This window comes from Elgaria multicarinata, chromosome 5 (assembly GCF_023053635.1).
Source record: "Elgaria multicarinata webbii isolate HBS135686 ecotype San Diego chromosome 5, rElgMul1.1.pri, whole genome shotgun sequence".
NCBI classification, from domain to species: domain Eukaryota; kingdom Metazoa; phylum Chordata; class Lepidosauria; order Squamata; family Anguidae; genus Elgaria; species Elgaria multicarinata.
The window spans coordinates 132,901,618-133,023,513 of NC_086175.1; the positions used below are offsets into that span (position 1 = coordinate 132,901,618).

The 121,896-nt window shown below is 48.1% G+C and overlaps 5 protein-coding genes across 6 annotated transcripts in view; all 5 read left to right on the top strand.

Moving 5' to 3' along the window:
• Positions 1–3,205, top strand: part of SPCS2 (signal peptidase complex subunit 2) — an 11,264-nt gene extending 8,059 nt beyond the window's left edge. Inside the window, exon 5 of the mRNA XM_063127216.1 lies at positions 2,948–3,205. Coding sequence (XP_062983286.1) covers positions 2,948–3,134 — 187 coding nt within the window. The 3' untranslated portion in view covers positions 3,135–3,205. The remainder of the gene's footprint in view (positions 1–2,947) is intronic.
• A 10,780-nt stretch (positions 3,206–13,985) lies between these two features.
• On the top strand, positions 13,986–25,759 carry LOC134399285 (sialidase-3-like). The gene is made up of 2 exons (XM_063127270.1): positions 13,986–14,216; positions 24,342–25,759. Exons 1-2 carry the CDS (start codon positions 14,010–14,012, stop codon positions 25,398–25,400), a joined length of 1,266 nt encoding a protein of 421 aa, XP_062983340.1. The 5' UTR covers positions 13,986–14,009; the 3' UTR covers positions 25,401–25,759.
• Positions 25,760–31,646: 5,887 nt separating this feature from the next.
• On the top strand, positions 31,647–55,313 carry LOC134399261 (sialidase-3-like). Of its 2 annotated transcripts, none has more exons than XM_063127217.1 (3): positions 31,647–31,872; positions 49,570–49,800; positions 54,249–55,313. In XM_063127217.1, the coding sequence occupies exons 1-3, from the start codon at positions 31,666–31,668 to the stop codon at positions 55,296–55,298; spliced, it is 1,488 nt and encodes a 495-aa protein (XP_062983287.1). In that variant the 5' UTR covers positions 31,647–31,665; the 3' UTR covers positions 55,299–55,313. The 2 variants fall into 2 exon arrangements, with proteins under 2 accessions (XP_062983287.1, XP_062983288.1); XM_063127218.1 differs by lacking the exon at positions 31,647–31,872 and adding an exon at positions 47,748–47,807.
• Positions 55,314–59,200: 3,887 nt separating this feature from the next.
• Positions 59,201–72,171, top strand: LOC134399262 (sialidase-3-like). The gene is made up of 3 exons (XM_063127219.1): positions 59,201–59,256; positions 62,623–62,853; positions 71,069–72,171. Exons 2-3 carry the CDS (start codon positions 62,647–62,649, stop codon positions 72,140–72,142), a joined length of 1,281 nt encoding a protein of 426 aa, XP_062983289.1. The 5' UTR covers positions 59,201–59,256; positions 62,623–62,646; the 3' UTR covers positions 72,143–72,171.
• An 11,933-nt stretch (positions 72,172–84,104) lies between these two features.
• P4HA3 (prolyl 4-hydroxylase subunit alpha 3) lies at positions 84,105–118,941 on the top strand (the record flags this gene model as incomplete). The annotated part of the gene is made up of 13 exons (XM_063127277.1): positions 84,105–84,262; positions 92,789–92,931; positions 95,173–95,396; positions 96,314–96,463; positions 98,069–98,120; positions 100,812–100,975; positions 103,375–103,551; positions 108,442–108,506; positions 112,782–112,941; positions 114,878–114,940; positions 115,446–115,514; positions 116,006–116,102; positions 118,837–118,941. Coding segments are annotated over 13 exons (1,593 nt in total), but the record flags the coding sequence as incomplete, so codon positions are not given.
• Positions 118,942–121,896: the final 2,955 nt, after the last annotated feature.

Here is a 121,896-nt window from a genome sequence, read left to right on the forward strand (position 1 = left end):
TGCGTATATCCTCTGCAGCTGTAGAATTTGATTTTGGGTACAGAATTCAGCACCCTCAGAGTCTGCTTCCATTTGACTCAAAAGAAAATGCAAGTTTCTAGCCCATAAGGCTCAAACATAGGCTTGAAAACGCATGGGCAATGTCAGCCAAAGTCTCTGCTCATGCTGAGCAGAGTTTCCAGAGGTCGGGAGATGAGACTCCCGAGATGTGCATGTTTCCTTGGACTAAGTTAGGCCGCCTAATAAGCGAACACAGGCCTACCATCGGCATGGATGCAGAATTAGTATCTTTCAGAGCGGCACAAATGCAGCCATGTCTCGTGATCCTCAGGGCCGTGTCTCTGCCTCTTTGCCAACATGCCAATAACAGCGTCAGCTAAGGACAGTGTGTCTCCTCTGAATGAATGCTTGGAGGCAGTAATGGGCTGGATGAGGAAAACCAAACTGAAGCTGAATCCAGACAAAACAGAGGTGCTTGCTGTCAAGGGCTCTGACCTAGGTTTGGAGGTGTGTCAGCCAGTTCTGGATGGGGCTACACTCCCCCTGAAAGACTGTGTTCGTAGTTTGGGGGTGCTCCTGGATCCGTCGCTCCAAATTGACAGCCCAGATGGATGCGACAGCCAGGAGTGCCTACTATCAGCTTCGGCTGATACGCCAGCTGCGCCCCTTCTTAGAGTCAGAAGACCTAAATGCAGCAGTGCACGCGCTGGTAACCTCAAGGCTTGACTTCTGCAATGCGCTCTACATAGGGCTACCATTGTACCTAGTTTGGAAACCTCAACTAGTTCAAAATATGGCAGCCAGGTTGGTCACCGGTACATCTAGGGGTGAGCATATTACCCCAACATTAAAATCACTCCACTGGCTGCCAATTAGTTTCCGGGCAAAGTACAAAGTGTTGGTCATTACCTTTAAAGCCCTAAATGGTTTGGGTCCAGGTTACCTGCGGGATCGCCTTCTCCCATACAGTCCGCCCCACACACTCAGGTCCTCTGGGGTGAACTTACTTCAAGTCAGCTAAAACTAGGCTGACATCAGTTTCCCAGAGGACCTTTTCTTCTGTCGCCCCCAGATTGTGGAATGGCCTGCCGGAGGAGATTCGCAAAATTAACTCTGTGAGTGATTTTAAGGCAGCTTTAAAGACTAGCCTTTTCCGGCAGGCCTATCCAGATCAATGTTAAATCATGAATTTTTAAGATGTATTGATTCCTGTTCTAATGTTGTTCCCTGCCTCGATCCAAAGGGAGAGGCGGGTAAGAAATAAATAGATGATGATGATGATGATGCCACCCCAAAAGTGTCTGAAGAATTTCAGCCCTGGGCCAGCTACAACGTTTGTTTTGACAGCCAAGCGTTGCTCTTGTGGCAGTGCAAATCACACTGCTGCAAATTCTTCAGATCAACGCCTTTGCATTCTAGTATGAACTGCCCAGAGAGCTTCGGCTATTGGGCGGTATAAAAATGTAATAAATAAATAAGTAAAAATAAAGTATGAGGGCCCCGAAGCAAGGGCATGGTTATTCCTGAGAAAATGCAGGAAATATTTTTTTGAAACTGATCGTGTATAGCTTGTGGTCTGGATTGAGCTTCTGAAGCCTCGTTCTTGCTGTGGTGCTAAACCTGTACCTGCAGACTGGAGGTAGGAGATCACAGGATGGAATGCTTCTTTGTACAAATAGAATCCCCTTCACAGAGAAAACTAGCGCCTCAAGAAGAAGGGTAGGCCAGGACCCTTCACTCTGGCATGCTAGTTTTCTATGTGGGGGGGGGGGTGCGTAGAGGAAATCATGGGAGCCCACCTCCCACTTTAAATTCTGGAGTGCCACACACAGAGGTTTACCACCTCAACGAGAATTAGGCCAAAGTAATGTAAGTCAGAGTGGGGTTAGAAGTGGCCAGCAAGTAGAATGGAATGAAGAGTGAAGTAAAAAGCTACCAGCATTTCCCTGTCCCCCTCTGGACATGTCTTGGGGTCAAGCACCGAAGGAGTCTGAAACATGCTCCTACATATTGTATGCTAAGACCGACTCTGGCCTGCTTGCATTGGCTGTCTACGTTTCCAAACCCGATTCAAGGTGCTGGTTTTAACCTATAAAGCCTTACATGGCTTGGGACCGCAGTACCTGACAGAACGTCTCTCCCGACATGAACCTACCTGTACACTGCGCTCAACATCTAAGGTCCTCCTCTGGGTGCCTACTCCGAGGGAAGCTCGGAGGATCACAACAAGGGAGAGGGCCTTTTCAGTGGTGGCCCAGCTGGCCCCAACATTGTTAACTTTTCGGCACCAGGTCAAGACTTTTCTCCCAGACATTTAACAACATATGCTGAGGGTTTTTTCTTAACTGGCTCCAGAATAGTTGTTTTAAACGGATATTGTCTGGTTTTTATGGTTTTAATTTTCGAATATTTGTCTTTAATGTTCACTGTTTTTAATCTTTGTAAACTGCCCTGAGAGCTTCGGCTATGGGGCTCTATATAAATGAGGAGAAGGAGAAGGAGAAGCTAGATTGGGGTGGGCAAAAATAATAATGTTAAAAAATAACATCTGCAGCAGCTATGGTGATCCAAGAGGATGAAAATTAGCTTTTTTGCAAGCTCATGTCAATGTTTTTGATGTAGGAAAATGTCGTAGTAGCGACGGAGCATGAAAAGGGCAAAAAAGCAGTTAAATCGTCCGTTCTGGATGCCATTTCAGGGGGAGGCAGTAGGGGCTGCACGTTGCCTGCCCCTGCCCTAAATTTACAGAGAGCAACTTCTCATTTCTGTCCATCACGTCCATACGATATGGGGATGCCCAAGAGAGCCCTTCCATGTGGCTGCCCCACACTTGAGAAATGCCCCCCACCCCAGTCCAAATAGCGTTTAGGAATACCAGGCCTAGTTGTAAGTTTGGTGCCTAATCTGACGTGTGTCTTGGGCTTTCTGTTACCCCCCCCCCCTCCAGGTTTGATGACAAATACACTCTGAAAATGACGTTCATCAGCGGCAGAACCAAACAGCAGAGGGAGGCGGAGTTCACCAAATCCATCGCCAAATTCTTTGACTGCAACGGCACTTTAGTCATGGACGCCTTCGAGCCCGATGTCTCCAAGCTCCATGACAGCCTGCTCACGGAAAAGAAAATTAAGTAGGCTGCCTCTGGTGTCCACGTTCCGCTGGGCTCTTGCTGCGTTTAAGCCAATAAAGCAAAATAGCAACAACATGTTCGCCTCTGTTTTTGTCCAAGGTCTCTCTCTCTCCCTCTCCCCCAAGAGATGAGGGGATTTTAATCTAGCACCTGTAAAACAGAGGCAAACGTCTTAGTATTGGCTTTGCCTTGCTTTCTTATGGGCCTTGGTTTCCATAAAGATAGGCTTGCCAGATGAGGGGGAAACTGTTTCATTGTGTAGAACGGCCTCCCTCAACCAGGTGCCCCGCAGTCACGTTGGATTCCCATAATATACCTCGCTGGCTGGGAATTACAGGATTCCAACGTGTCTGCAGGGCACTCGGTTGAGGGAGGCTGCTGCCCTGTACCATTCCTTTCCTTTTTTGCAAGTAGTGCTTTCTAAGGCAGCTCTTCACCACCCAGTTCAGCAGAAAAGCAATTTTTTTTTGTATCATTTTGTCCCACCTTTTGCAGGGAAGGGAATCCTCCATTAATGTTTATGTTGGGAATTCAGGGCAATACATGCATTATTAAGCCAACTGTCTCCATTGTCAACCATGTTTTCTTTTATATTTATCAAGCAAAAGAAAGGGATTACTTTTTTTAAAAAACGTAGTGTTTTAGTGGATGGAGGAGAGACTGGAGGTCTGCAAGGAGAAACAAAGACGGCAGGTCCATAAATCTGCCAAAGTGTCTCTTAGGACAAAAGCAACTGCAGAGTTTTTAAAAGAAAAAGGCGAGAGTTTCAAAACACGTTCTTTGTCCCATTTGGTGCATTTATGCTTATTGAAAAATCTCTTCTTTCTCTCCCTTATATAAACTGCCACTTTCTAAAATGACTTTTTTTTTCCAATAAAAGGAACAAACTTACATGAAAACGGTGTGGAAGTGTTAATGGGTGGTGTGTCCAGTTAAAGCAGGGCTTTCATTCCTCGGCAGATAATCGTTTCTGAGAATGGAGCGTGCACGTTATTTCCACATATGCATGCACACAGACAGGAAGGGGTGGTTGACATTGCAAGAAGACTTTCAAAACTACAGGATGCAAAATCAGACTTTGTGCAGATTACATAAATATGCAACGTAACAGACCCTTACACTAGGCCTGCCGCATAAACTCTTCTCTGGCCAAGCACCACCCACCACCTGTGAGGGAGAGTTAAATAAAACCACCTCCCTAGCTCCGAGGGAAACAGGTTTAATATAGGATCTCTCAAAATATAGAATCATAGAATAGCAGAGTTGGAAGGGGCCTACAAGGCCATCGAGTCCAACCCCCTGCTCAATGCAGGAATCCACCATAAAGCATCCCTGACAGATGGTTGACCAGCTGCCTCTTGAAGGCCTCTAGTGTGGGAGAGCCCACAACCTCCCTACGTAACTGGTTCCATTGTCGTACTGCTCTAACAGGAAGTTTTTCCTGATGTCCAGCTGGAATCTGGCTTCCTTTAACTTGAGCCCGTCATTCCGTGTCCTGCACTCTGGGAGGATCGAGAAGAGATCCTGGCCCTCCTCTGTGTGACAACCTTTTAAGTCTTTGAAGAGTGCTCTCATGTCTCCCCTCAATCTTCTCTTCTCCAGGCTAAACAGGCCCAGTTCTTTCAGTCTCTCTTCATAGGGCTTTGTTTCCAGACCCCTGATCATCCTGGTTGCCCTCCTCTGAACATACTGTGGGAATACTCTGGTGTGGGTGTTTAATAACTGTAAGGCAGGTAAATAATGCCAAGCTGACACGTATTTGGTAGCTAACAAATTAATAAGTATATTGTTATTTAAAAGCTTTAAATCAAAATATAGTAATCCTGCCTAATCTAAACTCTCCACACACCAACCACCAACCTCTCTTCACACCACTCCTAAGTCCCTAGAATCAAAAGTCTTCTTTCTCTCCTCAAACAACTCTTAATTCATACAAACTCCCAACACTCTCCTTATATACTTATTCCTCCCCCACCTATTACATCATAAACCACACTCGCTCAGTTTTAACATTTCATACTTACTAGACATACTAATTTAGACTAATAATAATTTATTACCCGGATCGAGGCGGGGTACAACACAAATGCAAACGCCGTAAAATACATATAATTGATTAAAACATTTTAAACTAATACATTATTAAAAGCAGCACAAGATACTCAACTGTGGGGTAATGCCACGACATACTTTATGGTTGACTTTTTCTATGCTATTCTTTTTCCTTATTTAAAAGAATTTTTACCCACCTTTTGAGGCACAATCTCCTTAGACAGCTTACAATATTATAGAAGCGTGAACATACATATTTATTTCTTATTATTTCATTTACATACTACCCCATAGCCGAAGCTCTCTGGGCAGTTTATAGTAGTAAGTATTACTAATTAGTAGTACTTACATACCACTTATAGCAATCTAGTTTGCTATAAGTTTACATATAGTGCGGTGTGTGATGAAATCTAGTTTACATATAATGCGGTGTGTGATGAAATTACAATTAAACACAGCAGTAGCAGCTAATGGCATTAAAAACACCAAATGCAGACTGGAATAAATGTGTCTTCAGATTGTGTGTGTGTTTTAATGCCAGCAGTGTTGAGGCTGTATACGTTTCTTCCTGGGGAGGAAGTTCAGAGGTGTGGAGTAACCCCTGAGAGCTCTATTTATTTATTTATTTATTTATTTATTACATTTATATACCGCCCTATAGCCGAAGCTCTCTGGGCGGTTTACAAAAGTTAAAAACAGTGAACATTAAAAACAAATACACAAAATTTAAAAGCATCAAACGCATAAAAACAATATGCTTTTAAAGTAACTATTCTGGGGTCAGTAAAAAACAAACAAATTCAGCATATGTTAACTGCCTAGGAGAAGAGAAAAGTCTTGACCTGGTGCCCAAAAGATAACAATGTTGGCGCCAGGTGAGCCTCGTCGGGGAAATCATTCCAAAATTGGGGGGCCACCACTGAAAAGGCCCTGTCCCATGTTGCCATCCTCCGAGCTTCCCTTGGAGTAGGCACTCGGAGGAGGACCTTAGATGTTGAGCGCAGTGTATGGGTAGGTTCATGTTGGGAGAGGCGTTCTGTCAGATGGTTTTGAGCTTTTTCTAGTCCACCTGGCGAATATTTGGGGACAGATTTAAAATACAATAAAATGAGTAACTCATTTTTACCCTGTACTGCTAGAGCTTGAGCTTCATAGGGGTGGGTGGGGGTAATTTTGTATCCTGGATCAGTTCAGACACGCATCAGATTCAGGGGAAAGCAGAGTTCTTGGCAAGACATGTCCAGATTCAACAGCCGTGTCAGTAACTTGGAAAGCTCCCGGATAACTCTGTTGGTGATGGCGCTCTCCCAGTTGCAGATCATGGAGGGACGTTGATTGCCTCAGCAAAAGGCTGGCAGCAGCATCCTCTGTGGAAGGGCTGGCTGTGTTTGTCAAAGAGCCCTTGTCTGGTTCTGTAACCACAGAAAGAGGAGCAAGAAATGCTGATGGGAAGGCAGAAAGGCCTGGGAGGACACAGGAGCAACTTGTATCTCTTCCTCCTCTGGGTCTTTCTCAAGGCAGGGTAGGGGGCTGAGTTCAGGGGCCATGAAACCATCTTTTCTGCATTATGACTTAACGTCAGAAGAGCCCATCTAGAATCATAGACTAGTAGAGTTGGAAGGGGCCTCTAAGACCATTGAGTCCAACCCCCTGCTCAATGCAGGAATCTACCATAAAGCATCCCTGGCAGATGGTAGCCTCTTGAAGGCCTCTAGTGTGGGAGAACCTACGACCTCCCTAGGTAACTGGTTCCATTGTCGTACTGCTCTAACAGTCAGGATGTTTTCCCTGATGTCTAAGTGGAATCTGGCTTCCTGTAACTTGAGCCCATTATTCCGTGTCCTGCACTCTGGGAGGATCGAGAAGAGATCCTGGTCCTCCTCTGTGTGACAACCTTTTAAGTATTTGAAGAGTGCTATCATCTCCAGGCTAAACATGCCCAGTTCTTTCAGTCTCTCCTCGTAGGACTTTGTTTCCAGACCCCTGATCATCCTGGTTTCCAGACCCCAGATCATCCTTGGTCTGTGCAATAAGATATTGCACAGAGCAAGGTATAGTTAAAACAACGTAGGAAAAAGCTAAACACGTTTCAACAAGAGGTCTTCGTCAGTGGCCAATGCTAAAATGCAATATACAAACATTCCTATATACACACCCTTGTGTCTACATTCAAAATAACAATCAGTAATCTGTGTTTGGTCCATTTGCCCATGTATGTATATTCATGTAACATGTGTTTTTTGTATGTTGCATTTTAGCACTGGCCACTGACGAAGACCTCTTGTTGAAACGCGTTTGGCCTTTTTCTACATTGTTTTAACTATACCTTGGTCTGTGCAATATGTTATGGCGCTTTAAATGCAATATCATTGTTAATCTTTATTTTATTTTTGTATATTAAATATTATGGTTTCACTGTATATATATCTTTAACTTTTTCATAGAATCATAGAATAGCAGAGTTGGACGGGGCCTACAAGGCCATCGAGTCCAACCCCCTGCTCAATGCAGGAATCCACCCTAAAGCATCCCTGACAGATGGTTGTCCAGCTGCCTCTTGAAGGCCTCTAGTGTGGGAGAGCCCACCACCTCCCTAGGTCACTGGTTCCATTGTCGTACTGCTCTAACAGTCAGGAAGTTTTTCCTGATGTCCAGCTGCAATCTGGCTTCATTTATCTTGAGCCTGTTATTCCACGTCCTGCACTCTGGGAGGATCGAGAAGAGATCCTGGCCCTTCTCTGTGTGACAACCTTTTAAGTCTTTGAAGAGTGCTCTCATGTCTCCCCTCAATCTTCTCTTCTCCAGGCTAAACATGCCCAGTTCTTTCAGTCTCTCTTCATAGGGCTTTGTTTCCAGACCCCTGATCATCCTGGTTGCCCTCCTCTGAACACACTCCAGCTTGTTTGTGTCCTTCTTGAATTGTGGAGCCCAGAACTGGATGAAATACTCTAGATGAGGCCTAACCAGGGCCGAATAGAGAGGAACCAGTACCTCATGTGATTTGGAAGCTATACTTCTATTAATGCAGCCCAAAATAGCATTTGCCTTTCTTGCAGCCATATTGCACTGTTGGCTCATATTCAGCTTGTGATCTACAACAATTCCAAGATCCTTCTCGTTTGTAGTTTTGCTGAGCCAAGTATCCCCCATCTTGTAACTGTGCCTTTGGTTTCTATTTCCTAGATGTAGAACTTGGCATTTATCCCTATTAAATTTCATTCTGTTGTTTTCAGCCCAGCACTCCAGCCTATCAAGATCACTTGCTAAAATCCAAACTATACGCTCAGATCTAGCCAACTCTGCTCCGCTTCCAGCTCCTGTCCCTCACCTGTCAATTCCCCCTTCAACTCTCTCGGCGTTCCCTTCGGTCTCAGCTGATGAACTGTCTAAAATACTGCGCTCATCGAAGCCTTCCACTTGTTCCCGTGATCCGATTCCCTCTCGCGTCTTTATTAATCTTATCCCCGCTATCCTCCCGTCCTTGCTTCACATCATAAATTCTTCTCTGTCCTCTGGTTCATTTCCTTCTGCTTTTAAACATGCTACAGTCTCTCCCATTCTCAAAAAACCCACTCTTGATCGACTATCCCTGTCTAACTACCGACCTGTCTCCCTCTTGCCCTTTGTCTCAAAGATCCTGGAACGTCTGGTCTACTCTCGTTGTCTTGACTTTCTCTCTAATAACTCTGCTCTGGATCCCTTTCAATCTGGCTTCCGTCCTTTGCATTCCACTGAAACAGCCCTTACCAAGATCACCAATGATTTTCTTACTGCCAAGTCTAAAGGCCATTATTCCGTTCTTATTCTCCTTGATCTAACCGCAGCCTTTGACACGGTTGATCACGATCTTCTCTTAGATTCCCTCCATGACCTTGGACTCTGTGGCTCTGTCTATAACTGGTTTGCCTGCTATCTAGAGGGTCGCTCTTTCAGCGTGTCGGCTAACGGCAGCTCGTCCTCCTCTTTTCCCCTTTCAGTTGGGGTTCCTCAAGGCTCGGTGCTTGGCCCGTTGTTGTTCTCTCTATACATGCTGCCCTTGGGCAAGCTTATTCAATCTCACGGCCTCCAATATCATCTGTATGCCGATGATACACAATTATATCTTTCATCTCCGGAACTTTCTCCAGATGTTCACGATCGTATCTCGGCATGTCTTTCAGATATCTCAGCCTGGCTGCTTCATCGTCGTCTGAAACTTAACATGGCAAAGACTGAACTGCTTGTTTTTCCTCCTAAACCTTCTCCTCACCTCTCATTCTCTCTTACTGTCAACGATGTCACGCTTACTCCGGTCAAGGAAGCTCGTAGTCTTGGCTTTATATTTGACTCCTCGCTCTCCTTTACTCCTCACATCGAGGCAGTAGCTAAATCCTGTCGTTTCTTCCTATATAATATTGCCAGGATTCGACCATTTTTGTCTGTCTCTTCTGCCAAGACTCTCGTTCACGCACTGGTTATCTCTTGGCTGGACTACTGCAACCTTCTTCTCTCTGGCCTTCCTTCGTCTCACATCAGTCCGCTGGTCTCTGTCCACCACTCTGCCGCTAAGATCATCTTCCTGGCCCACCGCTCTGAAATCTCTTCATTGGCTTCCAATTCACTCCAGAATCCAATATAAACTTCTCCTGCTGACCTTCAAAGCTCTTCACGGTCTAGCTCCTGCCTATCTCTCCTCTCTCATCTCACACTATCGCCCCACTCGTGCTCTCCGCTCCTCTGATGCCATGCTTCTCGCCTGCCCAAGGACCTCCACTTCCCTTACTCGGCTTCGTCCTTTTTCTTCTGCTGCCCCTTACGCCTGGAACGCTCTTCCAGAACACTTGAGAACTACAAACTCAATCACTGCTTTTAAAACTCAGCTAAAAACTTTTCTTTTCCCTATAGCCTTCAAATATTGAGTTTGTTCTGACTCTATACTGTTAGCTTCACCCTACCCGGTGCCTGTTTACACTTCCCTGTGCCTGTTTGCATTCTCCTTCCTTCTTTACTGTTTACTACAACTTATTAGATTGTAAGCCTATGCGGCAGGGTCTTGCTATTTACTGTGTTATCTGTACAGCACCATGTACATTGATGGTGCTATATAAATAAATAATAATAATAATAATAATAACTTTGAAGTTTGTTTCTGTCTTCCAGGGTATTAGCTATCCCACCCAATTTTGTGTCATCTGCAAATTTGATCAGCGTTCCCTGCACCTCCTCGTCCAAATCATTAATAAAAATGTGGAAGAGCACTGGGCCCAGGACTGAGCCCTGCGGTACCCCACTTGTTGCCTCTCTCCAGTTTGAGAAGGTTCCATTGATAAGTACTCTTTGAGTCTGATTCTGTAGCCAACTGTGAATCCACCTAATAGTTGTTCCGTCTAGCCCACTTTTAGCTAGTTTGTTCATTAAGGATTTCACCTTTCCTTGCTCATGTGTCTATGGGCCCCAACAGTTGTACAGCACCATGTACATTGATGGTGCTATATAAATAAATAAATAATAATAATAATAATAAAAATAAAAATAAAAATAATAATAAAATACCACTATAAAGCAGTCGTGTGGCTCCTGCATTTTATATACCTCTTTCAAACCGTTTTCATAGTGCAATATCCTGCTTGGTTTAGATTAGGCAAAGGCCAAACCAACCAGTTCATGGGGGTTGCATTGCATAAGCAACCTCCCCAAACGTAACCCTGATACTGTTGTCACCTTTAAACAAACAGCTTGCTTGGAGGGGATAGAGTGGTTGTACAAGGTAGGTTGTTTTCTGGGCACTTGTTACCTGCAGGGGACTCAAGTCTCTTTGCCTCTGTTTATGCTCTGTTGGTATATCAACACCCCTTGAAAAGACTCCCTAAGTTACTTAGGGTGGCCATATGAAAAGGAGGACAGGGCTCCTGTATCTTTAACAGTTGTATTGAAATGGGAAATTTCAGCAGGTGCCATTTGTATATATGGAGAACCTGGTGAAATTTCCTCTTCATCATCACAGTTAAAGCTGCAGGTGCCCTGCCCTCTTTTAAATCTGGTCACTCTAATATAGCTCCTGCACCTTTAACTATTGTAATGAAGAGGAAATTTCACCATGTTCTCCATACATACAAATAGCATCTGCTGAAATTCCCTTTTCTATGCAACTGTTAAAGATACAGGAGCCCTGTCCTTCTTTTCATATGGCCACCCTAAAGTTACTAGTCCTCTTTGATCCCAAGGAAACCAAATCCGGTTGCGCTGCCCCGCAGAGCCTCCAAAGGCAAGCTCGGAGAAACGTGGGAAGCAGGCAACCAGCAACCAGCACCCCTCAGCCAAAAGCAGCGAAGGTGGGATGGGTCTTGCAGAAGGGGCGTGGTTAAACGAGGGGCGGAGCTCTAGACCAGACGCAGCCTTCCCCAACCTGGCGCCCTCTGGCTATTTTCGCCTTCAACTCCCATCGTTCCCAGCCAGCATAGCCCAATGGTCAGGAATGCTGGGAGTTGTAGTCCAAAAAAAAAATCTGGAAGGCGCCAGGTTGAGGAATAATAACCCAACGGGTGGGGAAAGGAGTCTTATCTAGTCTCTGCAATGTGAAGTTGTCTTCATTAGTTTTATTTGGTTGATTAGTTTTATATTGTTGATTTTGTCTGTATTTTTTATCCAGGTTGCAAAACTCCTAGAGAATTTCTTTAAAATAAATAAATAAATAAACGTTGCTTCTCATATGAACTGTCTCCCGAGGCACAGCCAGAGAGACGCCGGATCCCAGACAGGGGAGAAAGGGGTTTCGGTTTCGCTCCCTTGGGCTGGGGCGGCGGTTGCGCGCAAGGCAGCCGGCGCCGCTCTATGGGGCGGGATTAGGGGCGGATGCGTGGGGAGGAGAGAGCCCCTTGCCCTGGTCCTGCGACCTAAGGAATCAGCTGAGAGGTGAGTGATGCGGGGGAAATACACCTGGTGGTGTATATGTGTGTGTGTTGGTAGGTGTAAAGCGGGGGTAGTACCCGGAATAATTCCCCTCCTCCTTTATGGAAATAGAGCCCCCTCCTGCGTGTCCTAAAAGTGAAAGCAAAAAGTAGAAAAATGGGCGGGAGGAGGGGGGACTTAAGACTCTCAAGAGGCAGCTGGACAAGCATCTGTCAGGGATGCTTTAGGGTGGATTCCTGCATTGAGCAGGGGGTTGGACTCGATGGCCTTATAGGCCCCTTCCAACTCTGCTATTCTGTGATTCTATGACTAAAGCCCCCATCTGCCCAATGGCCATGTGCATCCATCCACCCCAAGCCAGGGCTGGGTTAAGACACGCAGAGGCCCCCATACTGTAAATATATAAAGAGAAAAAGTGTATTACATCACAATAATAATAATAATAATAAATGTATTTCTTGCCCGCCTCTCCATTTTGATCGAGGCAGGGAGCAACAATAAACGATAAAATACATAAAACTGAATTAAAACGTAATATACATTGTTAAAAACATCCTAAAAACATCTTAAAATCCCACTGGATAGGCTTGCCGGAAGAGATCAGTCTTTATAGCTTTCTTGAAAGTTAGTAGACTGTTAAGTTGATGAGTCTCCTCCGGCAGGCCGTTCCACATTCAAGGAGCAGCAGAAGAGAAGGTCCTCTGGATAACAGTTGTTAATCTAGTTTTCGTTGGCTGAAGTAAATTCTTCCCAGAGGACCTGGGTGTGTGGAGCGGATTGTATGGGAGAAGGCGATCCCGTAGGTAGCCTGGACCCAAACCATGTAGGGCTTTCAAGGTGATAACCAACACTTTGTACTTTGCCCGGAAACTAATTGGCAGCCAGTGAAGAGATTTTAAGACTGGTTTGATGTGGCCACCCCTAGGTGTACCGGTGACCAGCCTGGCTGGCATATTTTGAACTAGTTGAAGTTTCCGGACTAGGCACACAGGCAGCCCTATGTAGAGCGCATTGCAGAAGTCGAGCCTTTAAGTTACCAGTGCGTGCACAACCGTCTTTAGGTCTTCCAACTCTAGGAAGGGGCGCAGTAGGAATAAGAAGGGTCATGTAAGGACAAAGCGATAGAAGCTGATGGTGGTTAAGCAGTGTTAGACAGCCTTCTCTGAAGATGGGTATAAAAGCACTGATAAAAGTAAGTTGAGTTGAACTTCTTGTAAACTGGATCTTTGCCGTCTCGGGAAAAGTGTGGAGGCATGGAGAGAAAGATGTAAGCAAGCCCGATTTGTGACATTGCACAACATCATCACTGATCACGGGGCACTTCAGTAAAGGTATCAGCCTTCAATTTCGATTTCCTGGCTTTGTGAAGCATGGACCAACAGCCTTAACTCTTAATTTGGGGTGGGTGGGTTGTTATCATTGATTTTCCCTGGTTTTTGAAAAGGGAATTTATAAAAACAGTCTTAGCAATCTAACCCCCTATTTATGAATTTGACTCTACTTTCTTGCAAGTTTACCTATACGATAAATAAGATTACAAATACTTAACTAATGGTAATCATGGTTTATTTCAAGAATCGGGGTTCTGGGATCTCAAGGAGAATTTCCATAAATGGAATCATAGACTCATTGAATCGCAGAGTTGGAAGGGGCCTATAAGGCCATCAAGTCCAACCCCCTGCTCAATGCAGGAATCCACCTTAAAGCATCGGGTATGTGTGAGAGCGAGGGGTGAGTGGGGAGAGTGTGCTTAATCCTGTTTTTAAAATATTGTAGCTGCGTCCTGGAAGGTCGGCTAAAAATAATTTCAGTAAATAAAAGACTTGCTTCGTGCAGGTGAGTTGAGTTTGCGTTCTAGATTATTATTGTTTTCTCATTCTCTTGATGTGCTTGTTTCCCCCCCCCCCTTCCTCAGAATATTCCATAACTCCCTGAAAACATGTCTGAGTCTCCAGTCAGCCCTGGGAAGGTAACTCTCTTCCGTCAGGAAGCACCAGGAGGCCTCACCTACCGCATTCCAGCACTACTCTACCTGCCCCCTGAGTCAGCTTTCCTGGCGTTTGCGGAGAAGCGCTCCTCATTCAAGGATGAACACGCCGAATTCCTGGTGATGAGGCGGGGACTGAAAGACAGAATGTCTGTCCAGGTAACACCGAGAGCACATATTTTATTTATTTATGTATTTATTTAAAACGTTTCTTGGCTGCCTTTCGGGCCAGAAGCCCTCACAAGGCTCTGTGCTTGCCTTTCACTCCCTTGTTTTGGTTTATTATTTTATATTATTTATATTTTATATTTTATTATTTATTTTATTTTATATTATTATTTTATATTATTACATTTATATCCTACCTTTCTTCCTATTATTTATTTATTTATATAGCCCCATCAATGTACATGGCGCTGTACATAGTAAAAGAATAAAACAGCAACACCCGGCCACATAGGCTTACATTCTAATAAAATCATAATAAAACAATAAGAGAGGGAAGAGAATGCACCAAATAGGCGCAGGGGGCAATAAAACTGATGGTGTGAAAGTAAGGACAAAGTCAAGTTCCAAGAGCTGTAGAAAAAAGAAAAGTTTTCATACGTGCTTTAAAAACAGTCATTGAACTCGTGAGCTGCAAATGCTCTGGAAAAGAATTCTAGGTGTAAGGGGCAGCGACAGAAAATGGACGAAGCCAAGCAAGGGAAGGAGAGGCCCTTGGGCGGGGAAGGAATCCAACTCAGCATCTCTATTTTTATTCTCACAACAGCCTTGTGAGGTAGGTCAGCTTGAGGGTCAGTGACTGACCCAAAGTCACCCCATGATCTTCATGGCTGAGTGGGGACTAGAACCCGGATCTCCCGAATTCCAGTTCCACCGCTATACCACACTGGGTCTTGATTTTGTTTTGAAAGAGTGTGCATTCAGTGTATCGGCAACATTTGAGGTGGATATTTTGGGCTGCATTAATAGAAGTATAGCTTCCAAATCGTGTGAGGTGTTGGTTCCTCTCTATTCGGCACTGGTTAGGCCTCATCTTGCGTACTTTGTCCAGTTCTGGGCACCACACTTCAAGAAGGACGCAGACAAGCTGGAGCGTGTTCAGAGGAGGGCAACCAGGATGATCAGGGGTCTGGAAACAAAGCCCTATGAAGAGAGACTGAAAGAACTGGGCATGTTTAGCCTGGAGAAGAGAAGATTGAGGGGAGACATGAGAGCACTCTTCAAATACTTAAAAGGTTGCCACAGAGGGCCAGGATCTCTTCTCGATCCTCCCAGAGTGCAGAACACGGAATAATGAGCTCAAGTTACAGGAAGTCAGATTCCAGCTGGACATCAGGAAAAACTTCCTCACCGTAGAGCAGTACGACAATGGAATCAGTTCCCTAGGGAGGTGGTGGGCTCTCCCACACTAGAGGCCTTCAAGAGGCAGCTGGACCACCATCTGTCAGGGATGCTTTAGGGTGGATTCCTGCATTGAGCTGGGGTTGGACTCGATGGCCCTATAGGCCCCTTCCAACTCTACTATTCTATGATTCTGACAAATGGCTATGTTTCTCCATGTCCCAAGGGTGAGAGGAATCAAAGATCCGGTGTGTTTCCAGATTCTCCTAGCACAACCAACAATAAGGCATTGTGCCAGCTACTCTCTCTTTTCTTTCTTACCAGCAATAAGAGATAATTCTTTCTTATCTACAATAAGAGATAAGATTGCATATGTTTTAATTTTCTAAAGCTGCCTTGAGTCCCAGCATTGGGGAAAAGGTGGGAAATAAACAAATAAATGAATAACTGTAAAACCAATGAGCCCATGCTTAACAAACATGGGTCTATCTGTTTGGCCCGTATTATTATTATTATTTATTTATTTATTTATATAGCACCATCAATGTACATGGTGCTGTATAGAGTAAAACAGTAAATAGCAAGACCCTGCCGCATAGGCTTACATTCTAATAAAATCATAATAAAACAGTAAGGAGGGGAAGAGAATGCAAACAGGCACAGGGTAGGGTAAACAGGCACTGGGTAGGATAAAACTAACAGTATAAAGTCAGAACAATATCAAGTTTTAAAAGCTTTAGGAAAAAGAAAAGTTTTTAGCTGAGCTTTAAAAGCTGCAGTTGAACTTGTAGTTCTCAAATGTTCTGGAAGAGCCTTCCAGGCGTAAGGGGCAGCAGAAGAGAATGGACGAAGCCGAGCAAGGGAAGTAGAGACCCTTGGGCAGGCGAGAAACATGGCATCAGAGGAGCGAAGAGCACGAGCGGGGCAATAGTGTGAGATGAGAGAGGAGAGATAGGTAGTGGTTTCTTTTTTAAAAAATCATGTCTTAAGAACATAAGAGCCCTGCTGGATCAGACCAAGAGTCCATCTAGTCCAGCACTCTGTTCTCACAGTGGCCAACCAGCCATCAGCCAGGGATTAACAAGCAGGACATGGTGCAAAGCCACCCTCCCACCCACTCAATGGCCTAAGAGGCCCCTTCCAACTCTACCATTCTATGATTCTATTATAGTTAAGCAGATCTAATTCGAATTTCAGTATATAGCATAGATGTGCCTTGGATGGTATAGCAACAAAAGCCTCTTGGTTACCTATTTCAACCCGTCGCTGTGTCTTGTTCTAGTGGGGTCCTCAGGAGTCCCTGAAGACTGCCATGTTGCCCGAACACCGCACCATGAACCCTTGCCCGGTGTACGACCAGAAGAGCGGCAGAGTCTTCCTCTTCTTCATCTGCGTGCAGACTTACATTACGGAGGGGCACCAGATCCGGACAGGGAGGAACGCCGCCCGGCTGTGCTACGTCTTCAGCCAAGATGGCGGCCGCACATGGAGCCAGACGATGGACCTGACCGAGCAGGTGATTGGAGAGGACTTGAAGAACTGGGCCACCTTTGCTGTGGGGCCGGGCCACGGCCTGCAGTTGAGCTCCGGGCGCCTGGTGGTTCCGGCGTACACCTACTACATCCACAAGCGTTTGTTTGGTTACGCGCTTTCCTGCTGGATCAAGCCCCATTGCTTCACTTTCTATAGTGACGACGGTGGGCAGAGCTGGGGACGGAGCCAGTTGCTGGAGACCTTGCGGACGTCGGAGTGCCAAGTGGCTGAGCTGACTTGCCCGGATGATTACCGAGTGTTATACTACAACGCCCGCAGTCCAGACGGATGCCGGGTTGAGGCCATCAGCATGGCCGATGGACGCTGGCTTGAGGAGCCTTGCCCGTGCAAGGAGTTGTGTGAGCAGCCGCCACATGGTTGCCAGGGGAGTGTGGTGAGTTTTGCCCCAGTGCTGAAGCCTTCGGAGCAGGACCGAAAGGAGGATACGGATGCATCAACCCTTCCGCTGGGCATTGACCCCTCGTCAACATCCTCCAAGGGCGCCAAGTCCTGGCTGATTTTCTCCCATCCCACACACAAACGAAAGCGCCTGGATTTGGGCATCTACCTGAATACTTCCTCACTGGAGAAGCATTGCTGGAAATCCCCCTGGGTGCTGTATGAAGGCCCCAGCGGCTACTCAGACCTGGCCGTGTGCGAGGAGGGGGAGTCCCTGACTTTCGGGTGCATGTTTGAGTGTGGGGTGTCCTGCGAGTGTGAGGAGATTGCCTTCCGGCTGTTCACCGACGTCGAACTCCTGAGGAACGCGAGGGAAGCTTGCTCTTGTGCAGCTTCCCAAAACTAAGCTCAAGAATACGCAGCCATCGAGGGCAGAAATCAAGAAGCGTCCTTTTGCCCATCTCTGTGATGCCACTGTCTCGGAAATATAGAAAATGGCCGCTGCCTCTCGGCGATAAGGAACAGGCCTTCCTATGTACATCGTGACAGAATACCTCGTTGTCACACTGTGGAGGGCCAGGATCTCTTCTCGATCCTCCCAGAGTGCAGGACCCGGAATACTGGGCTCACGTTACAGGAAGCCAGATTGCGGCTGGACATCAGGAAAAACTTCCTGACTGTTAGAGCAGTACGACAATGGAACCGGTTACCTGGGGAGGTTGTGGGCTCTCCCACACTAGAGGCCTTCAAGAGGCAGCTGGACAGCAATCTGTCAGGGATGCTTTAGGGTCGTTTCCTGCATTGAGCAGGGGGTTGGACTCGATGGCCTTGTAAACTCTGCTATTCTATGGTTCTGACAAATGACTGTTTTTCACATGTCCCCAAGGATAAGAAGAATCGAAGATCTGGTGTGCTTCCAGATTCTCCTAGCACAACCAACAATAAGGCATTGTGCCAGCTACTCTGTCTTTTCTTTCTTACCAGGTTATCTGCAGTAAGAGAGAAGATTGCTTATGTTTTAATTTTCTAAAGCCTCCTAGGGGGAAAGGTGGGAAATAAATAAGTAAATAACTGCCAAACCAATGAGCCCATACTTAACAAACATGTGTCCATCTGGTTTGGCCCTTAGCTGTTTTTTTTAAATCATGTCTGCTGTCTTAAGAACATCAGAAGAGCCCTGAGGCTGGATCACACCAAGGGTCCATCTAGTCCAGCACTCTGTTCACACAGCAGCCAACCAGCCATCGGCCAGGGATGAACAAGCAGGACATGGTGCAGCAGCAGCATCCCACCCATGTTCCCCAGCAACTGGTGCAGACAGGTTTATTGCCTTGAATACTGGAGATCATAGAATCATAGAATAGCAGAGTTGGAAGGGGCCTACAAGGCCATTGAGTCCAACCCCCTGCTCAATGCAGGAATCCACCCTAAAGCATCCCTGACAGATGGCTGTCCAGCTGCCTCTTGAAGGCCTCTAGTGTGGGAGAGCCCACCACCTCCCTAGGTAACTGATTCCATTGTCGTACTACTCTGTGCTTGCTGCTTGCAGTGGGGAGAGAAGACCTTGGGGCTGCAGGAGCCTGGGCTCTGCAGTCTCTTTCCCCCAGCTGCTGAACATCTGCTGACTAGTGCCCCGCCTTGCTTACAGGTAAAGCTCCAGCCGGCCAGAGGCAGCGCCTCGGCGACGCGCAGAGTACGCACTTGGCGCCGCACTTTGCGTCGCACAGAGGAGCCACCCTGTTTTGAAGAACACCAGCCGACCAGCAACCAACAGCAATTTTTCAAAAAACTTTTAATCAATTTTTAAATAATTTTTAATATGTGCCTGGGGAGCTCTGGGGAATATGGGGGTGCCTGCATAACTGTGGTCACGGATAGGGGGAGGTATGGTGCTGGGGGAGGAACAGGCCAGATGAGGAGAAGAGGGGACAGATTCCTTACAGCTATCCCCTCTTCTAGTCCTTCCCCCAACCAGATGGTTCCTGGCGGCCTGTTAGGATTGCACTCGAGGAAGCCTCCTCAGATGAAGAGGAGGCAAACTTACAAGTAGTAGAGGGTGTCTCCTCCCCCACAGCCAGACCAGAGACCGGTGCACAGTTGGAAGGGAGTCGTGCAATGGAGGAGGATGCAGGCCCCGTGGAGGAGCCACGGGTCAGTCAGTCACTCCCTCTGCCTGCCTCTCCTGAGGCTGAGTCAGAGACGGAGGTGGTTCGACCACCCAGCCCCCGCGAAAGGAGACGTAGGAAAAGGGCAGAACAAAGGCAGGGGATCAGGCGAAGTACGCGCCTGCAGAACAGGCACGGAGAAAACGCTGAGCTGTAGTAAGGGGAATGAGGCACAGCTGGGAGCTGGGTGGGGTCATGCTGGCAGGGCTTGAAAAGGGGAAATCTGACCGCTGGTCCACTGTAGCAAACACCTTTCGTTCCTCCGGTTGCTACTGTGCCCCACGCCTTACCGTTTGTCTGTGACTTTGGTTTCCTGACCTGGACTGGCTTGATTGACTCTGCTTGAACGTTTATCCCTGGCATTTTGGACGACTGACTTGGCTCTTGATATCGGACTGGACTTGACCTTCGCTTGCTCTTGGCTCCTTGACCCCAGCACCCTCTGTTTGGTTCTTCGACCCGGATCGGTAGGCTTGCACTTCAGAACTTGTCTCTGGCTAGAACTATTGGACTTTACTTAAAGGACTGTGTTTTTCTTAAACTGCAGCAGTTCCCTCCTGCATTCTTGGCCAGAGATTTATGGCTGGGTAATTGGCAATAAAACACTAAAGCAATAAAGCATTCAGCAGAACGCCTTGACTCGTGGCTGGTCATTGAAACGGCCATATCAGCTTGCTCTCGGGTCTGGTGGTGCTGCTGCTGAATGCCAGGTCAGTCCAAAACAAAATCTCTCTCATCCATGATCTGATTGTGGATGAGGGGGCTGACCTGGTATGCATCACTGAGACCTGGGTGGGGGAACTGGGAGGGGTTGCTCTCACCCAGCTCTGCCCTCCTGGGTACTTGGTGCAGCACCAGCACAGACTCGAGGGCCGGGGAGGGGGGGTTGCCGTGGTCTATAGGAATACAATCTCCCTCTCTAGGCTTCCTGTTCAGTCGAGTGCTGATCTTGAGTGTCTGTACTGTGTGTTGGGTACTCGAGACAGATTAGGGATTCTGCTGGTGTACCGTCCACCCCGCTGCCCCACAGTCTCCCTGCCTGAGCTGACGGAGGTTGTCTCGGACCTGGTGTTGAGAACCCCTAGGATGGTGGTTCTGGGGGATCTCAACTTCCATGCCGAGGCTGCTGTCTCTGGAGCGGCTCAGGACTTCATGGCTGCCATGACAACCATGGGGCTGTCTCAACATGTCATCGGCCCAACACACGCAAAGGGACACACGCTTGATCTGGTTTTCTCGACTGGGCAGGAGGATGGTGATCTGGAAGTGGGGGAACTAACATCTACCCCCTTGTCATGGTCAGATCACTTCCTACTAAGGTTTAGACTCTCGGCGGCCTTTCCCCTCTGCAAGGGTGGGGGGGCCTATTAAAATGGTCCGCCCCCGGAGGCTAATGGACTCCGATGGATTCCAGAGGGCTCTGGGGGATTTTCCTGCTGATATGGCCGGTGCTCCTGTCGAAGCCCAGGTCGCTCTGTGGAATGCAGAGATGACTCGGGCGGTTGACACGATCGCGCCCAAGCGTCCTCTCCCCTGAGCAGAGCCCGGTCAGCTCCTTGGTATACACCTGAGCTGAGGGCGATGAAGCAAGAGGGGAGACGGCTAGAACGCAGGTGGAGGAAGACTCGTGCTGGGTCTGATCGAACACGGGTTAGAGCTCACTATCGAGCCTACTCTGTGGCGGTGAGGGTGGCAAAGAGGCAGTTCTTTTCCACCAGCATTGCGTCTTCTCAGTGTCGTCCGGCGGAGCTTTTCCGGGTGGTTCGCGGCCTGTTACACTCTGGGCCAGGGCGAGAGATGGTGGAACCCTCGGTAGCACGCTGTGACAAATTTGCACGGCACTTTGAAGATAAAGTCGCTCAGATTCGTCATGAATTGGACACCACACTTAATGCAGCTCCACTAGTAGAGGCGTTCAGAGCGCCGTCTGGTTCAGTTTTATTGGATGAGTTTCAGTTAGTGAGGCCCGAGGATGTGGACAAGGTGCTTGGCCAAGTCCAGTCGACCACCTGTGTGCTTGACCCTTGCCCCTCATGGCTCATTACATCAAATAAGGAGGGGATCGCCGGCTGGGTCCAGGAGGTTGTAAATGCCTCCTTGAGAGAGGGAGTGGTGCCGGCCTCTTTAAAAGAGGCGGTAATTAGACCACTCCTGAAGAAGCCTAATCTGGACCCGGAAGATGTTAACAACTACAGGCCGGTGGCTAATATCCCTTTCCTGGGCAAGGTGCTTGAGCGGGTGGTTGCAGGACAACTCCAGGCACTCTTGAATGAAACGGATTATCTAGATCCATTTCAATCGGGCTTCAGGCCTGGTTTTGGAACGGAAACTGCCTTGGTCGCCCTGTGGGATGACCTCTGTCGGGAGAGAGACAGGGGGAGTGCAACCCTGTTGGTTCTCCTGGACCTCTCAGCGGCCTTCGATACCATCGACCATGGTATCCTTCTGGATAGGTTGTCTGAGCTGGGAGTTGGAGGTACTGCGTTGCAGTGGTTCCGCTCCTACTTGGATGGCCGATTCCAGAAGGTGGTGCTGGGGGATTATTGCTCTGTGCCGTGGCACCTAAGCCATGGGGTTCCACAGGGCTCTATCTTATCCCCTATGCTGTTTAACATATACATGAAGCCGCTGGGGGAGGTTATCCGGAGATGTGGACTGAGGTGTCATCAATATGCGGATGATACCCAGCTCTACCTTTCCTTTTCATCAAACCCAGGTGAGTCAGTGGCTGTTCTGAACCAGTGCCTGGGCACGGTAATGGACTGGATGAGGGCTAATAAACTGAAACTCAATCCAGACAAGACGGAGGTACTGTTAGCGGGTGGTTCTTTTGTCCGGCGAGGTGATGTTTGCCCTGTCCTGGACGGGGTTGCACTCCCCCTAAAGGATCGGGTCCGTAGTTTGGGGGTGCTCTTGGATCCAGAACTGTCACTTGAGGCACAAGTGAACTCAGTGGCAAAGAGCACCTTTTATCAGCTCAGGCTGATATACCAACTACGCCCTTATCTGGACAGAGATAGCTTAGCTACAGTTATCCATGCTCTGATAACCTCTCGTTTGGATTACTGCAATGCGTTATACGTGGGGCTGCCTTTGAAAACGGTCCGGAAACTTCAACTGGTGCAAAACAGGGCAGCAAGGTTATTAACAGGGACTGGCAGGCGAGATCACATTACGCCAGTCCTTTTACAACTTCATTGGCTGCCAGTCCAGGTCCGGGCCCAATTCAAAGTGCTGGTATTAACATTTAAAGCCCTAAACGGTTTGGGGCCAGGTTATCTGAAGGAATGCCTCCTCCCATATGTACCTACCCGGACCTTAAGATCATCTACAGGGGGCCTTCTCCATGATCCCCTGCCAAAGGAAGTGAGGCAGGTGGCTACTAGGAGGAGGGCTTTCTCCGCTGTGGCACCCCGGTTGTGGAACGAGCTCCCCAGAGAGGTCCGCTTGGCGCCTACACTGTACTGCTTTCGTCGCCAGCTGAAGACCTTTTTATTCACTCAGTATTTTAACACTTAATTTTAACTTAAATTTAAATTTTACTGTTTTAACTCTGTATTTTAATCCTATATCAACTTTGCTGTGTGGTTTTATCCTGGTTGCGCTTTTTATACTGTATTTCGTAATTGTGTTTTAAACTGTTGGGTGTTTTACTGTGGTTTTAATTTTTGTGAACCGCCCAGAGAGCTTCGGCTATTGGGCGGTATAAAAATGTAATAAATAAATAAATAAATAAATATGTCTTGAGAAGATTCTACCCTTAAAGGGGGCCTTAAACATAATTAAAAATCAAATAAATGAACAGATAATCCAAAATACAAGGCAGCCACTAGTCTAGAATGATCTTTCCAAATTTGAAAAGATAGATATAACCAAATTTGATATTTGCTTGGGTGGGTGGGGATTATTTATTTAGAATGTTTTTATCTGGTTGAGCTTTTATATTGTATTTTATGTTATGGTTTTAGATTGTTGTTTATACTTTGAATGTTTTTAATTTTTGTAAACCGCCCAGAGAGCTCCGGCTATTGGGTGGTATAGAAATGTAATAAATAAATAAATAAAAATAATACTGCTCAATATACTAAAACCCCTGTGTGTTTTACATTAGAAATACAATGTACCAATAGAAAAACAGGATAAAAATAATCAATAAATAATTTAAAATAGTCCTATAAAATGATAATAGAACAAACTAGTAACAGAACCCACTCCAGGGCAGGAAAAGCCTGTGTGAAGAAGTAGATTTTCAAGAAGCATTTAAATGTTGCCACTGTTTCAAACCATTTGTGAGAACGTGTTCCAAAAGGAGCTGGAATGATTCTTGGAAGAATTTTGCTGGAAAGCAACATTCTGGAATTGGGATTCAGGGTGATATTTCTCATGATTCACCCCTGTGGCCATGTTCTCCAAGGTGATGGCTGTTCTGGATTTTGTGTTCTGTACTTGGGAGCCATGATAAGAGTGCAGGACATGGAATCATGGGCTGAAGTTACAGGAAGCCAGATTCTAGCTGGGCATCAGGAAAAACTTCCTGACTGTTAGAGCAGTATGACAATGGAACCCATGACCAAGGGAGGTGGTGGGCTGTCCCACCCTAGCGGCCTTCAAGAGGCCGCTGGACAACCATCAGGGATGCTTTGAGGTGGATTCCTGCATTGAGCAGGGGGTTGGACTCGATGGCCTTATAGGCCCATTCCAACTCTACCGTTTTATGATTCTATGATAGTTAAGCAGATCTAATTCGAATTTCAGTATGTAGCATAGATGTGCCTTGGATGGTATAGCAGCAAAAGCCTTTTGGTTACCTATTTCAACCTGTCTCTCTGTCTTGTTCTAGTGGGGTCCTCAGGAGTCCCTGAAGACTGCCATGTTGCCCAAACACCGCACCATGAGTCCCTGCCCGGTGTACGACCGGAAGAGCGGCAGAGTCTTCCTCTTCTTTATCTGTGTGCAGACTGGCATTACGGAGTGGCAGCAGATCAGGACAGGGAGGAACGCTGCCCGGCTGTGTTACGTCTTCAGCCAAGATGGCGGCCGCACATGGAGCCAGACGACGGACCTGACCGAGCAGGTGATTGGAGAGGACTTGAAGAACTGGGCCACCTTTGCTGTGGGGCCGGGCCATGGCCTGCAGTTGAGCTCCGGGCGTCTGGTGGTTCCAGCGTACACCTACTACATCCACAAGCCTTCCTCCGGTCAAACACCCGCCACCCCCTGGACCCACCCCCATTGCTTCACTTTCTACAGCGATGATGGCGGGCAAAGCTGGTCCCAGAGCCAGCTGTTCATGGCCTTGCGGACATCAGAGTGCCAAGTGGCTGAGCTGACTTGCCCGGATGAAAGCCGAGTGTTATACTACAACGCCCGCAGTCCAGACGGATGCCGGGCTGAGGCCATCAGCATGGCCGATGGACGCTGGCTTGAGGAGCCTTGCCCGTGCAAGGAGTTGTGTGAGCAGCCGCCACATGGTTGCCAGGGGAGTGTGGTGAGTTTTGCCCCAGTGCTGAAGCCTTCGGAGCGGGACCGAAAGGACGATACGGATGCATCAACCCTTCCACTGGGCATTGACCCCTCGTCAGCGTCCTCCAAGAGCGCCAAGTCCTGGCTGATTTTCTCCCATCCCACACACAAACGAAAGCGCCTGGATTTGGGCATCTACCTGAATACTTCCCCACTGGAGAAGCATTGCTGGAAATCCCCCTGGGTGCTGCATGAAGGCCCCAGCGGCTACTCAGACCTGGCCGTGTGCGAGGAGGGGGAGTCCCTGACTTTCGGGTGCCTGTTTGAGTGCGGGGTGTCCTGCGAGTGTGAGGAGATTGCCTTCCGGCTGTTCACCGACGTCGAACTCCTGAGGAACGCGAGGGAAGCTTGCTCTTGTGCAGCTTCCCAAAACTAAGCTCAAGAATACACAGCCATCGAGGGCAGAAATCAAGAAGCGTCCTTTTGCCCATCTCTGTGATGCCACTGTCTCGGAAATATAGAAAATGGCCGCTGCCTCTCGGCGATAAGGAACAGGCCTTCCTATGTATCTCGTGACAGAATACGGGGAAAGGAAGCCTCAGCGCCTGCAGTTCAAAGTTTCGACTTGTTGTGCATCACACATGTGGGCTCTGCGCCTGCGTGGCGCCACATTTCTGGAAACTTCTAGAGCTGAGGAAACCGTTTTGGCGGGAACCCCTCCCCCACTGTTCACTTCACATGTCCTAATGGCTTCCCACCGTTCCCTCGGTTCTCTTTCAACCGCCCTGCCGAAAGGACACCTCACCGGGACCTTCGTTCTCTTCGGAGAAAATTTTGGAGCCCTAGCGGAGTGATTTTTTCTTCTTTCTAACTTTTCTTTCTCTGTTGGTATCTTTTTCTATTAAAAAAAGAAAAAAGAAGTTTTCCGCTTTGCAGCTTTTGTCGTAATCTTTGACTGCAGTGAGGTGCGAAGGCCCCTTTTTGCAAATGTGTAGCATATGGCAGTAAGTTGCCCCCTACCGACGGCCATTCCTTGTGCTTACTTGACAGGTTAGAATCATAGAATAGCAGAGTTGGAAGGGGCCTACAAGGCCATCAAGTCCAACCCCCTGCTCAATGCAGGAATCCACCCTAAAGCATCCCTGAGAGACGGCTGTCCAGCTGCCTCTTAAAGGCCTCTAGTGTGGGAGAGCCCACAACCTCCCTAGGTAACTGGTTCCATTGTCGTACTGCTCTAACAGTCAGGACGTTTTTCCTGATGTCCAGCTGGAATCTGGCTTCTTTTAACTTGAGCCCGTTATTCTGTGTCTTGCACTCTGGGAGGATCGAGAAGAGATCCTGGCCCTCCTCTGTGGTTGTCACACTCGGGAGGGCCAGGATCTCTTCTCGATCCTCCCAGAGTGCAGGACCCGGAATACTGGGCTTAAGTTACAGGAAGCTAGATTGCGGCTGGACATCAGGAAAAACTTCCTGACTGTTAGAGCAGTACGACAATAGAACCAATTGCCCAGGGAGGCGGTGGGCTCTCCCACACTAGAGGCCTTCAAGAGGCAGCTGAACAACCATCTGTCAGGGATGCTTTAGGGTGGATTCCTGCATTGAGCAGGGGGTTGGACTCGATGGCCTTGTAGGCATCTTCCAACTCTGCTATTCTATGATTCTGTGATTCTGCTTCGTTTGGGGATGCTCACTACTCACCGCCACTATATGTGATTTACAAAACAAATGAAACGGAATTGCTCAGTTGGCCTCAAAAGCAATCTTGTGGGAAAGGGCCCTGGGAGCTGTGGTTTCGGCAAAAACAAACTTAGTGTTGGAGCTGGCAGAATCGTCCTCTCCAGGACATTCTCGGTCCCTGATTCTAGCCATGGGTCGAACCGATCCTCTCATCCCGGGCCGATTTCTAACTGTCTCTACAGTCAAACAATTATTGAAAAAAGCAGGAGCTCCCAAACCTTCTGCTGATGGGCCGAAGAAGTAGAACCGGAGAAACTGGTCCCACAGGAGTCAGTGTTTGACACAGTCCCATTTCAAATTCCAACTCCTGCACCATTGTTGGACTCGCCTGTCCCATGATGGACACCATCGGTGTCGAAGCAAGAGCGGACCCCATGTCCTCAACATCAGAGGGAGAGATAAGGGATTTGTTGCCACGGAGAACACTCCCTGAATATCAAATTCACCGCGAGCCCCTGCCAAAGGAAGTGAGGCAGGTGGCTACCAGGAGCTGGGCCTTCTCCGCTGTGGCACCCTGGCTGTGGAATGAGCTCCCTAAGGAGGTTCGCTTGGCACCTACATTATATGCTTTTAGACGCCAAGTGAAGACCTTTTTATTCTCCCAGCATTTTAACAGTCTATAAATAAATTTTAACTTGGTGTTTTAAATTTGTAATTTTACATTGCTGCTGTTTTTATCCGGTTGAGCTTTTATATTGTATTTTATATTATGGTTTTATACTGTTGTTTTATACTTTGAATGTTTTTAATTTTTGTGAACCGCCCAGAGAGCTCCGGCTATTGGGCGGTATAGAAATGCAATAAATAAATAAATAAATAAAATCCGGATACCTTAGGATTTTACAGCTGCTGTCTGTTGGCCTTTTCCTGCGGGTCACATAACAGGCTTGGCTTTCATGCAGTGCCTGGAATGGGAGGAAAGAGGACAGCTACAAGCCCCACTGGAAACACTATGGGGAAGGTATGTCACTACACTTCCATTACGATTTTCATGTCCAGAGCCTAATCCGGTCACTAGTGAGAATGGTTTGTACTCTCTATTAGCTTATTTGGCACCGTTCATGCCCATTTTTTAAAAAAATTAAACGTTCTTAAAGCTTCAATGCAGGTGAGATCTTCGTCAGGGTTATTTTCCTCTCTGTTTCCTTCTGTTCTCCATAAGCATTAACCTGCTGTGTGTTTTCTGCGGTTATCCCATGAAACTGATTGGTGGGAGATCCAGGACAAATAAAAGGAAGGACTTCTTCACACAGTCCATAGTTAAATGATGGAATTCACTACCACAAGATGTAGCGACGGCCAACAATCTGGAGGGCTTAAAAAGGGGGTTGGATAAATTCCTGGAGGTGAAGGCTATCAATGGCTAGTAGCCCTGGTGGTTGTGTGCTATATGGTTGCAAGAAAGGCAAATGCAACAGTGCGATATGGCTGCAAGAAAGGCAAATGCTATTTTGGGCTGCATTAACAGAAGTATAGCTTCCAAATCGCGTGAGGTACTGGTTCCTCTCTATTCAGCCCTGGTAAGGCCTCATCTAGAGTATTGTGTCCAGTTCTGGGCTCCACACTTCAAGAAGGACGCAGACAAGCTGGAGTGTGTTCAGAGGAGGGCAACCAGGTTGATCAGGGGTCTGGAAACAAAGCCCTATGAGGAGAGACTGAAAGAACTGGGCAGGTTTAGCCTGGAGAAGAGAAGATTGAGGGGAGACATGAGAGCACTCTTCAAATACTTAAAAGGTTGTCACACTGAGGAGGGCCAGGATCTCTTCTCGATCCTCCCAGAGTGCAGGACACGGAATAACGGGCTCAAGTTAAAGGAAGCCAGATTCCAGCTGGACATCAGGAAAAACTTCCTGACTGTTAGAGCAGTACGACAATGGAATCAGTTCCCTGGGGAGGTTGTGGGCTCTCACACACTAGAGGCCTTCAAGAGGCAGCTGGACAACCATCTGTCAGGGAGGCTTTAGGGTGGATTCCTACATTGAGCAGGGTGTTGGACTCAATGGCCTTGTAGGCCCCTTCCAACTCTGCTATTCTATGATTCTATGATCTCCAGTATTTGAGGCAATAAGCCTGTGTGCACCAATTGCTGGGGGACATGGGTGGGAGGGTGCTGTTGCACCATGTCCTGCTTGTTCATCCCTGGCTGATGGCTGGTTGGCCACTGTGTAAACAGAGTGCGGGACTAGATGGGACCCTTGGTCTGATCCAGCACAGCACTTCTTATGTTCTTAAAAGAGGGCAGGGCTCCTGCAGCTTTAACTGTGGTGATGAAGAGGGGATTTCACCAGGTGCTGCATGCGTACAAAAGGACACCTGCTGAAATTCCCTTTCCTATACAACTGCTAAAGATACAAGAGCCCTGCCCTCCTTTCCATAGGGTCACCCCCTAGACTGTATTTCGAACTTGTCAGTGTCCATCTTCCCCCAATGATCACAATGCAGACGTAATCTGTTACTGGAATACATAAACCGATGGTCAGACAAAGCCTGAGTCTGCCAGCTCCCTAGGTTCACTTATGCTCTGCTTAGCTACTGCTTACACATCGGCTGATTCCCCAAGAATCCCAAAAAGCCTGGGCTGGGAAATAAATAATTCTCCAAGCGCGTGGGGAAACGTGCCGCAGGTAAGGAGGCGAGGGCGGGGTTTCGGGCGGGGCTCATGCAGGTGACCCCCCCCCTTCCAAGTCCAAAGGGTGCTGAGTCGCCTCTTTCGCCCCCGGCTTTCTTCTCCCCGCCCCTTGGGGCTGATCCTGCCCGCCGAGCCTCGCCCCTCCCCCAAGCGCCCGATCCTGCGATCTGCACGGTGAGTGAAGGGGGTGCTCCCCCCACCCCAAGAAAATTTTAAAAGGAGAGCCTTCAGACAGGCAGGTAAAGGGGAGGTGGGGTCCCGCGTGTGAAGCGAGGAGGGAGGAAAGGGCAGCTTCTCAGATCCTGCCTTTGAAGTGAAAAAAAAACCCATCCCCGGGGGGGGGGGGCGCGCGCGGATTGTGCCTTTTCCCCAGCCCCTTGATCTTTCTTATTCCCCCTCCCGACCCCCCACCCCAGTTCCTCTCGTCCATTTCCAGCCCAGCAGAGCCCCCAACCCCTACACGCAGCCTGCCCACCGCATTAGGACGGCGCCGGGGATGCTGCGGTGCGTGTGCGGAGCCGGGGCGGGAGGCGGGGAGGGCAGAGGGATGCAGAGAGGGACCTATGCTGGAGGGAGCGGTGGGGGTGGGGGTGGAGTGGGGTGGGGTCCGGGAAGTGTCTTTAGCGTGATTTCTTCCCCCGTTTCCTTTCAAAGAGGAAGCGAGGTGGAGTGTAATAATTGTTCTCAGGGTGCCACGCTTTTGATTTTATATATATATATATATATATATATATATATATATATATATATATATATATATATATGGAAGGGGGGCCTCTAAGGCCATCGAGTCCAACCCCCTGCTCAATGCAGTGATCCACCCTAGAGCGTAACTGACAGATGGCTGCCAGCTGCCTCTTAGAAGCAGAATAGTAGAGTTGGAAGGGGCCTCTAAGGCCATCCAGTCCAACCCCCTGCTCAATGCAGGGATCCACCCTAGAGCATAACTGACAGATGGCTGCCAGCTGCCTCTTAGAAGCAGAATAGTAGAGTTGGAAGGGGCCTCTAAGGCCATCCAGTCCAACCCCCTGCTCAATGCAGGGATCCACCCTAGAGCATAACTGACAGATGGCTGCCAGCTGCATCTGGAATGCCACGACTGTGTGTGTGTGTGTGTGTGTGTGAGAGAGAGAGAGAGAGAGAGAGAGAGAGAGAGAGAGAGATTGTCTTGTTTATAGAAGAACTTTGCTCCAGAAGAAAAAAGACATCCATGCCCAGTCTGCAAAACTATTTCAGTGGTGAGGGGGTGTTGTTGTTGATCTAAATGCCCCATCCGATGCCTGTTTAGGCAGAACACGGTCCTACAACCCCCAGCTTTCCCCAGCCAGTTTACCCACCTCTCCGTCTGGATTGAGGCAGGGAACAACCCAAGCATAAAATACATAAAATACTGATTAAAAACTTGGTAGACACTGTTTAAAAACCGCTAAAAGCATACTACGACTTATTTCTGTATAAGCAGGGCTTGGGTTGCATCCTTATAGAATCTATCCCCCCCCCCTGCTGCCACCGCCCAAAATAAATGCTTTCTGAAGGACAGGATCCTCACTCCCCCCCCCCCCCCCCCGCACACAAGTGGTTCTTCAGATCTGTCTCCCAAATTCATCATCATTTCTTCTCTTCTCCAACGCTCACTTCTGCAAAGAGTAGGATCCTTGAGTTGGAAGGGGGGCATTTAAGCCAGGGAGTCCAACACCCACCCACCCCTGCTAAGGGAGGTGATCCATTTTAAAGCATCCCTGCCAGATGGCGGTCCAGTCTCTGCTTGAAGACCCCCCAGCAACCGAGAGCCCCCCACCTCCCTAGGAAGTCAGTTTCAGGGAGGGAGAGTTTCGGTTTAATCAACACGTGGCGTAATTGTGGGGGTGGTAAAAGACACAGAAGACTACACATCATGCTTAGCTGTTTTATTAGCTATTGTTGACTCATGAAAACAGTTTTTCTTTTCAAGGAATAGCTGCAGGCAGGAAAGGTGTGAAACTTTCAGTCCCAGAGCAACCCCCTTTCTTTTTGGGTGGTTCAGGGGGGGGGGACGTGGGCAGGGATGGAAACAGATTTTAAATAAAAAACAATTCCCCCCCTCATTTTTTCTGTCCCCCACCCCACCCGGCCTTCACATCTCTACACATCATTCAAACTTCACATCCACATTTTGGGTTTTCAAGGGTTGTCCCCACCCCTTCTGTTTCATGAGGCCTCGTTCGCTTCTCAAAATGAACCGTCCGCTGTAGTGATTCCAGCCGAGATGGTTTCTAGAAAATTGTGCACCTTTGTATTCATTTGCCCTCCTTGTTTGCTTCTGTCCTTTTAGAATACCTCTGTCTTCCTCATCAACATGGGTGAAGCTCATTTCAGCACCAGGAAGGTGGCTCTTTTCCGCCAGGATACATCTGGAGGCCTCACCTACCGCATCCCAGCGCTGCTGTACCTGCCCCCCGAGTCCGCTTTCCTGGCATTTGCGGAGGAACGCTCAACGCCCAGAGATGAAGACTCCAAGTTCCTGGTGATGAGACGAGGCCGGAAGGAAGGAGCATCCGTCCAGGTGACTTGGGGTGGGGACAGCAAAGACGCTGTGTGCTGGTCTTGGTCTTGTGTTGTTTCATTCTGCCTCCTCTGCCATGTTGGAGTTGGATTCCTGCAACAAAAATATTCATAGAATCATAGAATAACAGAGTTGGAAGGGGCCTACAAGGCCATCGAGTCCAACCCCCTGCTCAATGCTCAATGCAGGAATCCACCCTAAAGCATCCCTGACAGATGGTTGTCCAGCTGCCTCTTGAAGGCCTCAAGTGTGGGAGAGCCAGCAACCTCCCTAGGTAACTGGTTCCATTGTCGCACTGCTCTAACAGTCAGGAAGTTTTTCCTGATGTCCAGCTGGAATCTGGCTTCCTTTAACTTGAGCCCGTTATTCCGTGTCCTGCACTCTGGGAGGATCGAGAAGAGATCTTGGCCCTCCTCTGTGTGACAACCTTTTAAGTATTTGAAGAGTGCTATCGTGTCTCCCCTCAGCCTTCTCTTCTCCAGGCTAAACATGCCCAGTTCTTTCAGTCTCTCTTCATAGGGCTTTGTTTCCAGACCCCTGATCATCCTGGTTGACCTCCTCTGAACACGCTCCAGCTTGTTACGCCAGGAGTCTGGGTGGGTAGAAACTATCCAAGAAACTACATTTTAAAAGAACCAGCCAAGAAATAGAAAAATAGAATCAATAACATAGCAAAGAACTTGGTGAATTATGAACCTCCCAGAGAGCTTCGGCTATTGGGCAGTATAAAAATGCAATAAATAAATAAATAAATAAATAGACAACAAAGCGATTTTGGAGTCAGGGTGGTGGATAGTTATCTCAACCCATTTCAATCTGGATCCTGACCAGCGGCACGTCTGCATGAAGGGTTTGCCTCGGGGTGGCTTTGCAGTAGGGGGTACGTCATCTACATGACGCAGCTGCCATTGCGAGCCATCCGGGGGCAAACCCTGGAAACTCCGCTCCAAAAAAGTTGGACACTTACCATGACTTTTTTTGGCAGCAGAGCCCATGGCGCCTCCTGATTGGTCGCTCTGGGCGGCCCCACACCTCTGGAGAAGTAAAAAAAAAAATGCAAGGGGGAGGAAAGGAACAGGTTGTTCCTCCTCCCTTTTTTAAATTGTATTATCTATATCTGCGGAGCTCTGCAGATACAGATAAGAAAAAGAAATGGGAACGACGACGTGCAGCCGGAGGGAGGAGACGTGGTTCGCCAGTCCCTTTCACGTCCTCCTCTGGCTGCCTCATTCCTTTCCCCCCTCCTGTTTTTTATTTTTATTATCTGTATCTGCAGAGCTCCGCAGGTACAGATTTAAAAAATTGAAAAAAAGGAGGGGAACAACTTTGTTTCTCTCCTCCCCCCTCATTTTTTTAAAAACTTTTCCAGAGGCGCAGGGCCAGAAAATTCACACTTGCCTTCCTTCCTGTGCAGATGTGCCAATGTGCCGCCGTAAAGAGGGGGGCCAGGTTATAGAACAGCTTACTTAGATGCCCTGGTTGACAGATTATCTTTTTTTAAAAGCTCAACAGGGGCAATTAATCTCTGCCAGCTCTGCCTTGTGGGCTCTCCCACAGTAGAGGCCTTCAAGAGGCAGCTGGACAACCACCTGTCAGGGATGCTTTAAGGTGGATTCCTACATTGAGCAGGGGGTTGGACTCGATAGCCTTGTAGGCCCCTTCCAGCTCTACGATTCTATGATCCTCACAGTGTATCTCATACTGCAGATCACAGTATTATTTTCCACTGGTTCCAGTTTTCCATTGGGGTGATGGTAGTTCCAACTCTTTCTGTCTGATTACATGTAGAAGTCCATTCTTCGGGATGCTGCAGTTTGACTCTTAAGTTCCCCTGGCCTTGCACCCATTTTATTCAACATCTGCATGAAGCTAGTGACAGAGGCTATTTTGCATCTGCTGGCCACACCCAGCTCTACGTTTCTCAACATCCAGCTGCTGCTACCTCTTCCCTAAATCTGTGTAGAAACTAAAAGCAGGTGGATGAGGTTGAACAGGTTGAACCTGAATCCAGGCTCGTCATAAGTGTTGTTAGAACACCACAGATTTTGGAGGGCCGAGGATTTTGTGTGGAAGATGTAATTTCCCCACCAAGAGGTTCAGAACCTGGGAGTTAGTTTTGACCTAGCCATGATTTTTTGGATAAGCTGGTTGCTATGGTGGCTTCCCTTGCTGAGCTGGGCCTGTTTCTTTCTGCACAGCGAGGACCTTGAAACACTAAGCTGAGTGCCATAGCAGAATATGCACATGCCAGAGACATCTGGGGATGGATGCCATATGTTAGGGTGACCATATGACTGGATTTGCCCGGATTTGCCTGGGGTTTTGATGGCAAATCCAGGAGGGGGAGGGGAAATCCGGATTTTTTTCAAAGGGCAGCTCTAATGGGAATTAACAAAAATGCTTATAACTCCGTCATTTTTTAAGATAAAGACATGAAACTTGGCACAATGGTAGCTCTTAGGAAGGGCTTTAGTCATACCAAATTTGAAACAGATCCGTTCATCCATTGGTTTTTAAGGAATTTTTTAAAAATTGAGGTTTTAAAATTATTATTTTTAAAATTGTCATTTTTAAAGATAAAGAGATGAAACTTTGTACCATGAAAGGATTTAGGTAGAGCTTTAGCCATACCAAATTTGAAACAGATCCGTTCATCCATTGATTTTTAGGGATTTTTTTAAAAATGAGGTTTTAAAATTATTATTTTTAAACTGTCATTTTTAAAGATAAAGAGCTGAAAGTTGGCACCATGATAGCTTTTAGGTAGAGCTTTAGCCACATCAAATTTGAAACAGATCCGTTCATCCATTGATTTTTAGGGATTTATTATTTTTAAACTGTCATTTTTAAAGATAAAGAGCTGAAAGTTGGCACCATGATAGCTTTTAGGTAGAGCTTTAGCCATACCAAATTTGAAACAGATCTGGGGCCAGTAGCAAACCCTGTTAACAACAACAGCAGCTTGCAATGAGTGAAGATACAGTCAGAAAAGATATTTGAGGGAAGGGGAGAATGTAACACACAGAGTATAGCAAAAGCTTCAAAGTACAGCAAAACCTACAAAAGTAGGAGTGAGTGAAGTTAATTTCAGATACATTGAATCTCTCACTTGTTCTTTATTTCAGTGATTTTAACATTAAGATGTTATGTAGAACAGATTTGTCTTAAATGTGTGCTGTAAAATCAGACATGTGACCAAGGCTATGTTCAGGTGGGCACCCCCCCTTGGTACTGGACACGCCCCCTTGGGGTCGACCATGTTGTCCACCTTTTTGGTTTCCAAAATATGGTCACCCTACCATATGTAGGTGTTTCTGTGCAAATGCTAGACGCCGCCAATCCAAAGTAGGAGAGTGGGAGTGCTTGGTTTTAAAGGAGAACCTAGATATAGTGGGCATTATGGAAACCTGATGGAAATGAGAGGACCAGTGGGATGCAGTAATTTCTGGATGTAAACTCTACAGGAAGGACAGGGAAGGGCGTACTGAGAGTGTTGTTGCTCTGTATGTCAAAGAAGGCATAGTGTTGAACAGAACACCTAAGTGGGTCAGACTCTTCCACAGAAGCGGGCCCCACGATTAATTGTGGAACCCGTGTGGTGTAGTGGCTAAGGTGCTGGACTGGGAGTTGGGAGATCCGGGTTCTAGTCCCCACTCGGCCATGGAAACCCACTGGGTAACTTTGGGCCAGTCACAAACTCTCAGCCCAACCTACCTTACAGGGTTGTTGTTGTTGTGAGGATAACATGGAGAGGAGGAGGATTATGTACGCCGCCTTGGGTTCCTTGGAGGAAAAAAAAAGGCAAGATATAAATTCAATAATAAATAAAAATAAAAATAATTTAGTACTAGGAATGTGCTATCCAGGAGGCTAAGGGTGACCTTGAGATGGAAAATGAAATCAGGGAGGCCTCCAAATGGATGTAATAATGGGAGAATTCAGTTCCTCTCACATTGACAGAATAAACGCATGTTCCAGTCACGACAAAGGGGTTAAATTTCTTGATGCCCTAAAACGGACTGTGTCCTAGAACAGTTTGTCGTGGAACTGATCAGAGGGGGGGGTGACCCTAGATTTCATCCTAAGTGGTATCCCATAGGACCTAGTACAACTTGTAAATGTCATGGAAGCAACTGGAAGCAGTGATGACTGCGCTGTCAGATTTAATATATATTTATGTGGGAAATTGCCAATGATGAGGCAGAATGGCCAGTGAGGGAGGGGGTTTGGAGGGGGGCGGAGGCTCACCTCACCTTGGTAAAGTGGAAGGAAGGAAGGAAAGGAACCTCTCGTGCAAGCACTGAGTCATTACTGACTCTTGGAGGGACACCAGCTTTCGTTGACGTTTTCTTGGCAGGCCTTATAGTGGGGTGGTTTGCCGTTGCCTTCCCCGGCCGTTATTACCTTTCCCCCAGCTAACTGGGTACTCATTTTACCGACCTCGGGAGGATGGAAGGCTGAGTCAACCCAAGCCGGCTGCCTGAAACCAGCTTCCGCTGGGATCGAACTCAGGCCGTGGGGAGAGTTTCGGCTGCAGAAACTGCTGCTTTACGGCGTAGGGCAGATTGGCTGTGTGCTGTAGAGAACCCCAGTGGTTAACCACACGATCTTCCTCTTATTCTAGTGGGGCCCGCAGGAGTCTCTGATGACAGCTACGCTCCCAAACTACCGCACTATGAACCCCTGCCCTGTGTACGAGAAGGAGAGTGGCGCCGTGTTCTTGTTCTTTATCTGTGTGGAGAACCGAGTCACAGAAATGCACCAGATCAGGAGCGGGAGGAACGCCGCCCGGCTGTGCTACGTCATCAGCCAAGATGGCGGCCGCTCATGGAGCCAGACGACGGACCTGACCGAGCAGGTGATTGGAGACAACTTGAAGAACTGGGCCACCTTTGCTGTGGGGCCAGGCCACGGGGTCCAGTTGAGTTCCGGGCGCCTGGTGGTACCAGCATACGCCTATTACATCCACAGGCGTTGCTTTGGTCACTCACTCAGCTGCTCGCTGAAACCTCATTCCTTCACTTTCTACAGTGATGACGGTGGGCGGAACTGGCACCGGGGCTGGCTCCTCAAGAGCTTGCCGTCTTCGGAGTGCCAGGTCGCCGAGCTGCTCGGCCCGGGTGACAGCCGCGTGTTATATTGCAACGCTCGCAGTCATGGGTTACGGGCTGAAGCCTTCAGCATGGATAGCGGAGACAGTTTTGCAGAAGTCTTCCGGTCCAAGGAGTTGCATGAGCCACCGGGTGGCTGCCAAGGAAGTGTGTTGAGTTTCCCGTCCCCGCTGGAGCTGGGGGTTCATCCCTCCTCAGCCTCCCATAAGAGCACCGCATCGTGGCTGGTTTTCTCCCATCCCACGAGCAGACACAAGCGTGTGGATCTGGGCATCTACCTGAATACTTCCCCGCTGGAAATGAATTCCTGGAGAGCGCCCCGGCTGCTGTACAAAGGGCCCAGTGCCTACTCAGACCTGGCTGTATGCAACGAAGGAATGTCGCTGGTGTTTGGCTGCCTGTTTGAGTGTGGGGTGTCCAACCCTTATGAAGAAATCGCCTTCCAACTCTTCAGCGATGTTGAGCGATGAAGAGCCTGGGCGAAGACTGGTCTTGAGCCGCTTTCTCCCTCAGAGTTGCAGCTGCCCCCGATTAAACTCGAGAATATTTATCATCTAAATATGGACACGGGAACCTGCTAATTTTCCTCTTCAGCACACCTTTGTGCAGGGTGACCAGGTGGAAAGGAGGACAGGGCTCCTGTAACTTTAACCATTGTATTGAAAGGGGAATTTCAGCTGGTGTCCTTTGTATGCATACATAGGGTGACCCTCTGGAAAGGAGGACAGAGCTCCTGTATCTTTAACCATTGTATTGAAAGGGGAATTTCAGCTGGTGTCCTTTGTATGCATACATAGGGTGACCCTATGGAAAGGAGGACAGGGCTCCTGTATCTTTAACAGTTGTATGGAAAAGGGAATTTTAGCAGGTGTCATTTGTATATAGAGGGAACCTGGGGAAATTTCCTCTTCATCACAGCAGTTAAAGCTGCAGGTGCCCTGCCCTCTTTTAAATCTGGTCACTCTAGTATAGTTCCTGCACCTTTAACTGTTGTGATGATGACAGAATTTCACCAGGTTCTCCATATTTACCAATGACACCTGCTGAAATTCCCTTTTCTCTGCAACTGTTAAAGATACAGGAGCCCTGTCCTCATTTTCATATGTTCACCCTATGCATGCAGCACCTGGTGAAATTCCCTCTTCATCACAACAGTTAAAGCTGCAGGAGCTATACTTGAGTGACCACCAGATACAAAAGAGGGCAGGGCTCCTGCAGCTTTAACTGTTGCAATGAAGGGCTTTTCCCAGGTGCTAGGTGCATACAAGTGACACCTGCTGCAATTCCCTTTTCTATACAACTGTGAAAGATACAGGAGCCCGGTCCTCCTTTCTGTATGGTCACCCTAAGTCTTTGTGACGTCATGGCTTTACAAAATGGCTGCCGCCTCTAAGGTAATGCTAAACACACCCTACTTCATTGGAAAGAGCACAGAAAACCTCATAATTTTACACAATAGCCGTTGCCTTAGTTTCACGGGGCCCAGATCAGATATAGAAGCAGTACGGAACTTCTGGTCACTTAATCGTACCTGATGGGTTCCCCAAACCTGCATGTGAGGCATTCAATCGTAAAATAAATACATTTTAAACGCAATTAAAAATGCAGCCAAACCAGCACGCAACCGACCAGCTTACGTGCCAAAACCCTGCTTGAATAAAATAATATTGCCTGCCAGTGGAGGGACGGCAGGGAGGGAGCCAACACAGCCTCCCTTGGCAGGGAGTTCCAAAGCCTGGGAGCAGCTACCAAGAAGGCCCTCACCCTCCTTGATATTAAACGCACCCCTGATGATGGTGGTACTGAGAAAAGAGCCTTCTCTGAAGATCTTAAAGCCCGGGCTGGTTCATATGGGACTAGAACTGTGAGCGTTTATCACATTGGCTTCTCTGGTGCTTTCTTCACCTTGTACTTCAAAGATGAAAGTTTCCAAACATTTCATTTCATTTCATTTCTTGCATTTTTATACCGCCCAATAGCCGAAGCTCTCTGGGCGGTTTACAAAAATTAGAACAACAATATTTAACAATATAGTAATCAGCAACATCACAATAATACTCAAAAATATACTAAATACAAGTTCACAGCAAAACAAACCAGATAAAAAGATAAAAAGAAAAGAAAGCTTGGTTGGAACAGCATTTCTCCCCCTGAAGCAGCACCTCTCTTCAGCTCCAGCCCTGTTTTTTAAAGCCTCCAGGTGGGGGGGGGAGGGGAGCAGGTAGAATAGCTCACCCTTGGTGGAACAGCGCCTCTCCCCCTGAAGCAGCACCTCTCCCCAGCTCCAGCCCTGTTTTTTAAAGCCTCCAGGTGGGGGGGGAGGGGAGCAGGTAGAATAGCTCACCCTTGGTGGAACAGCGCCTCTCCCCCTGAAGCAGCACCTCTCCCCAGCTGCAGCCCTGCTTCTAAAGCCTCCAGGTGGGGGGGAGGGGAGCAGGTAGAATAGCTCACCCTTGGTGGAACAGCACCTCTCCCCCTGAAGCAGCACCTCTCCCCAGCTGCAGCCCTGCTTCTAAAGCCTCCAGGTGGGGGGGGAGGGGAGCAGGTGGAACAGCTCACCCTTGGTGGAACAGCATTTCTCCCCCTGAAGCAGCACCTCTCTTCAGCTCCAGCCCTGTTTTTTAAAGCCTCCAGGTGGGGGGGGGAGGGGAGCAGGTAGAATAGCTCACCCTTGGTGGAACAGCGCCTCTCCCCCTGAAGCAGCACCTCTCCCCAGCTGCAGCCCTGCTTCTAAAGCCTCCTGGTGGGGGGGGAGGGCAGCAGGTGGAATAGCTCACCCTTGGTGGAACAGCGCCTCTCCCCCTGAAGCAGCACCTCTCCCCAGCTGCAGCCCTGCTTCTAAAGCCTCCAGGTGGGGGGGGAGGGGAGCAGGTAGAATAGCTCACCCTTGGTGGAACAGCGCCTCTCCCCCTGAAGCAGCACCTCTCCCCAGCTGCAGCCCTGCTTCTAAAGCCTCCTGGTGGGGGGGAGGGGAGCAGGTAGAATAGCTCACCCTTGGTGGAACAGCACCTCTCCCCCTGAAGCAGCACCTCTCCCCAGCTGCAGCCCTTCTTCTAAAGCCTCCTGGTGGGGGGGGAGGGGAGCAGGTAGAATAGCTCACCCTTGGTGGAACAGCACCTCTCCCCCTGAAGCAGCACCTCTCCCCAGCTGCAGCCCTTCTTCTAAAGCCTCCAGGTGGGGGGGAGGGGAGCAGGTGGAATAGCTCACCCTTGGTGGAACAGCGTTTCTCCCCCTGAAGCAGCACCTCTCTTCAGCTCCAGCCTTGCTTTTAAAGCCTCCAGGTGGGGGGGGAGGGGAGCAGGTAGAATAGCTCACCCTTGGTGGAACAGCGCCTCTCCCCCTGAAGCAGCACCTCTCCCCAGCTGCAGCCCTGCTTCTAAAGCCTCCAGGTGGGGGGGGAGGGGAGCAGGTGGAATAGCTCACCCTTGGTGGAACAGCGTTTCTCCCCCTGAAGCAGCACCTCTCCCCAGCTGCAGCCCTGCTTCTAAAGCCTCCAGGTGGGGGAGGAGGGGAGCAGGTGGAACAGCTCACCCTTGGTGGAACAGCGTTTCTCCCCCTGAAGCAGCACCTCTCTTCAGCTCCAGCCTTGCTTTTAAAGCCTCCAGGTGGGGGTGGGGAGCAGGTGGAACAGCTCACCCTTGGTGGAACAGCGCCTCTCCCCCTGAACATTGAAAGGAAACGCTGGCCAGCAAGTAGCCCATTCTTGCTGAAACCTTAGAAGCGGAAGGTCTGCTAAGCAGGACTTTAGGGGTCCGGCTGTGACAGTGACTTCAGCGCCCTCCTCAATTTTGCTCTTCTCTGTCCCCATGGGTGTTATCCTGGAAACTGCTGACCTCTTCCAATTTATTTCCTTTTACCTTACACATGGCTGGAAACCACCTGGGCACCAGAAAATGCCATGCTGTGGCCATCTTTTCCAAAACTTCAACCGTTTCTATCTTCAAGGCATCGGATTTTTAGCAAAGTAGCCATCCAGATTATTTTTCTAGCCCTGGAGGTCTCAGTGCTCCATCCTTGTGCTAAAATTTTTACATAGGACTGATGTATATATACCTGATTTACACCCTGTCTTTCCACCAAGGAAATAGTTCTCAAAGCAGCTCACAGTAAAAACTGTTGGTATCTGCCGGTGTATGGATGCTTCTGCAACGTTGGAAGCAGCCAACCTGGCTGGAAATGTATCATAGAATCATAGAAAAGCAGAGTTGGAAGGGGCCTACAAGGCCATCGAGTCCAACCCCCTGCTCAATGCAGGAATCCACCCTAAAGCATCCCTGACAGATGGCTGTCCAGCTGCCTCTTGAAGGCCTCTAGTGTGGGAGAGCCCACCCCACCCCCCTAGGTAACTGATTCCATTGTCATACTGCTCTAACAGTCAGGAAGTTATTCCTGATGTCCAGCTGGAATCTGGCTTCCTTTAACTTGAGCCCGTTATTCCGTGTCCTGCACTCTGGAGGACTGAGAAGAGATCCTGGCCCTCCTCTGTGTTACAACCTTTTAAGTATTTGAAGAGTGCTCTCATGTCTCCCCTCAATCTTCTCTTCTCCAGGCTAAACATGCCCAGTTCTTTCAGTCTCTCTTCCTAGGGCTTTGTTTCCAGACCCCTGATCATCCTGGTTGCCCTCTTCTGAACACGCTCCAGCTTGTCTGCGTCTTTCTATGAGCCCTTTCTGTATTTACTATGAACTATGAGCCCTTTCTGTATTTACTTCTTGATGCCTATTGGATGGTGGAAGATATCTAAAAGTTGCATGGAATAGACTCTCCTTTGCCATCCCTTATACCAGTTCTTATAAATATAAGGTTTATTAAAACACACACACAAGGAATAAAATCACAAGCACAAAGATAACCATATCAAAGAAAACTTCTTATAACTTGTTCAACTTGGATGCAAACCAGACATTAATCCTAATGTTTTTCTTTCATATGTTTGTAATTATGATATTTCTTATGCCATTTTATAAAGCTTATATTGCTAAGAAATTATAGATGGATAGATAATGTCCTTTTCCTGAAACCTCTCGTGAATGCCAAGGCTTTTTTTTTTCTGAATGGGTGCGTTCCTGGGGATGCCTGCATTGTGAGATTTTAACGGTGAGTCCCCACTTGTGGAAATAAATGTTAAAACTCCAAGGGCATGCTTCTGGCGGTTCCACATAGACCCGTCTTGCGATTGGAGTCTACCAGGGAAAGGGCCTTCATTGTGGTGGCCCCCCTCCTATGGAATTCCCTGCCACTGGAGGTCAGGTAGGCTTCAACTTTGTATTCCTTCGGGCACCTCCTGAAAATGTAGTTATTCCAGAAAGCCTTCTCTTAACAACCAGCCATGGCTTATTTTGCACTTTGTTTCTTTTAAAATGTACTTTTAATGTGATTTTATTCTGAATGGGGAGCGGTATATAAATATTGTAAATAAATAAAATAAATAAATAAAACTGCGTGTCTGTTGCTTTAAGAAAGACAAAAGGAGGAAAATACGTGTACGGCTAATGGGCGTGGCTACAGGAGGGGAGGGGCTATAAGGCTCAAAGGATGCGCAACATAGATGTAGAAAAATGTAGACGGACTTACACTTCCAGATGGATTTGAATTTTCGCTCCGTAAGGAAAGAAGCGCAGCGTTGTCTGCAGCGCGCAAGGCTTCTCCGCATGCAACACAATGGAGCCCTGGATTTGGGCTGGCTGGGGATGACTGGGGTTGTAGTCCAGCATGTCTGGAGGGCGCCAGGTTGGGGGGAGGCGATTGGGTGGTATAGAAAAATCAATCAATTAGGGTGACCATACGAAAAGGAGGACAGGGCTCCTGTATCTTTAACAGTTGCGTCGAAAAGAGAATTTCAGCAGGTGCCATTGTTATGCATGCAGCACCTGTTGAAATTCCCTCTTCATCGCAACAGTTAAAACTGCAGGAGCCCAGTCCTCTTGACCAGCTACAAAAGAGGGCAGGGCTCCTGCAGCTTTAACTGTTGTTGTTAGATCAATGTTCTTTTCACCCAAGGATGAGATCCAAACAGCCCTTAAGCACGACTCCACCATTCCAGCGACAGAGGGTTCAAAAGCGCTTTATTGATTAGTAATCAAGGCCTGGTCTCTTCAAAGGGAGCAATCAGACAAAAGACATAGGGAATATGGTACAGTATTAAAGCTTTCAAGGGGCAGGGCCCAGTAGCAGCATTAACCAATCAGAATGTAACACCAGAGCCCCCCCTTATCTTCTGCAAAACATTCCTTTGCAACAGTAAGTTGCTCCAAGTTAACTTTTTGCCTGGAGCAATGAAGCTATTGTTTTGGATAGATAAGACAGTTACACAGGAGACATCCTTGAAGACGCCCTCGGGTACATGACATTTCGCTTGGTGTGCAATGGAGATTTTACAGTTCCTGTTAAAAATGGAGGTGGTTATGCTAACATTTCCCCCCTTTAAAGCAATACAAAACTTAAGCTTGCTAGCTTCCTTTAGATCATCTGTGGCTAAGGCTTCACAATACAAATACATTTGCTGGTGGATTACAGATTTTGCAAGACTTTTCACAAGAGACAAAATACAGGGAAGGCAAAAAGCAAGGATAAACAAAAATCATTACAACAAAATACAATGCAAGAAATCCCTCTTTTAACTAGTCCATATTGGATAACTAGTGAGCCATCTAAATAGATCATCAGTGGGTGGTTCAACTGCTTAATGAGGAAGGCAAATTGATAACAGTCAACAAAGAAAAGGCTGAAGTGGTTAATTCCTACTTTGCCTCGGTCTTCTCCTAAAGCGGGTCTATGACTCCCTCCTGGAAAAAGTGAAGCAGAAGTTGAGGAGACAGGATTGCAGTTTGAGATTGATAAAGAAATGGTCAAAGAACACCTAATTTCCCTGAATGAGTTTAAATCTCCAGGGCCCGATGAACTGTATCTAAGAGTAATGAAGGAGCTAGCAGAAGAACTCTCAGAACCCTTGTGTATTATCTTTGCAAAATCATGGAAGACGGGTGAGGTGCCGGACGACTGGAGGAGGGCTAACGTTGTCCTTATCTTCAAAAAAGGGCAAAAAGGAACCTGGGAACCTGGGAACTACAGACCAGTCATCTCTGGGAAAATTCTGGAGCAGATTATAAAGAAGTCAATCTGTAAACACCTTGAAATCAATGCAGTGATTACTAGATGCCAACATGGATTTGTCAAGAGGTGTAGGGAACGCTGATCAAATTTGCAGATGACACAAAATTGGGTAAGACAGAAACAAACTTCAAAGTGATCTTGATAGACTGGAGTGCTGGGCTGAAAACAACAGAATGAAACTTAATAGGGATAAATGACAAGTTCTACATTTAGGGAATAGAAACCAAATGCACAGTTACAAGATGGGGGACACTTGGCTCAGCAATACTACAAACGAGAAGGATCTTGGAATTGTTGTAGATCACAAGCTGAACATGAGCCAATAGTGCAATATGGCTGCAAGAAAGGCAAATGCTATTTTGGGCTGCATTAAGAGAAGTATAGCTTCTAAATCACGTGAGGTACTGGTTCCTCTCCATTCAGCCCTGGTTAGGCCTCATCTAGAGTATTGTGTCTAGTTCTGGGCTCCACAATTCAAGAAGGATGCAGACAAGCTGGAGCGTGTTCAGAAGAGGGCAACCTTCCTGACTGTTAGAACAGTGCGATGGTGGAATCAGCTACCTAGGGAGGTTGTGGGCTCTCCCACACTAGAGGCATTCAAGAGGCAGCTGGACAACCATCTGTCAGGGATGCTTTAGGGTGGATTCCTGCATTGAGCAGGGGGTTGGACTCGATGGCCTTGTAGGCCCCTTCCAACTCTGCTATTCTATGATTCTATGATTCTATGAACCAGGATGATCAGAGGTCTAGAAACAAAGCCCTATGAAGAGAGACCGAAAGAACTGGGCATGTCCAGCCTGGAGAAGAGAAGATTGAGAGAAGACATGACAGCACTCCTCAAATACTTAAAAGGCCGTCACACAGAGGAGGGCCAGGATCTCTTCTCAGAATGCAAGACACGGAATAACAGGCTCAAGTTAAAAGAAGCCAGATTCCGGCTGGACTTCCTAACTGTTAGAGCAGTGCGACAGTGGAATCAGTTACCTAGGGAGGTTGTGGGGTCTCCCACACTAGAGACATTCAAGAGGCAGCTGGACAACTAACTGTCAGGGATGCTTTAGGGTGGATTCCTGCACTGAGCAGGGGGTTGGACTTGATGGCCTTGTAGGCCCCTTCCAACTCTGCTATTCTATGATCCTTTGTTAACTTTCATTTACAACTAACGTAGGGCTCTAAAAGTCCTTGGGTAGAATCATAATATGTGTACACAATTCTGAACCTTTAATTATCTTATATTTTGGCTTGTGTGGTGATGACAAGCTTTTGCAAGGCAGGAAGATAAGCGTTTTGCAAAGAACATTTGGCAATTGTGGAACGAAGCCAAGTCACTTATGAGTGGTAAAAGACACAAATCCTTTCTTAAAAACATTTGCTCTGGCAATTAAAGAAACACTTGGAACTACTAAAGTAACAATTATCAAAATTACAGCTACACAATCTTCACACACATGTAAGCTCATTAGTTTGTCAAATTTAACTTTAGTGTCCTTTAAATGTTGGGCTGAGTACTTTAGGTTGCTCCATGCTTCGCCTGTGTTGCTGGTGGCTTCCCGTGCACCAGAAGGCAAATGACCTTTGCTTTGCCTGTGTCCTCCTGACACAGGGGATGCTTTATTTTAGAACAATGTGTCCATTTATCTGTCTCTTAATAATTTCACTTACAAGTACAAAGCAGCAAGGGCTTTTTCAATTCTGGGGTCCTACTTTTAAGCAGGTAGGCTGAAACAAGCAGGGTTCTTCTAACGACAATCTCTGGAAAGGTGCAGGTAACGATGGAGCTGAAAAAGAGAAAACTGCAGGGCAATTACATATTCTTGGAATAAAACATTCCCCTATTCCTATTTAATTTTTTCCTTGTTCCCCCACTAAACATTAGTTCAAAATGAAACAATTTAAGACCTTTTCTGACTTTAACAATGCAATTGGAAATACATCCACCCATTTCAAGGAAATTTCTAATTTAATTTTTGCTAGGGTCTCTTTTCAGGGTCCTATTAACTCTATCTGCCTACCAGACTGGAATCTTCATGAGATGCCAGCCTATTTTTAGGACAAAAGTGCCATATTCTACACTACCTAAGAAGTAAAATAGCTTTCTAGATCTGATTTAGATCTAGTTTCAGGTTTCAGGCCTGAACAAAACAGTAGGTGTTCAGAAAAAAACCTGAACAAAAACAAGTAGGCGTTCAAAAAACTTTTATATTTCAACAAAGTCAGTCTGGATTCTTAAAAAAAAGATAACAAGTCCATGTCTGCAGGGGCTTTTCTTTTGATGCATTTACAAATGAGGCCAGTAAAAACAATTCACTGAGCATTTATATTCTTTGGCTGATTCAGGTCTTTAAACAGGGAGGTCATGATGATTCTTGGCACATCAGGGGTAACAAATCCCATCTTTCTGGGTTCTCGAAAACTTTGAGTTATTGTGCTAATTCCAAGTCTTCTTTTTCATAAGGTGGATTCAAATACTGAGAAATGGGCTAGCTCCAATCATGGCAGCACGTTTGTAGACAAATTAGCCAATTCTTTTGGCAACATCAGGGCTTCTAACAGATCAACTGTTAATTCTCCATGGGTCACTGCTCTATGGGCAGTCACAAATCTTCTTTCTTTCCAAATCTGTCCATGTGATATTTTGAATCAGTAAATATAGTCTTTTGCCTGAAACAAGAATCAGGGCTTCTGTGCATACTACGAGTTCAGCTGCTTGTTGTACAATTGTAGCTGGATCCATCGGTAAACAACTCGAGGTCATCATATAGGTCTGAGCGAGGTTTGGTGCCAAGTTGCAAGACTTCAAGGCATTCATGCTCTGGAACTTCTTCTTTGTAGTTCAGGTATCAAGGTGGCAGGATTCAATGAGGCGAGCCAATTAAAAAAAATTGCTTTAATAATTTCACATTGTGATAAAGAGGGGATTTCTCCAGGTGCTGCATGCATACAAACGACACCGGCTGAAATCCCCTTTTCTATGCAACTGTTAAAGATACAGGAGCCCGGTCCTCCTTTTCATAGGGCCACCCTAAATCAATCAATATGGAAAAATAGTGTTAGGGAGCGGCAAGGCTGCAACTAGACAGCGCTGCAGTTTATGTTGCCGGTTAGATAGGGTGCCCACATGGAAAGGAGGACAGGGCTCCTGTATCTTTTAACAGTTGCATAGAAAAGGGAATTTCAGCAGGGGTCATTTATGTATGCATGCAGCACCTGGTGAAATTCCCTCTTCTTCACAACATTTAAAGGTGCAGGAGCCCTGCCCTACTGATGAGATACAAAAGAGGGCAGGGTACCAGCAGCTTTAACGGTTGTGATGAAGACGGAATTTCACCAGGTTCTCCATATATACAAATGACAAATGCTGAAATTCCCTTTTCTATGCAACTGTTAAAGATACAGGGGCCCAGTCCTCCTTTCCATAAGGTCACCCTAGGTTAAAGGCAGGGACTGGAGTTGACAGAGAAGAACTTCACGAATCCTCCTCTTCACTATCAGTCTAACACAAGTCTACGGCTCCGCAGAGCTCCAGCCTCCTTGGTTGGCTGCTCCGCCCCGGGCTTCCTCGCCCCTCCCACAGCTTGCAAGGGCAAACCAGGCCGCTCCCCGCCCGGACACACGCGCCGCCCCTCTCTCGGCTACGCTGCATGTGTGGGGCTGATCCAGCTCCCCCCACAAATGCTGGGCCCGTTTGCACTACGAGGAATCCGTTGCACAGTGAGTTATTGCGGGGGGGGGGGTTAAAGAAAAGGAAAGCCCCTGGGTGGGTGCATGCAGAATAATCACACCCCCTTGCTAATTAACTTTGGGAAATTGCCCTCATTTAAAAAACAACAACTATTGCCCTCATTTAAAGAAAAGATGGGGGGCATGCAGAATAATCACACACCCTTGCTAATTAACTTTGGAAAATTGCCCTAATTTAATAAGACAGCAAGAGGGAATCTAAGATTGTGCATTATTATTATTATTATTATTATTATTTCTATGTGTCACTTAACTATATGATCACATCAACCACCCCAGGCCCATAAGGAAAAGGGGGGTGGCGGGGTGGAAAAGGGGCCCTGATCCCTACTCTCAGCAACTTCCCAGAACAGCTTTTTCCAACCTGCCGCCCTGTACTGCTGGGCTAGCCCTCTGAGCTGAAATGTCGCATGCATTCAGAGCCTGGGTTTTGAGAACACAGAAACCTTGCTCCTGCTGGATCCCTTGTCTTGCTCCTTTTAAGGTTATGAGGACGGATGTTGCATCTCAACCGTTAAGAACATAGAATCATAGAATCATAGAAAAGCAGAGTTGGAAGGGGCCTACAAGGCCATCCAGTCCAACCCCCTGCTCAATGCAGGAATCCACCCTAAAGCATCCCTGACAGATGCTTGTCCAGCTGCCTCTTGAAGGCCTCTAGTGTGGGAGAGCCCACAACCTCAACAGGCAACTGATTCCATTGTTGTACTGCTCTAACAGTCAGGAACATGGGGAGACCATATGAACAGGAGGACAGGGCTCCTGTAGCTTTAACAGTTGTATAAAAAAGGGCATTTATTTATTTATCTGGATCTCCCAACTCCCAGTCCAACACTTATTTATTTATCTGGATCTCCCGACTCCCAGTCCAACACTTTAGACACTACACCACACTTTCAGGAGGTGTCATTTGTATGCATGTAGCACCTGGTGAAATGCCCTCTTCATCACAACAATTAAAGCTGCAGGAGCCCTGCCCTCTTTTATAGCTGGTAAAGAGGGCAGGTCTCCTGCAGCTTTAACTGTTGTGATGAAAAAGAAATTTCACCGAGTTGTGAGGAAGAGGGAATTGCACCAGGTGCTGCATGCATGCAAATGACACCTGCTGAAATTCCCTTTTAAAGATTCAGGAGCCCTGTTCTCCTTTCCTTCTGGTTACCCTAAACATAGAAAGCTGCCCTACGAGTCAGACCACAGGTCCCTCTGGCTCAGCATAGTCACGCTGACTGGTAGTGACTCTTCAGATGAGCGTCTAAAGCAGGTCACAAAATGTTTTCAGGATGCAAAATAGATTTATTGACAAGAAGCCTGATGTGTTTTGGCCAATCCTTTCTTCTGAGGCCTTCTTCAGGAGGTAAAAAATGTCTGCAGAATTTCTTCCAGCAAAAATACTGTCTCCTGAGTACAGTACTGGAGTCACCAATGTTTTGTATCCTGAGAATGTGGTCTTAGCTAGACCTAAGGTTCGTCCCGGGGTCGTCCCTGCCTGCTCCCGGGATCTCTTGTGTGTCATTTAGATGCACAGGGATGACCCCGGGACAATCCCGGGATAAACCTTAGGTCTAGCTAAGGCCTAAGTTTCTCTTCTTTGTGACCTCAAGGGTTGTGGACAGAATTCTTTCCCTGCCAGGGGGTTAAGCCTGGGTTCTTGTGCAAAGCACGGATTCTACTACTGAGATATGGTTCTTCCCTTTTCTTCTGATCTTCTTTTCTTCCCCCCCCCCCTTCCCAGAACATTTCTGCATGCCCAGAAAACATGGCTGAGGCTCAGGCTGTCTCGGGGAAGGTGACTCTTTTCAGCCAGAAGAAGCGAGGGGGCCTCACCTACCGCATCCCAGCGCTGCTCTACCTGCCCACCGAGTCCGCTTTCCTGGCATTCGCAGAGGAGCGCTCCTCGCCCAGAGATGAAGCCGCCAAGTTCCTGGTGATGAGACGGGGTCAGAAGGAAGGAAACTCTGTCCAGGTAGAAGTCCTTCCTGTAGCGCAGCCTTCCTCAACCTGGGGTGCTCCAGATGTGTTGGACTGCATCTCCCAGAATGCCCCAGCCAGCTGGCTGGGGCAATCTGGGAGTTGTAGTCCAACACATCTGGAGCGCCTCAGGTTGAGGAAGGCTGCATGTAGCGCGTGTGCAAAAGTAGCGGGGCTATTTTTCAGTTCGTATTTTATCGTTTTAAAAGGAGTGCCTGTTCGTACAATTAAATATTCTTACACATTCCCCATTTCCATAAATTATGGGAAATTGTAGTGGGGGCACTGCAAGGCCTGAGCAACTCCAGGAGACTCAGGGGTGTCATTGTAAAATTCGTACCCCTGCAAAATGGAGGGCCAACCCTTGGTGGAATGCACAAATCACAAAGAAGCTGAGGTCTAGTCAATTGCCTGTACTGTCATCAACATCATCGGACAAGTTAATTCAAACAAAATCAATCGTGCCAGTAGAACAATTCCAACTTTAATTTGAGGTTGGGGCATGCTGAAGCCGTCTTGCGTTCACCCAGTAAAAACTGCTTTGACTCCCGTCTTCATAAGTGGCTCTTAGACAACATGTGCTTTTCAACAAGTGTTTTTCAAAAGTCACCCGCAGAAATAATAGGCTTTAAAATACTGGAACCTCCAAGGTTAGAACATAAGACAGGCTTCTGCAACGTGGCGTCCTCTGGATGTTTGGATTATAACAACCAACTTCCATAGCCAGCAGGCTGGTGTAAAGAATAGAAGCAGGCCCGGCGCTGCCATAGAGGCAACTCAGGCGGCGGCCTAGAGCGCCAAGCAAAGGAGGGCGCCGAACAGTGCACCCGGAAGCTGCTCTCCGAGAGCAGCTTCCAGGCGCGCTGTTCCAAAGCCGCTGCCTCGGCCGCCGGCCGCCCCCAGCATCCTGGCTCCTTCGAAGCCAGGACGCTACGGTTGGAGGCGGAGGCTTCAGTACGGCGCGCCAGGAAGCCACTTCTGGGCGCGCTGCTTCAAAGCCACCGCCCCGCCACCCAAACCCAGAATGCTGGCTTCAAAGCCAGGAGCAGGCGTGGAGGGGGTGGGGCGGAGGTTTCAGTACAGCGCGCCAGGAAGCCACTTCCGGGCGTGCTGCTTCGAAGCCTATGCCCCGCTCCCCAACCCCAGCATCCTGGCTTCAAAGTCAGGAGCGGGCGGGAGTGGGCGAGCGAGGGGGAGAGCGGTAAGTGAGCGAGCGGGTGGGCGGGCGGGCGAGGGGCGGCGGCGAGCGGGTGAGGGGGGCCTGTGAGTGAGCGAGTGGGCGGTGAGCGAGCGAGCGAGCGGTGAGCAAGTGGGGGGGCAGGCGAGCAAAGGGGGAGCAGTAAGTGAGCAGGCGGGCGGGCGAGGGGGGTGAGCGAGCGGGGGCGAGGGGACGGGGCGGGTGAGCAAGGGGGGCGAGAGCGGGGGGGGCAGGGCGGAGGATTCAGAACGCGCCTGCCTAGGGCGCAATATAGTCTGGCGCCAGCCCTGAATAGAAGGTAAGGGTTAATGACTTGCCATTCAGGCTGTGTAATTAATAGGTGAGGAGCATATATATAAACACCCACACCCACATGCACTAGCTGGCTTAAGTAATTTGAAACGTTGCTGAGAACATAACACAGATGCATTTGGCTTAAGTCCCAGTATATGACAGTGGAAGCAAAAGGGAGAAAAAGTGCTGTTCCTGCATCAAATTCCCAGAGAGCATCTGTTGCATTCCCTGCAAGGCTGCACTCCATTTCTTGGCTAAATCCAGCCAAGGCCTCTGGGCTTTCTGCTCCCCAAATTTAAGCTACCCTAATGCTTCTCTGCGCATGGCTGCTAGCTGAAAGGTGTCGCCTTCCCAAACTCATGGGTGTTGAACTTCAAAGGCAAGAAGTTCCAGAGAGAGAAAGTTCCAGTCATCATTTCTCAGGCATGGAGTATCCATTGATCATCTCTCAGTGTCTCTACATTAAGGGAAATCACATAGTTTACCTGGGGTCTTTGTACTTCCCGGTTCTTTCACGCGATTGTTATGGGCTGCATTACATGGGAGGAGAGGGGTGATCACGTGCTTTGAATTGAATACTTCCCCTCCCTTCACTTCTGTTGAGACAGTACCTTCTGGTGGTGGGAGATCCCACTTTTTTCCAGCTATTACCACTTTAAAAGTGGTTTCTTTTCATACTGGGATTTCCAGGGGATACTATGGAAGACATCCCGGTCATTGATGACATTGTGTAATTGACCTGAAAACTTCCATGAGTGGCCAACCATGAGCGTGTAATAAATCGCTCATTTATAGTTGCCTTCTGACTATCAGCAAGCAAACAATTTAAGGATCCCAGTATCCAGAACAAAATATTATAATGAGGCACAACATGAATCGATAAAAACAGATTCCAGCTGTGAAAGCATAATACTACACTTAAAAATGCAGAATTCTGCCATCTGAATACAAATAGGCAAACTTATTTGAAAAAATATTATCCTGCTTTTTCTATAATGAACCAAAGCTGATTTTTACATGGTTTTATTAGCTTCCGCAAGACCTGGGGAAGGACCACAAATCATGCGGAGAACGGGAGCCCCACTTTTCTCCGGCTGCCCTTCAGCTGTGACCCCCTTCACAATGAGATTCCTCTGGGATTCCACAGTCTACAACATCAGCATCATTGTAGGAATGCAGTCTGAATTTTGGGGCCTGCAGCTGCTGAACGGCGCTGCCCTTCTTCAGGGCATAATCTGAGGGACGCTTTTACTCTGGCGTTGGGCAGGGAATTGGAGCACTATTTAAAGCAGGCCTGAAAATAGAGAGCATGCTCATTCCAGACTGTCTTGCCTTCCAAATTAAAAAAAAAATCTAACGCTTTCTAGGTCAGGGACGCCAGGTTTACACTTCCCCAAAGCGTGTGTGATTATTATCTGCACGCGTGGTTGCCTGCGATTTTCTAAACAGGAATTTTGTGAAGAGAGACTGAAAGAATTGGGCATGTTTAGCCTGGAGAAGAGAAGGCTGAGGGGAGACATGATAGCACTCTTCAAATACTTAAAAGCTTGTCACACAGAGGAGGGCCAGGATCTCTTCTCGATCCTCCCAGAGTGCAGGACACGGAATAACGGGATCAAGTTAAAGGAAGCCAGATTCCAGCTGGACATCAGGAAAAACTTCCTGACTGTTCGAGCAGTATGACAATGGAACCAGTGACCTAGGGAGGTTGTGGGCTCTCCCACACTAGAGGCCTTCAAGAGGCAGCTGGACAATCATCTGTCAGGGATGCTTTAGGGTGGATTCCTGCCTTGAGTAGGGGGTTGGACTGGATGGCCTTGTAGGCCCCTTCCAACTCTGCTATTCTATGGTTCTATGATTCTTGAGCAGTACGACAATGGAATCAGTTACCTAGGGAGGTCGTGGGCTCTCTTCCACACTAGTGGCATTCAAGAGGCAGCTGGACAACCATTTGTCAGGGATGCTTTAAGGTGGATTCCTGCATTGAGCAGGGGGTTGGACTGGATGGCCTTGTAGGCCCCTTCCAACTCTGCTATTCTATGATTCTATGACAGACCTGTTTGGAAACACCTTAGTGTGGAAGGCGGCCTCTAATTCAAAGCTCTCTTTTGAAATACAGGAGAAGGATCAAAACATTTGATCGTTTTGGTGGCGGGTTTCGGGAAGCGTACTGGAATGCATTCTGGGAGTGTTGGCTGAGGAGCGTCAGTTTCCGGATTAGGTCAAGGCTAAAGTCCTGTGCAGGTGTTGGTTTGCAACATGCATTAGGGTGGGTGGGTGGGATATAGGGGAGCACTCTTGCATGGCCAGCACAAAGGTCTATATAACATGAAGGCTGAGTGGGGTGCAGGGGTGTCTCCTTGTAAACTCATATTCCACTCGCCAGCTTCTCCCCAAACTCCCATTGGCCTCCAAGCCAGGGGGAGGAGTTTAGGGAGGGGAAAAGGTGGGGTCCGTGGAGGGAGCTGTAGCCTCCACAGGCCAGGTGAGGAACCTTCAGGTGTCCCATCCCTGAGACAGGGGCTTATAATCGCATTCAACTGAACACACTTACATTACTTATTTATTTATTTTTATTTTAATCCACCCCGAACCAATGTTCTCTGGCTGGAATAAAAAAAATGTTAAGCCGCTCTACAGAGACCTTTGTGCTCAAGGTGTGAAGGTTTCTGATGAGGCCAGGGGCGTGGGGGGCAAGATTAACCACATCCCCGCCCCCATTTTAGCCCTACATGTGTTGCAGGTGAAGGCCTGCATCGAGCTTAAGTTTCCCAGGATGCATTGCTGTGGCCACACTGACCTTGGGGTTGGCCCTCTCATGATTTGTGTTCCTTTGTTGGCAGCCGTGAAGATTAAGCCCTTTCAGTAGGCAGCTGTGTTGTGTCCCATTCTCCCATAGGGAAAAAGAAAACCTATTCACTATTTTGGTCTTGCTTTCTGTCTTGTTCTAGTGGGGTCCTCAGGAGTCCCTGAAGACTGCCATGTTGCCCGAACACCGCACCATGAACCCTTGCCCGGTGTACGACCAGAAGAGCGGCAGAGTCTTCCTCTTCTTCATCTGCGTGCAGACTTACATTACGGAGGGGCACCAGATCCGGACAGGGAGGAACGCCGCCCGGCTGTGCTACGTCTTCAGCCAAGATGGCGGCCGCACGTGGAGCCAGACGACGGACTTGACCGAGCAGGTGATTGGAGAGGACTTGAAGAACTGGGCCACCTTTGCTGTGGGGCCGGGCCACGGCCTGCAGTTGAGCTCGGGGCGCCTGGTGGTTCCGGCGTACACCTACTACATCCACAAGCGTTTGTTTGGCTACGCGCTTTCCTGCTGGATCAAGCCCCATTGCTTCACTTTCTATAGTGACGACGGTGGGCAGAGCTGGGGACGGAGCCAGTTGCTGGAGACCTTGTGGACGTCGGAGTGCCAAGTGGCTGAGCTGACTTGCCCGGATGATAGCCGAGTGTTGTACTGCAGTGCCCGCACTCTGCACAAGTACCGGGCTGGGGCCTTCTGCAAGGACAACGGAGACCAGTTTGTGAATCCCTCTTTGTGCAAAGAGCTGTATGAGCCGCCCCATGGTTGCCAAGGAAGCGTAGCGAGTTTCTCCCCCAGGTTGGATCTGAGCCAAAAGAAAGATGCAAGCAAATCGACTCCTCTGTTGGGCGTGGATCCCTCCTCAACGTCCTCCAAGAGCGCCAAGTCCTGGCTGATTTTCTCCCATCCCACACACAAACGAAAGCGCCTGGATTTGGGCATCTACCTGAATACTTCCCCACTGGAGAAGCATTGCTGGAAAGCCCCCTGGGTGCTGCACGAAGGCCCCAGTGGCTACTCAGACTTGGCCGTGTGCGAGGAGGGGGAGTCCCTGACTTTCGGGTGCTTATTTGAGTGCGGGGTGTCTTGCGAGTGTGAGGAGATTGCCTTCCGGCTGTTCACCGACGCCGAACTCCTGAGGAACACAGGGGAAGCCTTTTCTTGTGCAGCTTCTTCCTCAGAGGCCTAGCTGCCCAAAAATAACCTCGGGGATACGTAGCGCTCGAGGACGGAAAAACGAGAACTCGCTTTCCTCTCCTCTCCATCGCTGCTGGGTCATTGACTTGGTACAATGAGTCGTGGACTTGAGAAAATGGCCGCCACCTCTAGATGATAACAAAGAGGCCCTCCTCAGAAAAAGCACAGGTCTCCTGCTGCTGCTTCACACAGTGACTGAGACAACCAAAGACTGGTATACATTTCAAGCTTCCTCTTTCTTGCCATTTTACCTCAGGATTTGCATCCCATGACTAGTGGCTGTTGATCGTGGCTGTTGATCGTCTTGGCCTTGGGGCCTAGAATGTTCTATAGCCAGAACTTTGGGTATTGGCTTATCTGCTGCCTTCCGTTTTTGTATTTAGAAGAAGAAGCTTCCTAAAGGTCACAAGAGAATCGGCAACACCTGGCCAAATCTCAAACGCTGGAGATCTTTTCTTCTTCGATTTCCTCCAATTCCTCATGAGCGTCATCCTGGTTCCTGTTCCCTATATTTTCCTTATCACCACATACACGGCCGGAGGCATTCTGAGCGCTGGAATATTTCATGCTGGGGGCATCTTTCCTCGTTGTTCTCTGAACTATTGAAGGCCATCGAGTCCAACCCCCTGCTCAATGCAGGAATCCACTCTAAAGCATCCCTGACAGATGCTTGTCCAGCTGCCTCTTGAAGGCCTCTAGTGTGGGAGAGCCCACAACCTCACCAGGCAACTGATTCCATTGTCGTACTGCTCTAACAGTCAGGAAGTTTTTCCTGATGTCCAGCTGGAATCTGGCTTCCTTTAACTTGAGCCCGTTATTCCGTGCCCTGCACTCTGGGAGGATTGAGAAGAGATCCTGGCCCTCCTCTGTGTGACAACCTTTTAAGGATTTGAAGAGTGCTCTCATGTCGGCCTTCAATCTTCTCTTCTCCAGGCTAAACATGCCCAGTTCTTTCAGTCTCTCTTCATAGGGCTTTGTTTCCAGACCCCTGATCATCCTGGTTGCCCTCTTCTGAACATGCTCCAGCTTGTCTGCATCCTTCTTGAATTGTGGAGCCCAGAACTGGACGCAATACTCTAGATGAGGCCTAACCAGGGCCGAATAGAGAGGAACCAGTACCTCACGCGATTTGGAAGCTATACTTCTATGAATGCAGCCCAAAATAGCATTGGCCTTTCTTGCAGCCATATCGCACTGTTGGCTCATATTCAGCTTGCGATCTATAATTCCAAGATTCTTCTCGTTTGTAGTATTGCTGAGCCAAGTATCCCCCATCTTGTAATTATAGAAGCCAGTGGGTTCAGGGTTGGGAGACAGTGCCCCACCACCACTCAGCACTCCCGAAGTTGCCCGTTCTTGCAATATAACAATAAAGTGCTGTGTTTCAGGGCTGGCAACTAAGCCCAATCCTAAGCCCTTTAACACTAAAGGTGTTTGTACATTAAGGAAAAAACTCCATATCCTTACAGAGGTTTCTTCTGGAGTCTTTCTGCATTTACTATGGGCCTCTTTAGACAGCGACCACTGATTTTGAATTGAAAACTTGCCCTCTTGGCAATGCTATTAAGTTCAATGAAACAGTGCCGTCTTGTGGTGAAATTATAGCACTACACCAGATTTAGATACTGGGGATATCCCGTGATTATTTTAAATACTGCATTATCTCTGTTTTTTTAAAAAGCAAGATTACTGGGGGGGAGCACGGGAGACGTCCTGGAGGTTGATAGCGTCATGTAAAGGACCCCCAAATAACCGTGAATGGCCAGTCACAAGCATGCAATAAATACCTCACGTAGACGAGCTCTAAATAGAGTAAAGGAACGTTTTTGGTGGCAGAAGAAATGGTATCTCCTAGGAGCGCTACCCAACATATACGCACCAGACTGAAATTGTGGCAGAGGCACTGGCAATATCACACCCCGTTCCTTGGCAGAGACTGAAAGAACTGGGCCTGTTTAGCCTGGAGAAGAGAAGATGAAGGGGAGACATGATAGCACTCTTCAAATACTTGAAAGGTTGTCACACAGAGGAGGGCCAGGATCTCGATCCTCCCAGAGTGCAGGACACGGAATAAGGGGCTCAAGTTACAGGAAGCCAGATTCCGGCTGGACATCAGGAAAAACTTCCTGACTGTTAGAGCAGTGCGACAATGGAATCAGTTACCTAGGGAGGTGGTGGTCTCTCCCACACTAGAGGCCTTCAAGAGGCAGCTGGACAACCATCTGTCAGGGATGCTTTAGGGTGGATTCCTGCATTGAGCAGGGGGTTGGACCCGATGGCCTTGTAGGCCCCTTCCAACTCTGCTATTCTATGATTCTATCAGCACAGCTCAAGGTGTGTATCATTTACTATTGCAATTGGTGTTTTTTAAAAACACACACACACACCACTTCCCTCCATCTAGCACAGCAGAGAGAGAGGTCAACAGGAAACCTCTTTCTTTGATATTCTGGTTTATTATATAGAGAGAAGTTTTGTTTTGTTTGCATTTTACTGCCGAGGTTGTCGGCATTAATATTGTCAGGCATACACACCCTGAAAGGGTCCTGCCGTAATCCAGGCTCATTCTGCATAATGTATAGTACAGTTTAGGTATAAGTGAATCCTGCCATAGCTTTCCTTCTAAGCTCACTGTCCCACACCTCCGCACCGTCCGGGCAGATGGAAACCCCGCGCTCACTCCTTGTTGTGGGGACAACCCCACAGGAGCGCAAGCACTGAGTTTTGAGGGCTTGCGGTACCAGTGTGTTGTATAGACACCCAGACACCCCAAGTGAGCAGACAGACACCAAGAAAGACATGTTTTGAATAAAAAATATCTGGATTACTTCCTTTATTGCTTGCTTGTTCTTACTTGGTTTGTGTGAGTAAACACCAAATGCTCTTGGCCCCGAGGAGAGAAATCACTGGATGATACATTCCTCTGCTGTGTGGTGGTGCCTCTGTTTCAATTCTCCCAGTGATGGCAGAAAAATGTCACTAGTGGGGCTGAATGTGAAGGAGGCACCCAAACTTAGGGGATCAGGATTGTGGCTGCAGTGTTCTTGATCGGTTCCGAAACTGGGCAGAAAGGAACAAATGGCATTTAACAGTGAAAAGTTCTTATTTAGGAAAAAGAAATCAGAGAACAGGTATAAGATGGGGGCTCAGCAACAGTACATGTGAAAAGGATCTTGGGAGTTGTAGTCAGTCACAAGCTGCATCCAGTGGAGGCTGACCCCCCCCCCCCCATGTCAGTGTGACATTAAGTCTTCTTCAAATACTTAAAAGGTTGTCACACAGAGGAGGGCCAGGATCTCTTCTCGATCCTCCCAGAGTGCAGGACACGGAATATCGGGCTCAAGTTAAAGCAAGCCAGATTCCAGCTGGACATCAGGAAAAACTTCCTGACTGTTAGAGCAGTACAACAATGGAACCGGTTAACTAGGGAGGTTCTGGGCTCTTCCACACTCGAGGCCTTCAAGAGGCAGCTGGACCACCATCTGTCAGGGATGCTTTAGGGTGGATTCCTGCAGTGAGCAGGGGGTTGGACTCGATGGCCTTGTAGGCCCTTTCCAACTCTACTCTTCTATGATTCTATGACAGTGAATCTGCTCCAGGTTTCATAGAACAGCACAGTGGAAACCATGGAAGACTAGAGGCTGTCGGGATGATGGGAGTTGGAGTCCAACCCCGTCCGGAGGGCGACAGCTTGTGGGGTCGGGGGAGGCTGACATCCTCGTCCAGGAAAGTGCAGTGAAAACCGGGGGTGGGGGGGGGGGGGCAGGGTTGTGCTGGGAGGGAAGGGAAGGGAGGGCGGGGGAAATTCAGCCTTGCTCTGTGGGGCGGAGCTAGGATCGGGGAGAGGGAGGGGGAGAACCTGAGCCAAGCCCCTCCCCGCCCCATCCTCTTCTCAGTGCGGCGGATCCTGCCCGGCCGGTCTCTCCGCGTTCCTGCACAGCCGCCACCCGGTGAGTTATGGGGTGGACGAGGCAAAACCTGGGGGGAGGTGATCCGGCATTATTCTCTCCCCCACCACCATTAATAAAAGTCCATACGGGGGGGGGGGAAGCATTCTTCACCATCAGATAGAAACATCTGAGCAGGAGGTTCGAATCGATGGCCTTGTGGGCCCCTTCCAACTCTGCTATTCTATGATTCTATGATCCCCCTCCGTCCCTCCCTCCCTCCCTCTAAGAACAATGTCCCCCCCCCGCCCAGCAAATCGGACCCCTCCCCCTTTCCCAGCTCCTTTGCTCTCCCTCTGTGCCCAAGGCGCCTTTGCCCTTCTTCCATGGGGCAGGGAGGGCGGGCGCCAGCCCCATCCAGCCGCCCTCCCCTTGTCATTGCATTAGGGGATTTGTGGAGTGGGGGGGAGCTTAGAGTGATGGGAGATCCAGGGAGAGTTAGAGGAGAGATCTTACTCCCCCCCCCTCTCCGTAAAACAGGAAGTGATGCAAGGAGATCGCCCGATGAACCGAAGAACCTTGATAGCCGGTGCCGCCAAACGGGCATCTCCAACCTGGGGCCCACGGGAAGCCCACCAGCAGGACGGGTGCAAGAGCCACCCTTCTCGTCACGTCCCTCAGCCACTGGACTGCAACGCCCATCATTCTCAGGCTGCATGGCCATTGGTTGGTTGGGAAGGGTTGGAGGCTCAGTCCAGCACATCTGGAAGAAATGTGTGCTGGATCAGACCAAGGGGGTCCGTCTAGTCCAGCACTCTGTTCACACAGGGGCCAACCAGCTGTCGACCAGGGAGCCCACAAGCAGGGCACGGTGCAACAGCACCCACCCATGTTCTCCAGAAAATGGTGCCAAATGCTTACTGCCTCGGATACTGGAGGTAGGTAGCACACAACCATCAGGGCTAGTAGCCATTGAGAACCTTCTCTTTCAAGAATTTATCCCCCCCCATTTAAAGCCATCCAAATTGGTGGCCCTCACTATCATAGGCTATCATAGAATGGCAGAGTTGGAAGGGGCCTACAAGGCCATCAAGTCCAACCCCCTGCTCAATGCAGGAATCCACCCTAAAGAGTCCCTGACAGACGGTTCTCCAGCTGCCTCTTGAATGCCTCTAGAGTGGGAGAGCCCACAACCTCCCTAGGTCACTGGTTCCATTGTCGTACTGGTCGAACAGTCAGGAAGTTTTTCCTGATGTCCAGCTGGAATCTGGCTTCCTTTAACTTGAGCCTGTTATTCCATGTCCTCCACTCTGGGAGGATCGAGAAGATACATCTTGTGGCAGTGAGTTCCATAGTTTAACTCTGCGCTGTTTGAAGAAGCGTCCTTTTATTTGTTCTGGATCCCCCACCCGTCAGCTTCATGAGATGACCCCACTGGGTTCTCATATCATGGGAGAGGTAGAAAAATTATTATTATTATTATTATTATTATTATTATTACTATTATTATTATTATTATTATTATTATTATTCTCTTTCTCGCTCGTGGTAGTTTCTCTAGACGGACATGACAAGGATTGCCAAGTCATGCTGTCTTTTAAAGATTCAGGAATTTCCTGACAATTGAGCATGTTTTAAGTATGACTGCTTTCTGGATGTTGGTATGGATGTATTTTTGTAGGCCCAGTTTCTGAAGGTTTTGTGTATAGGTTTTTGATGTGATGCCGGTGACTAATGTGATTAATGGAACAAATGTGACCTTTTCCTGTTGCCATGGTTCTTTGACTTCCATGGCCAGTGGTGTATATTTCTTTTCCTCTTCCTTTTCAACAACATTTTTGTCATTCGGTATTGCTATGTCGATGAGGTGTGTGTGTTTTTATTAGTGTTGTGCCCCGCCTCGATCCAGAGGGAGAGGCAGATAACAATTAAATAAATATATTATTATTATTATTATTATTAATTTTTATTATTATTATTTGCATTTCTTTACCACCCAATAGTTCTCTCCCTACCCACTTTCCCCAAACACCGTGCATTATTTTATGCATCTCTATCATGTTTCCCCTTACTCACCTTTCTTCAAAACTGAGAAGCCCACAAAGTGTATGTGGCGAAATGCTATTTTGTGTTATTGTTTATATGTGTATATTTAAGTGTTTGGTTCAGGGTTGGAATTGATGTGGCCAATTCTTTTCTTTTCAGGAAATGGTAAATAAGTGGGAGGGGGGGTTAGAATAATGAGCTGTGTGAATGGTGTCGTTGGATTGGCTGGTTGCTTTGAAAGACAGAGAGAGAAAGGGGGAGTGAGAGAAAGTTTGGTAGTTCGTTAGGAGTTAGTGAGGGTTGGAGTGAGTTGGAATTTCTTGGAAAGCAGGCCTATAGGATTTGGAGGTGGTTATTATTCCCAGGGAGGTGGAAGGAGGTAGATTTATTTATACAACTTAAAACAAACTTAAAGTGTCTTTTAAAATCTTTTACTTCATGAATAAACTACATTCAACCACCACGGCTCTGTGATATGCATCCAGTTGGACAATACACACACTGTGACTACCTCCAGTATCAGAGGCAGTAAGCCTATGTACACCAGTTGCTGGGGAACATGGGTGGGAGGGTGCTGTTACACTCATGTCCTGCTTGTGGGTCGCTGGTCGACAGCTGGTTGGCCACTGTGGGAACAGAATAATATACTAGATGGACCCTTGGTCTGATCCAGCCTCAGGGCTCTTCTGATGTTCTGATGTTGACCTGAGATGTCTCCTGAATACAAAAACCTGACAAGTCTGGATTGTGGAACCTGTGCTGGTTTCCTGCTGGTCTCTCCCTGTCATAGAATCATAGAATAGCAGAGTTGGAAGGGGCCTACAAGGCCATCGAGTCCAATCCCCTGCTCAATGCAGGAATCCACCCTAAAGCATCCCTGACAGATGCTTGTCCAGCTGCCTCTTGAATTCCTCTAGTGTGGGAGAGCCCACAACCTCCCCAGGGAACTGATTCCATTGTCGTACTGCTCTAACAGTCAGGAAGTTTTTCCTGATGTCCAGCTGGAATCTGGCTTCCTTTAACTTGAGCCCGTTATTCCGTGTCCTGCACTCTGGGAGGATTGAGAAGAGATCTTGGCCCTCCTCTGTGTGACAACCTTTTAAGTATTTGAAGAGTGCTATCATGTCTCCCCTCAATCTTCTCTTCTCCAGGCTAAACATGCCCAGTTCTTCCATATTTTGGTGAGTCCTCAGAATGAACTTGAAACAGTGAGATTGAGAGTGTGGATGTTCTGAGCTCTACTTTATTCATTTATTTATTAAATTTTTATGCCACTCAATAGCTGAAGCACGTACGGCAGTGTGACCCTCAATAACTGTTCAATGCAACCAATTTCTGCGGGTTGGATTCATTTGATCTGCTTTCTCCACTCCACCCCACCAGAATATTTCTGCATGCCCAGGAAACATGGCTGTGGTTCAGGCCGGCTCCGGGAAGGTGACCCTTTTCAGCCAGAAAAAGCGAGGGGGCCTCACCTACCGCATCCCAGCACTGCTGTACCTGCCCCCCGAGTCTGCTTTCCTGGCATTCGCAGAGGAGCGCTCAACGCCCAGAGATCAAGACGCCACGTTCCTGGTGATGAGACGAGGACGGAAGGAAGGAGCATCCGTCCAGGTAACAGCTGTGCCATTGCTGACTTAATTTGGTTTTGTTTTTTTCAAATGCATTGTTAATCTCATCTACCACATTTGAAGTGGACTTAAGCAACTAAGGCTGCAATCCTATGCGCACTTACTTGGGTGCAAGACCCATTGCTCTCAATAGGACTTACATCTGAGTAGATATGTATAGGGTTGCATTGCACAATACTATTCACCATTTGTCGTCATGACGGGAATTTTCAGGGGTGGCGTTATAAGGTTTGGATGAAAACACACTGTGGACACTTTCGTCTTTGTAATATTTCTACCCCAACAAGCACCCTGTAAAATGTCTCTGTCCCTCTTGCCTAATACTAGAACTTGAGGTCATCCCCATGGAATTCATTGATGGTAATTTCTGGACAGAAAGAAGCAAGGGCTTCTTCTTCCACCAGCTTATAATCAACCGGGGGAAGTTGCTGATGCAAGATGTGGCCATGGCCCCCTAGCTTAGATGGCTTTCAAGGAGTATTGGTCCCATCTTCCAAGAATTTACCAAACAATGGCTGTTAGCCATGACATGTGGCACTGCAACAAAATGTTGCAGCGTACCTTCACCTAGCAGGAGTGCTCCTGTTCAAGACCATCAGTATGCCTCTGAATTATCAGTTGCTGGAGAACAACAGTGGGGGAGGGCTATTCCCCCCACCCCACCCCCACCCCTGCATGCCCTGGTTGGCCTCTATGGGAAAAACACAGTTGGGGTGCTGGGCACTCAACCACAAAGACCCACACGTGAAATATAAGATAGACGCAATATATTACAAATGTGGGTGATATATACAGTATTCTTACATATACAGTTTGTAAATAAGTATACAAAACACTTTCTCCTTGCTGATACACCGCCTTAAACCCCTCCAAAAAAATCCAACGGTGGAGAAGCCTCCACTATATAGAAAATAAAGAAAACAATCACAATAATCGTGTCCAGTATGTCAGCACTAAAGTCTCAATAACGTGTTACCAAACAGCATATGAGGAAAACATTTTTGTAGTAAAAGTACAGAATTGTATTCCCCCCCCCACACACACACATTCACTAATCAGGGTGTCTAAATAAACATTCACAATTCTAGGCGTCTAAATAATTCTAGGCGTCTAAATAAAACAGGTGTCCGGTACAATTCCTGTTTCGAGGAGTCTTCATCAGTTGGACGCTTGTTCAAAGAAGGAGCCGTGGCTGTATGTTTGGGGTGGAGCACCCCAACATTGTCTTGTTGCTTACTAACAGGGACTGGCCGACGATACCATATTACGCCAGTCCTTTTCCAGCTTCATTGGCTGCCAGTCCAGGTCCGGGCCCGATTCAAAGTGCTGGTATTAACATTTAAAGCCCTAAACGGCTTGGGGTCAGGTTATCTGAAGGAACGCCTCCTCCCATATGTACCCGCCCGGACCCTAAGGTCATCCTCAGGGGTCCTTCTCCGTGAGCCCCTGCCAAAGGAAGTGAGGCAGGTGGCTACCAGGAGGAGGGCCTTCTCTGCTGTGGCGCCCCGGCTGTGGAATGAGCTCCCTAAGGAGGTTTGCTTGGCACCTACATTATATGCTTTTAGACGCCAGGTGAAGACCTTTTTATTCTCCCAGCATTTTAACAGTCTATAAATAAATTTTAACTTGGTGTTTTAAATTTGTAATTTTGCATTGCTGCTGTTTTTATCTGGTTGAGCTTTTATATTGTATTTTATATTATGGTTTTATACTGTTGTTTTATACTTTGAATGGTTTTAATTTTTGTGAACCGCCCAGAGAGCTCCGGCTATTGGGCGGTATAGAAATGTAATAAATAAATAAATGTAATAAATAAATTGTAGTTTTCAGGTTTAGCTCAGCCACATAATGCCAGCCCTACCTGCTCTAGGATACTTTGAGTTGGATGCAGTTCAAGAAGGGCATCCCAGTAGCCACCAGCCTTCATTTCCCAACCGACATGCAACATTCTGTAGCCAGTGATGACCAATGCTCAGTCTTCATTGGGCTCTTTTGATGGGGTGTTTGCGGGCTTGTCCCTTTAAGGTTTTTAAACACTTATTTTGTATTTCTGTAAAGCTATGGCTGTCCTCCCCACAGCATGCTGATCACTCCCTCTTGTTTCTCAATGGTCCCATTTCGGCTCCATTTCCCTTGGCACCTGCCAACTGAGTTAGGTATTAATGGGAGTGGCGGCTGTATGGAGCTCCCTTTTCCAGAAACTGGTGAGCAAATGGGAGAGGGCCCTGTGGCCTTCATGCCTTGTTCATGGGTTGCCTGGAAACATCTGGCTAGCCACAGTGTGGCAAGGTGCTAGTTTAGATAGGGTGACCATATGAAAAGGAGGACAGGGCTCCTGTATCTTTAACAGTTGCATAGAAAACGGAAGTTCAGCAGGTGTCACTTGTATATATGGGGAACCTGGTGAAATTCCTTCTTCATCTCAATAGTTAAAGGTGCAAGAGCTATACTAGAGTGACCAGATTTAAAAGAGGGCAGGGCACCTGCAGCTTTAACTGTTGTGATGAAGAGGGAATTTCCCCAGGTTCTCCATATATACAAATGACACCTGCTGAAATACCCTTTTCTATGCAACTGTTAAAGATACAGGAGTCTGTCCTCCTTTTCATATGGTCACCCTAAGTTTAGAAGGACCCTTGGCCTAGGGTGACCCTATAGAAAGGAGGACAGGGCTCCTGTATCTTTAACAGCTGCATAGAAAAGAGAATTTCTATGCATGCAGTACCTGGTGGAATTCCCTCTTCAGCACAGCAGTTAAAGCTGCAGGAGCTATACTAGAGTGACCAGATACAAAAGAGGGCAGGGCTCCTGCAGCTTTAACTGTTGTGCTGAAGAGGGAATTTCACCAGGGGCTGCATGCATACAAAGGACACCTGTTGAAATTCTCTTTTCTATGCATCTGTTAAAGTTACAGGAGCCCTGTCCTCCTTTCCATATGGTCACCCTAGCTTGGCCAGAACCCACAGGGCTATAAGAAGAGCCGTGCTGGATTAGGCCAAGGGTCCATCTTGTCCTGCATTCTGTTCACATGGTGATCAACTAGCTGCCCATGGGACATGATGGCAACAGCACCCTTCCGCCCATGTTCCCCAGCAACTGGTGTACATAGCTATACTGTCTCTGATACTGGAGGTATCACATAGGCATCAGGACTAGTAACCATTGATAGCCTTGTCTTCCAGGAATTTATCCAAGCCATTTTGTCTGATTTCTTTATCTTTACTGTCTTTATTTCTTGTTTATTTTTATTTAAATTATTTTTAGACCACCTTTCAGGGTAGAACCCTCTCACACACATCCCTTAAATACAATAAAAAGATGAGTCCAACAGCTGCAAAAAAGAATGTTCTAACCATCTGATCAATGAACTTTAATGTTATAATCAAATCTGCAATTAAAACATTAGTTTACATTTGGACATTTTCTATAAAGCAATAATTATCTAATCAAATAGTTCCAACTTCTAGCAACTTTTTATTAGATGAGTCCAACAACTGCGAAAATATGGTTCTAACCGTCTGATCAATGATCTTTAATATTATAATCAAATCTGCAATTAAAACATTAGGTTACATTTGGACATTTTCTATAAAGCAATAATTATCCAACCAAATAGTTCCAACTTCTGGCAACTTTATTAGGGTACGGTGGGCTTTTAAGATTGCACAAACATATTTCAACTCCTGTCTTCCTCACTGTTTTGTTAGACAGCAGCCACACTTCAATTCATTATCTTCAATATGCATTCATGAATAGACCCAGGGATCTTCTTCATCTGCAGGGCAAAAAATAAATAAATCAGTCTTTAACATATGGGAACCTTTGAGGCTTTTTAGTTATTATTTATTTATTTATTGCATTTTTATACCGCCCAATAGCCGAAGCTCTCTGGGCAGTTTATACAGGAACTTCTACCCTGCTTTTTCCTCCAAAAAGGCAGTCACTCAAAAGCAGCTTACAAAATATAAAGAAATATAAACCCTCAAAACCCAATAATTGAACACATTATGACAAGCTAAAAGCGGCAGCAAAGACAAACACGCAAAGAGCACAAACTGACAATAAATAAATTTAAATTAAGCAACAGCAGAACCTGATGCTTCCCCCAAGGAGAAACGACTTCAGTTGCTGGCAGAACACACCCGTTGAAATTTCTAGACGCTTTTCAAGGGCAGCCCCACGTAGAGTGTGTTGCAGTAATCTAATCTGGATGTGGCTAAGGCCAGATCTGCTTTCTCCAACAAGGGGCAGAGCTGGTGCCCTAGTTGAAATTGGCAAAGGCAGTTCTAGCCACAGCAGCCAACTGTCTTTAGTGGAAATGAGATGTACAACATGAGATGTTGAGAGGCCCCTTTCTACATAGAATCATAGAATAGTAGAGTTGGAAGGGGCCTATAAGGTCATCGAGTCCAACCCCCTGCTCAATGCAGGACTCCACCCTAAAGCATCCCTGACAGATGGATGTCCAGCTGCCTCTTGAAGGCCTCTAGTGTGGGAGAGCCCACAACCTCCCTAGGTCACTGGTTCCATTGTCGTTCTGCTAATACAGTCAGGAAGTTTTTCCTGATATCCAGCTGGAATCTGACTTCCTGTCACTTGACATGTATGGGCAGAAGGTAGATCTCCAGATGTTTGGGACTTCAACTCCCAGAAGCCCCTACCAGCATAGCCAATAGTTATCCTTTTTAGAGAATAAGGAATGGAAGGAAAGGGTTAAGAGCTTGCCTGCCAGCCTAGATAACTAAAAACTGTTGGGCATTCTGCCCAAGTCAATATTATACATGCCTATTGACTCAGTTAGTACCTGGAAACCTTGTTGGGAACTTGTTCTGAACTTTTGGATCTGGGTCGTAATACCTGCTCATGAAAGCAAGTGGACGTTCCTGTGAGCAGACAGAAAATCAGCAGGTCCCAAAACCAGATCCCCCAAGGCTGCCTGGCACCACCTGGGTTCTTAGCTAATTCCACTTAGGCCTCCTCCTCTTTCTCCCGTCCAAATCTTAGCTACCAAAATGCTTCTCTGAACCATCCTGCATGATGAAGTGTGTCACCTTACTCAACCCTTCCAGGAGTTGCATTCCAAGGGCTGGGGAGAGAGTGAGTGGTCTGATCCAGCATCAGGGCACTTCTTTTGTTCTTGTCCGTGTCACCAGCTCACGATCAGAAAATTGCCAGCAGATAATCTGAGCTGGCGGTGACTGACCAAGAAAGAGATCTTGGGGTTGTGGTGGACGGCTTGTTGAAAATGTCCACCCAGTGTGCGGCTGCTGTGAAGAAGGCAAACTCCATGTTAGGCATTATTAGAAAAGGAATTGTGAATAAAATGGCCAGTATCATACTACCCTTATACAAATCTATGGTGCGACCACATTTAGAATACTGTGTACAGTTCTGGTCACCACACCTAAAGAAAGATATTGTAGAGCTGGAAAAAGTGCAGAAAAGGGCAACTCAGTTGGGCTCCACAATTCAAGAAGGATGCAGACAAGCTGGAGCAGGTTCAGAGGAGGGCAACCAGGATGATCAGGGGTCTGGAAACAAAGCCCTATGTAGAGAGACTGAAACAACTGGGCATGTTGAGCCTGGAGAAGAGAAGGCTGATGGGAGACATGATAGCACTCTTCAAATACTTGAAAGGTTGTCACACAGAGGAGCGCTGGGATCTCTTCTCGATCCTCCCAGAGTGCAGGACACGGAATAACGGGCTCAAGTGATAGGAAGCCAGATTGCAGCTAGACATCAGGAAAAACTTCCTGACTGTTAGAGCAGTACGACAATGGAATCAGTTACCTAGGGAGGTGGTGGGCTCTCCCACACTAGAGGCCTTCAAGAGGCAGCTGGACAGCCATCTGTCAGGGATGCTTTAGGGTGGATTCCTGCATTGAGCAGGGGGTTGGACTCGATGGCCTTGTAGGCCCCTTCCAACTCTGCTATTCTATGATTCTATGAAATGGCATCTCTCTTATGAAAGAAGAATACAACAGCTGGGATTGTTTAGCTTAGAAAAAAAGGAGGCCTGACAGAGGTGTACAATATGCATGGTATGGAGAATGCAGAGAGGAAGACATTTTTCTCCCTCTCCCATAATACTAGAAGCCAGGGTCATCCCATGAAGCTGAATGGTGGGAGATTCAGGACAGATAAAAGGAAGTCCTTCTTCACACAGCACATAGTTAAATTATGGAACTCGCTACCACAAGATGTAGTGATGGCCACCAATCTGGATGGCTTTAAAAGGGGTTTGGATAAATGGCTATCCAGGGCTACTAGCCCTGATGGTTGTGTGCTTCCTCCAGTATCTGAGGCAGTAAGCCTGTGTGCCCCAGTTGCTGGGGAACATGGACAGGAGGGTGCTGTTACACCATGTCCTGCTTGTTCATCCCTGGCCGATGGCTGGTTGGCCACTGTGGGAACAGAGTGCTGGACTAGATGGACTCTTGGTCTGATCCAGCATCAGGGCACTTCTTTTGTTCTTGATCCGTGTCAGAAAGCAACCCAAAGATGGTCATCCATTATCCATAACAATATTGAACAATGGAATACAGCCTCTCTAAAGCATCACAGTATCTGTTAAAACAACAGATCCAACATATTATCGCTCGCAAGTCAACAAATAACATCACTGATAGAAATCTGCAGCAAAACATTTGGGTGGGTGGTTCAAAGCCACGTGGAAAATTCAGCTTACCCACCCAACCCTCTCCAGCTCAGGTCCTCCATCCAGGAAGACTGGCGCTGACAGCAATGGTACCTGGCAGTGGTGTAATGGAACCAGGCCTCTTAGGGACACAGAAACGGCACTTTTTTTATTACAGGGAAGCTGACGTCATCTGCCATCCCCCCCCCCCCACTCCCCGCAGGCTTTCCTGTTAACTCTGAACTTAGCTGCAATCCTCACAGTAGTTATGGAGGGGGGGGTATCAATTTTCCCAACAGCAATATATTGCTTGCTGTTGTAATGCAAAGCATTTTGGGGTGTCCTGGTCTGCAATGGGCAATGGACCCATGAGCTTTCTCAGAGATCTGCTCCTGGGGGAGGTGAAAACGGCCAGCACTGGTATGCTGATATGAATCAACGCAGCTCTCTGAAATGTTTTGACCCTTCTTGGGCGTGTGGGCTACAGGGACTACCACGACAAGGACTTGCTCTTCAAAATTTAGCACTACACCACTGGTGCCTGGGAAATGTTTGCTAAGGAGCAGACGTCAAGGCCTATGTTTCTTGTGATTTATAATGGGCTCAAGTGACAGGAAGCCAGATTCCGGCTGAACATCAGGAAAAACTTCCTGACTGTTAGAGCAGTATGACAATGGAACCAGTTACCTAGGGAGGTAGTGGGCTCTCCCACACTGGAGGCCTTCAAGAGGCAGCTGGACAAGCATCTGTCAGGGATGCTTTAAGGTGGAGTCATAGAATCATAGCATAGAATCATAGAATAGTAGAGTTGGAAGGGACCTACAAGGCCATCGATTCCAACCCCCTGCTCAATGAAGGAATCCACCCTAAAGCATTCCTGACAGATGGTTGTCCAGCTGCCTCTTGAAGGCTTCTAGTGCGGGAGAGCCCACCACCTCCCTAGGTAACTGATTCCATTGTCGTACTGCTCTAACAGTCAGGAAGTTTTTCCTGATGTCCAGCTGGAATCTGGCTTCCTTTAACTTGAGCCCGTTATTCCGTGTCCTGCACTCTGGGAGGATTGAGAAGAGATCCTGGCCCTCCTCTGTGTGACAACCTTTGAAGTATTTGAAGAGTGCTCTCATGTCTCCCCTCAATCTTCTCTTCTCCAGGCTAAACAGGCCCAGTTCTATCAGTCTCTCTTCATAGGGCTTCACAGGGGATTGGACTTGATGGCCTTACAGGCCCCTTCCAAATCTACTATTTTGGATTCTTGTCACCAAACCTTTGCTGCCTAACACCTTACGGACTGAATCCAGACTAGGTTAACCACATATACTCCCTGTTGGAATCAGTGGGTCTTGAGTTTGTCATGGCTGCCTTTTCCCATTGATTTCAATAGGACCGAAATGCAACTGCCCCAGTCTGGATCCAACTCTATGGTCTTTGATTTGGATTCATGCCAGTTCAGCAGGGTCAATGACCTTCTAGGTGTGTACCCAGTAGATCTACCCTAAGTTCCATGAATTGCAGAGCCTTTTGGTTCACCGTGTTTGTTCTTTCTCTCTGTCTCGCTCTCCAGTGGGGTCCTCAGGAGGCCCTAACAAAAGCTGTCCTTCCCAAATACCGCACCATGAACCCTTGCCCGGTGTACGAGAAGAAGAGCGCCACGGTTTTCCTGTTCTTCATTTGTGTGCTGGACCACGTCACGACACATTACCAGATCCTGATGGGGAAGAACGCCGTCAGGCTGTGCTACGTCTTTAGCAAAGATGGTGGCCGCTCATGGAGCCAGACGATAGACCTGACCGAGCAGATGATTGGAGGCAACTTGAAAAACTGGGCCACCTTTGGGGTTGGGCCAGGCCACGGGGTGCAGTTGAGCTCCGGGCGCCTGGTGATCCCGGCGTACACCTACTACATCCACAAGCGTTGCTTCTGTTGCTTTTCGTTCTGCTGCACGAAGCCGCATTCCTTCACTTTGTACAGCGACGATGGTGGACAGAACTGGGCCCGGGGTCAGCTCCTGCAGAGTCTGCGGACCACGGAGTGCCAAGTGGCTGAGGTGACCCACCGGGACAACAGGCAAGTGTTGTACATCAACGCCCGAAATTCAAGTCGGGACCACTGCCGGGCCGAGGCCTTCAGCTTGGACGACGGCTTCCTATTTGAGGGATCCTTCCTATGCAGGGAGTTGTGTGAGCCACCCCACGGGTGCCAGGGCAGCGTGGTGAGCTTTACCCCGCAGCCAGAATCCTCGGATCTGGGCCGGAAGGAAGAGGGAGCCAAATCAACTCACCTGTTGGGCGTCTGTCCTTCCTCTGCCTCCCTCAAGAGCAACATGTCATGGCTAATTTTCTCCCATCCCACGAGTAGACGCAAGCGCGTGGATCTGGGCATCTACCTGAATACCTCCCCACTGGAAAGGGGATGCTGGAAGCCCCCATGGGTGCTGAATAAGGGACCCAGTGGTTACTCGGACCTGGCCGTGTGCGAGGAGGGGAAATCCCTGATGTTCGCCTGCTTGTTTGAGTGCGGGGTGTGCTCGCCCTACGAAGAGATCGCCTTCCAACTTTTCAGCGATGTCGAGCTCCTGAAGACTGTGAGGGAAACTGAGACTTGCATGGATTCACCTCTGAAGGCGCGTCGAACTTAATCTCTTCGTGGATATTTACCAGCCAAGGAGAGTAAATGTCAGGAGGAAATGTTTCCGTTGCTTCGTTTCTCGGTGGAAAATGTTTGTATTTCATAAGTTTGTTAATAACAATGAATGGATGCCAATTGCAAATGCAAGGTCAGGTGAGCTTAGCCTTGGCAGCTTCAAAGTTGTAGATAAGGGTTTTCAGGTGATTATCCCTGGCAACTATGTGAGAGAATGCGTCTGTGCCATTGCAATCCGTCTACACCTCGTGGGGGAAATGGAACAAATCCGTAGCGACAGCGAAGCTGAAGCGTGGCCCAACAACCTCAGTGGGAGAGAGTTGAACTCTGTCGAAATTGATGAATGGCTGTCCCCATATCATGCACCTGCTGAAATAGGGTGACCCTATGGAAAGGAGGACAGGGCTCCTGTATCTTTTACAGTTGTAAGAAAAGGGGATTTCAGCAGGTCTCATTTGCATGCTTGCAGCACCCCCTTCAGCACAACAGTTAAAGTTGCAGGAGCCCTGTCCTCTTTTGTATCTGGTCAAGAGGGCAGGGCTCCTGCAACTTTAACTGTTGTGATGAAGAGGGAATTTCACCAGGGGCTGCTGCATACAAATGACACTCGCTGAAATTTCCTTTTCATCACAACAGTTAAAGCTGCAGGAGCCCTGCCCTCTTTTGTATCTGGTCACTCCACAAAAGAGGTCAGAGCTGCTGCACCTTTAACTGTTGTGATGAAGAGGGCATTTCACCAGGTGCTGCATGCATAACAATGACACCTGCTGAAATTCCCTTTTCTATACAACTGTTAAAGATACAGGAGCCCAGTCCTCCTTTCCATAGGGTCACCCTATGCTAAAATGTATTAGTGCGTCAGCAGTTTTCAGGACCTTTGCTTGTTCTTTCTTTCTTACATTAGAACCATCTAAGGGGAGTACATGGTATTGCCTTTAATTTTTGAAAAGGATGCCAATAACATTTTCTATCTAATAAAACATTTAAATCACACTGTGTGGTTTATTTTTCCCTTTCGGGTACATGTAGTGATGGGCAGCAATTTGGATTGCTTTAAAAGGCGATTGGACATATTCCTGGAGGAGAAACCTATCAATGGCTATTTGTTACCTAGGGAGGTTGTGGGCTCTCCCACCCTAGAGGCCTTCAAGAGGCAGCTGGACAACCATCTGTCAGGGATGCTTTAGGGTGGATTCCTGCATTGACAGGGGGTTGGACTCGATGGCCTTGTAGGCCCCTTCCAACTCTGCTATTCTATGATTCTATGATGCCAATACTACCTCCAGTATCAGAGGCACCGTGTCTATGTACAGCAGTTGTTGGGGAACATGGGCAGGGGGGTTGCTGTTGCATTCAAGTCTTACTTGCGGGTTTCCCATGGGCAAATGGCTGGCCGCTGTGGGAACAGAACATTGGACTAGATGAACCCTTGGTGTGGTCCAGTAGCGCTCTTATAGAATCATAGAATAGCAGAGTTGGAAGGGGCCTGCAAGGCCATCGAGTCCAACCCCCTGCTCAATGCAGGAATCCACCCTACAGCATCCCTGACAGATGGTTGCCCAGCTGCCTCTTGAAGGCCTCTAGAACATCCACTTGTGTTCTTCAAACCCTGTGGTTTCAGGCCAAGGGTCCTGCTAGATCATCATGCCACCCGGTTGCTACCCAGATGCTCCCAGGAAATCTTTTGTTGGGCTTTTTATAGTTCCTATAATTGAGCCCATGATTTCATGTCCTGCACTTGGCTCATACCTGTTGGCTTGTCCCTGCAGCGGATGGATTCGCCTCCATTACCGCCTGTTCCTCAGCACGCAGCACCTTGGTTGGAGGAAAAACAGGCAGGTTTCAACAACACCAGGCTTTTATCAACCAGGCTTTTATCAATTTTTAATTTTTGTGAACCGCCCAGAGAGCTTCGGCTATTGGGCGGTATAAAAATGTAATAAATAAATAAATAAATAAATAAACCGCAGAGGACAAGCATAGAATTGTAGGACTGGGAAGTGTTGAAATATCATCCTGTCCAAATCTCCTTAAAACAGGGCTGTGCAACTATTTGTCGCCGCAGGGCCAGATTCAGTTTTGGAGAAGCTTCCGCGCACCCCCATTCTGGGGGTGGGCGGGACGAAAGTCAAAAGGGGAGGAGCCAAACATGCCAGAATATTGGAGCTTAAAGTTCTTACTGCCAATAACGAAGCCGCATTTCAACTTTTTAGAATGGGGAAGAAACTGCACATGCACAGAAAAAGGGAAACCGAAAGTGCAGGTGTTGGCGGAGGAGAAGGGGAGGAACCACCTGGTTATATGGGGAAGGCGTGTGTGTGGTCATCTAGACAACCCTGGATTTGGCTCCACCCTTACGAAAGGCAACGGCCTGCATTTCCCCTCCCACATTCCCTTCACTCAGCAGCCCCGCGATTGCTCTGGGTTCGAAGGGGGCAAAGAGGTCATGCTGCAACTGTCACACCAACATAAAACACCCTTAGGTCTTCCTGTAGGTGTTCCCATGGCAGTTCCCACAAGATTTAGAGCATCTTTAAACCAGCGTTTTATAGCACGCTTGTGACTGGCCATCACGGATGTTCACAGGTCATTTTGACGATGACGCCGTCAGCCTCCTGCGTGTCTCTCGTTCCATTTCCCGGTTTTAGTGCCATAAATTAAGCCACAGAAAACCCAGCCCTTCTGAAATAGTATTTGTTGGAATTTCCTGCTGTGTATAGGCGAAGTTGTGCTATAAAACGCCCACTAGTGGCCGCTGTTCCCTTTGAACTGTATGGGCCACATGGTCGCTGCTCTCTTCCTTGTGTAATTTCAGCTCCTTGCAAATGTGGAAGAGAAGCAGGAAGCAGAGCCATGGTAAGGAAACATGATTCCTGCTCCCATCTGAAGGAGTCCTAAATTTCTTTCCCTGTGGTTAATTTCCTCTTCTCTTCCCCTTCCTGACTCTTTGGGAAAATGAGAGAGCGAGAGGAGAAGCAGAGATGATATTATTATTATTATTATTATTATTATTATTATTATTATTAGTAGTAGTAGTAGTAGTAGTAGTATATCGCCCCATAGCTGAGGCTCTCTGGGCAGTTTACATAGGATAAAAACACTTAAAAACAATATACAAAAATTTAAGGTTTAAAAACATACAATTTAAAACCACGAAAACATACAAAACCAAACCCAGGCTAATTACATATTGCTAAATGCCTGGGAGAACAGAAAAGTCTTAACCTGGCGCCAAAAAGATAACAATGTCGGCGCCAGGCGGGCCTCGTCAGGCAGATTGTTCCACAATTGGGGGGCCACCACAGAAAAGGCCCTCTCCCTTGTTGCCGTCCTCCAAGCTTCCCTCGGAGTAGGCACCCGGAGGAGGACCTTGGATGTTGAGCGCAGTGTTTGGGTAGGTTCATGTTGGGAGAGGCATCCCATCAGGTATGGTGGTCCCAAGCCGTGTAAGGCTCTAAAGGTTAAAACCATCACCTTGAATCGGGCTTGGAACAATGCACTGGTATTAGTTCTCTTCAAGGACTAGTCTGAAGGGTTCCCCTCCCTATTTCCTCATTTTACTTCCTTCTCAGGCCTCAACTACATATGTAGAAAAATAATGGCAGTCCCACAGCCTGGACTGCCATTCGGATCACATATTTAAAATATTCCCTGCATTAAGAAAAGTACCATCCCTGCAAGGAATGTGCTAAGTAGAACCTTTCTCCCTGACATGCTAGATGTATTTTTGTTATGTGCAGAGTTTTGTTAATTCTGCCTCTGGGCACTTTCAGAAATGCCACTTTTGCCTGGAGACGGACCTGCAACCTCCATGGAGTGCTAACCACCTTCTCCTGCTGCATCTATAGAGGAGGCCTCAACTTGACCCATGCAGGAGTTCACAAGTGTTAAAGACATCAATGTGCATTTGAAAGATTCCCCGAGAAGGGAGAGTGTACCTGTAGTGACGTGGGCAGCCGTGCACGCCAAGGTGCCTCTCGTGGGACAAACAGGACCGCCGGCAGACCCCTCTCCAACTGGCGCACATCCGTCTGTTCAGTGGGATGCCCATCTCCTGCCCAGCTTGGGGGAAGGTATTCACAATCAGGGAGGTTAGAATCATAGAATAGTAGAGTTGGAAGGGGCCTAAAAGGCTGTCGAGTCCAACCCCCTGCTCAATGCAGGAATCCACCTTAAAGCATCCCTGGCAGATGGTTGTCCAGCTGCCTCTTGAAGGCCTCTAGTATGGGAGAGCCCACCACCTCCCTAGGTCATTGGCTCCATTTTCATACCGCTCTAACAGTCAGGAAGTTTTTCCTGATGTCCAACTGGAATCTGGCTTCCTTTAACTTGAGCCCGTTATTCCGTGTCCTGCACTCTGGGAGGATTGAGAAGAGATCCTGGCCCTCCTCTGTGGGATCTTTTAAGTATTTGAAGAGTGCTCTCATGTCTCCCCTCAATCTGCTCTTCTCCAGGCTACACATGCCCAGTTCTTTCAGTCTCTCTTCATAGGGCTTTGTTTCCAGACCCCTGATCATCCTGGTTGCCCTCCTCTGAACCCGCTCCAGCTTGTCTGCATCCTTCTTGCAGTGTGGTGCCCAGAACTGGACGCAGTATTCAAGATCAGGCCTGACCAGTGTCAATAAAAAACCTTCCCTAGCATAAGCTTGTATTTGAAATGGGAATCAGTCACCCAGGCACGGGTACGTCAGAGGCTTGTGGCACAAGGAAGGGGGTCCCAATTCCCACCCAACCCACCCTCAGTTGTAGAAAATCCAGTGTTCAGGGTGATCAGATAGAATCATAGAATAGCAGAGTTGGAAGGGGCCTACAAGGCCATCGATTCCAACCCCCTGCTCAATGCAGGAATCCACCCTACAGCATCCCTGACTGATGGCTGTCCAGCTGCCTCTTGAAGGCCTCCAGTGTGGGAGAGCCCACAACCTTCCTAGGGAACTGGTTCCACTGTCGTACTGCATGAAAATGACTATAGGCGTTCTCATCTACCTTAAAGGTTGTGTCAACCATCCAGATTAGTTGGACTATAACTCCCAACACCCCCCTAGCCAGCAATGGGGGATGCTGGGAATTGTAGTCCAAACCATCTGAAGGGCATCGAGATGGAGAAAGCTGCTGTTAAAGCACACACACACACACCCCTTCCTCCTTTTTGTCTAGTCACCGGAAGACACTTACCAATTAATCCCAGTAGTGCCTGCAGCAGGAGAAGCAGTGGTCCTAATACCAACATGATGGCACAGCAATGGTTTCCTGAATGTCCCTGTTTCTGTCCGTTTATCACCGCTGCCCTGGCATTGTTCATTGTCGCACAAAGGAGGAGTTTTGGCACAGTCCTGCCTGATCATGACTTGCACAGCTCTGGATTTAGGAATTAGCTGGGGCATTGTGCGGGCTGAACCTAGTTACACTGCTGAATTCCCCGCACCAAGTAAACACGGGGATCTTAGTTTCCGTATATTTCCTTGGAGGCTGAAGCAGCCTCCAACAAACTGGCCTTCTGTGCAGGACGAAGTATTCCCAAATGAAAAAGCATACTTCTTAATGAATCATAGAATCATAGATTTAATGATTTCTAAATGATAATTATAAACCCTATGGTAACTTGCTGCAACCAGTGGTCTTCCAGATGTTGTTGGACTCCAAATCCATCATCCCTGACCATTGGCTGTACAGGCTGAGGCTGATGGGAGGTGGAGTCCAAAAACATTGGTTCCCCGCCCCTGTGAGATAACCTGGATATAGTAGATGTATACATGTTTACTCAGAAGTAAGCCCCACTATGTTTAATGGGGCTTACTCCCTAGTAAGTGTGTTTGGGTCTGCAGACAGGGGCAATTGGTGCCTTGGTTGTTCCTCTTGGGTCCTCTGCTTAGGGTGACCATATGAAAAGGAGGACAGGGCTCCTGTATCTTTAACAGTTGCATTGAAAAGGAAATTTCAGCAGGTGTCATTTGTATATATGAGAAACCCTGGTGAAATTTCCTCTTCATCACAGCAGTTAAAGCTGCAGGTGCCCTGCCCTCTTTTAAATCTGGTCACTCTAGTATAGCTCCTGCACCTTTAACTGTTGTGATGAAGAGGGAATTTCACCAGGTTCTCCATATATACAAATGACACCTGCTGAAATTCCCTTTCCTATGAAACTGTTAAAGATACAGGAGCCTTGTCCTCCTTTCCATATGGTCACCCTACCTCTGCTATGCCTTCTGCAGCACCTTCTTTAACTAGGAGAACTATGGTTTTTTTCTAGAATTATGTGCAATTTGCCAATAATCAGCATTTGGGAAGTTCAGTGCTCCTCATGTGAACTCGCCTATGCTAGGGTGGCCATATGAAAAGGAGGACAGGGCTCCTGTATCTTTAACAGTTGTATTGAAAAGGGAATTTCAGCAGGTGTTATTTGTATATACGGAGAACCTGGGGAAATTTCCTTTTCAACCAACAGTTAAAGCTGCAGGTGCCCTGCCCTCTTTTACTTTCTACTGTTACTTTCTACTGTTAGTTTTACCCTACCCTGTGCCTGCTTACCCTACCCTGTACCTGTTTGCATTCTCTTCCCCTCCTTATTGTTCTACTATGATTTTATTAGATTGTAAGCGTATGCGGCAGGGTCTTGCTATTTACTGTTTTACTCTGTACAGCACCATGTACATTGATGGTGCTATATAAATAAATAAATAATAATAATAATAATAATCTGGTCACAGTATATCTGCAGTATAGCTCCTGCAGCTGTGACGAAGAGGAAATTTCACCAGGTTCTCCATATATACAAATGACACCTGCTGAAATTCCCTTTTCTATGCAACTGTTAAAGATACAGGAGCCCTGTCCTCCTTTTCATATGGTCACCCTAGCCTATGCGGAATCAGACCATTGAGATGTACTGTACGTAGCAGGGATGGAGAGCCTCAGGCCTGGGGTTCCGATCCAGCCCTACGCAGTTTCCCAGAAGGCAAGCCCTATTTCTCTAGCCCCAGCTCCTTTCTCTCAACCGCCACTCATAAGGCGGCTTCCCAGGTTTTGCACAGCTTTTCTCCTATGCAAAAAAGACTGAAGTGCCTCTCCCAAGACTTAGGGTGACCCTATGGAAAGGAGGACAAGGCTCCTGCATCTTTAACAGTTGTAGAGAAAAGAGAATTTCAGCAGGAGTCATTTGTAAGCATGCAACACCTGGTGAAATTCCCTCTTCACAACAGTTAAAGCTGCAGGAGCCCTGCCTAGCGTGACCAGATACTGCAGTTTAACTGATGTGATAAAGAAGGAATTTCACCAGGTGCTGCATGCATACAAAGGACACCTGCTGAAATTCCCTTCTCTATGCAACTGTTAAAGATACAGGAGCCCAGTCCTCCTTTCCATAGGGTCACCCTACCAAGACTTCATTACGGGCAGGAAGATGGTTGTCCATCCCATCTGTCAGGGATGGACAACCATCTGTCAGGGATGCTTTAGGGTGGATTCCTGCATTGAGCAGGGGGTTGGACTCGATGGCCTTGTGGGCCCCTTCCAACTCTGCTGTTCTATGATTCTATGATTCTTTGAATTTTAGCCACAAAATGATAGCAATTTAGCCCTGCCGTCTTTTGCTTTTGGCTCCGCCCACCACTGCAATGTAGCCCTCGAGAGCTGCTCTGAAAGACGTTCAACATCCCTGGTCTATAGCCGCATGCTGCCTATTCCAGACTTCCCCAACCTGGTGCACTGCAGTTGTCCTTGACTACAACTCCCATCGCCCCCTGCTACCATAGCCATTGGAGGGCACCAGATTGGTTGAATCATAGAATAGCAGAGTTGGAAGGGGCCTACAAGGCCATCGAGTCCAACCCCCTGCTCAATGCAGGAATCCACCCTAAAGCATCCCTGACAGATGGTTGTCCAGCTGCCTCTTGAAGGCCTCTAGTGTGGGAGAGCCCACCACCTCCCTAGGTCACTGGTTCCATTGTCGTACTGCTCTAACCGTCAGGAAGTTTTTCCTGATGTCCAGCTGGAATCTGGCTTCCTTTAACTTGAGCCCGTTATTCCGTGTCCTGCGCTCCTCACCAGAGGAGGCCGGTCTCCTCTGGTGAGCAGCCTCAGCTCCGTTCTCTGAGGCACACAATTGTCTCAAGACCACCCACCTAAGAACTTTTTAAAGGGCGAATGCCTGACATTGAGACTGCCGGGTTCTGTGTGCGAAACAGGGGCTCTAACACTGATTTCCCTGAAGGCAAACAAGCTAGTTGTGACCTGAGTTGACGGGGCCCAGCCCTGGCTCGGGTCTCTTTGCAAATAGTGCCGCCGCTGCTAGACACAGCACACGGAGGGGGAGCCTGGGACATGTGCCACCCTCTTCTACCAAAGAAGAGAAAGCCAGAGGGAGTCAGGGGGAAAAGGGTATTCCGCTCGTGGCTTTGTTGCTCCTCATTTGGCCTCGGGCTAACAAATCCTACATGAGCTCGCTGTGCTTTCGTTTCCCTGGACTATGAACTGGATCTGTAAAGCATTCATGGGTGTCCCGTGGCACAGCCAGGTTTTTTTTTAAAAGAAGATTTTCCAACTGCACAAATGCCCTGCCAGACACACACACACACACGCACACACACACACACCGCTGCCCCCGCCCAAGCCAAACACATTATGTCTCTTTCACGACTGGACAGATGATTACCCACACTAGCAGCACCTTAAACTTAAAGGCAGATTGAGAGGGCCATGCGGAAGGTTGACAGACCAAGAGAAGGGGGCTGGACTTGATGGCCTTCTAGGACCCTTCCAACTCTACTATTCTATGATTCTAAGTACACCACTGGTGGTCACCTACAGCCCCCAATTGAAACCACGGCAACGGATCATCCGTGAACTCCAACCCATCATCAGCACAGACACTTCTCTCTCACAAGCCATGGGAGGCAGGCCATTCCTAGCCTACAGACAGCCTCCCAGCTTGAAGCAGATGCTAACCAGCAATAGTACACAGGACAGAGACACAGACCATGCAATAGACCCAAGTACCAACTCTGCCCCCACATCTATTCAGGCAACACTGTCACAGAACCCAACAATACCAGTCACGCACCATCAAGGGCTCTTTCACCTGCAGCCTTATATAATTTTTGTTGCACGCCATCCCTGGCTTTATTTATTTATTTATTACATTTTTTATATACCGTCCCCGCCCTAGCTGAAGTTCTCTGGGCGGTTTACAAAAGTTAAAAACAGTAAACATTAAAAAAAGTATACAAAATTTAAAACCGTCAAAAACATAAGAACAGTATAAAAACAACAACATCCGTTTAAAAACAACAGTTCTGGGGTCCGTTAAAAGACAAACTTAACGTTGTTAAATGCTGTTAAATGCCTGGGAGAAGAGAAAAGTCTTGACCTGGCGCCTGAAAGATAACAGTGTTGGTGCCAGGCGAGCCTCATCAGGGAGATCATTCCACAGTCGGGGGGCCACCACTGAAAAGGCCCTCTCCCTTGTTGCCATCCTCCGAGCTCTGAGTTCTTAATAAACACGTACGCATAACACATGACATGTCTTATTTTTTACCACCACTTTTTTCAACTGCACATTATCAGATTTCCAACTGCACATTTCCCCCCAACTGCACATTTTGTGTCCAACTGCACACTAAAAAAAACACCTAGGTACAGCAGAACAGCGGCTAGGGCTGGGTTCTGGTTTTAGCTCCCTTTCCAAATCAAATTCACACGAAGTATTGAAGAAAACACCGTGTGGAGGAGCAGACCCTGAGAGTATCGGAAGAACTGTGCTTGATCACACCAAAGGTGTTCTCTGTTTAAAGGACTCTCCAGTCCAAGACCGGTTTAAACATTGAGAAGCAGGGATAGCCTACTGAGAGTGAGGGCAATGTGTTTCCAGCCAGCTTTGCCCTCATTCCCAACTGGCTTTGTTGTGGCGTCATGCCACCAAATCGTACTGGTCATGTATTGCTACACTGCCGTCACGTCAATCATGTCGGTGAAGAGATCACTCATGTAACTATTTCCAAAAAGCAGAAGACACCCATAATGGGGCCAGAGAAGCAACAGATAGAAGAAACAGCACAGTGAAGAAGCCACCAAAAATGTGAACCTTTGCATGCTGTGAGATTTGGATGGGTGGATCTTTCACACACTATTTCTCCCTCTACTCAGACGGAAGCTGCAAACCCATGTATTCCGCTTGTTATGTGATAGCTGTCCACCAGGTGGCATCGTAGGCATTCGCCTTTGGACCTCAAGGATAACTGTCTGCAAAACTGAAGATTTTTTATAGGGAAATTATTAATTCACAGCATTGTTGTGTCTCTGGGGTCTTCTTGCCTCCAGGGAATGGAGAGTCCATGGACGTACTGCACAACTGACAGAATAGATTCTCCTGCCATGTGGACCCGTGCCGGGGATTGCCTGGTGATCCTCCGTGTGTGAGTCCAGGCACTGTTACAAGCATATTGTGATTTTGGTCTGTGAAATGTGGGTAGGTTGATGGTTAATTCCAGAGCCAAGTCTTGTCGGCCTCCGTTCCAAAAAAAAAAAAAAAAGGGGGGGGGGGAAGCCCCAGCCGGTTGAAAAACTCGCCAAGACCTGGACAATCTGCCAGGCTGGGCTTTGAGGCACTGGAAAAAACAGCCCTTCACAGAAATCCTGATTTTGGGATTCTTCTCTGCTAGAGACACATGTCATAAGAACATAAGAAGAGCCCTGCTGGATCAGACGAAGGATCTATCTAGTCCAGCACTCTGTTCACACAGAGGCCGACCAATCTAGATGGCTTCAAAAGGGGGTTGGATAAATTCCTGGAGGCAAAGGCTATCCATGGCTACTAGCCCTCCAGTAACATAGAATCATAGAACAGCAGAGTTGGAAGGGGCCTACAAGGCCATCTAGTCCAACCCCCTGCTCAGTGCAGAAATCCACCCTAAAGCATCCCTGACAGGTGGTTGTCCAGCTGCCTCTTGAAGGCCTCTAGTGTGGGAGAGCCCACAACCTCCCTAAATAACTGGTTCCATTGTCGTACTGCTCTAACAGTCAGGACGTTTTTCCTGATGTCCAGCTGGAATCTGACTTCCTGTAACTTGAGCCCATTATTCCGTGTCCTGCACTCTGGGAGGATCGAGAAGAGATCCTGGCCCTCCTCTGTGTGACAACCTTTGAAGTATTTGAAGAGTGCTATTATGCCTCCCCTCAGTCTTCTCATCTCCAGGCTAAACATGCCTGGAGGCTAAACATCCAAGCTAAACATCCAAGGCAGTAAGCGCCAGTTGCTGTGGAACATGGGCGTGAGGATGCTGTTGCACCATGTCCTGCTTGTTCATCCCTGCCCGATGGCTGGTTGGCCCCTGTGTGAACAGAGTGCTGGACTAGATGGATCCTCGGTTTGACCCAGCCTCAGGGCTCTTCTGATCCCCTGGCAGCCCTTAAAATAGAGGACTGCTCTCTGCAAAAGAGGACACACACCCTTCCCACCCTATGCCATCTATCATAAATATACAGGGAGAGATGGAGCCACGTTTTTGGACTCCAGGGGCCATGCATGCGAACCCTGCTCCGGCGAGCCCTCCTCTGCTCCAAAATGCACCTCTGCCCCCTCCCCCTCCCCCGCCAAGAGCAGCCTCTCTTCCAGATGGGCTGGAGCTTGCTGTCCTCCCCCCCTCCCCCCCATGTCTAAATCACATTTTCAGCCCTGGGGCGGGGCGGGGCGGCGGGGCTCACACCGAGCAGCCTGCCAGCACTTCTGCCGCGGGCGGAGAGCCCAGGCGCCGCAGCCGCTCCTTCCCGCGGGCTGGGCGGCCCCTTTCCCGTCTGGTTCCTCTTCGGCCGCGAACGGACGGACGGACAGACGGCTCCCGTCGGGCGGCTTCCAGCAAGAGCGCGCCGGGGCTTGCGCGGGCGGGCGGAGCGGAGCGGGGCTCCAGGGGAGGGCGGCCATGCGGTGGCTCCGGGCGGCGGCGCTGCTGCTGCTGCTGCTGCTGCTGCTGCTGCTGCTGCTGGGCCAATGGCGCTGGGCGCGCGCGGAGACCTTCACGTCCATGCTGAGCATCCAGCAGGCGCTGGCGCCGGAGCAGGAGCTGCTGCGGAGCCTGCGCGCCTACCTCGAGGACGAGACCCGCCGGCTTAACGACCTCAGGCGGTAAGGCCGACCTGCGCCTGCAGGCATCAGCAACGGGGCTGGCCGGGTGGGCAGGAGGATTGATTCACTGTTGCGTTTCTGTCCAGCCTTTTTTCCCTCCAAGGATCTGAAGGCACTGTACATCATCCCCCCCCCCCTCTCCATTTTTATCCTCACAACGACTACCCTGAGAGGTAGGCTGGGCTGAGAGTCCGTGACTGGCCCAAAGCCACCCAGTGGGTTTCCAGTGAGGTTGTCTTAAAAGGTTGTCCCACAGAGGAGGGCCAGGATCTCTTCTCGATCCTCCCAGAGTGCAGGACACGGAATAATGGGCTCAAGTTACAGGAAGCTAGATTCCGGCTGGACATCAGGAAAAGCTTCCTGACTGTTAGAGAAGTACGACAGTGGAATCAGTTGCCTGGTGAGGTTGTGGGCTCTCCCACACTAGAGGCCTTCAAGAGGCAGCTGGACAACCATCTGTCAGGGAGGCTTTAGGGTGGATTCCTGCACTGAGCAGGGGGTTGGACTCGATGGCCTTGTAGGCCCCTTCCAACTCTGCTATTCTATGAGTCTATGATTCTATGAGTGGAGAGTAGAACCCGGATCTCCCGACTCCCAGTCCAGTACTCTAGCCACTACACCACACGGGATCTCTCACTTTTTTAATGCCGCATCAGGACATATTGTGCATACAGAAAGCCCCAGGATTAGGCCCTGGCTGTGATGTTTAACTCTGCTCCTGTTTCCCTTGCTTTCTTCTGTCATCCCCCTGGCATCAGATTTTGGATTGTCAGCTCTTTGGGGTAGGGACCTGCCTGCCCACCCACCCTGTTGGTATTTTGTAATGAGCCCTGCACATTGTGGTCCTAGGGCCTTCACACCAATCACCTTGCAGAGTTAATTGGGTCAAAAACGCTTCATTTCTGTTGCATGTTTCATTTTCAAGTCCCATTAGCCTTAGCATGGCAAATGGTTAGGGATGATAGGCACCAGAGCCCAGCCCCATCTGGACAGCTACAGTATCCCCTCCCCTGACCTAAACAGTGGTAAACCTCACTCTGGTCATTGACACATTTAAGTACATATATATGTGATGAGCAGTTGGAGTACAACTCCCAGCATCCCCAGACAGGCATGGCAGGGGATGCTGGGGATTGTAGTCCAACACATCTGGAGGGTGCCAGATTGGGGAAGGCTGCTCTACTAAGTAGCATTAAAACGGGGAGGGTGAAGGTGCAGTTAAAGAACAATAATTTGAACACATTTTCCTCCCCCTCCCATAATACTAGAACCCAGTGGGGTCATCTCATGAAGCTGATGGGTGGGAGATTCAGGAGAGATAAAAGAAAGGGCTTCACACAGCATATAGTTAAATTATGGAACTCACTTAGTGATGGCCACCAATTTGGATGGCTTTAAAAGGGGGTTGGATAGATTCCTGCAGGAGTAGGCTATCACTGGCTACTAGCCCTAATGGCTATATGCTGCCTCCAGTATCAGAGGCAGTAAGCCTGTGTGCACCAGTTGTTGGGGAACATGGGTGGGAGGGTGCTGTTGCCCCATGTCCTGCTTTGTGGGTCCCTGGTCAACAGCTGGTTGGCCCCTGTGTGAACAGAGTGCCGGACTAGATGGACCCTTGATCTGATCCAGCATCAGGGCTCTTCTTAGGTTCTTATGTTCTTCTGCCTATAATTTAGGAAGCACAGATCATGCATTTTGCATGCAAAAAGTTCCAGGTTCTCTCATGGGCACAGGTAAAAAGGATCACTGGTATTACTGCTGGGAAAGACCCTTATCTGAGACTCTAAATCATTACTTCCGTCTCAAAACATACTCGTTTCATGTAGATTGGGTTCCTACTTACTTTTGGGGATGGGTTTTTCCTGCTAAATAAATACACCATTCCAGGGTAATAGTTCTCCTCCCTGGAGAAGACAGACCTAGCTACAGTGACACATAGAATCATAGAATCATAGAATAGCAGAGTTGGAAGGGGCCAAAAGGCCATCGAGTCCAACCCCCTGCTCAATGCAGGAATCCACCCTAAAGCATCCCTGACAGGTGGTTGCCCAGCTGCCTCTTGAAGGCCTCTAGTGTGGGAGAGCCCACAACCTCACCAGGCAACTGATTCCATTGTCGTACTGCTCTAACAGGAAGTTTTTCCTGATGTCCAGCCGGAATCTAGCTTCCTTTAACTTGAGCCCGTTATTCCGTGTCCTGCACTCTGGGAGGATCGAGAAGAGATCCTGGCCCTCCTCTGTGTGACAACCTTTTAAGTATTTGAAGAGTGCTATCATGTCTCCCCTCAGCCTTCTCTTCTCCAGGCTAAACATGCCCAGTTCTTTCAGTCTCTCCTCATAGGGCTTTGTTTCCAGACCCCGATCATCCTGGTTGCCCTCCTCTGAACACGCTCCAGCTTGTCTGCGTCCTTCTTGACGCAGAAGAATATATGGGAATATATGGGAAGTGACTACGTTAGTCACTTCCCATATAGACAATTGTAACATGCTTTTCATGGAACTGTCCTTGAAGGGTATTCAAAAACTGCAGCTGGTGCAAAATGCTGCAGCCAAGTTGCTTTCTGCTGTGCGTTTCATAGACCATATTACAATGGTCTTACATCAGTTTCACTGGCTCCCAGTTCGTTTCTGGGCCCAACTCAAGGCACTGGTCCAGGATTCCTGAAAGATTGTCCCTATCCCATAGCTTACAATTTTTGTCTGAGGCCCTGCTTTTCCCCATTGAAAGAACAGGGCCTTTTTGTGGCAGCACCCTGATTTTGGATCTCCCCCCCCTTGGGGGTTAGAGTAACCTCATCATTGTTCAGCTTCTGGTGGGCATTAAAGCCATTATTATTCTACTCCATTTTCAGTTGTTTTTCATGGTTGGTTTTACATTTTTGTAAGTTTCATGCTTTTTTTCATAGTTCTTGTTGTTGAAATTGCTTTAACATTTGCTGAACATGCCACCCTGATGGCCTTGTGGTTGAAAGTGGTCTATAAATACTTGAATAAACAAATGAATAAATAATTTCCCCACGTGCAGTTTTGCATGGGACGTCTGCACCGGGATTCGTATGATTTTTTCTCCTTAAAGCGGCGGTTGGGATTCCCAGATGCTGTGCCATCACCAACATTGAAAACAGGTTTATCCAGTTGGCTAGTCCAGTTGGGTTTTAGAATCATAGAATCATAGAACAGCAGAGTTGGAAGGGCCTACAAGGCCATGGAGTCCAAACCCCTGCTCAATGCAGGAATCCACCCTACAGCATCCCTGACAGATGGTTGTCCAGCTGCCTCCTGAAGGCCTCTAGTGTGGGAGAGCCCACCACCTCCCTAGGTAACTGATTCCATTGTCGTACTGCTCTAACAGTCAGGAAGGTTTTCCTGATGTCCAGCTGGAATCTGGCTTCCTTTAACTTGAGCCCATTATTCCGTGGCCTGCACTCTGGGAGGATCGAGAAGAGATCCTGGCCCTCCTCTGTGTGACAACCTTTTAAGTATTTGAAGAGTGCTATCATGTCTCCCCTCAATCTTCTCTTCTCCAGGCTAAACATGCCCAGTTCTTTCAGTCTCTCTTCCTAGGGCTTTGTTTCCAGACCCCTGATCATCCTGGTTGTTTGTACATGGATCTTTCTACAAACTGCCCCTATCTAGATGTGTTGGACGGTTACTCTCATTATCTCTTGCCAGCATGGCCAATGGCCAATCTGGAAGGTTTCAGGTTGGAGAAGGCTGGATTGGAGCCCATTATTCTACCCTGCAACCAATTGGCGCCTCATGCTGATTTACAAACCTAATCTTGCAGAGGGACCTGGGCAGATGACCTGGGTAAAGAGCCAGGAAGCATGTGACAACCAAAGGAAGCTACTAGAGGAACGTCATTTGTGTTCTGCTTCAGCTGATGCGCCAGCTGCGCCCCTTCCTAGAGTTGGAAGACCTAAAGACGGACAAATAAAAGGAAGTACTTCTTCACACAGCGCATAGTTACATTATGCAACTCACTCCCATAAGATGTAGTGATGGCCACCAATCTGGATGGCTTCAAAAGGGGGTTGGATAGATTCCTGGAGGAAAAGGCTATCCATGGCTACCAGCTCTGATGGTTGTGTGCTATCTCCAGTATTCAAGGCAGTAAGCCTGTGTGCACCAGCTGCTGGGGAACATGGGTGGGAGGGTGCTGTTGCACCATGCCCTGCTTGTTCATCCCTGGCCGATGGCTGTTTGGCCACTGTGCGAACAGACTGCTGGACTAGATGGACCCTTGGTCTGATCCAGCAGGGCTCTTCTTATGTTCTTATGGGCAACCAGGATGATCAGGGGTCTGGAAACAAAGCCCTATTATTTATTTATTTATTTATTTATTTATTTATTTATTTATTACATTTCTATACTGCCCAATAGCCGAAGCTCTCTGGGCGGTTCACAGAGAGAGACTGTGAAGAGACACTGAAGGAACTGGGCATGTTTAGCCTGGAGAAGAGAAGATTGAGGGGAGACATGAGAGCACTCTTCAAATACTTAAAAGTTTGTCCCACAGAGGAGGGCCAGGATCTCTTCTCAATCCTCCCAGACTACAGGACACGGAATAACGGGCTCAAGTTAAAAGAAGCCAGATTCCAGCTGGACATCAGGAAAAACTTCCTGACTGTTAGAGCAGTATGACAATGGAATCAGTTACCTAGGGAGGTTGTGGGCTCTCCCACACCAGAGGCCTTCTAGAGGCAGCTGGACAACCATCTGTCAGGGATGCTTTAGGGTGGATTCCTGCATTGAGCAGGGGGTTGGACTCGATGGCCTTGTAGGCCCCTTCCAACTCTGCTATTCTATGAGTCTATGATTCTATGTAGTGCATGTGCTGGTGATTTCGAGCCTTGCCTTCTGCAATGCGCTGTACATAGGGCTACCTTTGTGCCTGGTTCGGAAACTTCAACTAGTACAAAATATGGCAGCCAAGTTGGTCACCGATACACCTAGGGGTGACCATATTACACCAGCTTTAAAATCACTTCACTGGCTGCCAGTTAGTTTCCGGATGAAGTACAAAGTGTTGGTTATCACCTTGAAAGCCCTACATGGTTTGGGTCCAGGTTACCTACGGGATTGCCATGGATTACCTGCTTGCTGGGCCCTCAACTCAACGGGTGCTGGATCCAACAGGTGCACCCTGAACTAGCCCCAAAGATGTCCGATTTCATACAACCCCCTCCTATTGTAAGGTCTAAGCTGTGGCGGGTGGGGAATCAATCCTTCCCCACCAAACTTGCATTTCTGGATTGCGAAATTGGCAAGGGAATGTTGCAATTAGAAACAGACCTTTGGCAAATATTCTCCTGTCCTTTTGTGGGTGAATTTATGGGCTCTGTAACATAGAATGTGAATCATGAGACTGTTTTGAAAGGGAAATTAAATACAAGGCCAAAAAAGAAAAGAAAAGTGCACCTAGCCAGATGTAAGTGGGCTTTCAGTAGGAAAAAACGATTCAAAGTATATATATATATATATATATATATATATATATATATATTCCATTGCTGAATCAGCTCAGTAGGGGAACAACATTTTCAAAATGTGAAATGAAAAGAAAACATAGATTTCGCTGTTAAAAGCCTGAATAAATTGCTTGAGAGCAAATAAATATTGACAAGCTTCGAAATACTTATGCAAATATCAGGAGGGAGAGAGAAACGTCACTCACTGTATCCAGCATGACGCCCCCCGCCCTGGCAGTAATGGATTCAGTCTTCCAGAGTAGATACTCTTCACGTGGCTTTCTAGGGGTGGACACATCTGTCCATTTCAGTTTTACTTGGTTTCTCATTTCTCCAAACTTAGATTTATTTTGTCTCATTTTCACATAAGGTTGCAGCAGGACCTTATGTGAAAATAACCAAATAATAACCATATTATTTCCATGCAAAAATATGCATGGAAATTCATGCATATTTTTGGTGCATGTTTCTCAGTAACTGTTAGTCGTGGTGACAGAATGAAACCTCCACCTTCCGGGTCAGTGTAACCTCTGGAGAGGGCGACAGCGAGAAATGCTGGGAAAATCCGCCGTGGATTCAAATGCGTTCTGATTTCTATGAATCCGAACTGGAGATTCCGCAGCGGAACGACCTTTCCCAAGTCACAGGGATTCTGCAGGCTTGCAGTCTGGTTGTTTACATTGCAGGGGGATTTAAGCAAATTTGCACTTGCGCTAAGGCTTAAGTGGAACAAAATCCCTTGTAATCCCTAAAAAAATCCAATTCTGTCCATGAGCAGACAACAAAACAAATAGTACCTGTCAATCCACAAAACACAGACGAAATGGATTTAACAAAATCTGTACCTCTCTAGCTATGACCTTCATGGCCTGCTTGGGGGAGTTATCTTACCATCATGGGAGACAAGGTGAAAGAGTCTTTTGGCGTTCCTATCACACTGTATTATTTTGGGTTGGAAGCTTTGAGGTCAAATTGAACAAGACCATTTCTGCAGGCAACTCCGATTGATCTTATTATGTAAACCACCCAGAGAGCTTTGTCTATAAGGCGGTATAAAAATGTAATAAATAATAAGAAACATATACACCAATGGCCATGGAAGTCAAAGAACTATGGCAACAGGAAAAGGTCACAATTATTCCGTTAGTCACATCAGTCACCGGCATCACATCAAAAAACTATACAGAAAACCTTCAGAGATTGGGCCTACCAAAATACATCCACACGAACATCCAGAAAGCAGTCATACTTAAAACATGCTCAATTGTCAGGAAATTCCTGAATCTGTAAAAGACAGCATGATTTGGCAATGCCCGTCATGTATGTCTAGAAAAACAGCCATGAGCAAGAAAGAGATTATGATGATGATGATGATAATAATAATAATAATAATTCCACTTCTCCCATGGTCTACTGCAGTTTGTGAAAAAATAACACATAAGTTACGAGTACTACAAGGCAAAGAAGAGCCACTAGTATTTAGTGCTATATGGTGGAAATTCATTTTATACACCACTGATTCTGAGATGTTGACATATATGTCGAACACAGCTAGGGATATATGGACTGTATAAATGGTATGAAATTTCCGTTATAGAATAAATTTATAGTAAAGTTACAATAATATCAAGAATTTAAAAATGTAATAAGGGCAATAAGCTTCACTCCATATTATTATTATTATTATTATTATTATTATTATTATTATTATTATTCATTTAGGGGAGGGAGATATATTATATTATATTATAATATTTGTGATACGTTGAATATACGAAAATCTTTAATAAAAACATTATTTTAAAAATAATAATACTTAAAACATGCTCAATTGTCAGGAAATTCCTGAGTTAGTAAAAGACAGCATGACTTTGCAAAGCCTGTCGTGTCCATCTAGAAAAACCAATGAAAAAGAAGAGATAGTCTCTAGTGTTGGAAAATAGAAAAAGGTTTTTATTTTTTGGTACATATATCTTCAATCTTTAAAAATTGTATTGTTGTAAAAGGACTTAATGCAGCCTTCCTCAACCTGGGGTGCTCCAGATGTGTTGGACTACAACTCCCAGAATACCCCAGCCGGGGCATTCTGGGAGATGCAGTCCAACACATCTGGAGCGCCCCAGGTTGAGGAAGGCTGACAATGTATAAAAAGCGCGACGTTTCGGATCTCCCGATCCTTCTTCAGGAGCTTCTGAAACAAAATAACATCCGTGAACCACAAGTCCAAATACGGTAAGCTAAAACAGCTAAATGCAGCAGTTTTTTCGTTCTATCTCTGCTGTCGACGTTCTTCTGTTTAACACACCCGCTCACCTGTTAAACAGAAGAACGTCTACAGCAGAGAAAGAACGAAAAAAACTGCTGCATTTAGCTGTTTTAGCTTACCGTATTTGGACTTGTGGTTCACGGATGTTATTTTGTTTCAGAAGCTCCTGAAGAAGGATCGGGAGATCCGAAACGTCGCGCTTTTTATACATTAAGTCCTTTTACAACAATACAAAATAAAAACCTTTTTCTATTTTCCAACACTAGAGACTATCTCTTCTTTTTCATTGGATGTTTCCCCCCCTCCTTCATTTTGACGTCTAGAAAAACCGCCATGAGTGAGAAAGAGATGATAATAATAACAATAATAACAATAATAGAACCATAGAATCATAGAATAGCAAGAGTTGGAAGGGGCCTACAAGGCCATCGAGTCCAACCCCCTGCTCAATGCAGGAATCCACCCTAAAGCATCCCTGACAGATGGTTGTCCAGCTGCCTCTTGAAGGCCTCTAGTGTGGGAGAAGAGCCCACCACCACCCTAGGTAACTGGTTCCATTGTCGTACTGCTCTAACAGTCAGGAAGCTTTTCCTGATGTCCAGCTGGAATCTGGCTTCCTTTAACTTGAGCCCATTATTCCATGTCCTGCACTCTGGGAGGATCGAGATGATGATGATGATGATGATAATCATCATTATCATCATCATCATCAGACTCAGAGCTTCAAGTTGGAGTTGATAGCCAAATATCATTCTTGGTTTCCCACCCAACCACCCCTTGCATTTTCCAGATTCTACAAGAAAATCCAGGCCTTGCACGAAGGAGCAGGCAGTACAGTGTCCAACCCCTTATTGGGGTACGCCCTGATCAAGAGACTGCAGTCCGACTGGGTGAACGTAGTCTACAGCATGGAGGCCAGTGAGAACAGCCAAGGTACTTTGCCAGCGGTCGAAGACACGGGCTCATAATAATCTTTGCTGTGTTGGGATGGGCCAAAGATAAGTCCAGGCAGCAAGAGGGATCAAACAACCTGCAAACGGTTGTCAAGAAGAACAAAAACCACAATGCTATGGTGAAGGGTAGCCTTCCCCAACGGGGCACCCTCTAGATATGTTGAAGCACCACTCCCAGCATGCCTCAGTCAGCTTGCTCAGTCCCAACGCATGTCAGGGTCGACTCTTTTTCAAGGGGTATAAATTTCACAGTTATATCTAAGTTCTTTGAATCTAGTTCAATGCGTAGACAGAAGTGGTGTTGGGATGTACCATAAAAACAAGAGTCTCAACACAGTTATCTCCTCACCCCTGCCCTGCCTGGCTGGTCCGGCCCTACCATGAGGCAGAGTGAGGCAACTACCTCAGGTGGTAGATGTTCAGGTCGGTGGCGGCAGCAGCCCTCTCTTCCAGGGCATTCTTCCTGAGTCTTCAGGCTACTCCCCTTCGTTGGAAGGCAGAGCAGTGTGTTTGAGAATTCTCTAAACTAGTCTGTTGCCTTCAGAAAATGCTTCTGTCAGGGCACAGGACAAGATGCCCCCCCCTCCCAATTCCTTACACAGAAGCTAACTGGACTGGCAGCTGAATTTTACTTCAGCTCTGACAGGACATAAATCCAGCTGCCAGTCCAGTTCACTTCTGTATGTGGAACTGGGAGGGGGGGGGCGACATGTCGTCTTTTGCCTCAGGTAGCAAAATGCCGTGGGCCTGCTCTGCCCCCGACTTACATTCACAATGCAAAGGTCAGCCTCGCTAATCGGCCGATTCAGTCGTCCATCTTGTCCCCTCCCCTATGTTGTTGTCATTTTAATGTGCTTCATATAACTTTTATTCAATTGAACATATTCCCCCCCTTTTTTAAAAAACACACACACTACACATTCTTTTTAAAATGGTTGAAAAACCGCTTTGGGGAAGGGAAGAGGTTCTTCCACAACCTCACAGGCACCAGCCAATCAGCGCTGTGCAAGGCAGTGTTTGCTTTAGTCCCAGGCACATTGGTTTCCCCCCGAGCTCGATCCTGAAGAGAAGATCTGGGCATTGGGAAAAAGGGCAGCGAGAGCCTTTCCACTGGTCAAATTGCATTCTTAATACACAGCCTGAAAGAGTCCGACCGTGGACGGAGAAACGATAATGAGAGGTGAAGCGGCTGAGGTTCCAAGCCTAATTGGAGCATGTCAGGCATAAGCCTTGAGCGCATGTAAGAAGAAGGGTATAATTGTTTACCTAGGGTGGCCCTATGGAAAGGAGGACTGGAGGATAGCTGCATAGAGAAGGGAATTTCAGCAGGTGTCATTTGTACGCATGCAGCACCTGGTGAAAGTCCCTCTTCATCACAACTGTTAAAGCTGCAAGAGCTATACTACAGTGACCAGATCCAAAAGAGGGCAGGGCTCCTGCAGATTCAACTGTTGTGGTGAAGAGGGGATTTCACCAAGTGTTGCATGCATACAAATGATACCTGCTGAAATTGCCTTTTCTATGCAGGTATTAGATACAGCAGCGGTCTCCAATCTTTTTGGCACCAGGGACCTGTGCCGTGGAAGACAGTTTTTCCACGGAACTGGGGGGAGGGTTGAGGGGATGGTTTTGGGAAGCCCCCACCCCACCCCCCAACTCCAGCGTCCTGGCTTCGCTTCGGCTGGGTGGGCCTGGGTGGGGAGGGCGGAAGGCTTCGGAACGGTGTGCCCTGAAGCTGCCCTCACTCGGCCAGAGCAGGTCTAGAAGTGGGAGGGCGACTTCCAGGAGTGCTGTTCGGCGCCCCCTTACCTTGGCGCTCTAGGCGGCCGCCCAACTGGCCTCTATGGAAGCACCAGCCCTGCTCACCTGCACGGACTGGTTCCTAACAGGCCACGGACCAATACTGGTCTGTGGCCCGGAGGTTGGAGACCCCTGAGATACAGGATCCCTGTCCTCCTTTCCATAGGGTCACCTTATGTTTATCATAGCTGTGACCTACCCATCAGCTCTCTTACAGAGATTGCTAATGTTCCTCTTCCCTCCCAAGGCCCTTTCCTTTCATGCCATGTCTTGTGGCTTCTAAGACTACAGGCAGGAGCGGTCTTTTTTCTTTTCTTTTTAACTTTACCAGTGGCACGGGGAGTCTTGTCGGCTGACAGGTGGGATCAAAAGGCTATCAGGAAATAAATAATCAATGTTACCCATCACTGTCTTTTCGCAGCACTGAAGAGCAGCTACCAGAGGTTGGAGGGGAACTTGCCCATCTTTGAGGACCTGGAAGGAGCAGCCCGGGCGGTGATGCGGCTGCAAGACGTCTACTCTCTGAGCGTGGAGGCCTTGGCCAAAGGACGCTTCCAGAGGGCCAGCAAGGCTCCCCTGCCTGACATATACAGCCCTGGGCAGGATTTCTCCTTGTCAGCTGACGACTGCTTCCACATTGGCAAGGTGGGTGGGCAAATCCAGGTTAAAAAGAAGAGGGTTGAGTGGGCTGGTTGCATCGGAATCTAGGTTGCTGTAACTTACAGTATACCCATTACTTTGGGCCCTAATTCCTATGGCCATGGAAAAGAGTTCGTGACTTTCTTCCCGGTCGTACCCTTTTCTGTACCTGAACACTGCTCACACGTCTCCCCTCAATTTTAACGTCTCCAGACTGAACATCCCCAGTTCCTTCAGCCTGTCCTCATAGGGCCTGTCCTCAAGTCCCTGTATCATCTCTGTTGCCCTCCTCTGAACCTGCTCTAACCTGTCGATGTCCTTCTGGAAATGTGGTGCCCAGAATCACACACAATACTCCAGGCGTGGTCTTCCTAGGTTGGAGGTGATGGGGAATGAGTTCTCTCTCTCTCTCTCTCTCTCTCTCTCTCTCTCTCTCTCTCTCTCTCTCTCTCTCTCTCTCTCTCTCTCTCTCTCTCTCTGCCAGAGTGCTACTGCCGTTCAGAACAGGGAATACCAGGTTGGATGGAGAAATAGTCTGAGCTGGTCATAAGAACCTAAGCCCTGCTTGATCAGACCAAGGGTCCATCTAGTCCAGCACTCTGTTCACACAGGGGCCGACCAGCTGTCGGCCAGGGACCAACAAAGCAGGACACGGTGCAACAGCACCCTCCCACCCATGTTCCCCAGCAACTGGGGCACACAGGCTTACTGCCTCCGATACTGGAGGTCGCTTCCTAGGACCTTGGAGAGCCAACGCCGCTCAAAGTAAACAGAACTAGCCAAAACGGACTGGACTGACGACGGCCAGACCCGGCAGCCACAGGTGCGAATACGTAGTCCAGCAACATCACCCGTCCCCTTTGTCTGCTCCTGCTTCCAGTACAGTCTTTGCCAGCAACCTTATCTCTCCCAGTTTCTTACAGGTGGCCTATGACATGGAGGATTACTACCATTCCATTCAGTGGCTGGAGGAAGCCGTCAGCCTCTTCCGCCTCGCCTACGGGAACTGGAACACGGAGGATGAGGGCAGCCTTGAGGATGCTCTCGACCACCTGGCGTTCTCCTATTTCAAGGTAAGGAACCCTCCCTAGGGATGCGATGGGGGGGGGCCTCCATTCCTGTGTTCCGTTCCCCTGTTTGTGTTCTTAAAACACACGGATGGACGGCGCAAGCCAGGAAATGGCCCAAGAGGCAGGTCTTTGGAAGGCGCCATGGGCCAATCCCTTTGGGGACTCTGATATCAGTTGGGTGGTGAATCCACTCCGGGTTTCAGTCAGTACTCTAAAGGATCTGTCCAAGGTGGTCTGTAGTGAGCTTCACGCGTCACACTTTGGATAGTTCCTTTACAGTTCTGACTGGTTCTGGAGTACTGCGTCCAGTTCTGGGCTCCACAATTCAAGAAGGAAGCAGACCAGAATGATCAGGGGTCTGGAAACAAAGCCCTATGAGGAGAGACTGAAAGAACTGGGCATGTTTAGCCTGGAGAAGAGAAGATGGAGGGGAGGCATGAGAGCACTCTTCAAAGACTTAAAAGGTTGTCACACAGAGGAGGGCCAGGATCCCTTCTCGATCCTCCCAGAGTGCAGGACACGAAATAACGGGCTTAAGTTACAGGAAGCCAGATTCCAGCTGGACATCAGGAAAAACTTCCTGACTGTTAGAGCAGTACGACAATGGAACCAGTGACCTAGGGAGTTTGTGGGCTCTCCCACACTGGAGGCCTTCAAGAGGCAGCTGGACAACCATCTGTCAGGGATGCTTTAGGATGGATTCCTGCATTGTGCTGGAGTTTGGACTCAATGGCCTTGTAGGCCCCTTCCAACTCTGCTATTCTATGATTCTATGAAACCTGGAGCGGATTCACCAGCTCACTGACATCGGAGCCACCAGCTTCCACTGGCACAGTCCTGACTTTGAGTTTTGCCCAGGGGGAAAAGGAGAAAAAGAATAAAGCCCCATAGTGGATAGAGCAGCCTTCCCTAAACTGGTGTCCTCCAGTAGCCGTGCTGACTGAGAGTTGAGATCCAACACATTTAGAGGTGCGAGGCTAGAGAAGTCTGGGTTAGGGCGTCAGACGAGGACCAGGGAGGTCCAGGTTCAAATCTCTGCCATAAAGCTCACTGTGTGACTGTAGGCTAGTGACTGGTCCAATTGTGATAATATCCTGATATAGCTCAATAGCACCATCTAAACTGGGTCTGGGACTTTGGATCCCTGCTAGAACACCTTGTGAGGACCATAGCCTTGGTGTTAGATTCAATCACCCATATGGGTTAAATCCCTTTTTCATAATAGTCAACTGGAGTGAACTGGCAACTCTGTTGTCATGGAAGTCCAAATCCATGAAGAATGTGGAACTATCGTTCTAAGAAAATTTCTGGTATCCATCATTCTTCCTTGAGTCTGAGAATCCTGTGCCTCTGATCATGTGCAGAGAGCCGTTTCCCTCCATCGCTAAGTATAGACAGCCCCTGCACTCACATATGTCTACAGTGGGGGGTCTTGGCAGATATTTCAAGGGGGGGAACAATACTTTCAGCTACATTTGAACCCCAGGATTCTTTATTTTTTCAAAAAGTTAACTAGTTCTCTCTCTCTCTCTCTCTCTCTCTCTCTTTCTCTCTCTCTCTCTCTCTCTCTCTCTCTCTCTCTCTCTCAATATCTTTTTTTCTTTTAAGGCAGGAAACATTTCTCATGCCTTAAGCCTTTCCCAAGAATTTCTTCACTACGGTATGTGCTTCTGGAGGGGAAGACCTTCCAGATCCATCTGGTCAGTCTGTAGAATGTTGCTGTTTGTCAGACGAAACATTAAGCTTCAAAAGATTAAATGTATTTCTAAGAAATTCTGATCAGCGTCATCATCAGCAGGGACATAGTTGCAATTCAAACCATGCAGCCAGTGGGGTTCCTAGCTGAACCCTGGGAAAGTAAGCATACGAGGATCTTTTTTCTTTTCTTTTTAAATTTTATTTTTATTTTATTTATTTATTGGCACTGTTGTTCTAGGAGCATCATCACACAGAAGGAAAACGCGTTTGCTTACCATTGCTTCGCCGCAGACACAATTGTCCCTCATTACTCCCTCTTTCGAAAGAGGAAGTAAACAACGCGCATGGGGCCCTTTGAGGGGGCCGTTCTGATCGCGCTGTTTCTCCTGCACACAGCCGGAGAGAGCAGCAACTTCCATCTTTAAAAAGAAGTCAGACTTACTGGGGTGTTTTCTTGTGGTGCGAAGAAGGAGGGACGCGGAGGGACGCAGGAGGGACGCGGGAGGCAGACGATGTCGTGAGAGGGATCTGTGAAAATCTGTGAGTGCCCAGCAAGGAGCGTGCAATAAAACACTCATCGGATGGAGGTCTGGGCTAGCTAATCTGAAAATAATGTTGACTGCTGGTAATGGCCTTGTTCATCACTAATATGCATTGAAATACTCTCTCTCTTCTGGATAGAGTCTTAGATACGGTGACCATATGAGCTATACTAGAGTGACCCGATACAAAAGAGGGCAGGGCTCCTGCAGCTTTAATTGTTGTGATGAAGAGGGAATTTCACCAGGTTCTCCATATATACAAATGACACCTGCTGAAATTCCCTTTTCTATACAACTGTCCTCCTTTCCATAGGGTCGCCCTAGTAGATCACCCAGGATTGTGTCTTATCAGCATCCACAAAAAGTAGTAAATTGATGGTCATATCTTGTTCCATACCATTAAAAGTTTCACTGGCAGTTGAATCAATCTGTTCTTAAAGGCACAAGAGCAGGTCGGAGCTTTTTTTTCTGGTCCGTTGGCAACTCAGCCTTTTGTTCGCACATCGTGGTGAAGGGATTGCCATCCCAGCGACAAAACGTTTTCCCCCTCGCCCAGCCTTCCTCAACCTGGGGTGCTCCAGATGTGTTGGACTACAACTCCCAGAATGCCCCAGCCGGCTGGGGCATTCTGGGAGATGCAGTCCAACACATCTGGAGCGCCCCAGGTTGAGGAAGGCTGCGCCTTGCCCTTTCAATGCCAGGTTTATTAGTTATCCCAATTAAGTACTAATCTACATGTGGTGCTGTACAAATCATCAGGCAGGCAGCATTTTTTTTTTACTGCTCCTGTGCCTTGTCCACCACTCTGCCGCTAAGATCATCTTCTTGGCCCGCCGCTCTGACCATGTCACTCCACTTCTGAAATCTCTTCATTGGCTTCCAATTCACTTCAGAATCCAATATAAACTTCTCCTGCTGACCTTCAAAGCTTTTCACGGCCTAGCTCCTTCCTATCTCTCCTCTCTCATCTCACCCTATTGCCCCGCTCGGGCTCTCCGCTCCTCTGATGCCATGCTTCTCGCCTGCCCAAGGACCTCCACTTCCCTTACTCGGCTTCGTCCTTTTTCTTCCGCTGCCCCTTACGCCTGGAACGCTCTTCCAGAACACTTGAGAACTACAAACTCAATCACAGCTTTTAAAACTCAGCTAAAAACTTTTCTATTCCCTATAGCTTTTAAATATTGAGTTTGTTCTGACTCTATACTGTTTAGCTTCACCCTACCCGGTGCCTCTTTACACTTCCCTGTGCCTGTTTGCATTCTCTTTCCCTCCTTATTGTTTACTACAACTTTATTAGATTGTAAGCCTATGCGGCAGGGTCTTGCTATTTACTGTGTAATCTGTACAGCACCATGTACATTGATGGTGCTATATAAATAAATAAATAATAATAATAATAATAATAATAATAATAAAAATAGGTCAAGTTTTTCAAGTTTTTGGGTCACAGTTGAAGGGAATGGCGTTGCCACTTCAATTTCTGTGTACCAGACTGCATTGAAAGGAATGAAAGGCACAGCACGGAGCAAGTGAAAAAACAAAAAACCTTCCGTTCTAGTTTAGAGAATGTTCAGACAATGCCCCAACTTTAGAATGTCTTCCTAAAGGAGATATGATTGGCACCAATTTAAAACATTTCTTTTTGTACAAGCGTTTAAATATATGTTTGTTTTCGCTTGCTGGTTGAAGGGTTGCTGTTTTCATTGGTCTTTTAAAGCTTTTTTTATATTGGATTCATTTGTTTGTTTTTAATGCGCTGGGATCCCTTGTGGATGAAGAGAAGTCTTGTCAGTTTTATAGCTAAATAAAAGTGGAATTGTACGCTTGTTTAGACAGGAATAAGGCCTACAACTCCCAACTTTCCCCATCCCAGAATGATGGGAGTTATAGGACTTATTCCTGTCTAAACAAGCATGGTATTCTACCCTCAATGAATAAATTGTATAATTTATTTATTGCATTTTTATACCGCCCAATAGCGAAAGCTGTCTGGGCGGTTTACAAAAATTAAAACCATAGAAACCATTCAAAATATGAAAAGCGTAATATAAAATACAATATAAAAACACTGCAAGGATAAAATAAATAAATTATGGTCTGATTTTGACCAGATCCAAGCAACAAGAGGATTGCAAGGAATGTCTTGAAGTATGAGAAGCTTTTGATGGAAAATCCTGAGCGGGTCGAAGAAGAGGCAGGCTTGCAGAGACCCAACGTTACTCACCTGGAGACCAGAGATACTTACGAAACATTGTGCCAGACTCTTGGCTCTCAGGTGAGTGAGAGAAACAGGTGTCAGATCAACCTTTCCCATGGAAGGCCAAATTCCGGCTGGTCCATGACCACCAAAATGGCATGGTCCTGTGGCAACGTAGAGGGTCATCACACAGGGGGAAATCGCGTTTGCTTGCCATCACTTCTCCGCCCACGCAACTGTCCCTCATTACTTCCTCTTTTGAAAGAGGAAGTAAACAACCTGCACGTGGCCCATTCAGCAGGCCGTTCTGATCGCGCTGCTTCTCCTGCACACAGCAGGGGAGAGCGGCAATGTCCATCTTTAAAAATAAGTCGGACTGCCTGGGGTGTATTTTTGTGGCGTGAAGAAGGCTAGAAGGGACGGGAGGAGCATGGGAGGCAGACGACGTCCTGAGAGCAAAACCCGTGAGTGCCCAGTAACGAGCATGAAATAAAACACTCGTCTGATGGAGCGCATAATGACTCCCAAACTTATTATGGAAGAATCATGCCATGCCTCTGACAAAATTGGAGTTTGGGCCTGTATAAGGTTGCAGTGCTGTGTACACTTTCCTAGGAGTCAGCACCATTGATGGGTTCCGAGTAGGCACCCATAGGATTGTGCGACGCGCATAGGCATGCGCACCACATTTCCTTAGGGTGTGCACCCAGGGATTTTTTTTAAGGTGAACATTTACTGAATCCTCAGTCATCATGGACATTATTTTTATTCATTTGTTTTTTAAGCACTGTAGAGACTTTGCGTTCGGCTTGCCTAGCTGTGGGACGGCCATTGTTGTTGCGGGTGGGGGCAGATATGTGGAAATGCTCCTCAACCCCTAACATTGGTGGGGCTTTGTGGTGACACTGGTTAGAGGAGGGGCTTACGAGGTGATATTAGCCTTTGGGGCTCCTCCTTCTGGCCCCTTTGAAGCGCGGCTCCTGGCAGAGAGGTTCCCAGGAGAGCAATTCGGTGCGCTCTTGAATGCAGCAGTTCTTCAGCGCAGTGGCAGAACAGCTGGAGGGCAGCCAGAGATCTCTTCCTGCTACATCCAGATCCCTACTCAAAGGCCCCCTTCAATTCGCCGCTTATTGTTTGAGCCATTAGGGTGTGCCCGGCCACACCCAGCACACCCCTTGCGCACGCCTATGGCTACGTGTCTGTTAATTTCTAAGACCGTTTCTAGTCCCTATGGAACACTAACCTCCAATTAGCCTAAGAGAAAACTCCACTGGTACTAACAGGAGCTCTTTTTCTTTCATCGCAGCTTTGGGGGATGATTTCAAGGTGGGGGGAAGTAGGGTGACCATATGGAAAGGAGGATAGGGCTCCTGTATCTTTAACAGTTGCATAGAAAAGGGAATTTCAGCAGGTGTCATTTGTATATATGGAGAACCTGGTGAAATCCCCTCTTCATCACAACAGTTAAAGCTGCAAGAGCTACACTAGAGTGACCAGATTTAAAAGAGGGCAGGGCTTGTGCAGCTTTAACGGTTGTGATGAAGAGGGCATTTCACCAGGTGCTGCATGCATAACAATGACACCTGCTGAAATTCCCTTTTCAATACAACTGTTAAAGATACAGGAGCCTGGTCCTCCTTTTCATAGGGTCACCCTAGGGGAAGGGTTAAATCACTCCTCCCCATATGCTGTGCCACACCTCAAAATTGCTCCACCTCTGCTCTTGCTTGTATATTTATTTTTTTAAAAAAAGAAAAACAGACACGTTTCGTAATTATGTGTTTAGCGTCACATCTGTGTTTCGGCCCTCTCGGGCACAGCTGGCTGGAGCACTGAACGGGCGTGCGCCACACCGCAGCATTTTCTTGCCGGTCTCACTTGTGGAAAAGAAAGCAAACGCAAAAGCAAATAGTTCTGATCGCAACCAGATCATGCCAGTGGAGGCTGGTGGCTGCGGTGCCAGTGGGGCAGTGAATCCGCTCCAGGTTTCAGTGAGAACCAGTCAGGTCTCTGCAGGAACCTTCCTTGGGGGTGGGCACACCTTTAGCTCCTTTAGTGTTACGACTAAAACCTGGAGCGGATTCGCCACCCCACTGACTTTGGAACTGCCGGACTCCTCTGCATCATGCCGTAATGCAGGGGTGTTGAACCTCAGGCCCGTGGGCCAATTCCGGCCCTCTGAGACCCAATCCAGAACTCTGGGGCTACCCAGATGGCCACGCCCTTTACTCCTGACTATGGATTGGTGGCTTCCCTGCTTTTGTGCAGTTCCCCCCCCCCCCCATTCTAAAAGCTTCTCCTAAGACTTGGTTACTGGCTGTGAGAGCTTGAAGCTACGATAAGCTAGTATTTTTTGGTCCCACCCCTTTGCCTTTGGCCATGCCCACCCCTGGTCTGCGGCCCTCAGGAGCGTCTCCAAACTGGAGCCCAGTCGTGGGTTCCCCACCTCTGCTGCAATGTCACTGGTCCTTTTCCAGCCGACCCAGTACCAGCTGCCTCACCTCTACTGCTCGTATGAGACCAACAGGGACCCATTCCTCATCCTGCAGCCGCTGAAAAGGGAAATTGTCCACCGGCAGCCCTACGTGGCCCTCTGCCACGACTTCGTCAGCGATTCCGAAGCTGAGAAGATCAAGGCGCTCGCCGCTCCTTGGGTAAGCAGCAGGGCAGGTGGAATGGATTGAGGGGTGGGTGGGTGGCTCACCTGTTGGGAGCTTCTCCTGAGTCAAAGGCTGAGTCACCTGAGCACGGCTGTGGCTACAGAACCAGCATCTGTTGAACGGCTACTAAAGAACCCAATTCAAGCTTGGAAGCCCAGCTGATGAGGGCTTGGGGAACCTCCTTCTTCCATGGACAATCATTGCCCCCCCTTTTGTGTCTTCAGTCATAAATAGGACAGGGTCCACACAGGGTCAATGGGATCGCCCAAGAGCAGTGGCACGGCAAGGGCTTTATTTATTCATTATGTTTATATCCTGCCTTTTATCCTCCAAGGAACCCAAGGTGGCGTACATAATCCTCCTCCTCTCCATTTTATTCTCACAACAACCCTGTGACGTAGGCTGGGCTGAGAGTCTGTGACTGGCCCAAAGTCACCCAGTGGATTTCCAGGGCTGAGAGGGGGGACTAGAACCCGGACCTCCCAACTCCTAGTCCAATACTTTAGCCACTACACCACACAGATTCTCTTCCTCTTCCTCCTCCTCCTCCTCCTTCTTTTCTTCTTCTTCTTCTTCCTCCTCCTCCTCCTCCTTTTCTTCTACTTCTTCTTCCTCCTCCTCCTTGTTTTCTTCTTCTTCCACCTCCTCCTCCTCCTCCTTTTCTTCTTCTTCCGCCTCCTCCTCCTCCTTCTTTTCTTCTTCTTCCTCCTCCTCCTCCTCCTTCTTTTCTTCTTCTTCCGCCTCCTCCTCCTTCTTTTCTTCCTCCTCCTCCTCCTCCTCCTCCTCCTCCTCCATTTCTTCTTCTTCCGCCTCCTCCTCCTCCTTCTTTTCTTCTTCTTCTGCCTCCGCCTCCTCCTTCTTTTCTTCTTCTTCTGCCTCCTCCTCCTCCTCCTCCTTCTTTTCTTCTTCTTCCTCCTCCTCCTTCTTCTACTTCTTCTTCCTCCTCCTTCTTTTCTTCTTCTTCCACCTCCTCCTCCTTCTTCTTTTCTCCTCCTCCTCCTCCTCGTTTTCTTCTTCTTCCGCCTCCTACTCCTCCTCCTTTTCTTCTTCTTCCTCCTCCTCCTCCTTCTTTTCTTCTTCTTCCTCCTCCTCCTTCTTCTTCTTCTTCCGCCTCTTCCTCCTCCTCCTTCTTCTTCTTCCACCTCCTCCTCCTCCTTCTTTTCTTCTTCTTCCTCCTCCTCCTCCTTCTTCTTCTTCTTCCGCCTCTTCCTCCTCCTTCTTCTTCTTCTTCCGCCTCCTCCTCCTCCTTCTCTTCTTCTTCTTCTTCTTCTTCTTCTTCTTCTTCTTCTTCTTCTTCTTCTTCTTCTTCTTCTTCCTTCTCCTTCTCCTCCTCCTCCTCCTCCTCCTCCTCCTCCTCCTTTTCTTCTTCTTCTGCCTCCTCCTCCTCCTTCTTTTCTTCTGCTTCTGCCTCCTCCTCCTCCTTCTTTTCTTCTTCCTCCTCCTCCTCCTTCTTTTCTTCTTCTTCCGCCTCCTCCTCCTCCTTCTTTTCTTCTTCTTCCTCCTCCTCCTCCTCCTTCTCTTCTTCTTCTTCTTCTTCTTCTTCTTCTTCTTCTTCTTCCTCCTCCTCCTCCTCCTCCTCCTCCTCCTCCTCCTCCTCCTCCTTTTCTTCTTCTTCCGCCTCCTCCTCCTCCTCCTCCTCCTCCTTCTCTTCTTCTTCTTCTTCTTCTTCTTCTTCTTCTTCTTCCTCCTCCTCCTCCTCCTCCTCCTCCTCCTCCTTTTCTTCTTCTTCCGCCTCCTCCTCCTCCTTCTTTTCTTCTTCTTCCGCCTCCTCCTCCTCCTTTTCTTCTTGTTCTTCTTCTTCTTCTTCTTCCTCCTCCTCCTTTTCTTCTTGTTCTTCCTCCTCCTCCTCCTCCTCCTCTTCTTCTTCTCCTAGGATGATCATATGAAAAGGAGGACGGGGCTCCTGTATCTTTAACAATTGTGTTGAAAAGGGAATTTCAGCACGTGTCATTTGTATATATGGAGAACCTGGTGAAATTCCCTCTTCATCACAACAGTTGAAGCTGCAGGTGCCCTGCCCTCTTTTAAATCTGGTCACTCTAGTATAGCTCCTGCAGCTTTAACTGCTGTGATGAAGAAGGACTTTCACCAGGTTCTCCATATTTACAAATGACACCAGCTGAAATTCCCTTTTCTATGCAACTGTTAAAGATACGGGAGCCCTGTCCTCCTTTTCATAGGGTCACCCTAGCTTCTCCTTCTCTTTCTCCTCCTTAGAATCATAGAATAGCAGAGTTGGAAGGGGCCTACAAGGCCATCCAGTCCAACCCCCTGCTCAATGCAGAAATCCTCTCTAAACATCCCTGGCAGATGGTTGTCCAGCTGCCTCTTGAAGGCCTCTAGGGTGGGAGAGCCCACAACCTCCCTAGGTAGCTGATTCCGTTGTCTTTCTCAAAAAAAAAAAAAAAAAAAAAGACTCAAGGCATCTTATAACCAAGATTTAAACACACAGAAATTTAAAGCAGCTACAGAGTTGATGAATCAACTAAATGGTTTAGATTGGAATTACGTTTAAAAGTTGCTGCCTACGAACAGGACTGAGGAGCGGGAGATCACTTTGTCTCCAGGCCCTCCGCCCTCAGCTGAAACAACGTGTTCTCCAAGCCACGCCTGCCCCTGCCCGGTTGCCTCAGTAACCATGCAAGATGACCATGTGGAGGTAATTAACTTAATCCACTGCACAGACAGGACCTGAATTCTGCGGTTCTACTTCGAGCCAGGCTGCTCTTGGCTGTCACTCGCTCACCACTGCCTCCGCAGTGTGGCATCTCTCGGCCGATTGTGTCATGGGTGGGTGTGGTCTCTCCAGGACGCTGTTAAGCATTTCCATGGAGTGGGTGGCTCAGAAGAGCACGTGTGGAGCAGAGCTTTCCAAACTTTCCTGTCGGTGACACACTTTTTAGACATGCATCATTTCGCGACACAGTAATTCAGTTTTACTAGCAAACCGGAGGTTAAACTAACCCCTTATAAGAGATACGGACACATACATAAATTGTAATAACGAAATGTAGGGGGACACAACATATCTCGTGAAAACCTTTCATTTATATTTTTTAAAATATATGATTTTCAAGATAATCACATACATTTCCAAGACTTTTATTTACTTATTTCACATTGAACCAATTTTGTTGAGCGGCGATCGAGCGGCGGCTGAGACGGTGTTCTATCAAAAAACTGGACCCACGGAGTTTCTCGAATGTGTCACTTCCGGTGCAGCCGCGTCACCGGAAGTGACGCGGAATCAGCTGTTTCGACCCGATTAGGCATACTGCGCATGCGCAGTACCTGTATGATCCCTCGACCGCGGTGTGCATGCACGGATACGACGGAAGGGGAATATACTAGTGCACCATACTAATCGGCACCTTTGCTGCGGAAAAATGCAGGCAAGTTGGTGTTGCTTATTTCACATAGTCTCAGAGGTTTCTCGTTACGTTCGCGTGACACACCTACACTCAGCAGCTAACACACTAATGTGTCGCGACACACAGTTTGGAAAACTCTGGTGTGGAGGGTTTTAAAGCCAAAGACACGCAATAGTTTCCGAAGGGAGCTGAAAGTTTGCAGTGCAGTTTTGCTTTCTGTCTGTCCCGCAATCCGACAGTGACTATTGCCTATTATCCAACAGGTATTGCAGGTTTTTTGAAACAATACGAAACCTGCAAAGCCTGTTTGTCCAGATTTTAAATTCAAATACAAAACTCAGCAATACGCCAGAAGTCAAAGGTTTGCTTACTTGTAAGACACAACCTTGTTCATATCAGTCGGTGGTGCAGTCAGAACCAGTCAGCTCCTTTAGAGTTGTAACTAGTTCTCTCTGAAACCCACCGCTCCACTAACATTGGAGCCACCAGCTTACACTGGCCCATCTTCTGGGCTGGGCACCACAATTCATGAAGGACGCAGACAAGCTGGAGCGTGTTCAGAGGAGGGCAACCTCCTCTCTCATCTCACACTATTGCCCCGCTCGTGCTCTTCGCTCCTCTGATGCTATGTTTCTCGCCTGCCCAAGGGCCTCTACTTCCCTTGCTCGGCTTCGTCCATTTTCTTCCGCTGCCCCTTACGTCTGGAACGCTCTTCCAGAACATTTGAGAACTACAACTTCAATCACAGCTTTTAAAGCTCAACTAAAAACTTTTCTTTTTCCTAAAGCTTTTAAAACTTGATGTTGTGCAGACCTTAAACTGTTAGTTTTACCCTACCCTACCCTGTGCCTGTTTGTCTTCTCTTCCCCTCCTTATTGTTTTACTATGATTTTATTTGATTGTAAGCCTATGCGGCAGAGTCTTGCTATTTACTGTTTTACTCTGTACAGCACCATGTACATTGATGGTGCTATATAAATAAATAAATAAATAAATAATAATAATAATAATAATAATAATAATAAAGGATGATCAGGGGTCTGGAAACAAAGCCCTATGAGGTGAGACTGAAAGAACTGGGCAGGTTTAGTCTGGAGAAGAGAAGATTGAGGGGAGACATGATAGCACTCTTCAAATCCTTGAAAGGTTGTCACACAGAGGAGGTCCAGGATCTCTTCTCGATCTTCCCAGAGTGCAGGACACGGAATAACGGGCTCAAGTTAAAGGAAGCCAGGTTTCGGCTGGACATCAGGAAAAACTTCCTGACGGTTAGAGCAGTACGACCATGGAACCAGTTCCCTAGGGAGGTTGTGGGCTCTCCCACACTAGAGGCCTTCAAGAGGCAGCTGGACAACCCTCTGTCAGGGATGCTTTAGGGTGGATTCCTGCATTGAGCAGGGGGTTGGACTCGATGGCCTTCTAGGTCCCTTCTAACTCTGCTATTCTATGATTCTATGATCTCTTCTCTGCTACTACCTCACTTTTTTCTTAGTGTCTCTCTGTTTCCCTCCAGTTGCAGAGATCAGTGGTCGCCTCTGGGGAAAAGCAACAGAAAGCTGACTACCGGATAAGCAAGAGGTAATTGCTAAACACACACACACACACACCTGTACCTGCTAGGGGAACTAAGGTATGCCATCCCTGGCTGCAGGCACAGATGTGCAAGGAGCTGGCCCATATGAAACTCTTCTTCTGTTGCAAAGTGACATATGACTACAGTGCTCCCAGTTCAGGCCCAGAACCTGGGCAGAACCAACTTCATCTGCCTTGGAAACAATGTCAGATGCTTATTCAGTATCACTTGTGTGCCTTTAACCAACAGGTGCATGATAATGGGCTGCATTAATAGAAGTATAGCTTCCAAATCGCACGAGGTACTGGTTCCCCTCTATTAGGTCCTGGTTAAGCCTCATCTTGAGTATTGTGTGCAGTTCTGGGCTCCACAATTCAAGAAGGACGCAGACAAGCTGCAGCGTGTTCAGAGGAGGGCAATGAGGATGATCAGGGGTCTGGAAACAAAGCCCTATGAAGAGAGACTGAAAGAACTGGGAATGTTTAGCCTGGAGAAGAGAAGATTGAGGGGAGACATGAGAGCAGTCTTCAAATACTTAAAAGGTTGTCACACAGAGGAGGGCCAGGATCTCTTCTCGATCCTCCCAGAGTGCAGGACACGGAAGAACGGGCTCAAGTTAAAGGAAGCCAGATTCCAGCTGGACATCAGGAAAAACTTCCTGACTGTTAGAGGAGTACGACAATGGAACCAATTACCTAGGGAGGTTGTGGGCTCTCCCACACTGGAGGCCTTCAAGGGGCAGCTGGACAACCACCTGACCTGGATCAGACCGAGGGCCCATCTAGTCCAACACTCTGTTCACACAGTGGCCAACCAGGGACCTCCAAGCAGGACACGGTGAAACAGCAGCCTCCCACCCATGTTCCCCAGCAACTGGTGCATAGAGGCTTACTGCCTCTGATACTGGGGGTGGGGAGACCCACCCCTGCCCACCTACCGCACGCAGGTAGAATTCTACACCAGCGATCTTTTGCAGGAATGTATCACAGTCATCACTATCGGGGCATATGACGTTCACCTGCTCCTGCGGTGATCTCGGCTCCGCCTCTCAGTTTTCCCGGAATATCCCTGACTGCTTTTGTCACACTTTTTCCGGTTCTCTCACTTCATCTCTGAAGAACATGTGCGGTGTAAATCCCACCCCACCCGCCCCCTTTGCAAGGTTGTAGCTGTTCACTGCCAGTTCTGGGCTCAGCGAACAGCCAATCCCCTGTGAGGGGCGTGTGCATGGGTATCGGTTTGTTTTACCGCCGATTGTATATATGTACACAAAAATCTCTGCGTAAGAGCGCATATTCGCTCTTGCGCAGCCCTCACGAGTCATTAAAAAACCCTACCCTCTGTCCCGTAGCCATCTGCCTCGCCTCGCCCACTTCTACCGATACACATGTGTGGAAGTGCCGTCACAGGGCACACGCGCTCCCACAACGGCGCTCCTTTACTTTTGGTAAAATCAGTCGCGTGCGCGCCCCCGTGAGTGGCGATCACGGCAGCGAAGAACATCTGGGAGCATTCCTCTTCCGTAGCCAAAGGCCTGCAGATGTAGTTTAGCCCACAATCCTGGGAGATCTACAAAACTCTCTGCTTAAGGGCCAATTTAAACGCTTTCGTTCCTAACGCTGAAAAGCCATTTGATATCTTGGGGCCCCACAGAGGGAGCATATTATCCAGGGTGGGGGGATAGGAATCAGATAGGTTTGGATTTCTCCACGGATCGTCTTTGCCCAGGTTGCGTGAATTCTGCGGACTTGCGGGCTGTTTTTTTTTTTTTAAAAAAAACTTTCCAGAATTTTATGCAAATTTAGTTAAAGAAAACTACGTAAAATGCGAAAACACCAGCCGAAAATGTGCTTTCTCTGCCATCGTCTCAGGCATGAAAATACACATGCAGTGGGGGGTTGTGCATGAGGATGGACATACTGGGGGTTGTAGGAATTTTTTCTTTTCCAAACATGCATAGGATTGTGCCCTTCGTCTGCATTTAAACAAGCAAGGTAGAGGTGGAAGGTTGACAATGCAGCGTCCCCTTGCCCTTCTGGAGAGTAAATCTCACCCCCCTCTCTACGTTGTCAAAGGGCAAAATTTATAGCCAACAGCTGGATTTACCATTTCCCTCCTAAAAGTCTCCCATTAACGAGGCCATGAAAACGGAGGGAGATCTGGAATTCTCTCACAAAGGGAAAGAGTATAGAATTGCTATGGTTGCACAGCGGCCCCCTCCAAATGTTTTGCTAGATGATCTCATTGCTGGGTTTTGTAATCTCCAAACCAGAGTTTACCACTGGAATTGTGCTCTCTGATTTTTGAACAGCGGGATGAGTCAGCTATTAACCCTTGCCTCACGCCTGGCCTTTGGAAGGAAGGAGCGGTGCCTTAACATGCCAGATGTCAAATTAATAGAGCGCTCTGCAAATTATGCAGTGGAGGCTGGTGGCTCATAGAATCATAGAATAGCAGAGTTGGAAGGGGTCTACAAGGCCATCGAGTCCAACCCCCTGCTCAATGCAGGAATCCACCCTAAAGCATCCCTGACAGATGGTTGTCCAGCTGCATCTTGAAGGCCTCTAGTGTGGGAGAGCCCACGACCTCCCTAGGTAACTGGTTCCATTGTCGTACTGCTCTAACAGTCAGGAAGTTTTTCCTGATGTCCAGGTGGAATCTGCCTTCCTTTAACTTGAGCCCGTTATTCCGTGTCCTGCACTCTGGGAGGATCGAGAAGAGATCCTGGCCCACCTCTGTGTGACAACCTTTCAAGTATTTGAAGAGTGCTATCATGTCTCCCCTCCATCTTCTCTTCTCCAGGCTAAACATGCCCAGTTGTTTCAGGCTCCGATATCAGTGGGGCAGTGAATCCGCTCCAGGTTTCAGTCAGAACTCTTAAAGAAGTGATCCAAGGTGCTTCGATTCCTTTAAAGTTCTGACCGAAACCTGGAGCGAATTCACCGCCCCACTGACTTCGGAGCCACCAGCTATGGAATTTGAAGCCAATTAATAATCTGCTTTGGAACAGCATGTTATGCAGGAATTCTATGATTGCATCTCCTTATTTATTTCCAGCATTTTTTACCCTGCTGTTCATCTGAAAAAAGCTCCTGGAGCAGCTTAAAAAAGCTTAGTAATGACACAGTCCCTGCCGTCAGTTTTATAATCTAAAAGACGTGACACACAAGGAAAAGGGCTGGGAAGGACGAGGGGGTGGGGAAGCAGGGAGTTCCAAAGAAAGGGGGCCACCACACTGAAGGCTCTTCTCTGGGTGGACGCCAAGTCAGGCCATAGGTCCATATGGAACCATTGGGAGCACGACTCTTGCCATGATGTTCTTCTCAGGAGGCAGGTAGTGCAGCCTCCCAATGGCCTTTGGTTTATCTGGTTGCATCTCTTGCCAGAACAGGTCTGATTTGGATCATCAGGACTGATCTGGACCAGGGACACAATGCTGTGCCTCTTTCATTTTAGAAGAAGATACGATTTGGGGGGGAGGAACTTCCCACAAGAACATAACCCTGCTGGATCAGACTGAGGGTCCATCTAGTCCAGCACTCTGTTCACACAGTGGCCAGCCAGCTGTTGACCAGGGACCCACAAGCAGGACGTGAGTGCAACAGCACCCTCCCACCCATGTTCCCCAGCAACTGGTGCACACAGGCTTACTGCCTCGGATTCTGGAGATAGCACACAACCATCAGGGCTAGTAGCTGTGGATAGCCTTCACCTCCAGGAATTTATCCAACCCCCTTTTAAAGCCATCCAGATTGGTGGCCATCACTGCATCTCGTGGCAGTGAGTTCCATAGTTTAACTCTGCGCTGTGTGAAGAAGTATTTCCTTTTGTTTGTCCTGGATCTCCCACCAATCAGCTTCATGGGATGGCCCCACTGGGTTCTAGTATTTTGAGAGAGGGAGAAAAATGTGTCCCTCTCCACATTCTCCACCCTAGGAATAATTTTGTACACCTCCATCACGTCTCCCCTTAGACTCCTTTTCTCCAAAGTCAACAATCCCAGCTGTTATAACCTTCCCTTATAAGGGAGACGCTCCAGTCCCTTGATCATTTGAGTTGCCCTTTTCTGCACTTTTTACAGCCAATGTACACCAATTGCTGGGGAACATGGGTGGGAGGGTGCTGTTGCACCATGTCCTGCTTGTTCATCCCTGGCCAATGGCTGGTTGGCCCCTGTGTGGACAGAGTGCTGGACTAGATGGACCCTCGGTCTGATCCAGCAGGGCTCTTCTAATGTTCTTATTCTTGGACATCCTTCTGATTTGCTTCATGTATTTCAGTGCCTGGTTGAAAGACAACTTGGATCCAGTTATTGTGGGTTTAGATCGACGGATCGGGGCCCTGACCGGCCTGAACGTCCAGCCCCCTTACGCAGAATACCTACAGGTGGTAAACTATGGATTAGGCGGTCACTACGAGCCCCATTTTGACCATGCTACTGTGAGTAAACCTGTTGCAAAGCCTTAGTAGGGCACAAAAACGGCATGAAATCATCAGAAACACCAAAATCTACATTTTGTCACTGACATTCATGAGTGTCTTTCCAGCAATTTGACGTTTATTTAAAGCAGGTATATCTTACCTCTCCTGTCACAAGCACCATCCTAGGCCCTGTCTACACTGTAAAATTAAATCCGTTTTAAATCAATGTAACGTAGGGTGACCCTATGAAAAGGAGGACTGGGCTCCTGTATCTTTAACAGTTGCATAGAAAAGGGAATTTTAGGAGGGGTCGTTTGCATATATGGAGAACCTGGTGAAATTCCCTCTTCAGTACAACTGTTAAAGCTGCAGGAGCTATACTAGAGTGACCAGATTTAAAAGAGGGCAGGTCACCTGCAGCTTTAACTGTTGTGACAAAGAGGAAATTACACCAGGTTCTCCATATATACAAATGAGTCCTGCTGAAATTCCCTTTTCAATACATCTGTTAAAGACACAGGAGACCTGTCCTCCTTTTTATATGGTCACCCTATGTAACGTAACAGCTTCCCTTGCAAAGAACTGTGGGAATTGTAGTTGCGTGAGGGTATTAGTCCCAGCTCCTGAACTGGGTATTAGTCCCAGCTCCTGAACTGGGTATTAGTCTCAGCTCCTGAACTTAGTCCCAGCTCCTGGGACTAAGCATTTGATTAGAATCAAATGCTTGCAAATAGTAGGGTGACCATATGAAAAGGAGGACAGGGCTCCTGTATCTTTAACAGTTGCATTGAAAAGGAAATTTCAGCAGGTGTCATTTGTATATATGGGGAACCTGGGGAAATTTCCTCTTCATCACAACAGTTAAAGCTGCAGGAGCCCTGCCCTCTTTTAAAACTGGTCATTCTAGTATAGCTCCTGCAACTTTAACTGTGGTGATGAAGAGGTAATTTCACCAGGTTCCCCACATATACAAATGACACCTGCTGAAATTCCCTTTTCAATACAACTGTTAAAGATACAGGAGCCCGGTCCTCCTTTTCATATGGTCACCCTAGGTTATGTTCAAGAACTGGTATGCAAGGAACAAGGGCAGAAGTACAACAATTGCTTCCAACACCACTCAGGTGCTCTGGCATGTCTTATATTGGGATGGTGGTGATTAGGAATTGCTGTCAGCTGCATTGGCCTGCAGCTGGCTACAGCCTGTTCCTGTGAAGGGCCGCACCCCACACACTCCCAGGCTCAGCTGATCGTCCTTCCTGCTCTATTGTCTGCAAACCACCCAGAGAGCTTCAGCTATGGGGCGGTACATAAATGTAATAAAATAAATAAAATATCCCAAGCTGAGGGACAACACTATGCATGTAGGGGCTGCAGAACAGCAGTGGTGTGATGGAGGCAGCATTCATGGGGTTAGGGTTAGTCCCAGCAATGTTTGATTAGCAGGGACACTGACGTCACCTGACACACTCCTCAGAACACCAGCAACAAGTGCAGAGTTCTTAAAATTGGAACACAATGTAAATGCTTTAATACCATTTAATACTATAGATATTTTTAACTTTTGCATACTTCAGTTTATACATTTTAATTGTATATGCTGTAATTTTGTAAAAAACATCTTGGGTCTCAGTACTGTGAACAAGGCGGGATACGAATAATAATAATAATAATAATAATAAGAAGAAGAAGAAGAAGAAGAAGAAGAAGAAGAAGAAGAAGAAGAAGAGGATGTTGATGAGCTGTAGAGACATGCTTATGAATGCCATCATGCCTCCAGCTGAAAAGCGTCGAAGGAAATTTCCAGTAAGTTTCTTGCTTAATTGGGTAATATCTCCAAAGGTAACTTGGCTGAGACTCATAAATTCATGTCACCCTTGAATAATCATGTCACCCTTGAATAATGCAACCACCAGATGTACCATGAATAAACAATGCTGTCCTTTTGATGCAGTCGAGAAAAAGTCCCCTCTACAGGATGAAATCCGGGAACCGAATAGCCACGCTGATGATCTACGTGAGTTCCCCTCCCCCTGTCCCTCTGCCACTGGGATGGATTTGGTCCTTGGACTTGTTTCTTTTGCAAGAGATGGTTGCGGGAGGTATTCTAGAACATGCTGTGAATTTGTGCAGCAAATTGTCCCTTTCCCCCCATTGGTAAGGCTAAGTTACGTTGTGCAAATATCAGTTTGTGTTAGCGCAACATCATTAGCGCTAGCGTGTGCCACAGTTCCAAACTTCCCCGTGGGCTGAACGTGAAGCCCAACAATCAAGGGCTTGGAGCTGCCCTGCATTTCTTCCTTGCCCTTCATGGTGACCAGCAAATGCAAAACAAAGACAAGAAATATATGCAAATATTTGCATAATGTATGCACTTTGCAGAATTCCTCTTTTCCTGGTTCCCTGGGTGCAGAATTTAAAATGTAATCCTTGTTTTTAGCGCAGAGACTATTAAACACAGTGCCCTGTCCCAATGGCCACTAATACACATTGCCCTCTGTGTGTTTGTTTGTTTGATCCAGCTGAGTTCGGTAGAAGCTGGAGGGTCCACTGCTTTCATCTATGCAAACCTCAGCATACCTGCCGTCAAGGTGAGGTGTTTTTCCTCCCCACTAGCTATTCTTCTTCTTCATCATCATCACTTATTGGGCGTGTTCAGAAGACACCTTAAACCCTGCTGGTTAAGGCTTTTGGTTAAGTAGCAGGGTTTAAGGTGTCTTGTGCGATGCGTTTTTATAGAATCATAGAATAGCAGAGTTGGAAGGGGCCTACAAGGCCATCAAGTCCAACCCCCTGCTCAGTGCAGGAATCCACCCTAAAGCATCCCTGACAGGTGGTTGTCCAGCTGCCTCTTGAAGGCCTCTAGTGTGGGAGAGCCCACCACCTCCCTAGGTAACCTCCCTAGGTAAGATCCTGTCCACGGAGAAACAGCCCAGGTTATAGGTTCTGTCAGGGATGCTTTAGGGTGGATTCCTGCATTGAGCAGGGGGTTGGACTCGATGGCCTCGTAGGCCCCTTCCAGCTCTGCTATTCTATGATTCTGTGATTAACGTTCCTGGTCTCTGCTTTGTTTCCTTTAAAGAATGCAGCTCTCTTTTGGTGGAACCTGCACAGGAACGGGGATCCGGATGAAGACACCCTCCACGCCGGGTGCCCAGTGCTTGCAGGAGACAAATGGGGTAAGGAGGAGGAAGAGGACGTGGCCACAGGGCCGGCGTGCCATACTGAAGCCAAACCCCGCCCCCCGCGCCCACTCCAGGCGTCGAAGCCAGGACGCTGGGGTTGGGGGACGAGGCGGAGGCTTCGAAGCGGCGTGCCCGTAAGCGGCTTCCGGGCGCGTCGTTCTGAAGCCGCCCCCAACCCCAGCATCCTGGCTTTGAAGCCAGGAGCGGCTTCCAGCTGGCGCTGACTTCAAAGCCAGGATGCTGGGGTTGGGGGGGGGGGCGGTTTTGGAACAGCGCGCCCGGAAGCCGCTCTAGGAGAGCAGCTTCCGGATGCGCCATTTGGTGCCCTCCTTTGCTTGGCACTCTAGGCTGCCGTCTGAGCTGCCTCTATGGCAGCGCCGGCCCTGCGTGGCCCTGGGGATCTCTGTTCTGAATGCACAAGGAAAACAATCATCACAGGAATGCCAGCAATTTGGTTCCAGTGAGAGCAGGATCCTCAAAAGGCCTTGCTGAGGACTCTGGTCAATTTCATTGCTCTGGCTACAAATGTAGGGAAGTGAAATTGACATGGGTGTGCTTTTTGAAAAACATGCAGGGGAGTTTCCATCTTCCCTTCAAAACAACAAGGAGGCAAGAGAAGGCCCATGCAGAAGCATTGCTATTCTTGTGTATGTGGTGGGAGGGAAGGGGGCTGTCAGTAATTTCCACTTTTTAAGGTACATTTTAAAAGCCAATTAAATGGTTGGGGAACATTCAGTCTCAACCCATTTTTTATTTTATTTAAAAATTATAATTTTTTCAAAAGATACAAATAATGCTGTGGAGACCAATCAGTCCACGCAGATCTCAAGATCGCAACGGAAACATGACTTTGGGACGGGGTGGGGTGCTCTCACGTCATCTGGAAGAACCGTGTCTGAATTCCTTGCAACAACTGAATACAGCAGCACAGTTCTGGAGCTCAAATCGACAGACAGGAAAGGTCCGTAGAGAGGCTGCCAGCTCTTGGTTTTTGAGGGCCCATGGGCAAGGCATGCCCTCGCCTCCTTCATAGAATCATAGACTAGTATTTTATTTTATTTATTTATTTATTGCACGTATATACCACTCCCATAGCCAGGGCTCTCTGGGCGGTTTACAGAAATTCCAAAATTAAGATTAAAATGAGTATACAAAACTTAAAATTTCTAAAACACAGAACATACACACATAAAGCATTAAAAGCTGTTAAAAACTAAACATGTGGGTGATTAAGATGTGCCGCCATATGCCTGGGCAAAGAGGAAAGTCTTAACCTGGCGCCGGAAAGAGAGCAGCGTTGGTGCCAGGCGAGCCTCGTCAGGGAGATCATTCCACAGTCTGGGGGCCACCACTGAAAAGCCCCTGTCTGGAAGGGGGCCTATAAGGCCATCAAGTCACCTCCTTCAGTGACTCTACTTTCTCACTGCCGTGGCCACCAGCTGCTCTTCCTCCTCCTCCTCTTCCTCCTCCTTGCTCCTCCTTGCTTGCTTGACAGGCAGAGAGTCAAGGAGCCAACAGGCCGTGGCGTCTCCTGCTCCTCCTTCTCACCACTTCCATTGTCTGGACCAGAGCTTGTCTGGACCAAGAGAACAAGCAGGCTGCAAGGGTGAAGAGGGGGGTAGAGTTTGGAAGCTTTTGCCAGGGGGACCCTGCTGGGTGTGTGGGCCCTCAGCCAGGGCCAGTGCCAGACTATTTTGCGCCCTAGGCAGGTGAGCTACTTTCACCCACCCACCCCCACCCCAGCGTACCTGGGCGCGGGGTGCCATCTCGCCCGCCCAGCCAAAGCGAAGCTGGGACGCTGGGGCGGGGGGGCCAGCTTCGGAGCGGCGCGCCCGGCCGGAAGCCGTTCTGGGAGAGCAACTTCCAGGCACGCCATTCCGAAACCGCCCCCCCCCCCCTCCCCTACTCCAGCGTTCTGGCTTTGCTTCGGCGCCCACCCAGCTGAAGCGAAGCCAGGTCGCTGGAGTGGGGCGGGTGTGGCTTTGCTTCGGCTGGGTGGGCGTCCAGCCAAAGCGAAGCCAGGACGCTGGGGGGGGGGGTGCAGGCGGCTTCAGAACAGCATGCCCTGAAGCTGCCCTCTCAGAGCCACTGTGGGAGAGCGGCTTCCGGGTGCAGCGTTCGGCGCCCCCCCTTACCTTGGCGCTCTAGGCGGCCACCTGAGTGGCCTCTATGGTAGCACCGGCCCTGCCCTCAGCAGGCGCCCAGCCATGCCTACCCATGAGGCTAGCCCAGCCTTCCTCAACCTGGGGTGCTCCAGATGTGTTGGACTACAACTCCCAGAATGCCCCAGCCAGCTCTGCTGGCTGGGGCATTCTGGGAGATGCAGTCCCAACACATCTGGAGCGCTCCAGGTTGTGGAAGGCTGCGCTAGCCTCATGGTTTCAACAGTGTGGATTTCCTGCGATCTACAACCAGGCCAGGTTGATAGCCTTATAGGCCCCCTTCCAGACAGGGCCTTTTCAGTGGTGGCCCCCAGACTGTGGAATGATCTCTCTGACGAGGCTCGCCTGCCAACTGCCTGTGTTTCAACATCAGGGTTGCCAACTCCTTTTGTTGCCGAGGCTCTTGGACACTTCGCAGCAGCACGACAGAGGAGTACAATTTGTCCACAAGATGTGAATGTAGTGGCAACCCCCCTCCCCTCCCCCCCCAATTTTCACATCACTTGTGTTAAGGAGCCATTGAGTTGCTCTCTCACGTAGCCCATTTCGCCCTCCTCTCTCCACAGTGGCCAACAAGTGGTTTCACGAACACGGGCAGGAGTTCCGGAGACCGTGCGGCACCAATCCAGCAGACTAGCGGTCCTGGGTGCTCTGTGGGGTTCAGGAGGGACCCCGAAGGAAGCGGCGTGATGCAGCTGGCGGGAGAAGAGAGTCTGTAAAAAGTGCTTCCTCCCATCCGGATGCAGCCGGGTCTGCAAAGACACCTGGGGCGGTTGAGCCAGAGCCAGATCACACCTTGGCCGGGCGCCCTCGGTCATTTATTTAGTCTGCGGACTGTCAGGTGTGAGAAAGGGAATTCAGCGATCTGCAGAGCAGGCGAGAAAGGAGCGACTGGGTATCCCGGCAAATATAATAAGCCTCTCTTCTCCCATGTATGGCTCCAGAGGGGCACTCAGGGGTGGGTGGTTATAGAGGTGGCCGTTGCCAGAGAGTGACGCCTTCTGAGCCGTTTTGATGTCACAGAATCTTCACAAACATTCTGCGGATGGGGGAAATAAAAGGGCACTGAAATCGGCACGGCAGCTGCAAGGGAAGCGTCAAGTTGCTTCGGCTGAGGGAGAAAAGACCCTCCCAGGACCTAAGCAGGGGGAGGGGCGACACGGTTGAGGGAGTGAGAAAGTCTTGAGAGGTGGGGCAGCCAAGGCCTGGGGGGAGAAGGAAGCTGGGGGGGGCAAGGAGGGTGAGTTGGAGGAGCCTCTCCCAGGGCCTAGGGACAAGCAGGGCCGTGTGTTTGGAGGGGGCTTGTCAGGCAAGCACATGCGGGGCGCACCCTAGAAGTGCCTTCTGTGTCCCAGGAGTGCTCTCTGCTGAAGAAAAGGGTGCAATTTCATGTATCGGTTCAAAATAACTTGGGTTGCAGACGGCTACTAATACACTGGCTGGGTTCACACAACACGCTACCCAGACTCAGTGGCTTGAGTGCGGGTTGCTGCTGAACTGGGGGTTGCTCGTTGAACTGTGGGCTGGCATGTTGTCCAAACGCAGGAGATTTCCTGCAGGGTGGCTTGTTTTTCTCGAACAAGCCGCCCCGAGAAGCCACGGTTTGTTGTTGGGTTGCTCAGGGCTGGTGAACAAGCCACACTGCAAGGTTAACAAGCCATCCTGGGGGAAATGTTCTGGGTTCAGGCAACACGCTACCGCCAGGGTTCAACTAGGGTGACCATATGAAAAGGAGGACTCGGCTCCTGTATCTTTAACAGTTGTATTGAAAAGGGAATTTCAGCAGGTGTCATTTGTATGCATGTTGCATCTGGTGAAATTTCCTCTTCATCGCAACAGTTAAAGCTGCAGGAGCTATACTGCAGCTATACTGAGTCCAGATTTAAAAGAGGGCAGGGCACCTACAGCTTTAACTGTTGTGATGAAGAGGAAATTTCACCAGGTTCTCCATATCTACAAATGACACCTGCTGAAATTCCCTTTTCAGTACAACTGTTAAAGGTACAGGAGCCGAGTCCTCCTTTTCATAAGGTCACCCTAGTTCAACAGACAACTGAAAGGCTTGTTGTATCCAAGAAGAGGCAAGGTAAAAGTACAAATATAAATCCTTTATTTAAAGTATGCCTTGCAAGGCCTGCAGCATAGCTGTATGCCTGACTAAGCCCTCTCAAATGCTGTCCCCAACCTCTCCTTATTGATTGCCCAGCCTTCAGCGGGATCTAATCCTTGCTCTCTTAAAGATACAGTACTATACCATCTCCACAGGGCTGTGGCTGGGGGGCTGGATAGGGTGAGCTAGGATGCAAGGGGTGGGGGAGGAAGCCCTGAAAATTGGAAGTAGGTACCTTTCGTGCGTAAAGACTTTCCATCAACGGAAAGCAGATCCCACACATTTGGAAATAAGGTGTGCCCCCATTCTCACCCACCCCCTTTTGAGCTTCTGCTGATTCCCCCCCCCCCCCCATCCTCCTGTAGATGCAATCAAGCGAGCGTTCTTTCTCGGAACTGCTACAAAATCCAGACTGTAACGTTGCGTGTTGGGTGAACAGAGCAAACGTCCGAGAAAAATAAAGGTGTTGTTTAAGAAAAAGGCAGGTGGTTCCTCAGTTCACTGAACACTCCCCCACACACTCCCAACACCCAAACACACGGGCAACCTTTTGAGTGCGGACAGCAGAAAAAACCTGGGCCTTTGAGAAGAAAAGTGCTAGATCAAGTACCCTGACTTTCAAAGGGGTGGGTGGCTTTATGAACCAGGAGATGGTCTTAGAGGATGGCGTTTAGGAGAATATCTCAGTTCGCCTCTTTTCCGGCCTGAATTTTTACTACATCCTGGGTGCTGTAAAAGAGTATTGTCCATTTTGACAAGTTCAGGGGAGGTAGGTGGTTGTAGGATGGTCACGCTGCTAGCTGCCAAATCATAGAATCATAGAATAGCAGAGTTGGAAGGGGCCTACAAGGCCATCGAGTCCAACCCCCTGCTCAATACAGGAATCCACCCTAAAGCATCCCTGACAGACGGTTGTCCAGCTGCCTCTTGAAGGCCTCTAGTGTGGGAGAGCCCACAACCTCCGTAGATTACTGGCTCCATTGTACTGCTCTAACAGTCAGGACTCACCGTTTTTATCTTGAGTCCAACCCCCTGCTCAATGCAGGAATCCACCCTAAAGCATGCCTGACAGACGTTTGTCCACTGCCTCTTGAAGGCCTTGAGCGTGGGAGAGCCCATGACCTCCCTAGGTAACTGGTTCCATTGTCGTACTGCTCTAACTGTCAGGAAGTTTTTCCTGATGTCCAGCCGGAATCTGGCTTCCTTTAACTTGAGCCCGTTCTTCCGTGTCCTGCACTCTGGGAGGATCGAGAAGAGATCCTGGCCCTCCTCTGTGTGACAACCTTTCAAGTGTTTGAAGAGTGCTACCATGTCTCCTCTCAATCTCCTCCTTTCCTTGGACACACACCCCTTCCCCCAACAACCATTCGTTCCCCATTCTAAAATATAGAAATGCCTCTCCTAAGGCAGGCTTGGTTGCTGGCTGGAAGAGCTTTAAATGCTACCATGCACTGGTATTATTATTATTATTATTATTATTATTATTATTATTATTATTATTATTTTCACTACTTTT

Excerpts from the sequence above, each read along its gene's own strand:
- LOC134399262 (XM_063127219.1), top strand. The coding sequence starts at position 62,647 with ATGGCTGTGGTTCAGGCCGGCTCCGGGAAGGTGACCCTTTTCAGCCAG. Across the intron at positions 62,854-71,068 it reads AGGAAGGAGCATCCGTCCAG|TGGGGTCCTCAGGAGGCCCT; the intron begins GTAACAGCTGTG and ends CTCGCTCTCCAG.
- LOC134399261 (XM_063127217.1), top strand. The coding sequence starts at position 31,666 with ATGGGTGAAGCTCATTTCAGCACCAGGAAGGTGGCTCTTTTCCGCCAG. Across the intron at positions 31,873-49,569 it reads AGGAAGGAGCATCCGTCCAG|AACATTTCTGCATGCCCAGA; the intron begins GTGACTTGGGGT and ends CCCCCTTCCCAG. Across the intron at positions 49,801-54,248 it reads AGGAAGGAAACTCTGTCCAG|TGGGGTCCTCAGGAGTCCCT; the intron begins GTAGAAGTCCTT and ends GTCTTGTTCTAG.
- LOC134399285 (XM_063127270.1), top strand. The coding sequence starts at position 14,010 with ATGTCTGAGTCTCCAGTCAGCCCTGGGAAGGTAACTCTCTTCCGTCAG. Across the intron at positions 14,217-24,341 it reads AAGACAGAATGTCTGTCCAG|TGGGGTCCTCAGGAGTCCCT; the intron begins GTAACACCGAGA and ends GTCTTGTTCTAG.